The 114,341-nt window shown below is 36.8% G+C and overlaps 1 protein-coding gene across 7 annotated transcripts; it reads right to left on the bottom strand.

Annotated features, from left to right (window-relative positions):
• Positions 1-25,595: 25,595 nt before the first annotated feature.
• On the bottom strand, positions 25,596-113,734 carry GKAP1 (G kinase anchoring protein 1). Of its 7 annotated transcripts, none has more exons than XM_027616952.1 (13): positions 113,544-113,732; positions 112,963-113,096; positions 101,402-101,654; positions 99,995-100,138; positions 90,522-90,599; positions 86,633-86,756; positions 84,274-84,296; positions 52,900-53,049; positions 35,956-36,057; positions 32,336-32,399; positions 28,800-28,870; positions 28,199-28,276; positions 25,596-25,922 (listed from the first exon to the last, which is right to left on the bottom strand). In XM_027616952.1, exons 3-13 carry the CDS (start codon positions 101,609-101,611, stop codon positions 25,875-25,877), a joined length of 1,092 nt encoding a protein of 363 aa, XP_027472753.1. In that variant the 5' UTR covers positions 101,612-101,654; positions 112,963-113,096; positions 113,544-113,732; the 3' UTR covers positions 25,596-25,874. The 7 variants fall into 7 exon arrangements, with proteins under 7 accessions (XP_027472753.1, XP_027472754.1, XP_027472760.1 ...); XM_027616953.1 differs by lacking the exon at positions 113,544-113,732 and adding an exon at positions 113,203-113,379; XM_027616959.1 differs by lacking the exon at positions 52,900-53,049 and having other exon boundaries at positions 113,544-113,734.
• Between the last annotated feature and the right edge of the window lie 607 nt (positions 113,735-114,341).

Here is a 114,341-nt window from a genome sequence, read left to right as displayed (position 1 = left end):
GGCCAACTTGCAAGCTGACAAGTCAGTGTGCTGCCGTTTTGTGGGCACCTGTGCACAGAAGACACAAGGGTCCCAAGTCAGAGACAAAGGACTTCATTCCTTACAGCGGTAGCTGTAGACAGAGGATCAGCGCTGTCTGGTCCAGGATATAAGCCAAATCTGAGCCTGTGCTTCTAACCACTCTACTACACTACCTTGAATAAGCTGAGAAAGTCCAACCTGGACGAGAAGTCTCAGTGTGAACACGGAAGTTGTTTTCAAATAGGTGATGAGTAGTCTTGTGGTTCCTGAGCACAGAGTGAGGACCAATGAGTGGGAATGATAAGGAGGTAGACTGGGTACAACCTAAAGGAAGAGCCTTTAATAATTAGAGGTCCTTAACAATCAACCAAATTGACTTGTGATGTTCATGTAAAAGGAAATACCAACTGAAAGTATTACAGATGTTACAGAGGATTCATGCAGTGGCTGGGCCTGGTAACTAATCTCCAATACACAGCTCACTTTAAAATTCATTGGAGAGAGGCATCTGGGTGGCTCAGTCTTAAGGTGAAGCACCTGCCTTTGGCTCAGGTCATGGCCTGGGATGGAGCCTGCTCCCTGATCAGCGAGGAGTCTGCGTCTCCCTCTCTCTCTGCACCTCCCCACTGCTCATGCTCTTTCTGTCTCCCTCTCTCAAATAAATAAACACAATCTTTAAAAAGAACTCAGTGGAGAAAACACAGCTAAAAATTTTCAGCGCAAATACTGCTTTTCAACTTCCAAAGACGCTGATTTGTACCCTAGTACCTGTGTAATATCTATCCTGAATTTTTTTTTGAAGTATGAAGAATGCATCTTAAAGGGAGCTTAAGTGTAATTAGATCTTTATGTAAATACAGGCTGAATTTGATAATTAAATGAAAACTTACAGGATAGGTAGATTGGGTCTAGACCTATTTTTGTAGGACTTTAGACTCTAAAATAACTTACATAACAACTAGCTGTTGTTTTTAGAATGTAGTACCTTTAAATTCGCTGTTGTGAGAGCTAGTATAAGAGCAAGGGAGAGAAACAGAAAGAGAAGCAAGCAAGCAGGGAGGGCGAATGTGCTTTGGGAGCTGCTGGCCACTGGGGGAAAAACAAATATTTCAAAAGGGGTAGCTCCTCTTCAAAGTGGAAACTAGATCTATTAGTACTAAGCACACATGAGAAAAGAAAGAGATCGCAATCCAGTAAAAGGGAAGGAAACATAGGCATCACTGACATGTACAAGTGTTTTTGTCCTTTGGAGTTGGACTATTAAATCTATTTTATCACGTTATTCTTCAACACTGCGTTTATTCCAAAGGGCTCCAGAGGATAAATCCAAACCCTTCTGAATCATATCATCAGCATTTAAAACCTAAGACTTTGCAGAGACTAAGGCAATGCTCAGCTAAATGACTACCGTCAGGTACACCATCAACACAGCCAAGACACATCGTCTGAGTTTTCTGAATTCTTATTAGACAGACACTCACTTGCCCGCTGAAGGGTACCTCATCCCACAGTCATCTGCATCTCACTTCAGAAAAGTTAGAGAGTTTTCCATTTAGTCGAAAGACTGGATAAGTAATACTTCTGAGTCCCTGATTAATATAAGAGCAATAAAACTGTAGGAACCTTTATTAAATAGCTCGAGGGAGCCAGGACAAAGAGAAAAACTTTATATTAAATACTGAAGACATTAGCCCCAAATAGTCTGATATTCGAAATAGGGAAACTGCCTCCATGATTTCACATCCAAGGATCAGAGGATGGATTTATTCTCTCCTGGGTGAGCGGTTGGAGGTAGGAATCAACTGATGAGCAAACAAAACTGAAGAAGGGGGTGTTATTTCAATGATTTTTCTTTTTCCTATTAGCAACGCTATCAGAAAGTGGCAGGGGCTTGGTCCAATGCATGTCATGTTCTGTTTGTTCTATTTTATTTTCCACCCTTTGATTGCTTATTTTCTGAGTTTTAATTCAGTTAAGTTCTCTTGTTTGAGCTGCTTTCTTGTTTAAGGCTCAGGAGGCACTAGACTGTCTTGATAGAGTTGTTTTCCAAACATATTAGGGCTTCTCTAAAGAAAAGAAAGTTAATGAAGAAAGTTTATATTCAGAAAGCGTAGTCTTTAAGTAGAGGCCTGCTGCTAAAGTTCTGGGTGGAGGTGCAGGTGCTGATTTGTAGCATTTATCAGTTGCCAATATCCATGCTGTAAATATTCCCACCTTGGCCAATTTCAAACTATCAGTGTGATTGGAATATCACTGATTTCGGATTAGGAAGAGATTTGCACAATCAACTCTTAGGAGCCGGTGCAAGTCATGGCCAACACATGACTGTGATCTTAAGTCACAGATTACTCCTCAACATACAGTATTCCCATTTTAGTCATGTATGCTTTTTAAAGGGCACTTTTAAAACTTATGTGGTGTTCAAAAATTCCCTGGTAATATTTTTTTAAATCACAAAAATGAGCAATGGACATTTAGAATCTTCAAGAGCCCCAATCATATTTATAAATCAGAGAGAGAGAGAGAAGCCTAGTTTCTTCCTAGAAGGATTTAAATAGTTGTTTTTATTTAACGGGCTGGGATCTAGGATCCTTTTCATTTTCTAACATACCATGAACTGCCTTGTGGAGAGTATTAAAACGAGGTATTTGCAAACAGTGTCCCTTTTTTACTAATTAATTTTCTGATACATAATAGTACATATAGAAAGTGCATTATATATATACATATATACATTTTAAACATATTTATATAGAAATATAATTATATCCAAGATTAGTAAATAGAATATTCTCAGCACCCCAGAAGACCCCATTAACTATGTGGCTTCCTATCATAATCCTCTCCCATCAACTAGAGATAATAAAATGACTTTCAGGATAATCATTTATTTGATTTTGTGTTTTTATCACCTAAAATAATATGCAATGAAGTTAATTTTGCCTTTCAAATTTCCTTTGCACAAACTCGTACTATTTGTTTTTTTTTCTGTCTTCCTTCTTTCACTTAGTATTACATTTGTATGATCCACCCATCATATGGGGCTTGTTAACCTATCTGAGATGGACTTCCCCCCCATATTTTCCTATTACAAACAATGCTATTGTCAATATCCTTATACATATAAAACATCAGGTTCTCCAAGGTATATATCCTTATGGGTGGAACTGTTGGGTTATGGGGTCTGTGAGTCTTTAGCTTTGCCAAATAATGCCAAAACATTTTCCAAAGTGGTCACGACAATTTACATTCCTACCAGCTCTGTATGAGAACCTCAGTTGACCCCAAATTTCACCAACCATTGGTATTATCAGACCTTTACGCTTCTACCATTTTGGTAGTGGAATGAATGGTTTCTCTTTGTGGTTGGAATTTAAATTCAGTTGGACACATTTTCATATTTTTATTGGTCATTTGGATTTCTCTTTATGTAAAGAGCCTGATATTCTTTTGCCTATATTTTTCTTTGGTTTTAACAATCTGCTGGGTACATAATTGTCACTTCAATTTTTATTTCCCTTATTAATAAAGCTGATCACCTTTTTATATGTTTACTGGCCATTTGGATTTCCTCTTCTGCAAAGTGCCTATTCAAGCCTTTTGCCTATTTTGGAATTCTGGTCTTTTGTTGGATATATATATTGCAAATAGCTTTCCCCACTCTGTTGCTTGCTTTTTTAGTCTTCATAGTACCTGTTCATGAAAAGAGGTACTTTTAAGATAGTTAATCTTTTCCTTTATGACTAGCATTTTTATACTTTTTCAGACCCTGAGGTCATGAAAATATTCTCCTATGTTATTATATTAGTTCCTAGGGCTGCCATAACAAATTACCACAAGCTGGGAGGCTTTAAATAATAGAAATTCATTTTCCCACAGTTCCGGAGGCCAGAAGTCTGAAATTAACGTGGTGGTAGCGTTGGTTCCTTCTGGAGGCTCTGAAAAGAGAATCTGTTTCATGCTTCTATCCCAGCAGGTGCTCTGCTTGCTGTCAGCAACTCTTGGCATCTTTTGGCTTATAGTTGGAGAACTCCAGTCTCTGCCTCATGTCCACATGGCCTTCTCCCTTGTGCTTCTCCTGTGCGTCTTTTCTTTCTCATATACAGACACTCACGGTTGGATTTAGGGTCCACCTTAATTCGGGATAATCTCATCTCATGATCCTTATTTAATTACATCTGCAAAGACTCTTTATACCGAAGGGTCACATTCTGAAGTTCCAGATGAACATCTTATTCAAGCCACTACAGTTACATCCTAAAAGTTTAGGGTTTTGCCATTCACATATAGCTCTTCAATCTATCCATAATTAATGTATTCCTGTGTATGGTATGAGATAGAGGGTTTTTTTAAAGATTTATTTATTTATTATTTTAGAGGGCAGAGAGGGGCAGAGGGAGAGGAAGAGAATCTCAAGCAGACTCCCTGCTGAGCATGGAGCCTAACACAGGGCTCAATCGCACGACCCTGAGATTATGACCTGAGCTAACATCAAATCAGAAGCTTAAACGACTAAACCACCCGTGCACCCGTGAGGTAAAAGTTTTTTGTCCAATTGTTCCAGGACCATATATTGAAAAGACAGTCCTGTCCTGTAGGAAATGATCTGCAGGACCATTCTCAGAAACCAAGTACTGATACAGCTGTACTCTAAGCTCTTTATTCAATCTGTCTATTTCTGAGGCAATTTCACAGTCAGAGTTACTGTGATGTTATAAAAATTCTTGGTAGCTGGTAGAACAAATCCTCAAATAATGTTTTATCTTCAAGGATGTCTTGGTTTTCCTTGGCCCTTTCCTTCAGCCAGCCAAGTACCACAAAACAAAACAAATATTCTGTTGAGAATAACTGAGGTTATTTTAAGTCTATAAATCCATTTGGAGATAATTAAGATCTTTAAAATATAGAACTTCGACTCCAAGAACATAGATACATGTATTTATTCAGATCTTTATTGCCTTCCAATAAGCTTTTATACTTTTCTTTTTAGCAGTCTTGCACACCTTTTTTTGGATTAGTGTTATATATTTTTATGTTATCTTAAATGATATCTCTTAAATTTTTTATTTAAAATTATTTAATGAGATATATAGGAATAAAACACAATTTGTGTGTGTGTGTGTGTGTATGTTTGGCTAAAGATGAATTTTAGTTGTTCTCTTTGCCTGTCTAGATTTTTTTTTAAATGGAACATATACAGCAGGAATTTTTAAATCTACTTTTTTGAGATATCATTTACACACTATAAAACACACTCAATTTTAAGTGCATGGTTCTGTGAATCTCAATATGTGTACACCTGTGTAACCACTACCACAACCAAGATATAGAACATTACCATCACCCTGGAAAACTCCCTGAGCCCTTTCCCAATTAATCCTTACCCCCTGACCATGGCCCCAGGAAACTATTCATGTGTTGATTGTCATTATAGATAGTCTTTTTTAGAGTTTCATATAAATTAAATCAATATGTAATCTTTCATATTTGGCTTGCTTTATTCAGGAAAATTACTTTAGCAAATTACATACAACAATACATTAAAAAGATCATTCACCACAATCGGATGGGATTTATTCCTGGGATGCAAGGATGGTTCCATATACACAAATCAATCAATAAAATCATGATCATCTCAGTAGTTGCCACAAAAGCATTTGACAAGATTCAACATCCATTTATGATAAAAAAAAAACTCAACAAAATGGGACTATAGAGAATATACCTCAACATAATAAAGGCCATATATGAAAACTCACAGTTAATATCATCCTCAATGATGAAAAACTAAGAGCTTTCCTTCTAATGTCAGGAACAAAACAAGGATGTCCACTCTTACCACTTTTATTCGACATAGTACTAGAAGTTCTAGCCACAGCAAGCAAATAAGAAAAAGAAATAAAATACATCCATATTGGTAAGAAGTTAAACTGTCACTGTTCGCAGATGACATGATACTATACATAGAAAATCCTAAAGATTCCACCAAAAAAACTACTAGAAGTAATAAACCAGTTCAGTAAAGTGGCAAGATACAAAAAGAAATTAGTAGTTTCTATACACTAACAAGGAAGTTGCAGAAAGAGAAATTTTAAAAAATACCAAAACCATTTATAATTGCACCAAAAAGAATGAAATACCTAGGATTAAACTTAATCAAAAAGGTAAAAGACCTGTTCTCCGAAAATTATAAAACACTTATGAAATAAATTGAAGATGACACACAAAAAAATGGAAAGATAGTCCATGTTCATCGATTGGAAGAATTAATATTGTCAAAATGTCCATTACCCAAAGCAATCTACAGATTCAATGCAATTCCTATCAAAATACCAACAGCATTTTTTTGCAAAACTAGAACAAATAATACTAAAATTTGTGTGGAACCACAGAAGACTTTGAATAGCCAAAGCAATCCTGAGAAAGAAGAACAAAGCTGGGGGTATCACAATTCTAGATTTCAAGATATACTACAAAGCTGTGTGTAATCAAAACAGTATGGCACTGGCACAAAAATAGACATATAAATCAGTGGAACAGGATAGAGACCACAGAAATAAACTCACATTTATATGGCCAATTAATATATGACAAAGGAGGCAACAATATACAATGGGGAAAAGACAATTCTTTCAATAAATGGTGCTAGGAAAACTGGACAGCTATATGTGAAAGAATGAAACTGGACCCCTTTCTAACACCATACACAAAAATAAACTCAAAATGTATTAATGACCTAAATGTGAAACTTAAAACCATAAAAATCCTAGAAGTGAACATAGGCAGCAATTTCTCTGACACTAGCTATAGCAATATTTTTCTAGATATGTCTTCTAAGGCAAGGGAAACAAAAGCAAAAATTGTGACTACACCAAAATAAAAAGCTTCTGCACAGTGGAAGAAACCATCAACAAAACAAAAAGATAACCTACTGAGTGGGAGAAGATAACTGCAAATGATATATCCAATAAGGAGTTAACAGACAAAATATATACATAAAAAAACTCCTACAACCCAACACCAAAAAAAAAAAAAAAAAAAAAAACCAATCTGATTAAAAAACGGGCAGAGGACCTGAATAGACATTTTTCCAAAGACAACAGACAGATGGCCTGCAGATACATGAAAAGATGCTCAACATCACTCAGCATCAGGGAAATGCAAGTCAAAACTACAATGAGATATCACCACACATCTGTCAGAATAGCTCAAATTAACAACACAGGAAACAACAGATGTTGGCGAGGATGCGGAGAAAGGGGAACCCTCTTACACTGTCGATGGGAATGTAAGCTGGTGCAGCCACTCTGGAAAACAATATGGAGGTTCCTCAAAAAGTTAAAAATAGAGCTACCCTACAATCTAGCAATTGCACATTTACCTTTAGATCTTAAAAGGATTTCAGATATCACCTAAGAAAATTTTCATTTTACAGACAAAGAAATCAAAGTGAATTTTCAGGTGAAATTAAAGTTTTGTGAACTTAAAATACTTGGGAAGTATTTTGAAAGTTGTCAATAGAAATGACTACTCTAATATGTATATCAGAAAATGCAAAGGTAATGTGGTGGTTATCAAATTTTAACATGTGTAAGCTTTTCCTGGGGGAGTTTGTTAGAATTTTAGATACCCAGGCCTGCCTCCAGAAATATTGATTCCCCATAGCCGGAGTGAAGACCAAAATTACATGTTTTTAACAAATACCACCAGGTAAGTTTAATGCAGATGATTTGCAGACCAGTTTGAGAAATAGTTATAGTGGAATGCAACTGCATTCAGAATTCTAGTTCCTGGCCCCATGATTTGGTCACTGGGTGACTTTGTATAAATCACCCTTTAATTAAAAACAAATAATATCCTGCTTCCACCCATGAAAGCAGGTTCCCTTTTATTCTTCTAGTGATCCATTTCATAGAGAGTATAAATTATCCATAGGAAATAATGCTGCCTTCTGTCTTCTCAGAGGGGAGTCTAAATGAAGCTCTCTAGCCAAGGATAAAGAGAAGGGAAATTCTTGCCATTCCAGGCAGACACAGTACCCTGATGGTGGGAAGTGCTGAAAAAGAGTAATTGTTCCATCATCTTGGGGTGGGGGAGATGCCTCTGAGGAAGTCAGGGAGGAACAGTTTATCTACTGAGTTATAGCATATTTAACACATACTAAGGTATGTGGCCTTCTTAATTCAAGCTGCCCAGAAGAGGACTATAGGGCCCTCTATTTTAGGCTAACTGGATGCACTACTGGCTCTTAATGAGAGTTACTATATTTGTGGCTTGACTCTCCCTGTGCAGTTAAGCCACTCAACTTTCATATTTCTAAGATAGCATGTTTTTCTGAACTGCAATGTAACCAGTTTGTATCACTTTATTATTGAAGCATATAGCCTTCTCATGCATACAGGGTCTTGTATGCCACAGAGGTCGGTTTGAATTTTATTTTCTGTGCATTGCAAAGGCAATGAGGGGTTTTAGACAAAGGAATGACATAGTCTGATCTACAGTTTTGAAAAGTTGACCTGGTTGTATGTGAATGAATAGCGTGGGCATATGAATAGAAGCAGGAAGACCAATTAGGAGGCTTCTGCACTAGTCCAACAGAGATGATGATGACTGGAAACAGGGTGTGGGCAATGAGGCTGGAGAGATACGGGTACATTTGAGATAGATTTGGAAGAAAACTTGACAGCACTTGCTAAGAGATGGCATGATGAGAGGCAAAGATCAATGACAACATAAGCATGTGGATGGATATTCGTATTGTGGAGAGAGGATAAATTGGAGGGGTGATAAAATAATTTTGAGATGTCTCTTAAAATATCCAAGTAAGGATAAGTATAGTTGACCCTTAACACAGTTTGAAATGCATGGGTCCACATATATGTGGATTTTTTCAATATAGTACAGTTCTGTAAATGTATTTTTTCTTCATGATTTTAATAGCATTTTCTCTAGCTTATTGTAAGAATGTACTGTATTATACACATAACATACAAAATATGTGTTAATTGACTATGTTAACAGTAAGGTTTCCTGTCAACAGCAGGTTATCAGTAGTTAAGTTTCTGGGGAGTCAAAATCATATGCAAATTTTTGACTGTGCATGAGATCAATGCTCCTAACCCAGGAGTTGTGCAAGGGTCAACTGTAATTGAATGTGTTATCTGTAGCCAACCTATCTTTGAGAAGCCAGGTATGGAAAACAGGTTTGAGAGGCATGAACATATTGCTAGTATTTAAAGCACAGTAATGGATGAACTCACTAAGCAGCATGAGGAAGGTAGACAATGCAGAACGAAGTCATGGAGCACCACAGTATTAAGTCAGACAAGGAAGATCTGCAGAGGAGACCATAAGGTGTAGCAAGCAAGATAGGAAGAAAATGAGAATTTGATGATGTAGATGCTTTGCTGATGTATTCTTTCTAGGACTGCTGTAACAAATTACCACAAACTTGTTGGCTTAAAATAACAAATTTATTCTCTCATAGTTCTGGAGGTTAGAAGTCTGAAATCAAAGTGTTGGCAGGGTCATGCCTCCACTGAATGCTCTTGGGAAGAATCCTTCTAGGCCTCTTCCAGCTTCTGGTCACCCCTGGCAATCTTTGGCATTCCTTGGCTGATACCTGCATCACTCCAATATCTTCCTCTGTTGTAACATGGCCTTCTTCCCTATGTGTATGTGTCCAAACCCCCCTCTCTTTTCTCTTACAAAGAGAACGGTGACTGCATTAGGGCCCACTCTAATACAGTATGACCTCATCTTACCTTGATTTCATCTGCAAAGACCCTGAGTCCAAATAAGGTCAGGTTCACAGGTATCAGGGGTTAGGACTTGAACAGATCTTTTGAAGGGGAGGTGCGCAATTCAACCCATTATGGCTGGATACTGTCAATTTGTGATCAGTATATGTTCTCACTTTCTTCAAAAGGAAAAGGTAGAAACTGTCAGTCTCTTAAAGCCTGGGATCATTCTACCATATTCTGTTGATCAAAGAACACTCTTGAACTACCCAGATTCAAGGGACAGGGACACAAAACTCCTCACCTTTCTGTCATGTCATTGCAACCTCAGCTCCAAGTCCAGGATGTCAGCATCTAAATCAGGCCCAAGTGTAGTTCTTCTCAATTCCAATCTCCAGAGAACTGAGAGACAAGTTATCTACCCCTTGCCCACAAACAGGATAACCACAATAGACACTTCTACTCAGAGAGGAGGAAATTATGAGACACTCAACAGTTACTGGTCTACTTAGCAAATCTGAACTCTAGTGAGGCATATGTTGCCAATCCCTTGATTAGAGCCTAATTTGGCTCTGTTCGTGGCTCATCTCTGAGTCACCCTATTTTTTCTTAAAAAATAGCCCTTATTTACATCTGGGTAGCTTCCTCAGACTGCTTCCTGCCAGTAGAAGTTTTATGATCCAAAGGTGTCTCTTATTTTGTATTGTTCTTATCCCTTCCAGTTCAAGATGGTACAGTGCCTTTAAATTTTGTGTGTATTTCTTGTAATCAGCTTCATTAGACAAAAAACATATCCATACCTGTTTTGGAGACAAAAACCTCTGTACTCTGTGCTGTCCATCAGGCTGTAGCACACGCCCTTAGGATTCTTTGTAGCTCTGCCAGGCACTCCCTAAGTCTTTGAAGTCTTAACCAAGGGTCTTAAACAAGTACACCTTTGACATCTTTATCCTGAAATCTTTATTGTTATCCCTCTGATTTGATCTTTGCCTTAAAGCCATTTATTATTTTGAAAATCTTTGGCAGGGAAAGTCTGAGTTTAAGTTTCATTTTTGAACCCAACAATTCCTGGCTCCTTTATATTTTCTTTAAATTCTGCTCAAGAATTTGTTCCTTTAGTTCATCAATTTCTTCCTGTATTGTAGCACAGGCCATTACAAAACACCAATTGTAACTCTCTATATTGTCTGAAAAACCTTCCCAGCCAGACTTACCTTCATGAGATTTTTCTATTTTCTATGCTACTACAGGCAATAATGTTGCCAATCTCTTGTCATTTCAAAACAAGAAGCCCCTCTTTTCCCAGCTTTCAATAACATTTGTCTCCCTGTCTTTTAAGCTCTCACCAAAAGTCTCAAGTCCCTTCCACACTCATTAACAAGACCCTTAGGGTCTTTCCACCCTTTGCCAACACCAATATCATATGCACCAAGTTTTATTACATTACCATTCTTCCAAGTAACAAATTTTGCCTTGGTTATTTATCGGTGCATAACAAACTATTCTCAAACTTAGTACCTTAAGACAACAATTTGTTATCTTTCACTGTGCTACGGGCTGTCTGGGCAGTTCTCACTTGACATCTCTCATGCAGTTGCAGTCAGAACACAGCTCAGGCTGGGGTCATAATGAAGCCCTGACTGGGAGAAATGTCCCAAATGGCTAGCTCACATGGCCTACCATTGCTGCTGGCCATTGGCTAGGCTGTGGTCATCAACCAGAGTGCCTATAGGTTGTCTTCCATGTAACTTGAATTTTTTTATAGCATAGAGGTCTCAAAATAGTTACACATGGTATTTGGCTTTCCACAGAGGGAGCACTCCAAGAGGGTAGAAGTGGAAGTTGCCAGTGTCTTTTTTTTTTTTAAAGAGTTTTTATTTATTTATTTGAGAGAGAGAATGAGATAGAGAGAGAGAGCATGAGACAGGGGAGGGTCAGAAGGAGAAGCAGACTCCCTGCTGAGCAGGGAGCCCGATGCGGGACTCGATCCTGGGACTCCAGGATCATGACCTGAGCCGAAGGCAGTTGTTTAACCAACTGAGCCACCCAGGCGCCCAAGATGCCAGTGTCTTAAGGCCCAGGCTTAAAAACAGGTATAGTGTTATTTTTGCCATATTCTATTGGCTAAAACAGACATAAAATATACCCAGATGCAAGAGAAGGCATCATAAATGCCACTTCTTGGTAGAAGATAGGTCAAATAATTCCTGGCCAAATTAGAGGAAGGGGCAGTTCAGAATATTTGTGTGTGATTTTCACACACACACACACACACACACACAGACACACTTTCCCTGAATCTGTTTTTCTCTTTTGCCATTTAGCCCAGTGGTTTTCAACCTGCATAGCTGCCGTTTTTAAATCATCTGGAGAACTGATTTACTATAATATTCCATGATAACTTTGTTTGCTATCTTATAAGCATAAAAGGCTGATATTCAGAAATGAGAAAAAGAACCCGGTATTCTGGCCAAAAAATAATACTTTGCTAATAGTCTAGATGTTAATAGTATGACTAGCATTTTCCTTTATAAAACCCAAAAAAGGTATCTTAATGTATATATTATTTCTTAGTATATACAGTGTTACTGATTAGGTAACTAGACATAAATGTTGTGTCTGGTAAGATTAAAATCACTGGCTCAAAATGAACTACAGTGTTGAAAAAGAGTAACTAAAATTCTAATTCTCAGCTGTTTTCCTCCAGCAATAGCTGGCTTAATGATAGGGACTTGAAACAGTTATTTAAAAATGTCAACCCAGTCTCTGCAATAAAACTTTGTACAATAAAGTGGTGGGTATAGATCCATTAAAGAGAAAAATAGAACAAATAGAATTTTTAGTTTCTTCTTTTCCATATGATAGACCAGCTTGTTCAGACAAACTCTCCAGTTTATAAAAGCTAAAATGTGGAAGGACTTCTTAAAAGCACTGAAGGCCTGACAAAGGAGGAGGTCACCAAGTCAATCACTCAAAAAAAAGGAGGAAAAGAGGTAAGCAGAAATACAGGTTTGTCAGACTGGGATCTTTAAAAAGTGCAAAATGCTATTCAGAAGAGAGATATTTAAAATATAAGGAAAAAACAAACTAGTGATAGTCACTTTGTAAAAATAAAATCACCAGGAAGATAGGAAAAAACTCAAATTTGTATGTACCTCAAAAGAACTGACAAACATAAAGTAGACAAATCCATAATCACAGTCAGATTTAACATCTCTCAGTAACTGATAGGACAGAGGGTAGAATCATTGAGGATACATTAGATTTCAAGAAACTTGATCTAGGCGCGCAAGATGGCGGGGGAGTAGGAGACCTAGATTTCATCTGGTCTCAGGAATTCAGCTGAAGAGGGATCAAACCATTCTGAACACCTACGAACTCAACAGGAGAGCGAAGAGGAGAGTAGCAACAACTCTCTGAACAGAGAAGCGACCACTTACTGGAAGGTAGGACGTGCGGAGAAGTGAATCCGAGGCGACATTCGGGAGGATAGTTGGCGGGGGAGGGGGCCTCCCTCAGCCGCTTCTGGCAAGTGCTAGAGCCGCGGAGCACAAAATCGGACCTTTTAGAAGTCGGCTCCGCTGAGGGACGTCGCTGCAGTGGCTTAGCAGGGGGTGGAATCCTCCCGGGACAGTGTGGTCTCAGGACCCTTGGGGTCACAGAAAGACCGGGGGTGCCTGAGTGCAGCAGAGCTCCCAGGTATCGGAGCAGGGAAGCCGGCTGCAGAGACGGAGCCGAGGAGCGGGCTCTCAGCTCGGGGTTGCCATAAACTGTGATCCGCGGCCCAGTCGGGCCACTGCTCCTGCAGCAGGGACCCAACAAGCGGCAGAGCCGGGGAGACTCCCCTTCCTCCCCCGGGAGGAGCGGTGCGGGAACGCACCGCAGGGATCTGCTGGGTTTGGAGACTCCACACAGGGTCGGGTGCCAGAGATACAAATGCTCGGTCACAGGCCAGGTGAGCACGGAGTGCGGCCGGAGACCAGGGAGACGGGAGTGACTGCTTTTCTCTGGGGGCGCACTGAGGAGTGCGGCCCCGAGGTCTTGGCTCCTCCAGGTGGAGATTGGGAGGCCACCATTTTCGCCCTGGTCCTCCAAAGCTGTACCGAGAGCTTGCAGGGAACAAAAGCTCCTGAGAGCAAACCCGAGCAGCTTGCTTAGCCCAGACCGACAACGGCGGGGCAATTCAACCTCCGGCAAACACATTTGGAAACCACGGCAACATGCCCCTCCCCCAGAAGATCAGCATAAACAGCCAGCAAGCCAAGACCAAGTTTACTGATCAAGGAGAACGGGAGAACTCCAGCGCTAGGGGAATACTGCACATAGAATTCATGGCTTTTTTTTTTACCATGATTCATTAGTACATCAAACTTAATTTTTTTAACTGTTTTTTTTTTTAATTTTTCTTTTTCTTTTTTCAACCAACATCTTATCAATCCCTTTTTTAAAAAAACATTTTTTATTTTTCATTTTTAGAGTCATATTTTATCCCTTCATAGTAGTTACCCTTATTTTTGGCATATATATATAAGTTGTTCTCTCTTTAAAATTTTGAGATACAGTTTCTTCTAAAGATCAAAATATACCCTAAATCACTAGTGTACGGCTTTGTTCTAGTCTCCTGCCTGATCACATTTTCTCCCTTTTTTCTTTTTTATCTTTTCTTTTTTCAAACAACTTATCTTATCAATTCCTTTTATAAAATCTTTTATAATTTTCATCTTTACAGTCATCTTCCATCCCTTCATTGCATCAACCCTTATTTTGTACATATATGTCTTTCTTCCTTTAAAATTCTAGGAGGCACTTTTTTCTAACAGACTAAAATACGCCCAAAATCTAGTGTGTGGCACTGATCTATGCACTAGCCTGATCATATTTGATCATATTCTGCTTTTTTTGTATTATTCTGTTTTTGTTTTTATCTTTTTTTCTCTTTCTTTTTTCTTTCTTTCCCTTTCTTTTCCCCTGGTTTCAGGTCTTTTCTGATTTGTATACAGTATATTTGCTGAGGACGTTGTTAACCTGTTAGCATTTTGTTCTCTCATTCATCTATTCTCCTCTCGACAAAATGACAAGACGAAAAAAATCACCTCAGCAAAAAGAACAAGAGGTAGTACCGTCAACCAGGGACCAACTCAATACGGACATTAGTACGATGTCAGACCTAGAGTTCAGAATCATGACTTTAAAGATACTAGCTGGGCTTGAAAAAAGCGTGGAAGTTATTAGAGAAACCCTTTCTGGAGAAATAAAAGAACTAAAATCTAACCAGGTCGAAATCAAAAAGGCTATTGATGAGGTGCAATCAAAAATGGGGGCACTAACTGCGAGGATAAATGAGGCAGAAGAGAGAATCAGTGATATAGAAGACTAAATGATGGAAAATAAAGAGGCTGAGAAAAAGAGAGAGAAACAACTACAGGATCACGAGGGCAGAATTCGAGCAATAAGTGATACGATAAGATGAAACAACATTAAATAACTGGGATCCCAGAAGAAGAAGAAAGAGAGAGAGAGGCAGAAAGTATATTGGAGCAAATAATAACAGAGAACTTCCCTAATGTGAGGAAGGAAACAGGCATCAAATTCCAGGAGGCACAGAGAACCCCTCTCAAAATCAATAAAAACAAGTCAACACCCCGACATTTAATAGTAAAACGTACGAGTCTCAGAGACAAAGAGAAAATCCTGAAAGCAGCTCGGGAGAAGAGATATGTAACCTACAATGGTAGAAATATTAGATTGGCAACAGACCTATCCACAGAGACCTGGCAGGCCAGATAGGACAGGCAAGATATCTTCAGAGCACTAAACGAGAAAAATATGCAGCCAAGAATACTATATCCAGCTAGGCTGTCATTAAAAATAGAAGGAGAGATAAAAAGCTTCCAGGACAAACAAAAACTAAAGGAATTTGCAAACACGAAACCAGCCCTCCAAGAAATATTGAAAAGGGTCCTCTAAGCAAAGAGAGAGCCTAAAAGCAGCATAGATCAGAAAGGAACACAGACAATAGACAGTAACAGTCACCTTACAGGCAATACAATGGCACTAAATTCATACCTTTCAATAGTTACCCTGAATGTAAATGGGCTCAATGACCCAATCAAAAGACACAGGCTATCAGATTGGATTAAAAAACAAGACCCATCAATATGCTGTCTGCAAGAGACTCATTTTAGACCCAAAGACACCCCCAGATTGAAAGTGAGGGGGTGGAAAACCATTTACCATGGTAATGGACACCAAAAGAAAGCTGGGGTGGCAATCCTTATATCAGACAAACTAGATTTTAAAACAAAGACTGTAATAAGAGATGAAGAAGGACACTATATCCTACTTAAAGGTCTATCCAACAAGAAGATCTAACAATTGTAAATATCTATGCCCCGAACATGGGAGCAGCCAATTATATAAGGGAATTAAGAACAAAAGCAAAGAAACACATTGACAACAATACAATAATAGTGGGGGACTTTAACACCCCCCTGACTGAAATGGACAGATCCTCTAAGCAAAAGATCAACAAGGAAATAAAGACTTTAAATGACACACTGGACCAAATGGACTTCATAGACATATTCAGAACATTCCATCCCAAAGCAACGGAATACACATTCTTCTCGAGTGCCCATGGAACATTCTCCAGAAATGATCACATCCTAGGTCACAAATCAGGTCTCAACCGGTACCAAAAGATTGGGATCATTCCCTGCATATTTTCAGACCACAATGCTTTGAAACTAGAACTCAATCACAAGAGGAAAGTCGGAAAGAACTCAAATACATGGAGGCTAAAGAGCATCCTACTAAAGAATGAATGGGTCAACCAGGAAATTAAAGAAGAATTAAAAAAATTCATGAAAACCAATGAAAATGAAAACACAACTGTTCAAAATCTTTGGGATAGAGCAAAGACAGTCCTGAGAGGAAAGTATATACCAATACAAGCCTTTCTCAAGAAACAAGAAAGGTCTCAAATACACAACCTAACCCTACACCTAAAGGAGCTGGAGAAAGAATAGCAAATAAAGCCTAAACCCAGCAGGAGAAGAGAAATCATAAAGATCAGAGCAGAAATCAATGAACTAGAAACCAAAAGAACAGTAGAACAGATCAACGAAACTAGGAGCTGGTTCTTTGAAAGAATTAACAAGATTGATAAACCCCTGGCCAGACTGATCAAAAAGAAAAGAGAAATGACCCAAATCAACAAAATCATGAATGAAAGAGGAGAGATCACAACCAACACCAAAGAAATACAAACAATTCTAAGAACATATTATGAGCAACTCTATGCCAGCAAATTAGATAACCTGGAAGAAATGGATGCATTCCTAGAGATGTATCAACCACCAAAATTGAACCAGGAAGAAATAGAAAACCTGAACAGACCTATAACCACTAAGGAAATTGAAGCAGTCATCAAAAATCTCCCAAGAAACAAAAGCCCAGGGCCAGATGGCTTCCCAGGGGAATTCTATCAGACATTTAAAGAAGAATTAATACCTATTCTCCTGAAACTGTTCCAAAAAATAGAAATGGAAGGAAAACTTCCAAACTCATTTTATGAGGCCAGCATTACCTTGATCCCAAAACCAGACAAAGACCCCATCAAAAAGGAGAATTACAGACCAATATCCTTGATGAACATGGATGCAAAAATTCTCACCAAAATACTAGCCAATAGGATCCAACAGTACATTAAAAGGATTATTCACCACGACCAAGTGGGATTTATCCCTGGGCTGTAAGGATGGTTCAACATCCGCAAATCAATCAACGTGATACAATACATTAACAAAAGAAAGAACAAGAATCATATGATCCTCTCAATAGATGCAGAAAAAGCATTTGACAAAGTACAGCATCCTTTCTTGATCAAAACTCTTCAGAGTATAGGGATAGAGGGTACATAACTCAATATCATAAAAGCCATCTACGAAAAACCTACAGCGAATATCATTCTCAATGGGGAAAAGCTGAGAGCTTTTCCCCTAAGGTCAGGAACGCGGCAGGGATGTCCACTCTCACCACTGCTATTCAACATAGTATTAGAAGTCTTAGCCACAGCAACCAGACAACAAAAAGAAATCAAAGGCATCCAAATCGGCAAAGAGGAAGTCAAACTCTCACTCTTTGCAGATGATATGGTGCTGTATTTGGAAAACCCAAAAGACTCCACCCCAAAACTGCCAGAACTCATACAGAAATTCAGTCAAGTAGCAGGATATAAAATCAATGCACAGAAATCAGTGCCATTCCTATACACCAACAACAAGACAGAAGAGAGACAAATCAAGGAGTCGATCCCATTCACAATTGCACCCAAAACCATAAGATACCTAGCAATAAATTTAACCAAAGAGGCAAAGGATCTGTACTCAGAAAACTATAAAATACTCATGAAAGAAACTGAAGAAGACACAAAGAAATGGAAAAACGTTCCATGCTCATGGATTGGGAGAACCAACATTGTGAAGATGTCAATGCTACCTAGAGCAATCTACACATTCAATGCAATCCCCATCAAAATACCATCCACTTTTTTCAAAGAAATGGAACAAATCATCCTAAAATTTGTATGGAAACAGAAGAGACCCCGAATAGCCAGAGGAATATTGAAAAAGAAAAGCAAAGCTGGCGGCATCACAATTCCGGACTTCCAACTCTATTACAAAGCTGTCATCATCAACACAGTATGGTCCTGGCACGAAAATGGACACCTAGATCAATGGAACAGAATCGAGAGCCCAGAAATGGACCCTCAACTCTATGGTCAACTAATCTTTGACAAAGCAGGAAAGAATGTCCAGTGGAAAAAAGACAGTCTCTTCCACAAATGGTGTTGGGAAAATTGGACAGCCATATGCAGAAGAATGAAACTGGACCATTTCCTTACAGCACACAGAAAAATAGACTCCAAATGGTTTAAAGACCTAAATGTGAGACAGGAGTCCATCAAAATCCTAAAGGAGAACACAGGTAGCAACCTCTTCGACCTCAGCTGCAGCAACTTCTTCCTAAATACATTGCCAAAGGCAAGGGAAGCAAGGGCAAAAATGAACTATTGGGATTTCATCAAGATAAAAAGCTTTTGCACAGCAAAAGACACAGTCCACAAAACCAAAAGACAACCGACAGAATGGGAGAAAATATTTGCAAATGACATATCAGATAAAGGGCTAGTATCCAAAAATCTATAAAGAACTTATCAAACTCAACATCCAAAGAACAAATAATCCAATCAAGAAATGGGCAGAAGACATGAACAGACATTTGTCCAAAGAATACATCCAAATGGCCAACAGACACATGAAAAAGTGCTCAACATTGCTCGGCATCAGGGAAATCCAAATCAAAACCTCAATGAGATACCACCTCACACCAGTCAGAATGGCTAAAATTAACAAGTCAGGAAACGACAGATGTTGGCCGGGATGTGGAGAAAGGGGAACCCTCCTACACTGTTGGTGGAAATGCAAGCTGGTGCAACCCCTCTGGAAAACAGTATGGAGGTTCCTCAAACAGTTGAAAATAGAGCTACCATACGATCCAGCCATTGCACTAGTGGGTATTTACCACAAAGATACAAATGTAGGGATCCGAAGGGGTACGTGCACCCCAATATTTATAGCAGCAATGTCTACAATAGCCAAAGTGTGGAAAGAGCCAAGATGTCCATCGACAGATGAATGGATAAAAAAGAGGTGGTATATATATACAATGGAATATTATGCAGCCATCAAAAGGAATGAGATCTTGCCATTTGCAACGACATGGATGGAACTGGAGGGTGTTATGCTGAGTGAAATAAGTCAATCAGAGAAAGACATGTATCATATGACCTCACTGATATGAGGAATTCTTAATCTCAGGAAACAAACTGAGGGTTGCTGGAGTGGTGGGAGGTGGGAGGGATGGGGTGGCTGGGTGATAGACATTGGGTAGGGTATGTGCTATGGTGAGCGGTGTGAATTGTGCAAGACTGTTGAATCACAGATCTGTACTTCTGAAATAAATAATGCAACATATATTAAGAAAAAGGAAAAAGAAGAAGATAGCAGGAGGGGAAGAATGACGGGGAATAATTCGGAGGGGGAGACGAACCATGAGAGATAATGGACTCTGAAAAACAAACTGAGGGTTCTAGAGGGGAGGAGGGTAGAGGGATGGGTTAGCCTGGTGATGGGTATTAAAGAGGGCACATTCTGCATGGAGCACTGGGTGTTATGCACAAACAATGAATCATGGAACACTACATCAAAAACTAATGATGTAATATATGGTGATTAATGTAACAATAAAAAAAAGAAACTTGATCTAACTGGGCATATACAGAATAGTGCACACAACAACTATAGAATACACATTCTTTTTAAGCCCACACATAACACTTACTAGGTAGGTCACATATTGGTGCCTACAGCAAATCTTAAATATCAAAGCATGTTCACTCATCCCATCTATTATGTGCAGCTGTATGTCAATTATATCTCAACAGAGTTATGTTTTAAAAAACTAATTTTATACATGATGGTACAAATCAGTACTCACTATATATACTGAGGTATGGAGAAGAAAATTATCGCTTCCTTAACAAATTCACAATGAGGAGCATACTATATTTAATATTTATAAAATAATTCACATCTTAGTTTTTAATATGAATATCAAAAAAGTTAATATTGAAAATGTCACCAGAACAGTATGACATGGTTAATGGCAGTAAAATTTCCAAAATTTTTTAAATGGGAAGCAAAACAAGGGAAATATCAAGCTGGTTGGTTACATTTTACAAGTTTTCTTGAAGCCATACAGTCATATGATTCACAATGCTACCTTCTCTGCACCAGTTCTATTGGAATGAAGGGTTCTGGATTGAAAGACAAAACAAAACTTACACATCCAGGAGATGTCTCTTAAAAATCAACATAATTCAACTGAGCATGTCAATAAATTGGGTCAGTTAATACAACCTACTCCCATAACAGCAAATCACTTAACAAGTAGTGTTTTTCCTTTTTCTTAATTACAAAAAAAAAAAAAAAAAATACATTAGATAAGATCTGGAGGGAAAAACAACCCATAATTCCCCATAACTCCCCTATCCCAACACAAACAGTTTCATTTCAGAATTACTACTTTCCAGTTTGTCCATGAGCACATATATTTTCACATAGCTATAAGCAGTGTACAAGTTTTTATTTTGTTTTTGTATTTAAACGCTGGTCAACATAGTCCATGTTTTTAGTCATCCTAATTATACTTTTTTAAAGGCTGCATAATTATTCCCACTGATGTGTTATATTATTTAGTCATTAAAATTGGATCTTGGGTGAGACACTGAAGTTAGACATTTAGGTTACTCCATGGTTCCCTACTATACATACTGTTATACCGGGCTAGATCTTTTAAAACTTATTCTTCTCTCAACTTATTTTTGAAGGGTAAATTATCCAGTATCAGTAATTAGTGGGTTTAAATATTTTTCTGGCTCTTGAAACATTACCATAGTGCTTTTCCTAAAGGCAAAACCTAAAGTATAAGGCTGTTAACAGTATATATAATGGCATCCACTAATTAGCAACCCCACTAGCTGTGGGCACTCATGTTAGGTAACATTTTGAATTCAATTAAAAATTTACCCCAGGAAAACTCAATGACAGATTTTAGAGAATCTTAGACTATCTTTCACTTACCATCTTGCATGTTGCTTCAGTAATTTTTCATTCCCATGGTGTATAAAAGCTAAGTCATTGAAGTTTACTAATGTCTGTGTCATTAAATTGTTTCTTTTTTTTTTTTTAAGATTTTATTTATTTATTTGACAGAGAGAAAGAGAGATCACACGTAGGCAGACAGGCAGGCAGACGGAGAGGGAGAAGCAGAGTCCCTGCTGAGCACGGAGCCCCATGCGGGGCTGAATAGCAGGACACTGGGATCATGACCTGAGCTGAATACAGCCGCTTAACTGACTGAGGCACCCAGGCGCCCCAAATTGTGTTTCTTTTTTAAATCCTTCAATTCTGCTCAAACATTCTTAAATTGTTATATGGAAAAGGTTATATAATTCCACCAACAGAGAGCAGCTTAGCTTAGAATTAAACCAAAAATTACAGAGAGTTGATAAGGCAACCAAATTGTGTGATGGCAAGAAAATACCTAACTGGGGGACTCACAAGACCATTCCTCACCCTCACCCCCAATCTCTTTGTTATCTTGACTGGCTCCTTTGTGTTCATGAACACTACAAAAGTCTCCTCAGTCCCACATAAAAACAAACCAACCCTCATTCAATCCTGTGGCCTCTTCAAGGTACCTTGGGGCCCCTTTAATTGCTAAAAGTGTTAAAGAGTTTAACTTTTTCCCCAATGCCTTGCTCTGTGCCACTGAAGAACTATTTCGAAGGTCGTTAATGTGTCCTTTAGCTGTCCTCTAGTTTTTCCTTGGGCTTATAAACAGACCTTTCAACAACATTCATGACCATGCCACCCACCTTTCTGACCACTACCATTCCCAAAGTCTGTCCTCAGCAATACTTCTCTTCAAAAACTTTTGCCTTTGAGTGTGTCAACTATTCATACATTGTACACATTACAATTCATACTGTTAACACCAAAGGACCAGAACTGTATTCCTAACTTGATGGACTCTACTTTTAGAAGCTCTGTGGGTAAATCCAATTGAAGAAATCAAAGCCAATTAATTCTGTCCACCACGCTACATTCATTCCTCCATCAGTCCACCCTGCTAATGGCACTATCATTCTCTCATTTAGGTGTGAGATCTTGTTTTCATCTCTGACGCCCCTGTTCATTTTCTCACTCTACACAAGTTTGCTAGATTCCACTCTGGGAAGTTTTTTACTCCATTTTCTGAATCTTACTGCCACTTCTCTAGCTCAGATCCTCTTTATTCCCTATTTCTATTATTGGAGCTTCTTTGACACTCTCTTCCAAATTATTTCTTCTATAATTTGCTATTACATCACTGCCATTTCAATCTTCTTAAAGGGCAACCTGGATTACATCACTCCTTTGTCCATAAACTTTCCCATGCCTACCAGATTATGTAGAGACTTCTTAATCTGAAATTTAAGATGAATGATAGCTATCCCCAAACCACCTCTCTGGCTATCTCATTACTGTCCTATACTCCAAGCAAAATGAAGGCAATCTCTTTCCTCAACATATTCCTTATCTTTCTGTTCCTTGAACACTCCATTGTTTTTCCTTTTTCCATCTTTTTTATTTTCCTTTTTCGTTACATGACCTATACACTTAAAAGCTGCCTGTCCTTCAGGAAGCAGTTACAAAATATTATTTTTTCTATAAGTAACATTTGGCTTTCCTCCTTATGGAATCCACTGTATTCTATCTTGAATTTTAGTTATTATGTGCTATGTTTTTTTATTCCTATTAGACTGAAAATAATTTGAAGGAAGAGATTGCATCTTAGTTTTTTTAACCCAGTACTTTCATTAGCTGTTCTCGTTTGATACCCAATTTCACACTGTTCAATCATTTATTGAATATTCACTATGAGTCAAGGCCATACAACTAATAAGTAATAGAAGTGGGACTTCAACAGAGTTCTAGTTCCTCTGGCTTTACTAACACACAAATACAGAAAATGTAAAAAATCCCACAGATCTCAAAAATATTTGCTGAATTTAATTAACCAGCTATATTGTCATAATCATATTTTAAGTAAGATCTTATTAATGGAGTTTGAAATAATTAAAATAAATTGCCTAAGATACCCCTTTAAAATGGTAAGATGCATTTTCTTCTGTACTCCAATAGCAATTTGAATATAACAGTATTATTTATTAGAATATTTTATGAGTATTTCTTTACATTTCTGCTTTCTTCCAATTGACTGTGGATATATTTGCATCTCTAGTACTTAGCACATCTGGCACATGATAAGCTATCAATAATTTCAATGAACATTCAGGAAATGGAAAAGAATCTAAATAATAATACATATTGAAAGAGAATGTCCGAGAAATCAATTTAATAGAAAAGAAACTCCAGGGGCGCCTGGGTGGCTCAGTCGTTAAGCGTCTGCCTTCGGCTCAGGTCATGATCCTAGGGTCCTGGGACTGAGCCCCGCATCGGGTTCCCTGCTCCGCAGGAAGCCTGCCTCTCCCTCTCCCACTTGGCTGCTTGTGTCTCTCTCTCGCTGTCTCTGTCAAATAAATAAAATCTTAAAAAAAAAAAAAAAAAAAAAGAAACTCCAATTGATCACTGATTGTCTTTTTTCTTTCTTACTAGATAAAGTTTTCCCTGATGAAACTAAAGTATCAGCCTAGAAGTGATAGATTAAGCCATGGAAGTGGATATATCAGTCAAGGAAAAAGAATTCAGGGAGAAAAACAGAGCAATGCATACAGTACTCCAGAGAATACTCAACTCAAAAGAGGATGATCAATGAAGTTTTCTATGTGCCCAGGTGATTTTAAATCAATATACACCAGTAGAAAATGGCATTATCTGTTTAGCGTCTACTATGTGCCAGGCACTGTGCTAGATGTTAGATAATGCACTAAATGGATAATATGCAGGCATCCAAAGCAGATGATACAGTGTGCTTGGTAATTCAGTTCATAAACTACAGTTATAATTGAAATTATTCAAGTTCTGTCTAGCTTGTTCATATAGGACATTAGAAATTAGATTTTGTTCATCAGAGTTGAAAAATATGGCACCATGGAATATGACCATATAAATTTAATGATTTAGGTTCTAATGGCATCTATTCTTTTTTTTTTAAGATTTTATTTATTTGAGAGAGAGAGAGAATGAGAGATAGAGAGCACGAGAGGGAAGAGGGTCAGAGGGAGAAGCAGACTCCCTGCTGAGCAGGGAGCCCGATGCGGGACTCGATCCCGGGACTCCAGGATCATGACCTGAGCCGAAGGCAGTCGCTTAACGAACTGAGCCACCCAATAGATGCCCTAATGGCATCTATTCTTAATCAAAAGTAAAATTAGGAAAAAACTATCTACAAAAGCTTTACTACTTTATTAAATAATTATTCAGTATCCATTCTGTGCCACACAAAGGACTAAGTGCTAGGAATATAGGGAAAAATAAGAAGTCACAATTCTTTGCAAGGTTCATGTAACCTCATGGAAGAACCTACACATAAAAGCAATGATGACATTAAGTATTTTTTTCCTCAAACACTTACATGAAGTGGAAGTTTTCATTTAATACTGGTTTTGGAGGCCAAGGTCAGTATTTATGTATTCATTTTTGTTGTAGAACCAAAAAACCTTCTGTATTTTAATGAATCATATTTGTATTTCACTGACTACACTAAGAACAAAATCAATCCCATAAACTACTATTTATTTTAGCGACTGATGAAACCCATTAAATCTCTCATTCATTCCTCCCCCACTTCAACAATTTTTCTTTTCTCAGTGTGTCATGCTTCTGTCCACAAGACAGACTGTTCTTTAAACAAGTATTTCAGCACAGATTTTGCTCCTTCTGCCTGGACTGCCTCTCAACAAATTTACAGCAAAGGTATCTACCCTCTAAAAACTATCTCATACAAGTTTTCTCAATTTCCAAACAATATGCTATCACACTAATATGTATGGTAATTACTTTTGCTGTTGTCTTTACACCTCCCCCACTTCTATGTCCCCTAAGCATAAGCTACTTGAGGGTATCCACCTTTTTTCACTTATTTTGCAGATCCTGTAGGGTTTAGCATGCAGAAAGTGCTGAGTAAATATTCACTGAACTTAAACAATCCAATTTACTAATATTACTTTCACATTGTTTCTGAAAATTTAAAAAATCAAACATATTACTGGAAGAGTAAATTAATTTTATTGACTGATGAAAAACTAAAGTGATAAGAAGTATGGATAGTAAACAATAATCATTGAGTTCTGCTGGAATTCTATTTTTCTTCTTTTCACTTTAAGCCAAAAGGACATAAAATTATAGACTGTTAGTGAGCTAATCATTTTAAAGTTTCTTCAACAAAACTGCATAGTTTAGCAGTTGCACAGCATTAAATATATACATTTTTGCAAAACCCTGAAAGTTTTAATTTTTGTGTTGACCTCAAAGGCTAATGGAATCACCTACACTGGTCGGATTCAGAGTTTCTTTTCCCTTTTCTGCCACCCTGTAAAGAAAAATAGGGCAAATTATTTAGGAAGTATCATTTTGGGGGCAATTTCATTTTAAGAATAAACGAGACCAAAGGCATTTTGAATATGAGAAACAAGCAATTTTTTTGAGTTTGTTGTAAATTTGAATGTGCATACCACTAAATTATTTTTACAAGGTTATTTTTTTACAAATGGTTAAAGCAGGTTATATGAAGCAGTTACTTCTACTTGAATTAGTTTAGACTTAGTAAGATCACCAATATTTTATTTGTTAGAGCCTGGACTGTCCCAGGTTTTTAAAAATATGTAATTTTTGATCAATACTAAAATAAACAATTTGCTTCATATAATCAGCAAATTTGCTAATTCAGTTCATTACCTTTTAGGATAATTCAATTTCTAATCCAAGTTAGTCTTGTTCATATTAGACAGCATTAGAAATCTGATTTTGTTCATCAGTGGGTTGAAAAGCAGGTTATACTTTTCATATTGCTCAGTGACATATATGAATCTGTATTTAATTTGCTCCAAATAAAACTCAACCTATGGAATTTGATTTGAGCCAAGGAAAGAGGGAGGAGCTTAAAAGAAGTATTTTACATAACTTTTAATATAACATTTTCTTCCTGACTCTAATTTAAAAAGCAAATACTCATTGCAGAAATACAGAAAGTACCAAGGTACAAAAAAGAAAATTAAAATCATCCTTAACTATTCAATCCCCCATTTTAACCATAATTAATGGTTTGATGTATTTTCCTTACAATAATTTTATAGTTTTCTCCTCCATTTTTATAAATTATGGCAATGATACCCAAACTTAGTTGATCATAGAATCACCTAAAATGGTAATATTTTTCAAATTCTGATGTCTAGACTTTGTCCCGGATCTATTTATTTATAATTACCAGAAGTGGGCAGAAAAACCTGTAATTCATAAAGTTCCCAAGTGATTCTTGGTCACTTTCGTGGTCAGCCAAGTTTGGGAACTAGTACTTGTCTGTGGAAGTGCATTTCTTAAACTGGTGGTTCTATCCGGGGCACATGGAATCCAGACCCATTTACTAGTGTTGGCAGCTACTCTTTGTTGCTTTCATCCTTGTTCTGCTCATAACTTCCCTCTTGGTGGTCACAACCATTTCTACATCAAACTTTTTTATAAAAAAGAAAAATCAAGTATAAGAATGCCATTATTCATTCCTGACCAAATCAAAGTTTTGCACAGATTCATTCAGAGAAAAAAAAAGTAGAAGAGGGTATATGGGACCTGAGATGTGTAATACCATGTATTAAAAACAAAATTTATTTCCTGTAGCAGGAAAATACAAATACATTTACTAAAAACTTTCCTACAAAGTAGATACCCACTATGCGTAAGCACCAGTGTTACACAGCTTAAAACTCTTACCTTGTTTTTCAACAAGATTAAAAACAAAAACAAAACAAAACAAAAAACCCCACACAAAATTCAAGGATCCTTTTTGAAGTCTCCCAGGCAAAGGGAATTCTCCTTCCTAGACTGAAGCGAGGTCAAACCTGGGGCTGTTAAAATTTCTATGTTCTCCAGGCCAACAGTGGTGGCTTTCAAACCGTTTTGACTATGACCCCCCCCCACATTAACTAACACATTTTTATATCATGATTAGACACACATACATACATACAAATATATGTGTGTGTGTATACACATATATACATATACACATATACTGAAACAAAGAACTGATTTTTTTTTTTTACTGCTTCGTCCAGAAAAAAATGCTGAATGCCAGCTTGTAAATGCAGAAGAAATAATAGAATTAGAAAAAGTCACTATTTTTGCAACCACCAAAATAATAACTGATAAAAATATCACAATGGAAGCTAAAACCACTGGGTAAAAAGAAAAGGATATTCACACAATCTCAAAGTATCACTTCACATATTTATTAATTATAAAGGGTAAAAGATATCTTTACAATGGAGATATCTAGGAGAAACTGCTGTACCCAAGTGATCAAATTTATATAATAGGACAAATGTCATTATGTACTGTCCCTCAAAATGATTCACTGACACATATGCCACATCATGTACCAAGGATTTTACTTAGTTATTGCTGTATGTACCAATATTCAGGATAACCCTAACATTTTCTAAAGTGTAAATTATATGACCAATAACAACAAAATTATTAATATGTTTGGCAAACAGATTTTGGACTGAATAAAATAGTACTTTATTCTCACATAGTATCTATTCTAAATGTATTATTTGTGATGAGAACACTTTCAAAATTATAAAAGCATACCTGGTATTTGGCTAGTTCTGCTTGTAATACTTTCACTTTAGATCTTTCTTGTTCTAATGCGGCATGAAGTGAAGTCACCTAAAACCAAACATTCAATTTAAAAAAGACTGTCTCTTTAGGCAAATACTCTTAATTCGTAACACTTAGTCACAATGATGAATTTATTTCTAGATGAACAGACATCAGAGGAGAACCACCAAGCACACACACAATTTCAGTTAAGCATTTTACTCAGTTATATATTAAAGACGGAGAGGAGAAGCTCACTATTCTAAGAGAAAATGCACAGTAAGGATGGGAAGGGGAAAAAGTCAAATCCATGAATAGGATAAGTTCTATCTGCCCTTTTTATCTCTATATGAGTCTGCATCAAGTAAAATACAACCTTATCTTCCCTTAGTCTTCAGGACATAACTCCCTCCCCTCAGCACAGTAAACAGAATCTTCATTCATTTGCTATTACATGATAATAATGAAGTATAATTTGTTTCATTTTATCACAGTGTGATGGGATGTATTTTTGTTTAACCAAGTTTCATAATTTAGGACTAAAGAAAAATAGCTTAAGAAAATCAGTCCTGTATATTTCAGTTTTTCTTACCTGTATAGTTAGCTCATTCTTGATACTTTGTGATTCATCAACTTGCAGAAGTATTTCTGCTTTATCTTTCACTGACAAGAAAGGAAAAACAGCAGTATAATCTTTTTAATCACTCAAATACTTGAACAATACACTTTAGTGAACCAAGACAGCAGTGCAGTTGGGCAAAGATTAATTGTCCTTATACTGAATGAATGTATTTCTTAATTCTATATAGCTCTTATTTTTTCACTGGTAAATTCTGATCATTATTACTACAGCAGTTTTTCTTGGAAATTTTACATTTTCTGTGGTGTTAAAATATTAATTGTATAGATATCTTGAAAGATAAAATGTTTCCAGCTATTCTAAAGAGGACAAGGACAGAAACAATTTCTCATAGGGATAAAACATATCTTGACTAATCTTAAAGCAAGATTTTAAAAACAAGGTAGGGTGTTTTTGTTTTGTTTTGTTAAATTGTCAGGGTGAGCAGTACCGTAAGGCCCACAAAAATGATTTTTATCTGACTGTTCATACCAATAAAGCACTGTCAGGTAAATGTAGCTCATATGATCATAACTGATGACATACACCTGTGGTCTTTTAGAACTATTCCTTTGTCTGGAGGTTTTCCCTCTTTGGGGAAGCAAGAGATTTATCTACATTTTGGCCCCTAGGTTTCCTAAGCTTTAAAAATCTTCACATGGCTAACAACTTCTTTAACCCATGGTAATGGTTATGATGCATGAAAAACTAACTCCTCGACTTTGAAAACAAACTAGGAGAGGCTGAAGAGACAAAACTGTAATAAATTTAGTGAAGGAGGAAAAGATCAAATATATGACTACTGTTATCACCACAGCTCTACCAATATAACACTATAATTCAAATTTATCTATCATAGTTTAATGTAGTAAAGTGAGACACTGCATCAAGAATCAAATCACAGTCTCTCAAGATTCCACTTGGTAACTTTTACATTCCCACTCCCCAGAATTAGGCATACTCACTTAGAACTTGTGATTTTTAAGAATTATGTAACATTTCAATTATAGTCAGTTTTCCAATAACATGCTTGTTTTGAAAACACGAATTTGTTTCACTGAGATTGCTGTATTATGAAACAACCTGAACATAACATGAATTTTGCATTTGCTTGAGAATAATTTCACAAATACAGAAAACAGCACCCATGCACACACCTCAAATATCAACCAGCTATTTCTGTCCACTGTTAAGAACCACACCAACTTTCCATCCTTCCACTGCTTCATAGTAACACACAATCTGCAGACCCTCTGAGGCCTATTTCCTCAAGCAAACTTAAGGCAGTCTTTCAGGTAAAGTGCCATACTTATTACAGTATTTGTGCTTAACCACTTTAACATGTGTAAAACTGCGTTACTGTTTTTATTAGATGCCCAACTTTTTTTAAATGTGTCTCTGAAGAAGTTTTTTTTTTTGAGTGTTGCACCTTCCTAACCCCATTTCCCAATAAACCTTGTGGTTTTAATTGTGTGCTTTCACAGAGATTGGTAATTTTTAAGAATATGTGTTGCATTATATTGGAGATGACTGTATTCACACTCACATTATAAATGCTAGCATCTGTGTGCTCTAACGTACTGTATTTTTTATATAATGGTTCTATATAAAATTCTCCTACTTGGATTTTTTTTTTTAAACTTAAATTCAATTAGCCAACATGTAGTACATCACTAGTTTTTGATGTAGTGTTCAATGATTAATTTGTTGCATATAACCCCCAGTGCTCATCACATTACATGCCCTCCTTAATGCCCATCACCAAGCTACTTGTTATTTTTTTTTAAAGTAATCTCTACACCCAATATTGGGCTTGAACTCATCACCCTGAGATCAAGAGTCGCACGCTTTACCAACTGAGCCAGGTTGGCATCCCCACTTGGATTTTTTTTTATAGTATACAGTATGAACACTGATGTTATTTACTCGTAGCCATTTTAAATATATTTTTGAGAGAAAGCTTTTATCAGTTAACTTTCTCACTTTTCACAAATGTTTCCCTAAATAGGAATATTACTGTTTTTACATATTTAAAAATCATGCATCCAATGTCCAATGATATCCCTAATTTCTTCAATTAGAAATACAGCTTGTAAACAATTATTTTTTTTCATAATTTTGTTCATTAAATGATCCACATGGAACTCTGTAACAGCCACAGATCTATTAAATGATCCACATGATCCACATGGGACTCTATTACATGCACAGATCTAAATTAATCCCAGAATGTTCTTTCTCCATTATTCTTTAACTTCTTCAAATAATGCCTTTCCCCATTATTCTTTAACTTCTATTTCATCATTGTTAAGCTGTATAAATTAGATTATAAAAAATAGTAAAGTTATCAAACAATAAGTTTGAATTTATTTCAACAGCATATATTCTGTTCAACTGAACATGATTCCTGGTTTTTACTCATATGTTTTGATAACTGTTTTTTAATATAGTTTACAATTTTGATTGGACAATTCCACTCCCAGTATCTTCAATTTTTGGTATCTTGTTTATTCTGATTCAAGGTGAGTTTCACAATTTCTTGAACACTATACAGTACTCACAAGAGACTTGGGATATCACTGACACTTATTAACAGGGAAAACTATTTATTAAATTTAATTTTGTCTATTCAGAAGATTTTCTCTTATTCAGGTCTTTCTATGTGACTTTTATGATTTATAATTTCCTTTGCATGAGCTTCATATTAAAAAAATCAACACACTTCCATTTCTGTTATGAATGAAAAATTTTCATAGAACTTTCAAGGTAAGTATCACTAGGTATACATAATCAGGAATGCTACTGATGTTGTGGAGGGGCTTCATTTAACATCTACTTTACTAATGTGATTATCTCTAATCATTTTTGATTGATTTCCTTGGCTTCCTGCTGGTGAAATACTGCCAAAATTTAGAGGGGCCGCAAAAGTATAAAGAGTTGGGGAGGGGTACCTGGGTGGCTCAGTCAGTTAAGTGTCCAACTCTTGGTTTTGGCTCAGGTCATGATCTCAGGGTTGTGAGATCGAGCCCCATGTTGGGCTCTGTGCTCAGCATGGAATCTGCTTGTCCCTCTCCCTCTGCTCTTCCCCCTGCTCATGTGTGCACACACATTCTCTCTCTCTCATTCTCACTCTAAAATCAATAAATGGATTAAAAAAAAAAGACTAGGGGGAAAGGGAGAAGGAAAACCTAAAATGATGATAGGCATTCTCCTCTAATAATTAAAAAGAGAATCTTAAGCAAGATCTATTCTTGGTTTCCTGCCGAATGTAGTCCAATACTTTATAAGAATTGAAATTTCAAGCTTTCTCTTACCTGAATAGTTGGAAACTTGTGTTATACTAAGGTGCTGTAAGAGTGACTTGTAATAATAAAATTATCAGCAACAATTCAATCTGAATCACTCTGGGAAAATTTTTTATTTTATTGAGTTAATCATATATCTTGAAAAATTATCTTCAAATACTTTTAAAGGTTACTTTTAATTCTAAAAACACAGAAATCACTTACTTTCACCTTCCTGAAGCATTTTCAATAACTGTGCATTTCTGGCCTTTACTTCTTTATACTTTGCCTATAGTCAAAGAAAAAATATTTAATTTAAAGTAAATGGTGTAATTAATGATTTACTCTGAACTTATGGAGCTATGAATTCTAGGCTTGCTGAAAGACAGAAATTACTTTTGAAAGAAGTAGGATGGAGGAAAATGTATTCAGTACTATCTCCTCCTACATTAATTCCGTGGTACAATACTAGAAATTAATATTATAGGTGGTGGAAAATAAAGAAGAAAGAGATAAAACCAGAGAAAATTCAGGATAATACCAAATTTTCTTGAAGTTCTTTCTCTTTTTTTCCTTAAAACCCTATACAATTCAAAATAATTAGATGAAAACAGAGAAAGATGATTCACAGCTCTAGACCAAAACTGTCCAGAGTTCTATACCAAAACTTTCTGCATGTGTTCTACATCTGCCATGGTCCAATATGTGGCTACTAACTACTGAGAGTGCCTAGGTACATACACACAGTAGTTACAGGACTATACAGCACAGTACTATGTCTGCTCATTTAAGGCTTTATTAATCTCTCATTATTTCATTAACTATATGTTGTTAAAGTAACTTTTAGCCGATATGAATTAGTAATTCACTGGAGTATCTTTCAATTCTTTTTCAATTTCTTTTTCCAAATGATTTAGCTTCTCATAATACATAGATGACACAATTATACACTTATGAACAAGAGGAAATATGTTCCCACATTAACATCTTTATTCCAAGGAATTTTCTCCCTACAATACCTTATTTAACATATCTTAAGCAGACTTAATTATTTATAAATATTTAATATATTAATACATTGTAGAAAACAATAAATTTAATACATTGTGGAAAAACAAAAGATCAGAGAAAGAAAGCAGATCAGTATAAGAAACCTGTCATTTCTTCTCTTAACACGTAGGCACATAAGTACAGAAGCTACTGATTCAAAAATCTTTCTTGTAAAACATTTTTAATGTATTTTAAATCAAGGCAAATAGAGATGGCTTTTACTAAACACTCTATCCAGTAAATTGCTAATAAACCAGTAATGATATTCAGTGATATTGCAGACAATACACTGAAGAGAAGTAAACACCACAGTAAATATAAAGGAAGAACTTTTGAGAAGCTTAGGAATAAATGAGGGAGGTAAGTCAGATGGACACATAAAAATATGAAGGGGAAAAACATACATAGTTAACTACAAGTATATTCACTATGAATATATATCCACTATGAATATGAAACTGTATCTAAAAAATTCTCTCCCAGGGCCTCAATCAATGTTAATATCTTGCCAAACTCTATCTCCAGCTCAAGTCTTTTGTCCAAGGTACAGAGACACCTCTTGCAGCAGCCTTCGGGTCTAAAGTCAGCTCATAAAGCAAAAATCGCAAATGAGCAAAATTATCAATGAAAAATCTTTATGTTGCCCATAAAAATGGCATATATAGTTTTGTATATACAACCCTGAATAGCAAATTTATCTATAAAAACAAAATGTGTAACATACTAATGCCATGCAATTTATAAGAGCATAAATGAAATATACAGGACCCTTATTAGTATTTTTAATTTCATGAAAAAGAGAGAACTTAAGTTAACTAAGTTAAATGATACATATATTGTGAGTTCAGCTGCATCCTGAACATCTATGCCTACATCCATAGCCATTTCAAACTTAGCATATACAAAATGGACTATTAGTCCTCTCTGCCCAAACCTATTCAAAATGTGCTCTTCCTCTCACACTCCATACCTCTTCATTGTTTTACTACACTGTCTTCACTCCAGGCCTCATGCATGTGTGTGTGTGTGTGTGTGTATACACGTATACACACATACACACATACACACACACACACATATATATATTTTATATACATCTTATAAATATATTTATATACATCTTATAATATATTTAGGTCGAGTTTTTCAGTAAGAATTGAAGTATATATATACTTAGCACCAATCCAGTGGTTGTAATTGCAGTTCTTTTTTTCTGCACATAATTTATGAAGCTTTGGGTTTATTTATTTAATTCTATTTTTTTCATCACAAGTGTACTCTTTAATCCCCATCACCTATTTTCCCCATCCCTCCACCCACTTCCCCTCTGGTAACCACCAGTTTGTTCTCTATAGTTAAGAGTCTGTTTCTTGGTTTGTCTCTCTTTCTTCTCCCTTTTGTTTTGTTTCTTAAATTCCACATATGAGTGAGATCATATGGTGTTTGTCTTTCTCTAACTGGCTTATCTCACTTAGCATTATATTCTCTAGATCCATCCATGTTGTTGCAAATGGCAAGATTTCATTCTTTTTATAGCTGAATAATATTCCATCACACACACACGCCACAACTTCTTTATCTTTGCTGTGCTCAACAAAAGAAAAGGAAAATATAAATCACAAAGAAAAAGCTAAGGGAGATGGGTGGATGCAGTCCAAAAAAAAGTTTTAGCTGGGATGATTCCTAAAGGCATGTGTAAAGGAGAAAGGAAAATATAAGAACCATCAGGGCTGGAACTTGATTTATCATTTTTCTCACTATTACATTATGTAGGGCCCAGAAAAGTACCTGGCACATTATAGGCACTCAATAAATAACTGTTGAGTGAATAAATATTAGTCAAAAAAAGAATGACACTTGAGACGAATAAGAGATTTTCTGAAAAGCCTAAAGAAGCAAGTAAAAGGGTAACATGTAGCTCTTGGTTTAAAAAAAATTGTATAAATAACAAGTGTTGGCGAGGATGTGGAGAAACTGGATCCTTTGTACACAGATCATGGGAATGTAAAATGGTGCAGGTGCTATGGAAAACAATCTGGCAGTTTCTCCAGAAGTTAAATGATCCAGCAATTCCACTTTTAGGTATATACCCAAAAGAACTGAAAGCAGGGACTCAGATACTTGTACACTTATGTTCATGGCAGCACTGTTCACAACAGTGAAATGGTGGAAACAATGCAAGTATCCATAAATAGTATAAACAAAATGTAGTGTAAATATATGTGTATATATATATATATATATATATACATATATACACACATACATACACACACACACAATGGACTATTATTCAGCCATAAGAAGAATGAAATTCTGATACATGCAAAAATATGGATGAAACTTGAAAACATTACTCTAAGTGAATTAAGCTAGACACACAAAGACAAATATGATTCCACTTATATGAAGTATCTAGATTAAGCAAATTCATTGGGATTAGAGGTTACGGGGGCTGCAAAGAAAAGGGAAATGGGAAGTTATTTATGGGTACAGAATTTGGGATGATGAAAATGTTCTGGAAATAGATAGTGTTGATAACTACACAACACTGAAGATAATTAATGCCAATAAATTATATACTTAAAAATGGTTAAAATGGCAAATTTAATGTTACATATATTTTCACATGATTAAAAATCATATTGTCATTCAGATTTTATATCATTAAATGAGAGTTTAAAAACCTAAACAGCAGAAATATTATTTCTAATTAATCATATATATTAACATAAAAGAAAAACAGAAAAGTGCAATTTTATAGAATTAGTTTACAGCAGTAAATAATTACAAACCTCCCATTGAGTGATCACATTTTTCAGCTTCTGGATTTCAGCATCTTTCCTTTCAAGTTCCAACTTTAGTCTTTCAATTCTTCCATCTTTCAGAACTACTTCCTGTGGGAGAAAAACACTATTTTAGAACTAAGATAGTTCTGGGGTGCCTGACTCAGTAAGTAGAGCATGTGACTCTGGATCTCAGGGTTTTGAACTTGAGCCTCACTTCGATTGCTTAAAAATAAAATCTTAAAATAAAAAAAAAAAAGAAAAGAAGAAACTGAGATAGTCTTACCAATTCTGGTTTGCAATATTCCTTTGTGAAAAGTTTAACAGGAAAAAAAAAATCCCAATTTTCCTGATTTCAATTCATTTTCTAAAGCAACCTTAAACTGCTGACTACATTCCTACTTCTACTCAAATATATAATTGTAATTATTACAGTGAAAGCAAATAAGATATTTATGATTAATCTCAAGCTACAAACATAACAGAATAATATCAGAGCTTTGAAATATTTCTATACTGGAATAAACATATTAAAAGTGCTCTGTTACAAGTTGTTATTAGTCTATCTTTAAAACCCAAAAGAATTTAAAACTTATGAGAAATAATAAATAGTAATAAATTTTTATAATTATTTTATAATTTATAATTATTTTATAACTATACAAAATAAATAAATAAATAACAAAGAACAAAACCCCCAAATTAAGAACTTTTCTCTACATCAGCAATTAGCAGGTGGAAAATATAACTAGAGGGCGCCTGGGTGGCTCAGTTGGTTAAGCAACTGCCTTCGGCTCAGGTCATGATCCTGGAGTCCGGGGATCGAGTACCACATCAGGGCTCCCTGCTCAGCGGGGGGTCTGCTTCTCCCTCTGACCCTCTTCCCTCTTGTGCTCTCTCTCTCTCAAATAAATAAAATCTTTAAAAAAAAAAGAAAATATAACTAGAAAAACCATTTCCCCCAGTAGCTATAAAAAAATCCCTAAGACTAAAATTCAGAAATGTTTAGGATCTATAAAGAAAACTGTAAAATATTGAAAAGGACATGGAACAAAGTATGTTTGTAGATGGGAAAACTAAATATTACTTTGTAAATTCAATAAAATTTCAATTGAAGACGAACCATTAGAGACTGATGGACCCTGAAAAACAAACTGAGGGTTCTAGAGGGGAGGGGGGTGGGGGGATGGGTTAGCCTGGTGATGGGTATTAAGGAGGGCACATTCTGCGTGGAGCACTGGGTGTTATGCACAAACAATGAATCATGGAACACTACATCAAAAACTAATGATGTAATGTATGGTGATTAACATAACAATAAAAAATTATTTTAAAAAGCTATTTAATAAAAAAAATTTCAATTGAAATTCCAGTCAAAACTTCATCTGGGAGAACACAGGATAGAAATAAAAAGTTAACGCAATGAAGAAGAATTTGCCTACCAAATAACTACACCACACAGCAAAATAACTACAATAGTGTGGTCAGGGCACCTGGGTTGACAGAACAATGTACCAGAAAAGAAAGTCCAGAAAGATATTTAAGATATAAGAATTTACAGTAATATAATTATGGTATTTTAAAGAAGTGAGAAAAGGCTGAATTACAGAATAAATGTAGGTTACAGGATAAGTGGCTAACTGGGGAAAAAAATCAAGTTAAATAAATCCCTGCCATCTTGCACCACATACCCCGACAAATTTAAATGTAAAAAAATCATCCCAAAGTCAAATAAGAGTATAAATTGGTTCTATTTATCTAATGAGTGATGTGGCAACATGAACTTATTCTAAAGATTCTGAGCACCTAACTACTAGGTGCTGCATGGACTATGGTGAAGAGAGCTGAAACAACTCTTGCTCTCATGGGACTTGTCTGGGAGAGGAGGCAGATACAAACGTAAATGCTGCAATTAGAAAGCGAGGTTTAAGCTATGAAGAAAAGAAGCATAATGCTATGAAGGGAATAATGTGGATTATTCCCTTGTGGATCCGGGAAGCTCTCTCTGAGGTAGTGACACTTAAGATGAACTTTGAGTGATGGGAAGGAGCTGGCTAAGCAAAAAGAGGAGATAAGAGATTTCCAAGGAAAAAGGACAGTATGCTTAAAGGCCCCAAGGCAGGAAGGAGCGAGCCTAGAGAATTTGAAGGAAAAAGAGGCCAGTATGGTTGGAGTTTAGTGAGGGGGTAGATAGTACAAGACAAGAGGCCTGATCTTGGAGGGCCTTGGGAAGCAGTGAAGGAATTTGAGCAGGACTATCAGCTTTCTACTCATGTTACATTTATGTTTTTAAGGGATCATTTTGGCTGCTGTGGAAAATGCATTAGAGTTGATAAAAGAGGTGGAAAAATGCTTTAATTGCTACTGCAAGCCCACGTCAGTGAAGATCATGCCTGAGATTAGAAGCAGTTTAGATAGAGAGAAGTGTACCATATGAGAAATTATATTGGGAACAGAATCTATAGTATTTTATTAGCAGTTGAATGTGGCAGGTGAGGATGATGAGCACTTCAAGATTCTAGTTTAAGGAATAAGGGGGAGTAGACCCAGATTAGAAACAGATATAATATTAGGCCCAAGAATTTCACTTCTAGGAATTTACCTTAAATAGAGAAGTGAGGTGGGAGGATATCTATGAGTGTTCACTGCAGATCTATTACAAAAAACTAGATATCAATTTAAATGCCCAACAATAGGATATAGGCTAAATATATGGCAAATTTATAAAACTGAAAACTCTGAAATCACTAAAAATGATACAGAACCATAAAATATATTCACATGGTCTCAATCTCACTATACGCAAAGAAAAAATTCTGGAAGGACATACACTAAAAATTTACTCTTAGGAGATTTATTTTTGTGAGATTATGGAAATTTCACCTTATCGTTTAAAAATTTCCTTTTAACAAAATTGTTTTATACTGAGTATAGAATCATTGAATAAAATACTATTCTAATTTTGAAAAAATGGAAACACTTAAGTATTAAAATAAAATCTAGATGAATAAGGATATCTATCATCTTTGAGTAGGAAAGCCCTTCTGAACATAATATCAAACGGAGGAAACTAAAAGGAAAAGACTGATACATTTAACTTGATGAAAAAATCTCCAAAAATACTAAAATAAAATCAAAAGACAATGAGACCCTTATGGTCTTCCTCCCTCTCTGTTTTTATCTTATTTTAACTGGAAAAAATTGTCATAACCATATGACAGGCCTATAACCAATAAACATGAGAAAGTATACAATCTCAGTATTAAACAAGGAAATGTTATATCAAACTGGTACATTTAAAATATTTTTTTCTCAGTGTGGGGTAACTGAAAGCAATTTAATTATTAAAAAACTCAACTATTTAATGTATAAGAATTATTACTTAATAACCCAAAATGTTCTCACATCTTTAACTAAAAAGGGGTCCATTTAACAGTTTCTACATTATAAGAAGGGAAAAAAAAGTATATATCCAAAGAAAAGTAGGACCAAAACAAACTATCAATAGTTTTCTCCAGGTGAATAAAATTAAGGTCATTTTTTCCCACTACATCTACAAACTGGGGATAATATCTACCAACTTCATAATTAACTGTGCAAATTAAATGAAATAACCATTTTAAGTACTTAATATAGTATCTGGCAAATATATAGTAAAGCCCTCAAATATTAATTTTTGCCATTATCATTTCTCCAATTATCAGTAGTTTTCAAATTTCTTTAACAAAGATGACTTTTTGGGATGCCTGGGTGGCTCAGTAGGTTAAGTGTCTGCCTTCAGTTCAGGTCATGATCCCAGGGTCCTGGGATCAAGTCCCACATCGGGCTCCCTGCTCAGCGGGGAACCTGCTTCTCCCTGTGCCTGCCACTCCCCCTGCTTGTGCTCTAACAAATAAATAAAATCTTTAAAAAAAAAAAAAGAATGACTTTTTAGGGGCGCCTGGGTGGCTCAGTTGGTTAAGCATCCGACTTTTGGTTTCGGCTCAGGTCATGATCTCAGGGTCCTGGGATCGAGCCCCGGGACAGGCTCTGCACGCAGTGGGGAGTCTGCTGGAGATTTTCTCTTTCCCTCTCCCTCTGTCCCTCCCCACCACTCACATACTCCCTCTCTAAAATAAATAAATCTTTTAAAAAAGACAACAGGGACTGCTTCTTGGGGGGGCGGAGCAAGATGGCGGAGGAGTAGGAGACCTAGATTTCGTCTGGTCTCAGGAATTCAGCTGAATAGGGACCAAACCATTCTGAACACCTACGAACTCAACAGGAGATCGAAGAGGAGAGTAGCAACAACTCTCTGAACAGAGAAGCGACCACTTACTGGAAGGCAGGACGTGCGGAGAAGTGAATCCGAGGCGATATTCGGGAGGATAGTTGGCGGGGGAGGGGCCTCCGCCGGCCGCTTCTGGCAAGTGATAGAGCCCCAGAGCACAAAATCGGACCTTTTAGAAGTTGGCTCCGCTGAGGGACGTCGCTCCAGTGGCTAAGCTGGGGGTGGAACCTTCGCGGGACAGTGTGGTCTCAGGACCCTTGGGGTCACAGAAAGACCGGGGGAGCCTGAGTGCGCCAGAGCTCCCAGGTATCGGAGCGGGGAAGCCGGCTGCAGAGACGGAGCCAAGGCGTGGGCTCTCAGCTCGGGGTGGCCATAAACTGTGATCCGCGGCCCAGTCGGGCCACTGCTCCTGCAGCAGGGACCCAACAAGCGGCAGAGCCGGGGAGACTCCCCTTCCTTCCCGGGGAGGAGCGGCGCGGGAACGCACCGCAGGGATCTGCTGGGATTGGAGACTCCACACGGGGTCGGGTGCCAGAGATACAAACGCTCGGTCACAGGCCGGGTGAGCACGGAGTGCGGCCGGAGACCGGGGACAAGGGAGTGACTGCTTTTCTCTGGGGGCGCACTGAGGAGCGGGGCCCCGAGTTCTCAGCTCCTCCGGGTGGAGATTGGAAGGCCACCATTTTTGCCCTGCTCCTCCAAGGCTGTACGGAGAGCTTGCAGGGAACAAAACCTCCTGAGATCAAACCCGAGCAGCTTGCTTAGCCCGGACCGACAAGGGCGGGGCAATTCAGCCTCCGGCAAAGACATTTGGAAACCACAGCAACAGGCCCCTCCCCCAGAAGATCAGCACGAACAGCCAGCAAGCCAAGACCAAGTTTACCGATCAAGGAGAACGGGAGAACTCCAGCGCTAGGGGAATACTGCATATAGAATTCATGGCTTTTTTTTACCATGATTCATTAGTTCATCAAAGTTAATTTTTCTTAACTGTTTTTTTTTTCTTTTTCTTTTTCCCTTTTTCAACCAACATCTTATCAATCTCTTTTTAAAAAAAAACATTTTTTATTTTTCATTTTTAGAGTCATATTTTATCCCTTCATAGTAGTTACCCTTATTTTTGGCATATATATGTAAGTTGTTCTCTCTTTAAAATTTTGAGATACAATTTCTTCTAAAAGATAAAAATATACCCTAAATCACTAGTGTATGGCTCTGTTCTAGTCTCCTGCCTGATCACATTCTCTCCCTTTTTTTTTTTTTTTAAATCTTCTTTCTTTTTTCAAACAACTTCTTATCTTATCAAGTCCTTTTATAAAATCTTTTATAATTTTTATCTTTAGAGTCATCTTCTATCCCTTCATTGTATCAACCCTTATTTTGTACATATATGTCTTTCTTCCTTTAAAATTTTAGGAGGCACTTTTTTCTAACAGATCAAAATACGCCCAAAATCTAGTGTGTGCCACTGATCTATGCACTAGCCTGATCATATTTGATCACATTCTGCTTTTTTTTGTATTGTTCTGTTTTTGTTTTTATCTTTTTTTCTCTCTCTCTTTCTTTTTTCTTTCTTTCCCTTTCTTTTCCCCTGGTTTCAGGTCTTTTCTGATTTGTATACAGTATATTTGCTGGGGACGTTGTAAACCTGTTAGCATTTTATTCTCTCATTCATCTATTCTCCTCTGGACAAAATGACAAGATGAAAAAAATCACCTCAGCAAAAGAACAAGAGGTAGTACCATCGGCCAGGGACCTACTCAATACGGACATTAGTACGATGTCGGACCTAGAATTCAGAATCATGACTTTAAAGATACTAGCTGGGCTTGAAAAAAAGCGTGGAAGTTATTAGAGAAACCCTTTCTGGAGAAATAAAAGAACTAAAATCTAACCAAGTCGAAATCAAAAAGGCTATTGATGAGGTGCAATCAAAAATGGGGGCACTAACTGCTAGGATAAATGAGGCAGAAGAGAGAATCAGCGATATAGAAGACCAAATGATGGAAAGTAAAGAGGCTGAGAAAAAGAGGGAGAAACAACTACAGGATCACGAGGGCAGAATTCGAGAGATAAGTGATTCAATAAGACGAAACATTAGAATAATTGGGATCCCAGAAGAAGAAGAAAGAGAGAGAGGGGCAGAAGGTATATTGGAGCAAATAATAGCAGAGAACTTCCTTAATGTGAGGAAGGAAACAGGCATCAAAATCCAGGAGGCACAGAGAACCCCTCTCAAAATCAATAAAAATAGGTCAACACCCCGACATCTAATAGTAAAACTTACGAGTCTCACAGACAAAGAGAAAATCCTGAAAGCAGCTCGGGAGAAGAGATATGTAACCTACAAGGGTAAAAATATTAGATTGGCAACAGACCTATCCACAGAGACCTGGCAGGCAAGAAAGGACTGGCAAGATATCTTCAGAGCACTAAACGAGAAAAATATGCAGCCAAGAATACTATATCCAGCTAGGCTGTCATTGAAAATAGAAGGAGAGATAAAAAGCTTCTAGAACAAACAAAAACTAAAGGAATTTGCACACATGAAACCAGCCCTCCAAGAAATATTGAAAGGGGTCCTCTAAGCAAAGAGAGAGCCTAAAAGCAGCAAAGATCAGAAAGGAACACAGACAACATACAGTAACAGTCACCTTACAGGCAATACAATGGCACTAAATTCATACCTTTCAATAGTTACCCTGAATGTAAATGGGCTCAAAGCCCCAATCAAAAGACACAGGCTATCAGATTGGATTAAAAAACAAGACCCATCCATATGCTGTCTGCAAGAGACTCATTTTAGACCCAAAGACACCCCCAGATTGAAAGTGAGGGGGTGGAAAACCATTTACCATGCTAATGGACACCAAAAGAAAGCTGGGGTGGCAATTCTTATATCAGAAAAACTAGATTTTAAAACAAAGACTGTAATAAGAGATGAGGAAGGACACTATATCCTACTTAAAGGGTCTATCCAACAAGAAGATCTAACAATTGTAAGTATCTATGCCCCGAACATGGGAGCAGCCAATTATATAAGGGAATTAAGAACAAAAGCAAAGAAACACATTGACAACAATACAATAATAGTGGGGGACTTTAACACCCCCCTGACTGAAATGGACAGATCCTCTAAGCAAAAGATCAACAAGGAAATAAAGACTTTAAATGACACACTGGTCCAAATGGACTTCACAGACATATTCAGAACGTTCCATCCCAAAGCAACGAAATACACATTCTTCTCTAGTGCCCATGGAACATTCTCCAGAAATGATCACATCCTAGGTCACAAATCAGGTCTCAACCGGTACCAAAAGACTGGGATCATTCCCTGCATATTTTCAGACCACAATGCTTTGAAACTAGAACTCAATCACAAGAGGAAAGTCAGAAAGAACTCAAATACATGGAGGCTAAAGAGCATCCTACTAAAGAATGAATGGGTCAACCAGGAAATGAAAGAAGAATTAAAAAAATTCATGAAAACCAATGAAAATGAAAACACAACTGTTCAAAATCTTTGGGATACAGCAAAGGCAGTCCTGAGAGGAAAGTATATAGCAATACAAGCCTTTCTCAAGAAACAAGAAAGGTCTCAAATACACAATCTAACCCTACACCTAAAGGAGCTGGAGAAAGAACAGCAAATAAAGCCTAAACCCAGCAGGAGAAGAGAACTAATAAAGATCAGAGCAGAAATCAATGAACTAGAAACCAAAAGAACAGTAGAACAGATCAAGGAAACTGGGAGCTGGTTCTTTGAAAGAATTAACAAGATTGATAAACCCCTGGCCAGACTGATCAAAAAGAAAAGAGAAATGACCCAAATCCACAAAATCATGAATGAAAGAGGAGAGATCACAACCAACACCAAAGAAATACAAACAATTCTAAGAACATATTATGAGCAACTCTATGCCAGCAAATTAGATAACCTGGAAGAAATGGGTGCATTCCTAGAGAAGTATCAACTACCAAAACTGAACCAGGAAGAAATATAAAACCTGAACAGACCTATAACCACTAAGGAAATTGAAGCAGTCATCAAAAATCCCCCAAGAAACAAAAGCCCAGGGCCAGATGGCTTCCCAGGGGAATTCTATCAGACATTTAAAGAAGAATTAATACCTATTCTCCTGAAACTGTTCCAAAAAATAGAAATGGAAGGAAAACTTCCAAATTCATTTTATGAGGCCACCATTACCTTGATCCCAAAACCAGACAAAGATCCCATCAAAAAGCAGAATTACAGACCAATATTCTTGATGAACATGGATGCAAAAATTCTCACCAAAATACTAGCCAATAGGATCCAACAGTACATTAAAAGGATTATTCACCACGACCAAGTGGGATTTATCCCTGGGCTGCAAGGCTGGTTCAACATCCGCAAATCAATCAATGTGATACAATACATTAACGAAAGAAAGAACAAGAATCATATGATCCTCTCAATAGATGCAGAAAAAGCATTTGACAAAGTACAGCATCCTTTCTTGATCAAAACTCTTCAGAGTATAGGGATAGAGGGTACATACCTCAATATCATAAAAGCCATCTACGAAAAACCTACAGCGAATATCATTCTCAATGGGGAAAAGCTGAGAGCTTTTCCCCTAAGGTCAGGAACGCGGCAGGGATGTCCACTCTCACCACTGCTATTCAACATAGTATTAGAAGTCCTAGCCACAGCAATCAGACAACAAAAAGAAATCAAAGGCATCCAAATCGGCAAAGAGGAAGTCAAACTCTCACTCTTTGCAGATGATATAATACTGTAGGTGGAAAACCCAAAGGACTCCACCCCAAAACTCCTAGAACTCATATAGGAATTCAGTCAAGTAGCAGGCTATAAAATCAATGCACAGAAATCAGTGGCATTCCTATACACCAACAACAAGACAGAAGAGAGACAAATCAAGGAGTCGATCCCATTCACAATTGTACCCAAAACCATAAGATACCTAGGAATAAATTTAACCAAAGAGGCAAAGGATCTGTACTCAGAAAACTATAAAATACTCATGAAAGAAATTGAAGAAGACACAAAGAAATGGAAAAACATTCCATGCTCATGGATTGGAAGAACCAACATTGTGAAGATGTCAATGCTACGTAGAGCAATCTACACATTCAATGCAATCCCCATCAAAATACCATCCACTTTTTTCAAAGAAATGGAACAAATAATCTTAAAATTTGTATGGAACCAGAAGAGACCCCGAATAGCCAGAGGAATATTGAAAAAGAAAAGCAAAGCTGGCGGCATCACAATTCCGGACTTCCAGCTCTATTACAAAGCTGTCATCATCAAGACAGTATGGTACTGGCACAAAAACAGACACATAGATCAATGGAACAGAATCGAGAGCCCAGAAATGGACCCTCAACTCTATGGTCAACTTATCTTTGACAAAGCAGGAAAGAATGTCCAGTGGAAAAAAGACAGTCTCTTCAACAAATGGTGTTGGGAAAATTGGACAGCCACATGCAGAAGAATGAAACTGGACCATTTCCTTACACCACAGACAAAAATAGACTCCAAATGGTTGAAAGACCTAAACGTGAGACAGGAGTCCATCCAAATCCTAAAGGAGGACACAGGTAGCAACCTCTTCGACCTCAGCCGCAGCAACTTCTTCCTAGAAACATCACCAAAGGCAGAGGAAGCCAGGGCAAAAATGAACTATTGGGATTTCATCAAGATAAAAAGCTTTTGCACACAAAAGAAACAGTCCACAAAACCAAAAGACAACCGACAGAATGGGAGAAAATAGTTGCAAATGACATATCAGATAAAGGGCTAGTATCCAAAATCTATAAAGAACTTATCAAACTCAACACGCAAAGAACAAATAATCCAATCAAGAAATGGGCAGAAGACATGAACAGACATTTGTCCAAAGAAGACATCCAAATGGCCAACAGGCACATGAAAAAGTGCTCAACATCGCTCGGCATCAGGGAAATCCAAATCAAAACCTCAATGAGATACCACCTCACACCAGTCGGAATGGCTAAAATTAACAAGTCAGGGAATGACAGATGTTGGCGGGGATGTGGAGAAAGGGGAACCCTCCTACACTGTTGGTGGGAATGCAAGCTGGTGCAACCCCTCTGGAAAACAGTATGGAGGTTCCTCAAACAGTTGAAATTAGAGCTACCATTCGATCCAGCAATTGCACTACTGGGTATTTACCCCAAAGATACAAATGTAGGGACCCGAAGGGGTACGTGCACCCCGATGTTTATAGCAGCAATGTCCACAATAGCCAAACTGTGGAAAGAGCCAAGATGTCCATCGACAGATGAATGGATAAAGAAGAAGTGGTATATATACACAATGGAATATTATGCAGCCATCAAAAGGAATGAGATCTTGCCATTTGCAACGACGTGGATGGAACTGGAGGGTGTTATGCTGAGTGAAATAAGTCAATCAGAGAAAGACATGTATCATATGACCTCACTGATATGAGGAATTCTTAATCTCAGGAACAAACTGAGGGTTGCTGGAGTGGTGGGGGGTGGGAGGGATGGGGTGGCTGGGTGATGGACATTGGGGAAGATATGTGCTACGGTGAGCGCTGTGAATTGTGTAAGACTGTTGAATCACAGATCTGTACTTCTGAAACAAATAACGCAACATATGTTAAGAAAAAAGAAAAAGAAGAAGATAGCAGGAGAGGAAGAATGAAGGGGAGTAAGTCAGAGGGGGAGACGAACCAGGAGAGATGATGGACTCTGAAAAACAAACTGAGGTTTCTGGAGGGGAGGATGGTGGGGGGATGGGTTAGCCTGGTGATGGGTATTGAGGAGGGCACATTCTGCATGGAGCACTGGGTGTTATGAACAAACAATGAATCATGGAACAGTACACCAAAACAAATTATGTAATATATGGTGATTAACATAACAATAAAAAAATTAAAAAAAATAAAAAAGACAACAAAGATCACTTTTTAAAAACAGAAAACCATAGTTTTAATGTGCATTCATTTTTATAAAGCCCTATATTTCAATTAATAAAATGAAAACATATCCTCTAAGTAGAAATTATTATACACTAAAATGAGGATACAAGGATGTACAAGATAAAGTCCATGACCACAAAGGATTTGTAATCTGTTAAGAATGATAATAAAAACGTGCATGAAATGTGCCATGAGAAAAACAAAATGCTGTGGAGTTAAGAAAGAAGGAAAGATCACATCCAGATCTTCTGTGTTTGGTGTTTCAGCTGGGGCAGTGAGAGAAAGCTTCAGGGAGAAGATGACAAGTGACATGAACCTTGAGCAAAGCCAGGGAAGATCAAGCATTCTGTGATAGGTGTGCTTTACTCTAGCCAGGAGAAAATCTGGGAAAGAATATGGCTGAAGTTAATTAGGTTGAAACTACACAAAAGAGCAACGCTTTTATACTTATTTGACAGTGATCCACATTAAGGAATGTTTTAGATCATGACCCAGAATACACACATGTCAGTGTATGTATATGTACTTATGTGTGTATGTTGTGTATATGTACATATACACATAGAAACAAATTTTATAAAATATGAATAGATGTCATATACTGGGCATTTTTCTTTTTTTTTTCTATTATCTACTGTATTTTTCTACTGCCTATCCATAAACCTACTAAATTGATTTCTGGACTGGTTAAATGAGGTAGAACTCTCAGTTTGAAAAGCAGAGCCTGAGGACCTTATGTATCAGGTCAAGGATATTGTACTTGATTCAATGGACATTGAGGTTTAAGGACTTGGTGTGGCATGACTGAAGTCATGCTTTTTAAAAGTCATTTGGTAGCAGTGTATAAGGGAAATTACTCCTAGCATTAGAAGGCAGGAGGCAAAAAGAGTTGTTAAAAATTACTGAAATAATACCAGTAAGAAATAATGAGGACCTAAATTAGAAAAGTGCTCATGAAAATGGAAGAGAAGATAGATTTGAAAAATACTTCAAGAATGAAAAACTCCCAGACCTTGAAAAACAGAAAAGTGAAAAAAGAAGTTTGGAGTCTGGATATCTGGATAAAATGACAGAACCAAAAACAGGAATGATGTACAAGCCCAATGCTTGCTTTGAACTATGCCCATGAGTTTGGGCATAGTTAGAATAGGTATCAACAGAGCAAAAGAGCAAGATATACAAAGGCAATTAATAAAACAGAGCTCTGAAGTCCATAAGATCAGCAGTGGATGATCTACCCAATGCTGGTGAAGTTGTGGACAATTTAGTAAGCTCATATCCTGCTTCTAGAAGACAATGTTGACACTAAGATGTTTACATCCGTTGATTCAATTACTATCTTTTAAGAATTTTTTCAAGGAGCACCTGGGTGGCTCAGTCAGTTAAGTGTCCGACACTTGATTCTGGCTCAGGTCATGATCTTGGGTCATGGGACTGAGCCCCATGTCAGGCTTTGCACTCAGCGAGGAATTTGCTTGACATTCTCTCTCCCTTCTTTCTCTGTCCCTCCCCCCCACTTGTGTGTACTCTCTCTCTCCCCCCCTTCTCAAATAAATAAACAAATCTTTAAAAATATTTTATTTCAAGAAGGGGTGCCTGGCTGGCTCAGTCGGTGGAGCATGTAACTCCTGATCTCAGGGCTATGGGTTCAAGCCCTATGCTGGGTAGAGATCACTTAAAAAAATAAAATCTTAAAAAAAAAAAAGAATTTGTTTCAAGAACATATTTCATAAAAAAATTAAACATAGGAAGATGTTCAATGAATATCAAGTGACCAATTCCAAACAACCTAAATATTCAACAATAGGGCAATGAATGACCAAGTGAATTACACGTACTGATTTGACAATAAAATGCATGGTTTACAAAAGGCGCTACAAAACTATTTAACATTGTTACAATTATTTTTAAAATACTTATGCATGTGGCATCTTCCTAGAAAAGTGGTATTCAAAAATGAAACCACATGTAAAGAATGGGTTAATTAGGGTTGATTTATTTTTCACCTTTAAAAATTCCTGAGTATATTAATGTACAGTAAAAGAGGATTTAACCATGGCAAAAAGAAGAGCTTTCTTTGTTTGAGAAAGGAACACAATGGAGAGAGGAAGGAGATAAAGAGAGAGAGAAGTATTTATCTATATGGTCTCGATCTTTTTCTTTTCCCCATTACACTCTACACTATGAGAAAATCCTAATTTTTTAATTATGAAAAATTTTGCATATGCAACAGAAATATATAATGACACACATAAGGTAAAAATAACCCAATAGGTAGATTAAGAATTTGAACATTACCAAAATTTTGGCATTTCCCCATGTGCCCCTTCCCAATCATATCTATTTCCCTTCCCACCTGAGGATATCCCCTTTTATGAATTTTGTATTGTCATTCTCTTCCTTTGTTAGTCTTTTACTGCATATATATGTATCACTAAACAATACATTAAATTTATTTTTTTGAAATATATATAAATGGCATCAAACTATTATTTGGTGACTTGCTTTTTTCATCAAAATTATGTTTTTGATATTCATTCATGTTGCTATGTATAACTGTAGCTCATTTGTTTCTCCTATAAATTTTGTTATTATGAACAACTGAGTTTTGAACATTCTTCTTGAACATGTGTCCAGGGTTTAATCTAGGGTACAATTATAGAACATGTGGTCTGCCTATCATCTCCAACTTGAAAAGTTAATACTGGTTGCTAGGGTCCGGGGGAAAGGGGAACAAGGGAGAGGCTGGTAAAATGGTCCACACTTTCAGCTATAAGATGAATAAGGTCGGAGAATCTAATGTATACCATGGTGACTACAGTTGATAATACTGCATTGCATAATTGATGTTTTAAGAGGCTAGAACTTAAATGTTCTAAAAAAAAAAAAAAAGATAAATATGTGAGATGGTAAATGTGTTAATTAACTAGATGGGAGGAAACATTTCACAACGATTATGTATATCAAATCATCATGACATGCATTTTATTTCTTTTTTATAATGTGCATTTTAAAGCTGAAAAAAATACTCTTGCATCTTTACCACAAAAATAAATAAAAAGTTAATACCAAACAGTTTTCCAAAATGGTTATATCGATTTACACTATACCACTAGCAGTATGCTACTGTTGTTCTATACCCTTAATAATACTGAGCATTGTCTAATTCCTAACACTAGTCTTCAACTTCATTCAGTTTTTCCTAGGCACTCCAGTGAAATTATCATCACATAAAACTTGGTCCTCTGCTCAAAAACCTTCAAAAATTCTTTACTGTCTACTGACTAAAGCATAAACCAGGCCTTTAAATCCTCCACAGTCTTTTCCAACCTAACTTACCAAACTTAAACTATACTCCTCAAAGGTCCTTCTGTTTTAATTAGGCTTGTTTATACTTCCTGCCTCCATACTTATGGCATTCTAGTTTCTTCTCCCTCCCCTGTGCATATTCAAATTCTACTGTTCTTTATATTCCAATTCAAAAGCCATTTTTTCCTTAGAAAGCCATCTCTGATCTCCATTCCTGTGAATTACCATGGCACTTTACCAATATATCCTTTTTGGGACACACCATTTTCTACCTTATACAAAAATAATTATATATTGAGTACTATGTACAACATACTCTGATAAAAATTTTAAATCTTAACTGCTAATTAATTGCAACTCCTAAAAACAGTACATGAGAGGCAGGTAATTTCATCCCAATGTAGCAGAGTTGATAAGCTACATAAGCTCTATTTTGTATTATTAGGTTTGGCTGATTTCAAAGACACTTGTTCTATACTGCACTATTGCTTTGGTCTTACTAGATTAACATTACTTAATCATTTAACTGAACTTTTATATGCAAAAATTTGTTCTACATAGGGTTTAAGACACCTACTTACTGAAATACACGAATATAATTCTTTCTATCCAAAAATCATCTGAGATGGCTTAAAAAAAAGAAGATACGGACCACAAAGGGTGAATCATAGTCAATGAAAAAAGAGGAAGCACATATATTAACCATAAATGTTAACATGGTTGCACGGACTATACATAAAATTTGACAGTTAAGGCAAGACTTGAAAACATTAAATTTAATTCAATGTTAGAAAGGAAGAAGCTCACAAGTACTTCTTGTACAGGCAAGGATTTCCTGCCACTAAGTTGAAAATAGATTTCCATGTGGAATTATGTTAGTGTTATTTATAAACACATCATACATCTGCATTAGAATAAAAATGGTCTGACTTCTTTGGTGTCCTATAACACAACATAGTAGGTGTTTAATTTGTTGAGTGACTGAATTTATCAATCTTAATGAAACAAAGAGGTAATATCCACAGAAGAATAAAAGGATGGGAAACGGGCTTTTAGATTTTGGAACAGCCACTATAGGAATCTGTCAAAGTCAAACTGTACTGAATTGCTGAATCGTTATATTGTACACCTGAAACTAATGTAACACTGTATGTTTATTATAGTTTAATTAAAAAAAAAAAAAGGAGAGAGAGAGATGAACCAAAGGACTGTTATGTAGAAATGAAGATCTGGCAAAAGTTACATTGCACTGATTTTCAGAACAGAACATTAGCATTGTCTTAAAATACGTATATATTTTCCAGCAACACCTGGCAGCCAGGAATTAAATCAGAATAGAGAAAGTAGGCAATACTGTGAAAGCCAGTGCTGTGCACCTACAAGGGAAGAAGAGAAAATCAAGGAGGTAAAGGGAAAGCATTTGTGGGAACACTACTGAAATCACTTACTACAAGTTTCAGGCTGAGAACAATTATTGATGGGTTAGAGGTCAATATAAGGTAAAGAATGGGTGAAAATTTAAGAGTAAGTTAGACCAAAAAAAAAAAAAAAAAAGAAAGGAGTAAATAAAACAAGACTAGCAGTTGTGGTGAGAAAAATAAATGCAGACTTACAGGTCTCTATATGATGAGATCTTTTCTTTCTTTTTTATTTTTTGAGTAATATATTTAAAATGTGAATACCATTCTTAGCTTGTGGGCAATAGTTTGCAACCCCTGGTCTACAGGTTAAAATTCCAACTTCTTAGTTCCTCTTAAAAAGACCTTCATATTCTAAACCCAAACTATTTCCCTAGCCCTGTTACCTCAGCCTCACACACTCTGTGCATCTCAATGCAAAACCTATTTCCTGAATATTCAGTCTAAGACTTGTGCAGCTCTGGGCCTCTGCTCTTCCACTTCCCATAGGGCCCCTCCATTTCTCTGCTTACGGTTTATTCATCATTCAACATCCATCCCAAATGTCAATTCTTCAGACACCTTTCACAATTCACCCAAGGAGGGAGCTAGCACCTTCTCTATTCAAAACCTCATTTGTATTGTCCATCTCTCTCAAGCCTTTGTCATGCTGAATGATACTCGATAGGTCTGCCTCCTCTTATCCCCACTGTTCTGAGTACCAAAGTGAAGGACAGTCTCACCCATCTCGGTATTCCCACTCCCCTATACTGGTGACTAACAGTACCTAGCACACAGCACACACTCAATAAATATTCAATGAATGGAGTACCTCATACTTGTTAATATAAGTATCTATGTGTGATAATGACTAAGATATCCTAAAACTGTAGTGTCATATCATCATAATTGGATTCCACTGTTTAAGTTTTTTTTAAAAAGGAAAATTGCATTTTAATTTCACTGTGATTTTAAGAGAATTTTCTATTTTACATGCCTGGTTGTGTTCATGAGCTGCGCAATTATCTGTTCCATTATATTCTGTAAGCTGTTCTCTTCTTTTTTCTCTAATAAGAATTTTATGAACATCATCTTCCAGTCTATTGAAGAATCCTCCATCATGTGATAAAGTCTGAGAACTCAATTCCTGTCAAAAATGAATTACGATTTACTATCATTCAACACAAAAGTGTATGCATTTAATAAACCTAGTCAGCCACCAGAAGGCTGGAGAATGAAAGAAAAATGGTAACTAAGAGACAATCAACCATGTGATTCTTCTGTATCTCCAGAAGATAAACAGAGACACATTCTTAGAAGTCCTTTTCTTCATTTTTTTTGAGTTGGATACTGCTTGATTTAAAAAAAAAATTATCCATATACCATATAAATCACCCATTTAATATGCACATTTCCATGGTTTTTAATATATCCAGAGTTGTGCAACCATACTACAATCAATTTAATAAGTTTCATCACCCCCAAAACAAACCCTGCATTTTTACCATTCTCCATTTCTTCCTAATACCTCCCCTCTCAGTTTCCCCTGCACAACACTAATCTACATTCTGTCTGTATAGATCTGCCTTTTCTGGATATCTGATATAAATGAAGTCATATAATATGTGGTCTTTTGTGACTGGCTTCTTTCACTTAGCACAATGCTTTCAAAGTTCACCTATATTATAGCATGTATCAGTTCATTTCCGATTACCAAATAATATCTCACTGATGGATACATGATATTTTATTTCTCAGTTCATTGGTTGATGGACATTTGGGTGGTTTCTACTTTTGTGCTATTATGAATAATGCTACTATAAACATTCAAGAACAAGTTTTTGTGTGGCTATGTTTTCAATTATCTTGGGTATATATCTATAAGTAGAACTGCTGGAACATATGTTAACTCTATGTTTAATTTTTTGAGGAATTGCAAGATAGTTTTCCAAAGTGGCTGCACCATTTTACAATCCCATCAGTAGCATATGAGGGTTCTAATTTCTTTACATTCTCACCAACACTTGCCATTATCTGTCTTTATTCATCATAGCCACCTAAATGAGTGTGAAGTGGTATCTCACTATGGCTTTCAGCTGCATTTCCCTGATGGTTAATGGTGCTAAGCATCTTTTCATGTGCTTATTGGATATTTTTTTATCTTTTTGGACAAATGTCTGCTGAGATCCTTGGCCCACTTTTTAACTGGATTGTTTTTTACTTTCGAGTTGTAAGAGTTTTTTTTTTTTCTAAAGATTTTATTTATTTATTTGAGAGAGAGAGGGAGAATGAAAGAGAGAGAGCACAAGAGGGAAGAGGGTCAGAGGGAGTAGCAGACTCCTTGCTGAGCAGGGAGCCTGATGCGGGACTCGATCCCAGGACTCCAGGATCATGACCTGAGCCGAAGGCAGTCGCTTAACCAACTGAGCCACCCAGGTGCCCGAGTTGTAAGAGTTCTTTATATATTCTAGATATAAGTCTCTTATCAAATATATGATTTAGAAACATTTTCTCCCATTCTGTGGGTTGTCCTTTCATTTTTTTTTTAAAGATTTTATCTATTTATTTGAGAGAGAAAGCACGTGTGAGCATGAGTGGGGGAGGGACAGGGGAAGGGACAAACAGACTCCCTGTTGAGCAGGAAGCCTGATGTGGGGCTTGATCCCAGGACTCTGGGATCACGACCTGAGCCAAAGGCAGATGCTTAACCAACTGAGTCACCCAGGCACTCTGTCGTTTCACATTCTTGATAGTGTCCTTTGTATTACAAAATTTCTGAATTTTGACAATGTCCAATTTATGCAAGAAACCGCTACCTAACTCAAAGTTGTGATTTCTCCTATAATTTCTTCTAAGAGCTTTACCATTTTAGCTCCTAGATTTAGGTCTATAATCCATTTTGAGTAATTTTTTTGTGTATGGGGTGAACCATGGGTCCAAACTCATTCTTCTGCATGTGGATATCCAGCATTATTTGCTGAGAATTATTCCTTCCCCACCAAATTGTCTTGGCATTCTTTTACAAAAATCAATTGACCATAAATTTAAGAGTTTCTTTCTGGATTCAATTCTGTTCTGTCAACCTATATGCCTACCCTTATGCCATAACACACTTCCTTGATTATTGTAGCTCTGTATTACTCCATCTTGTACATTACATTGAAAAAATATATATATATTTTAAAGATTTTATTTATTTGACAGAGAGAGAGAGAGCGACAGCAGGAACACAAGCGGGGGGTGGGGGAGGGAGAAGCAGGCTTCCCGCTGAGCAGGGAGCCCGATGCGGGGCTCGATCCCAGGACTCTGGGACCATGACCTGGGCTGAAAGCAGACAGACGCTTAACGACTGAGCCACCCAGGCGCCCTTGAAAAAATATTTTTTACATAAATTCTACATATCCATGATAAAGAGACAAGATTTTATCACAATCTATTCAATTACATTAAATTAGAAATTTTACATGTTCTCCAATTAAAGCAGCATTTCTTCTCCAACTTCTTGTAATAAAGACAGAGACTGAAAGGGCGCCTGGGTGGTGCAGTCAGTTAAGTGTCTGAGTCTTGGTGTCAGCTCAGGTCATGATCTCAGGGTTGTGAGACTGAACCCTGTGTCGGGCTCTGTGCTCAGTACAGAGTCTGCTTGAGATTCTCTTTCTCTCCCTCTCCCACTCCTCCCATTCTCTCTCTCAAATAAATTTTTTTTAAAAAAAAGAGAGAGACTGAAGAAAATATTCCTCTCACTCTCATTAGTTTCATATATGTCCAACATTCTTGAGCTATAACGCTCAAACTTCATCCATTTTAATTGTATTTGTAAGCAAATGACCCAAAAGTTCAAATTCCTTTCCCTATATATTATCTTAGCGTTTGAAAGAAACAAAAATGTGTATCACTGCTTAATAAACAAACGACACTATAAATATTTGTGCAGCACATTGTATTTTGCAAAGCACTCACGTAAAGCATCACTTTGACTCTCAACATCATAAGAGGCTGATAGAGCAAGAATTATTTTGCCACAAAGTAATCAAGGCCTCACTAAAGTAACTTGCCCATGAGTTATTCTATTGCTAAGGGCTACACATATAACTCTAAGTCTACTGCTTCAAAAAATATGTCCAATATATTCTGGTAAGATTTCACTTTAAATAATAAATACAACAATGCATAAAACAGTGCTAAGATTCTATGGAAGGAGTAACATGATGGCAACTAACTGGCCTCTAGATTTCACTTCTCTAAAGAGTGCAGTTCCAGCCAGTGTCCTCTGTTTTTCTATGGCTACTACCATTACCATCATGCCTATCCCAAAAGTACTCTGCCCTTGAGTATTTTTCAGTGAGGCAGAAAATTTCTTTATAGAGTAAGAACTGAATTTTTCAAAAGACAGTTTGATAAGAAACTAGGAAGAAAAGAAGCAAAAATAAATCACCCACAACTCCCCCTACCAACCCCCCCCAAAAAAGACAAAAAAGGGGCACATGTAAGAACACATATTCTTTAAAAAGTTGAGCCAATTCAATTTCGATACAACTCAAATACTGAACACCTATTATGTGCCAAGCATATAATGAGAGAGACAGTATGGTGTTTGTATAAGTATAGCCTTAGAGATCACTGGGACATAATTGAGAGTTTAGACATAAGCCTTCACATTTATGGTCAGTTTTTTTTTTCAAAGATTGTATTTATTTATTTGAGAAAGAGAGAGCATGGGTGGGGAGGAGGGGCAGAGGGAGAGGGAGAAACAGGCTCCCCACTGAGTGGGGAACCCAACATGGGGTTTGATCCCAGGACCCTGGGACCTGACCTGAGCCAAAGGCAGACGCTTAACCAACTGAGCCACCCAGGCTCCCCTGGTCAGTTTACGTTTTACAAAGGAATAAGGTACTTCATTAAGGAAATAAGAGTGCTTTAAACAAGTGGTGCTGGGACAATTGGATACATACATTCCAAAAAGTGAATTTGGCCCCTTTTTTCACACCATACACAAAAATTAACTCAAAAATGAATCAAACAGAGGATCCTGAGAAGATAGAGAAAGAAGCACCAGGAATCTGTCTCCTCCTCTAGACAACTGCACTGGCAAAATCTATCTGATGTAACTGTTTTATAACTCTGGACTCTGCTGAAGAAGGCTTGCAACTTTCAGGGCAAGATGTGGATGGTAAACTGAGGTTAATTTCGGTTAATTTTAGCTTTTAGCACAGTAGCAACTACTCATCCCCCAACCTCAGCCACGTGGCAGGCAGCTATGTGAATGTCTGTGGAGCAGCTTGCACAGTTTATGGGAATTAGGGTGGGCAAAAAGGACCCTGTCCTCCAAATAATGGGAATCTGCTCTGGTTACTGATTGCCCTCTGGTCACAGAAGTGCAAACAAAGAGACAAAGAGGCAGGCAACCATTGTAGTTGTACTCCTCAAATTGTTGTAAGCCCCTCTCCCTCCAGCTGAAGTGACTTCCACTGGATTTAAAGGGCTAGCACCTTCATTTTTTACTTTTTTTTTTTACTCCCTTCATTTTTTACTTTTTCACTTTCAGGAGCCAGACATTAAAAACCGGACATTCAAAAACAAATGCCTATAAGGGGAAAATCAGACAGTGACTGTGCATGCCCAAGGAAAAAGGCTCAGAAAAGACCTAAGAAATTAAGTTTACACCTCATGTTCATACTTGGAACAGAGACAGCCAACAACAATAAAAAAAAACAAAAATAATAAAAGATACCATTCCCCAAGGAAGGAGAAGACTTTGATCCCCAGAGTTACATTATTAGATTCAAATATCTAGCATTTGACAAAAAATCACAATGTATTCAAAGAAACAGGAAGTATGGGCCATTGAGAGGCAAAAAATAAATCAATATAAACTGTCCCTGAAAAAGACTTACAGCAGTTATGTGAGACAAAGACTTTAAAACAACTGTCATAAAGATGCTCAAAGAACTAAAGGAAGTTGTGGAGAAAATCAAGAAAACAATGTGTGAACAAAATGGAAATATCAAGAGACAGAAAACCTAAAAAGATAACAACAACAAAAAATCCTGGAGCTGAAAAGTACAACAGCTAAAATGACAGATTAGAGACAGAGTTGAACAAGCAGGAGAAAGAATCAGAGAACTTAAAGACAAGACAATGGAATTATGTGGGCAGAAAATAGAAAAATAAATGAAGAAAAGCAAACAGAGCCTAAAGGATCTGTAGGATACCCTCAAGCAGACCAATATGCATAGTCTGTGGGTCTCAGAAGGAGACAAGAGAAAAGAACATAGAGAATATTTTAAGAAATAGTGGCTGAAAAGATACAAATGTAGGGATCCGAAGGGGTACGTGCACCCCAATGTTTATAGCAGCAATGTCCACAATAGCCAAAGTGTGGAAAGAGCCAAGATGTCCATCGACAGATGAATGGATAAAGAAGATGTGGTATATATACACAATGGAATATTATGCAGCCATCAAAAGGAATGAGATCTTGCCATTTGCAATGACGTGGATGGAACTGGAGGGTGTTATGCTGAGTGACCTCACTGATATGAGGAATTCTTAATCTCAGGAAACAAACTGAGGGTTGCTGGAGTGGTGGGAATTGGGAGGGATGGGGTGGCGGGGTGATAGACATTGGGGAGCGTATGTGCTATGGTGAGCGCTGTGAATTGTGCAAGACTGTTGGATCACAGATCTGTACTTTTGAAACAAATAATGCAACATATGTTAAGAAAAAAGAAAAAGAAAAAGATTGCTATCTTTTTATAGCAGGAGGGGAAGAATGAAGGGGAGTAAGTCGGAGGGGGAGATGAACCATGAGAAACGATGGACTCTGAAAAACAAACTGAGGGTTCTAGAGGGGAGGGGGGTGGGAGGATGGGTTAGCCTGGTGATGGGTATTAAAGAGGGCACATTCTGCGTGGAGCACTGGGTGTTATGCACAAACAATGAATCATGGAACACTACATCAAAAACTAATGATGTAATGTATGGTGATTAACATAACAATAAAAAATTAAAAAACAAAACAAAAAAAGAAATAGTGGCTGAACTTTCTTACACCATACACAAAAATAAATTCAAAATGGATGAAAGACCTAAATATACAGGAAACAGTCATAGAGGAGAACACAGGCAGCAACCTCTTTGACCTCGGCCACAGTAGTTTCTTATTAGACACATATTCAGTGGCAAGGGAAACAAAAGCAAAAGTGAAATATTGGGACTTCATTAAGATAGAAAGCTTCCATACAATGAAGGAAACAATCAACAAAACTAAAAGGCAACCGAAAGAATGGGAGAAGCTATTTGCGATTGACATATCATATAAAGGGCTGGTACCTAGAATCCATAAAGAACTCATCAAACTCAACACTCAGAAAATAAATAATCCAGTTAAAAAAAGGGGCAGAAAGCATGAACAGACATTTTGCCAAAGAAGACATACAAGTGGCTAACAGACACATGCAAAAATGCTCAGCATCACTCAACATCAGGGAAATATAAATCAAAACCATGTGAGATACCACCTCACACCTGTTAGAATAGCTAAAATTAACAACTCAGGAAACAACAGATGTTGATGAGGATATGGAGAAAGAGGAACAGTCTTAGACTATTGGTGGGAATGCAAACTGGTACAGCCACTGTGGAAAACAGTATGGAGGTTCCTCAAAAAGTTAAAAATAGAACTACCCTGCAACCCAGCAATTGCACTACAAGGTATTTATCTAAAGAATACAAAAATGCTGATTCAAAGGGGCACATGCACCCCAATATTAATAGCAGCACTATAAACAACAGCCAAATTATGGAAAGACCCCAATTGTCCATCAACTGATAAATCAATACAGAAGATGTGGTATATATATAATGGGATATTACTGAGCCATCAAAAAGAATGAAATCTTGCCATTTGCAAAAACATGGATAGAACCAGAGTATATTATGCTAAGCAAAATCAGTCAGAGAAAGACAAGCACCATATGATTTCACTCATATATGGAATTTAAGAAACAAAACAGATGAAAACAGAAGGGAAAGAAAATAAAATAAGATAACAACAGAGTGGCACCTGGGTGGCTCAGGTGGGTAAGCATCCAACTTTTGGTTTTGGCTCAGGTCATAATCTCAGAATCATGGGATTGAGCCCCACCCCACATCAAGCTCTACACTCAGTGTGGAGTCTGCTTGAGGTTTTCTCTCTCCCTCTCCCTTGCCCCTCCCCCTGCTCACACTCTGTCAATAAACAAATAAAATCTTTTTTTAAAAAAAAAGATAAAAACAGAGAGGGAGGCAAATCATAAAAGACTCAACTGGGGCGCCTGGGTGGCTCAGTTGGGTTAAGTGTCTGCCTTTGGCTCAAGTCATGATCTCAGGGTCCAGGGATTAAGACCCACATCGGGCTCCCTGCTCAGTGGGGAGCCTGCTTCTCCTTCTGCCCCTCCCCCTGCTCATGTTCTCTCTCTCAAATACATAAATAAAATCTTAGGAAAAAGAAGACTTTTAACTATAGAGAACAAACTGAGGGTTGCTGGAGGTGAGGTGGGTGGAGGGATGGGCTAAATGGGCAATGGGCATTAAGGAGGGCACTTGTGATGAGCACCGGGTGTTATATGTAAGTGATGAATAATTAAATATTGCTCCTGAAGCCAATACTACATTATATGTTAACTAACTTGAATTTAAATAAAAATAATAAAATGAAATAGAAAAAAATTAAAAAATAGTAGCTGCAAACTTCCCAAATTTGATGAAACACGAATATAAACATCTAAGAAGCTCAAAGAAGCTTCAACATTAAGATGAACTCAGAGAGGGGCGCCTGGGTGGCTCAGTCGTTAAGTGTCTGCCTTCGGCTCGGGTCATGACCCCAGGACCCACATGGGGCACCCTGCTCAGCAGGAAGCCTGCTTCTCCCTCTCCCCACTCCCCCGCTTGTGTTCCCTCTCTTGCGGTCTCTCTCTCTGTCAAATTAAAAAAAAAAAATCTTTAAAGAGGAACTCCAAGAAAACCACACAAAGACCCATTATAAACAAACCTTCAAGGGGCGCCTGGGTGGCTCAGTCATTTGAGTGTCAGATTTTTGGTTTCGGCTCAGGTCATGATCTCATGGGCTGTGGGATTTAGCCCGGCATTGGGCTCTGTGCTCAGCAGGGAATCTGTTTGAGATTCTCTCCCTCTGCCCCTTCCCAGCTCTCTCTCTCTCTAATAAATAACTCTTAAAAAAAAAAAAAAAAACTTTCAAAAGACAAAGAAAATCCTAAAAGCAGTGAGAAGAAGCGAATTACCACATATAAGAGATATTTACTAAGACCATTAGCATATTTCTCTTCAGCAACTTTGGAGCCCAGAAGACATGGGCCAGTATATTCAAATGCTAAAAGAAAAAAATTTTCAACCAATTATCTTATATGTGGCAAAACTGTCCTTCAAAAATGAAGGAGGGGCACCTTGGTGGCTTGGTCAGTTAAGCGTCTGACTTCAGCTCAGGTCATGATCTCGGGACCCTGGGATCAAGCCCCGCATCAGGCTCCACAGTCAGTGGGGAGTCTGCTTGAAATTCTCTCCTCTCCCTCTGCCCCTCCCCCTGTTTGTGCACTCTCTCTCTCAAATAAACATAATCTTTAGAAATAATGAAGGAGAAATTGAGACATTCCCAGATAAACAAAAACTGAGATTGTTTGTAAACACTAGACCTGCTCTGCAGGAAATGCCCAAGGGAGTCCTGGCAAGGTGAAAAAGAAGGACATTAGACAGAAACTCAAAGCCATATAGAGAAATATACATCTACATAAAGGTAAATATATGAGCAATTATAAAAGCTGGTATTACTGTAACAATGACATTTAATATTTTTTGTTTTTGACATGATTTAAAAGATTAATACACTTAAAGAAAAAAAAATTAGTGTTAAAAGGTAGCATTAATATAACTTTTGGCTTGTAACTCCAAATCTTGTTTTCTACATAATTTAGGAGACTAATGCACTTAAAATAATCCTTAGTTTATGTTTTGGGGCACACAATGTATAAAGATGTAATTTGTAACATCCACAACTGAAAGGGCTAGGGATGGCAGTGTAAAGGAGCAGAGTTTTTATACATTAACGAAGTTATGCTGCTATAAATTCAAATCAGAGTGTTATAACTTCAGGATATTAAATGTAATCCCCATGGTAATCACAAAGAAAATAGCCAAAGAATATACACAAAAGGAAACAAGAAAGGAATTTAAACATTTCACTACAAAAATCAACTACACCCAAAAGAAGACAGTAATGCAGGAAATGAGGGATAACAAAGCTATAGGGCATATAAAAAACAAATGGCACACTGATAGAAGTCCCTCATTATCCATAATTACTTTAAATGTAAATATGATTAAACTCCCTAATCAAAAGACAGATATTGTCAGAATGAATAAAAACATACATCCAACTATACGGTTTCTACAAGAGACTCTCTTGGGATCCAAAAACACAAACAGGTTGAAAGTGAGGAGACGGAAAAAGATATTCTGTGCAAATATTAATCAAAAGAGAGCAGGAGTGACTATACTATTAGAACAGACTTTAAAATAAAAAAAGGTTACCAAAGACAAAGGCAGACATTATATATTATAAAGGGTTTAATACAGCAAGAAAATGTAACAATTATACACATTTACATATGGAATGACAGGCCATAAAGTTATATTAAGAAAAACTGACAGAATTGGAGAAATAGGCACTATAGTAATAATTGAGACTTCAATACCCCACTCACAATAATGATGAGAATAACCAGACAGAAGATAAGTAAGGAAATAAACAACTTAATACAAAAAAACACTAGATCTATCAAATATACACAGAACACTCTTCTCAAAAACAACAATATACACATTTTTTTCAAGGGCACATGGGATATTTTCCAGGACAGCCCACATACAGGGCCACAAATGAAGTTTCAATAGATTTTAAAAGATATTATATAAAGTATCTTCTCTGACCACAGTGGGATAGAGTTAGAAATCAATAACATAAAGTGGAAAATTTACAAAATTGCAGAAATTAAACAACACAGTTTTAAGCAATGAATGGATCAAGAAAGAAATCACAAGGGAAATTAGAAAAATACTTAAGGATAAATGAAAACCCACACACACCATACCAAAACTTACAGAATGCAGCAAAAGCAGTGCTAAGGAGAAATTAATAGCTATAAAGGCTTACCTTAAAAAACAAGATCTCAAATCAACAACTCAACTCTACAACTTAAGAACTAGAAAAAATAACAAAAAACTAAACCCAAAGGTAGCAGAAGGAAATGATAAAGATTAGAACAGGTACACAAAACAGAGAACAGAAAAATAATAGAGAAAATCAATGAAACCAAAAGTTGGTTCTTCAAAAAGATCAACAAAATTGACAAATCTTTAGCTAGATGGATGAAGAAAACACTCAAATTACTAAAATCACGAATGAAAATGGGGACATTACTACTGGTTCTACAGAAATAGGATTATATATGAACAACTACATGCCAAATAAATTGGATAACCTCGATGAAACGGACAAATACCTAGAAACAAAAACTTCCCAAGACTAAATCACGAAAATAGAAAATCTGAATAGACCTATAACTACTAAAGAGATTTAATCAGTAATCAAAACTCTCCCAATGAAGAAAAGCCCTGGACCTGATGGTTTCACTGGTGAATTCTACAAAACATTTAAAGAAGAGCTAGTATCAATGTAGACGCTTAACTGACTGAGCCACCCAGGTGCCCCTTTGTTGTTATTGTTATTGAGTTTTAGGTGTTCTCTATATATTAATATTCTCTGAATATTAATCCCTTATCAGATGTATGATTGCAAATTTTTTTTTCTTTCTGTGGGTTGATTTGGTCATGGTGTGTAATTTTTTCAATTAGCTGTTGAATTGTGTTTGCTAGTATTTTGTTGAGGATTTTTGCATTGATATTCATAAGCGCCACTGGTCTATAGTTTTCATGTAGTGTCATTGTCTAGCTTGGGTATCAGGGTTATGCTGCCTTAAAAAATGAGTTAGGAAATGTTTTCTCCTCTTCAATTTTTGGGAAGAGTTTGAGAAGCATTGATACTAGCTCTTCTTTAAAGTATGCAGAGCCCACTTAAGATTCTCTCTCTCCCTCCCTCTGCCCTACCCCTGGCCTGCATGTGCATGCTCTCTCTCTCTCAAAAACAAAAAACAACAACAAAAAACCACTACAATGAGTTACCACCTCATATCCATTAGAATGGTACTGTCCAGAAAACAAGTGCTGGCAAGGATGTGAAATCAGAACCTTTGCACGCTGTTGGCAGGAATGTAAAATGGTACACCACTGTGTAAAACAGTATGACTGTTCCTCAAAAAATTAAAAGTAGAATTACCACATGATCCACAACTCCACTTCTGGGTGTATTCCCAAAAGAATGCAGGGTGTCAGATATTTGTACAGCCATGTTCACAGCAGCATCATTCACATGAGCTAAAACATGGAAGTAACCCATGTGACCACTAACAGATGAATAGATAAGCAAAAGTAACACTGGAATATTATTCAGCCCTAAAAAGGAAATTCTGCAATAATGTATAACATGGGTGAAACTGGAAGACGTTATGCTAAGTGAAATAAGTCAGTCACAAAAAGACAAATACTGTATATGATTCTACTTTATGAGGTACTTAGAGTAGTCAGTCATAGAGACAGAGTAGAATGGTGGTTGCCATGGGCTATGGGGACAGAAGAATGGGGAGTTATTATTTAGTAAGTATAGATTTTCATATTTATAAGATACAAAGACTTACGGGGATGGATGGTGATGATGTCTGTACAACAATACGGATGTAGTTAATACCACTGAACTCTACACTTATAAAGGTCAAGAATGCAAGTTTTATGTTATAGGTATTTTGCCACAATATAAAAATGGATCATAGACTTTAAAGGAATAACTAAAACTAAAAACTTCTAGGATAAATCATTGTGGACCTGGGTTAGGCAAGAGCTATTAAATGAATACCAAATACACAATCCATAAAAGAAAAAAATGGTAAACTAGACTTCATCAAAATTAGAAACTTTTGTGTTTCAAACGACAACATTAAGAAAATAAAAAGTCAGGGCATCGGGTAGCTCAGTGGGTTAAGCATCTGCCTTAGGCTCAGGTCATGATCTCAGGGTCCTAGGATTGAGCCCCACATCGGGCTCCCTGCTCAGTGGTGATTCTGCTTCTCCCTCTCCCTTTGCCCCTCACCCCCCACTTGTGTGAGTAAACACTCTCTCTCTAATAAATAAACTGTTAAAAAGAAAAAGGCAAATCACATCCTGTGAAAGAATATTTACAAATAATATATTTGATAAAGAACTTGTATCCAGAATGTGTAAAGGAATCTCACAAAAATAAGATGACATACTTCAAAAATGGGCAAAATATGTGAATAGACATTTCACCAAAGAAGACGTTAAGACTGGCTGATGAGTGCATGAAAAGATGTTCAAAATCACTAGTCACTAGGGAAATGCAAATTAAAACAATGAGATACACTACATACCCATTAGTATGGCTACAATCAAAACAAGAGACAATATCAAGTGTTGGCAGGGATGTGGAGAAACTGGAACCCTCATACATCATTTGTGGGAATGAAAAATGATACACTCTGGAAAACAGCTTGACCATACAACCCAGCAATTTCACTCTTAAGTATCCACCTAAGAGAAATGAAAACAAGTATCTATACAAAGATATGTATGAAATATTCACAGCAAATTCCATCAACTGTTGAATAAACAACATTTACACAATGAAATGCTATTCAGCAATGAAGTAAGATGAACTATTGACACACACTATAATGTAACATGGATAAATCTCAAAAAAGGACTATGGTTATGGTTGCATAGTTCTTTAAATTCATTCTAAGTTACTGTATTGAATTATACACTTAACAAAGGGTGAATTTTATGGTATGTAAACTATAACTCATTAAGACTTTCTTTTTTAAAGAACACCCATGATAGCATCATTTTACTTAAAAAACTAGAACATTACCAGTGCCTTGCCCCCTATTGTATAACTGTTAACATGAATTTAGTGTTTATTATTTCCATATTTTATTGGTTTTATTAGATGTCACTAAACAATATTCATTTTGCATGATGAGTTTTGGGGGTTTTTTAATTTAAAAAAATTTTATTTACAAAGTTGGACATTTTTTATGGTTTTTGTAAAATGCTTGATTTTGTAAAACACTTGATGTCTCTTAACTACATTTAAAATTTCTATCCTTTGAGATAGCAAGAAAACAAAACAGCCATCTCTTTTTTAACCATATGATAGGACGTCTTTCTGTGTCTGGATAATGAGTTGTGTTTTGAAAATATGTTCTCTCAACTGTGCCCTTTTTTACATTTTTTGATATTTTTGTGAAAAATAAGTTATTGATTTTGAATAACAATTTACCAACCATCCATTTTATGTTTTTAAGATTTTCCCTACCTAGAGCATCAAAAATATATTCTATATTTTCTAGTTCTATGGGTTGTACAATTGCCTTTCACATAGAAGTATTTAATCTATGTGAAATAGATCTGAATGTGCGATGAAAGATCGAGATCCAATTTGACTTTTTCCCAATATGACTAACAACCGTCCCTTGCTTTTCCACATATAAGATATGATGTTAAGTAATGAGCACACTGTGGAATTAGCACAGGAACAAATCAACCACTGGAACAGAATAGAGAGCTCAAAAAATAGACCACTGCATATATGGAATCTTGATGAATGACAGGTAATACATTAAATATTGGTTCTTCTTTAGGAGCTCTTTGCTATTTTTTAGCCTTTGTTCTTCCATATTAGTAATTTGTTGAGTTCTTAGGGGTAAAAAAGCTTTTAGGATTTTCATTGGAAATGCAAAAACAATTTGGGAAAAAGTGTTACTTCCATTATAATAAAGCTTCTTATCCACTCAAACAACATGTCTATGTAGGTCATCTTTGTCTTTCAATAAAATTTTATAATTTGCTCCATTAAGTTTCTGTATAACTTTTGTTAGATCTTTAGGTACCTTATAATTTTTTGTTGCTACTATAAATAGTATCCTTTTAAGAAATAACTTCTCTTTTGCACTTGCATAAAAAAAAATCCAATTTTAAGCTTTTATTTTTCTTCGAATCTTTTTGCTACTATAAATAGTATCCTTTTAAGAAATAACTTCTCTTTTGTACTTGCATAAAAAAAATCCAATTTTAAGCTTTTATTTTATTTTATTTTTTTGAATCTTTAAGTTAGTATAGTTGACACACAACTATAGAGTCAGGTATACAATACAGCGATTCAACTTCTCTATATGTTACGCTGTGCTCACAAGTGTAGCTACAATGTGTCACCATACATCACTATTACAGTATCACTGACTATATTCCCTATGCTGTGCCTTTTATTCCTGTGACTTATTCATTCCATACTAGAAGCCTATATCTCCCACTGCCCTTCACCCATTTTGCCCATTCCTCCACCCCACTTTCCTCTGGCAACCATCAGTTTGTTCTCTGTATTTGCAGGTCTGATTTTGCTTTTTGTTTGTTTCTTTATTCATTTGTTTTATTAAGTTGCACTTATGAGTGAAATCATATGGTATCTTTCTCAGTCTGACTTATTTCACTTAACATAATACCCTTAGATCCATCCATGTTAAGAACGTATGAAGCATATATACAGTTTGGAGAATAAAGTGACATGCTTATAAGTTACTATCAAGGTAATAAAACTCTGCTAGCACCCCCAAAAGATTCCATGCTTCTCTTTTCTTCATTAGAGGTGTGACTATTTGAACTTTCTGTGATAATCTCTTTGATTTTATTGTCTGTCAACCTATGCATGCATCCCTAAATGAGTTTAATTTTGCTTGTTTTTGAACTTTATATGGAATCATGTTGTTCCTGATAACAGTAATTCATTCACTTTCAATGCTAATGAGTATTCCATTGACGAGATTTGCCATAGTTTGTTATTCATTTCATGGTTGATGGGCATTTAGATTCTTTACACGTTTTGATCTTAATGAACAATGATGCTTTTAAGTCTCATATATGTATAGTGGTCCACATAAGCACATATTACTACAGAGCATGTATTCAGGAGTAAAAATAATGGGTTATGGGTTATGGCATCTTCAACTTTACATGGTTTGGAAAACTAATATTTAAATTTTTTTTTATTTTTTATTATTTTTTATTGCAGCGTAATTGACAGAGCATTATATTAGTTTCAGGTGTACAACATAACAATTCATCATATATACTGTAAAATAATCACCACAGTTAGTCTAATTAACATCCATCACCATACACAGTTATAGAATTTTTTTTCAGTGATGTGAACATTTAACATTTCAAATATGCAATACAGTATTAACTGTAGTAAACATGCTGTATTACATCCCCATGACTTATTCTGCAACTGGAACTTTATACCTTTTGATTCCCTCCATCCATTTTGCCCACTCCCTCAACTGCAATCTGTTCTCTGTAACTATGAGCTTGGTTTTAGGCTTTTTTTTTTTTTTTTTTTTTTAAGATTCCACATATATGTGAGATCATACATTTTGTCTTTGACTTATCTCACTTAGCGTAATGCCAAAGTCCATTCATGTTCTCATAAATGGTAAGATTTCATTCTTTTTTATGGCTGACTATTCCATTGTATATACATATACCACAACTTCTCTAACCATTTTATCCATTCATCCATTGGTAGAACTTAGTTTGCTTCTATATCTTGGCTCTTATAAATAATGCTCGACTGAACATGTGGGTGCATATATCTTCTCAAATTAGTGTTTTGTCTTCTTCAGATAAATAACCAGAAGTGGAATTGCTGGATCAGATGGTAGTTCTATTTTTAATTTTTTGAGGAACCTCCATACTGTTTTCCATAGTGGCTGCACCAATCGACATTCCTACCAATGACGCATGAGGGTTCCCTTTTCTCCACACCCTCACCAACATTTGTTATCTCTTGTCCTTTTGATAATAGCTCTTCTAACAGGTGTGAGGTGATGTCTCATTGTGGTTTTGATTTGCATTTTCCTGGTGATTAGTCATGTTGAACATCTTTTCATGTACCCGCTGGCCATCTGTATGTCTCCTTTGGAAAAATGTCTACCCATATCCTCTGCCCATTTTTTAGTGAATTGTTTTTTTGCTATTGAGTTGTACAACTTCTTTATAATTTTTGAACATTATCTCCTTATTAGGTATACGATTTGCAAATATTTTTTTTCCATTCAATAGGTTTTACCTTTTCATTTTGATGATGGTTTCCTTTGGAGGGCAGAAGCTTTTTAGTTTGATGGAGTCCCACTTGTTTATTTTGGCTTTTTTTGCCTCTGCTTTTGGGGTCAAATCCAAAAAAATCATTGCCAATGGCAATGTAAAGCTTACCACTTATGTTTTCTTATAGGAGCTTTCTTTTTTAATTGTAGCTGACATACAATGCTACATTCAAGTGTACAACACAGTGATTCAACAATTCTATACATTTTGCAATGCTCACCACAATTTCAATGTTATATTATTGACTATATCCCCTATGCTGTACTTTTCATCTCTATAACTTATTTGTAACTTAAAGTTTGTACTTCTTAATCCCCTTCAATTTTGTTCATTCCTCTACCACCCTCCCCTCTGGCAACCACTAGTTTGTTCTCTGTTTATGAATCTATGAGTTTTGTTTGCTCATATTTTTAGGTTCCACATAGAAGTTAAATCTTATGGTATTTGTCTTTCTCTGCCTGACTTATTTTACTTAGCATAACATCCACTATGTTCATCATGTTATCACACATGGCAAGGTTTCTTTTTTTTTTTTTTTTTTGCTAACTTTTCTAGGAGTTTTAGGTCTTATATTCAAGTCTTTAATCAATTTTAATTTTTGTGTATTGTATAAGATAGTGGTCCAGTTTTCCCAATACCATTTATTGAAGAGACCGTCCATTCCCAATTGTATATTCTTGCTTCCTTTGTCATAAATTCATTGACCACATATGTGTGGATTTATTTGAGCTTCTCTATTTTGTTCCATTGGACTGTCTGTTTTTACACCAATACCATACTGTTTTGATTACTACAGCTTTGTAGTACAGCTTGAAATCAGGGAGCAGGGTATCTCCAGTTTTGTTCTTCTTTCTCTACATTGCTTCGGTTATTCAGGGTCTTTTGTGGTTCCATACAAATTTTAGGATTTTCTGTTCTATTTCTGTGAAAAATCCCACTGGAATCTTGATAGGGATTGAGTTGAATCTGTAGATTGCTTTGGGTAACATGGACATTTTAACAATATTAATTCTTCCAATCCATGAGCATGGGGTATCTTTCCATTTATTTGTGTCTTCCTCAATTTCTTTCATCAATGTCTTATAGCTTTTAGTCTACAAGTCTTTCAACTCCTTGGTTAAATTTATTCCTAGGTATTTTATTCTTTTTGATGCAACTGTAAATGGGATTGTTCCCTTAATTTCTCTGATAGGTTGTTATTATTATTGTATAGAAATGCAACAGATTTTTGTATATTCATTTCATATTCTGCAACTTTAACGAATTAATTTATTACTTCTAATAGTTTCTTGGTGGAGTCTTTATTGGACCTTTTCTATACACAATATCATGTCATCTACAAACAGTGACAGTTTTACTACTTCCTTTCCGATTTGGATGCCTTTTATTTCTTTTTCTTGCCTAACTGCCCTGGCTAGGACTTCCAGTACTATGTTGAACAAAACTGTAACAAGTTACCTCTTCATAAGCAGTATACCATTATTCCATATTCTCACCAACAATTCAGATCATCAGATGCTTTGGGGGCACCTGGCTGGCTCAGTGGTAGAGCATGTAACTCTTGATCTCGGGGTTGTAAATTCAAGCTCCAATTGGGTGTAGAGATTACTTAAAAATAAAATCCTTAATTACACACACACACACACACAAATCATCAGATGCTTGGATTTTTGCTAAACTGGAAGTTAAGTAATATTCTCTTTGTGGTTTTAATTTGCATTTCGATGATTACTAATGAGGTTGAACATCTTTTTATATGTTTTTAAGCCATATAAATATCCTCTTTTGTGAGTACTTGCTTTTTCGATTCTTCAATGAGTACTATTTTAGAAAAAAATCTTTTCCTACTCTGAAGATAATCCTTTCACTTTTCTAATATATATTGATGGAAAGAAGTCCTTAATGTATAAATTTAAAGCTAGTGGGTTTTGTCTTTCCTACCCTGAAGTTATAAAAAAATATTCCCGTATTAGCACCTACAAGTTTTGTAACATAGCCTTTGACTTTTAGGTCTTTGATCCACTGTGAGCGAATTTTTATGTATGACATGAAGTAATAATCTAATCTTTTTTCCATAAAATACTCAATTGCCCAAAACCATGTATTTAAAAAAAGTCCATCCTTTACCCAGTAGTATTCCATATCACTCTGTTACAGATCAAGGTTACACTCATGGTTGGGTGGTTGGCCTATTTCTGTGCTATTCTGTTCTAATAGTCTATTTATCTATCATTATGCCTATACCTTACTGTATTATTAATTTTATAAAAAATCTTGATATTTGATTGGGCAAATTCTCCTATCCTTTCTTCAAGAATGTTTTGGTTATTTTTGGTCCTTTGCACTTCCGTATTAATATTTTAGAAGTGCTTTAGTTTTTAGCTTAAAAACTAAATTGTCAAAATGAAACAAACAGACTCAAATACAGAGAACAAATTGGTGGTTGTAAGGGGCGGGTGAGTAAAACATTAAGGAGATTAAGATGTACAAGCTTCCAGTTATAAAATAAATAAGTCATGGGGATTTAAAGTACAGTTTAGGGAACATTCTCAATAATATTTGTAATAACTCTGTATGGTGACAGATGGTAACTATACTTACTGTAGTATTTTGTAATGTATATAAATGTTGAATCGTTATGCTATACACCTGAAACTAATACAATCTTGCAGGTCAACTTTACTTCAATTAAGAAAAAACTAAATTGTGGTTTTGGTTGGGATTGCACTGATTTTACAGATTAATTTGAGAAAAAGTGATTATCTTTATGATTATAAGTTAAGGTATGTTCCTCCACTTAAGTCTACTTGCTTGCAATAAAGTTTTGTAATTTTCCCAATATAGGCTTTACACATTTTTATTAAATTTATTCCTAGGTATTATTATATTACTGTAAAAAGCATTTTGATTTTAATTACAGTGTTAGTGGCATACAGAAATACAAATAATTATTGAAACTGTTTCTTCACTATAGTGAAAGGAACTAAAGCTAGCATCATAAAAAACCTTTTGTCAGCCTTCCTACCAGAAATGCAAAAATAACTTTATTTCACAAACCCCTATACCTCTAACAAGTCTAAAATAGTATATCCACTTTGGAAAACAGTAGTGTCTTACAGTTAAACACAGAGCATAAGGTACATAGCCAATGATACTCTAAGAGCATTGTATGATGACAGATAGTAGCTACACCTGTGGTGAACGTCTAACATATAACTTGTCAAATCACTGTGTTATGTACCTGAAACTAATGTAATATTGTGTGTCAACTATACTCAAATTTTTAAAAATGAAAAAAAAATTAGCAAACATACATCTACCCCATGACATAGCAATTTCATTCTTAGGTTTTTACCTAAATTAAACATGTAAGGACTTGTACAGGAATTTGTATAGCAGCATTATTCATAATTTAAAAAGTGGAAACAACCAGGGCACCTGAGTGGCTCAGTTGGTTAAGCTTTTTTTTTTTTAAAGATTGTATTTATTTGTTTGAGAGAGAGAGACACGCAAGAGAGGGAACAAAGCGGAAGACAGAGGGAGAGGGAGAAGCAGAATACCCGCTGAGCAGGGAGCCCGATGTGGGGCTTGATCCCAGGACCCCAGGATCATGACCTGAGCCGAAGGCAGACACTTAATGACTTAGCCACCCAGGCACCCCTAAGCTTCTGACTCTTAGCTCAGGTCTTGATCTCAGGGTTGTGAGTTCAAGCCCTGCACTGGGCTCCACGATGGGCATGGAGCCTACTTAAAAAAAAAAAAAAGGTGGAAACACCCCAAATGTCCAAGTAATTAATGTGTAAATAAAATCAAATACAATGGAATACTATTAGTGATAAAAAGGAATGAAGTACTGACAGATGTTACAACATGAAAAACATCCTTCTAAGTGTAAGAAATCGCAAAAACCACACTTTGTTAAGATTCCATTTATAGTAAATGTCCAGAATAGGCAAATCTAAACAAATGATATAGTGGTTACCTAAGTTGGGGGAGTGGGATTAGGACCGAAGGGGTACAGGGAATAACTGGTAATAAGCATGAGGTTTCTTATGGGGATCACAAAAATATTATAAAATTAGATTATGGTAATGGCTGCACAACTCTGTGAATATACTAAAATCAGCTGAATTATACACTTTAATGGATAACTTTATAGTATGTAAACTATACCTAAACAAACCTGGGTTTTTAAAATATTTTATTTTATTTGTTTAAGTAATCTTTACCCCAACATGGGGCTCAAACTCATGACCCCAAGTTCAAGAGTCACATGCTCTATCAACTGAGCCAGCCAGGTGCCCCTAAATAAAGCTGTTTTTAAAAAATGTTTTTTAATTTTATTATGTTATGTTAATCACCATACATTACATCATTAGTTTTTGATGTAGTGTTCCATGATTCATTGTTTGTGCATAACACCCAGTGCTCCATGCAGAACGTGCCCTCTTTAATACCCATCACCAGGCTAACCCATCCCCCCACCCCCTCCCCTCTGGAACCCTCAGTTTGTTTCTCAGAGTCCATCATCTCTCATGGTTCGTCTCCCCCTTTGATTTCCTCCCCTTCATTTCTCTCTTCCTACTATTTTTTTTTAACATATAATGTATTATTTGTTTCAGAAGTACAGGTCTGTGATTCAACAGTCTTGCACAATTCACAGTGCTCACCATAGCACATACCCTCCCCAATGTCCATCACCCAGCCACCCCATCCCTCCCACCCCCCACCACTCCAGCAACCCTCAGTTTGTTTCCTGAGATTAAGAATTCCTCATATCAGTGAGATCATAAAAAATGTTCTAATAGCCTTATTCCTAATGGTCCAAAAAATGGAAACAAACTAAATGTCCATCAACAGGAGAATAAATAAACACATTACGATATATTCATACCATGGAATACAATTTAACAATGAAAAGGAAGAAACTACTGGTACACGCAACATCAATGAACCTGCAACATTCTGGGAGGGAAAGAGCCAGACCAGAGAATAACATACTGTATGCTTTACTTCAAATAAAGAGGCAGAATTAATCTATGATGATAGAAATCACAACAGTGGTTGCCTGTGGGGGGCAGGGGATGACATGAGAAAAGGACTGGCATGGGGTAGAAGGGAACTTTCTGGTGTGATGAAAATGTTCTTTACCTTGTTAGGGATGTGGGTCATATATTTATGTGTCAAACCTCATCAAATTTTACACTTAAGATGTTTGTATTCTATTGTGTGTAAATTATACTTCTTAATAAAAAACAAAAAACCTAGCTTCCCACTGAGTCCCTATTTCCTAAGTGACTTATAGAGTAAAGTGACAAATATTAATGCTTGATCAACAATTCCTTTCATACTTCCAGGGACTGTAAGACACTTTTAGAGGAACAGCCTCCCAGCTTTATAGTTTTAAGATACATTAATACATGGTAATGTGCAAACCTCAAATGCTCTATCTATATGTGTGATTTCTCTTTTGCTACACTTGAATGCTCTGAACTTATTTCAAGGGAAAATCTAAATAATGGCATTCTTAAATGAGCTCTTATATTAAAGATGACATTATATATGGGATAAGTCTACTTTCTTCTCCCCACTACGACAGACTCTGGTGGATTCAAGTCTTGAACTTGAGATGTTTATTTTTTTTAAGATTTTTTATTTATTTATTTGAGAGAGAGAATGAGAGAGATAGCACGAGAGGGAAGAGGGTCAGAGGGAGAAGCAGACTCCCTGCTGAGCCGGGAGCCCGATGTGGGACTTGATCCCGGGACTCCAGGATCATGACCTGAGCCGAAGGCAGTCGCTTAACCAACTGAGCCACCCAGGCGCCCGAGATGTTTATTTACTAAGCCCTTATCATGCAACACATAGGCTACTCTCACGGAACTCACAATCTACTGAAAAAGACCAAAACTAACACATAGTAACAAATACAGTAATTAATCACTCTTCCATATACCTCAGAAATGGCAAGTACCTGTAAGACACGCAGACACTTCGTCCTCTTTTATAAATGGCAAATGTAATTAATCGATAGTGAAATTTTTTCCTGCTGAATAAGGATGCAGTCTCACAATTCTACTTCATGCAGTACTCCACTAAGCAGAAGACCCTAACAATGTGCTTGAACAGAAGAAATAAAATCTATGTGCCTCTGTTATGTTGTAAACATATATGGGAGAAAGAGACCCAGAAAGGCTAGAGAAGGTTTCAGTGAGAAGAGAGAACATTCATTCATTCATCAACCAACTTCCCCATTTACATCACCTACTATGTGACAGGAATTAGGAAAACTAAATCAAGGAGATACGGTCCCAGACCTCCAGAAACTCAAATTCTTTTTTTTTTTTAATTAAAGATCTTATTTATTCATTTGAGACACAGAGATACAGAGAGAGAGAGAGAGAGAGCATGAGCAGGGAGAGAGGCAGAGGGAGAGGGAGAAGCAGGCTCCCCACCGAGCCAGGAGTCCGATGCAGGGCTCGATCCCAGGACCCTGGGATTATGACCTGAGCCGAAGGCAGACGCTTAACTGACTAAGCCACCCAGGCGCCCCGGAACTCAAATTCTAGAGAAGCAAAACAATGATAACAGTGTTGAGTGTTATGAAGTATATACAGAATATTCTGGGCATCTGAGACCAGAAAAAAATGACTCTTTAGCCAAGTTCTGAAGCATTAATTCAGGCAAATAAAGATGGCAGAAGAGTGATATCACCTAGATGGTGACTTAGATTGTTCCTGACTTTGCTCCCTCTCCCAGAAGAACTAACAACTATTCATTCACAAGACACCACTGAAAAAGATGGAAGACAAGAATACATAGGTAGACGAGGTAGCATGAAAAAACCCAGTGTGTTCCGAAAAACTCTAAACACTTTTCCGTGGCTTGATGCAGGTCAATCATGAAATATGAGAAAGATTTTTTCAAAAGTAGTATGGGAAGGAAAATAGCTGGGAGACTATTGGTTTCATAAACTCTCCTCTACCATTCAATTACTATTATATGCATGTATTCTTGAAGTAAAAATTTAAGTTTAATGAAGAATACACTCTAAAAACATAATGGATAAAGAAAATAATCATTAATAGCTACAAAAGGCACTGAGGGCAACTCTGAGGGGAAACTTTATAATGGTTGACAACATCTGAACCCACTGATCATATTTTTAAATAAACTTTTAACTTTAGAATACTCTTAGATTTACAGAAAAGTTTTGGATGACAGTTTCCACATATCGCTCATCCCATTTTTCCTGTTGATAACATCTTACGTTATTATAGTATGTTTTACCACTAAAGGACCAACACTGGTACAATACTATAACTAGATTCCACATTTCATTCACATTACACAAGTTTTCCCCTAATGTTCTTTTCCTGTTCCAAGATTCCATCCAGGATATATATTACATTTATCATTTCTCCTTAGCCTTCTCTGTCCATGACAAATTCTGAGACTTAGTTTTTTTTTCTTTAAATTTTTTATGGTTATGTTAATCACCATACATCATTAGTTTGTGATATAGTATTCCAGGATTCATTATTTGCATATAACACCCAGTGCTCCACACAGAATGTGCCCTCTTTAATACCCATCACCAGACTAACCCATCCTCCCACCCCCCTCCCCTCTAGAACCCCCAATTTCTTTTCCAGAGTCCACTGTCTCTCATGGTTCGTCTCCCCCTCCGATTTCCCCCCTTCATTCTTTCCCTCCTGCTATCCCCCCTTTTTTTTTCTTAACATATATTGCATTATTTGTATCAGAGGTACAGATCGGTGATTCGTCTTGCACAGGTCACAGTGCTCACCATAGCACATAACCTCCCCTATGTCTATCACCCAGCCACCCCATCCCTCCCACCCCACCCCCACTCCAGCAACCCTCAGTTTGTTTCCTGAAATTAAGAATTCCTCATATCAGTGAGGTCATGATACATGTCTTTTCTGATTGACTTATTTCACTCAGCATAACACCCTCCAGTTCCATCCACGTCATTGCAAATGGCAAGATCTCATTCCTTTTGATGGCTGCATAATATTCCATTGTATATATATACCACATCTTTATCCATTCATCTGTCGATGGACATCTTGGCTCTTTCCACAGTTTGGCTATTGTGGACATTGCTCCTATAAATACTGGGGTGCACGTACCCCTTCGGATCCCTACATTTGTATCTTTGTGGTAAATACCCACTAGTGCAATGGCTGGATCATATGGTAGCTCTATTTTCAACTGTTTGAGGAACATCCATACTGTTTTCCAGAGGGGCTGCACCAGCTTGCATTCCCACCAACAGTGTAGGAGGGTTCCCCTTTCTCTGCCTCCTCACCAACATCGCTCGTTTCCTGACGTGTTAATTTTAGCCATTCTGACTGGTGTGAGGTGGTACCTCATTGAGATTTTGATTTGGATTTCCATGATGCCGAGCGATGTTGAGCACTTTTTCATGTGTCTGTTGGCCATTTGGTAGTCTTCTTTGGAAAAATGTCTGTTCATGTCTTCTGCCCATTTCTTGATTGGATTATTTGTTCTTTGGGTGTTGAGTTTGGTAAGTTCTTTATAGATTTTGGATACTGGCCCTTTATCTGATATGTCATTGCAAATATCTTCTCCCATTCTGTCGGTTGTCTTTTGGTTTTGTGGACTGTGTCTTTTGCTGTGCAAAAGCTTTTTATCTTGATGAAGTCCCAAGAGTTCATTTTGCCCTTGCTTCCCTTGCCTTTGGCGATGTTTCTAAAAGGTGCTGCAGCTGAGGTCGAAGAGGTTGCTGCCTGTGTTCTCCTTTAGGATTTGGATGGACTCCTGTCTCACGTTTAGGTCTTTCAACCATCTGGAGTCTATTTTTGTGTGTGGTGTAAGGAAATGGTGCAGTTTCATTCTTTTGCATGTGGCTGTCCAATTTTCCCAACACCATTTGTGGAAGAGACTGTCTTTTTTCCACTGGACATTCTTTCCTGCTTTGTCAAAGATGAGTTGACCATAGAGTTGAGGGTCCATTTCTGGGCTCTCTATTCTGTTCCATTGATCTAGGTGTCTGTTTTTGTGCCAGTACCATACTGTCTTGATGATGACAGCTTTGTAACGGAGCTGGAAGTCCGGAATTGTGATGCCACCAGCTTTGCTTTTCTTTTTCAACATTCTTCTGGCTATTCGGGGTCTTTTCTGGTTCCATACAAATATTAGGATGATTTGTTCCATTTCTTTGAAAAAAGTGGATGGTATTTTGATAGAGATTGCTTTGAATGTGTAGATTGCTCTAGGCAGCATTGACATCTTCACAATATTTGTTCTTCCAATCCATGAGCATGGAATGTTTTTCCATTTCTTTGAGTCTTCCCCCATTTCTTTCATGAGTATTTTATAGTTTTCTGAGTAGAGATCCTTTGCCTCTTTGGTTAGATTTATTCCTAGGTATCTTATGGTTTTGGGTGTAATTGTAAATGGGATTGACTCCTTAATTTCTCTCTCTTCTGTCTTGTTGTTGGTGTATAGGAATGCCACTGATTTCTGTGCATTGATTTTATATCCTGCCACTTTACTGAATTCCTGTATGAGTTCTAGCAGTTTTGGGGTGGAGTCTTTTGGGTTTTCCACATAAAGTATCATATCATCTGCAAAGAGTGAGAGTTTGACTTCTTCTTTGCCGATTTGGATGCCTTTGATTTCTTTTTGTTGTCTGGTTGCTGTGGCTAGGACTTAATATCATGTTGAATAGCAGTGGTGATAGTGGACATCGCTGCCGTGTTCCTGACCTCAGGGGGAAAGCTCTCAGTTTTTCCCCATTGAGAATGATATGCGCTGTGAGTTTTTCATAGATGGCTTTTATGATATTGATGTATGTACCCTATATCCCTATACTCTTAAGAGTTTTAATCAAGAAAGGATGCTGTACTTTGTCAAATGCTTTTTCTCCATCTATTGAGAGGATCATATGGTTCTTGTTCTTTTGTTAATGTATTGTATCACGTTGATTGATTTGTTGATGTTGAACCAACCTTGAAGCCCAGAGATAAATCCCACTTGGTCCTGGTGAATAATCCTTTTAATGGACTGTTGGATCCTATTGGCTAGTACTTTGGTGAGAATTTTTGCATCCATGTTCATCAAGGATATTGGTCTGTAATTCTCCTTTTTGATGGGGTCTTTGTCTGGTTTGGGGATCAAGGTAATGGTGGCCTCATAAAACGAGTTTGGAAGTTTTCCTTCCATTTCTATTTTTTGGAACAGTTTCAGGAGAATAGGTATTAATTCTTGAAATGTTTGGTAGAATTCCCCTGGGAAGCCATCTGGCCCTGGGCTTTTGTTTCTTGGGAGATTTTTGATGACTGCTTCAACTTCCTTAGTGGTTATAGGTCTGTTCAGGTTTTCTATTTCTTCCTGGTTCAGTTTTAGTAGTTGATATGTCTCTAGGAATGCATCCATGTCTTCCAGGTTATCTAATTTGCTGGCATAGAGTTGCTCATAATATGTTCTTAGAATTGTTTGTATTTCTTTGGTGTTGGTTGTGATCTCTCCTCTTTCATTCATGATTTTGTTGATTTGGGTCATTTCTCTTTTCTTTTTGATCAGTCTGGCCAGGGGTTTATCAATCTTGTTAATTCTTTCAAAGAACCAGCTCCTAGTTTCGTTGATTTGTTCTTTTGGTTTCTAGTTCATTGATTTCTGCTCTGATCTTTATTAGTTCTCTTCTCCTGCTGGGTTTAGGCTTTATTTGCTGTTTTTTTCTATAGCTCCTTTAGGTGTAGGGTTAGGTTGTGTATTTGAGACCTTTCTTGTTTCTTGAGAAAGGCTTGTATTGCTATATACTTTCCTCTTAGGACTGCCTTTGCTGTATCCCAAAGATTTTGAACAGTTGTGTTTTCATTTTCATTTGTTTCCATGAATTTTTAAAATTCTTTAATTTCCTGGTTGACCCATTCATTCTTTAGTAGGATGCTCTTTAGCCTCCATGTATTTGAGTTCTTTCCGCCTTTCCTATTGTGATTTGAGTTCTAGTTTCAAAGCATTGTGGTCAGACTTAGTTTTTGATGACCTTGAAAGTTTTGAGTTATTCAGTCAGGTATTTTGTAGAATGGACCTTAATTTGGATTTGTCTGATGTTTTTATCATAGTTTGACTGGGTTTATGTAATTTGGGGGGGGGGTTGGGAACCACAGAAGTATAGGCTATTATTATCACATCATATCAAGGTTATGTGCTAGCAACATGATATATCACTAATAATATTAATACTGAATACCTGGTCAAGGTTGTGTTTGCCAGATTTCTACGGTGTAAAACTAATTTCCCTCCCTCTTTCTGTACTCTACTCTTTGGAAGCAAGTTACTAAGCACAACCCATACTCAAGAAGAGTGGAAGGAGTTAAGCTCCCTCTCCTGGAAGGGGAATATCTACATAAATTATTTGGAATTTTCTGTTATGGAGATCTGTCTCGTCTTTTATGCATTTATGTGATCACTTATGTTAGTAATAGCCATTTCTTTAAGGAGATCAATTTTATCACAAAAATAACCATTCTATGTCCCTAAGATGATATGATAGAAAGCATATCACACCATGTAGGGAATATTCTTGCTTCCCTCATCTCCTCAAAGAAAAACTGAACTTTAACCTATCGAGGCTCAAAAGCTAATTAACAATTTATAGGAAATCCTATAAGGATGTAACCTCAAGATCCCCTAGTAACCATTCGATCTCTCAGGAGGTGAAGTCTTAGATAGCAACTGAGACTTGTGAGAGAAATGAAGAATCCTAAACCTATATAAATCCCTGGATCCAGTCAACTATAAGGCCAGCTCTTTCCCTATCCTTCCTGGTTTGTTATACCACCCAAACAAGCATCTCTTTCTTGCTTATGTTGGATTGAGTTGGGCTTCTCTTACTTACAACATAAGAGGGTTAACAAATATAATAAACACAAATAAGGAAAGGCATGGGAACAAAAATGAGTTCAGGACGTTGAGGGGTAGGAAACAGGTTGAGTTGCTTAGAAAAGCCAGATTTTAGGTGAGATTTTTAAAAAGTAGGTAGAATTTATTTGCTTTTAAAATTTAATGGACTATTATTGCTGTTCTCTGTGTCTTGGTAGTGTTAACTATAGGGTTCAATTTTTAGCATATAATATTTAATTGCACACTGACCATTTATCATAATTTTAGAAATCAACAGAGTCAATCTTACTTTTCAGCTAATATAATGAGGACCTAAATGAATAAGTTATTCATCCAAGCTCATATATCTAAGGTAGACATGCAGGAAGCATTGTGCAAAAAAAGGAAATAGGGTATGGAGCCAGATAAGACTAGGTTTGTTCCCCCGTTCCCTCTCTCACCCAGTGCTTTTTATTTTTGATGTAATTTTTAAAAACAGAGTACACAGACATAATAGAAAACTTCAAAAATTTACATTGTGAAAAGCAGCCTCTCTCCTATCCCAATAAGCCCTCCCCCCCCCTTTGACAACCACTGTTACAACTTCTTGGGTACTCTTCTAGAGATAGTCTATTCAAGCATATTGAAGACTTGACCTTTTAGACTTTAAGACATATGATGATCACTAAAAATTTTAAAGCTATTGAATGGTACTAGAAGGACTGGGGCTGGGAAGGCAAGATAAAAGTGGAGCTAAAGAGGAAGCAGTACCTTTGAGATACTCCACCCTGCAGCACCAGTGTTTAAAAAGGCAACACGTGAAAATTAAAAACACCTTTAAGGATCAAATAATGCTCCTTAAAAGCCATGATCAGTTAAGGTTTCTAAGAGGAATATACAAGCACCTATTCTTTATTCATTCTGCTTATCTAGAATTCTTATGGGATGTTCTTGACTATACTGAAGAATGGATAGGGGACTGGTGTAGCAGTGGCAATGAACATTTCCTGGTCATTTAAAGAAGAAAAATTTAAAAAAAAATTAAAAAAATAAAGAAGAAAAATTAATTGTTCCCATCCTCTACTCCTGCAAATGTCAATTTTATTCTAATCATTTCAAGGTGAGAGAGATTACAAAGAAAGCACGGAGATTAATAACATAATCAAGATGGATGGAGAAAGAAAAAGTGGAATGATGAAATCAACCTGAGAACAAGTTTAGTTGGCAGTTAGAGGAATATACAGGAAGCTCAAGTACTTCTTATCACCTAGCAATAAAGTAAAAAAAAAAAAAAAATCTTTTCTCTTTTGAATTTTATCCAGTAAATACCTGATTTAAGAAGGAATGGATGAGATGCATACTGTTCTCAACAGAGGTTAGGAATTTTAAAGTTCCCATGGGGGAAAAACATCTCTTGGCTTAAGTAACAAATTAGAGATGGAAAAATAAGTCAATTACTGAGCATACGTATGTAACAAAGACTTGTATACTTTTAGGAGTAGAAAGCATATCTCATTTTAGACTTGAAATCAGACATTTTTTTCAGATTTATTTCTGAACTCTCTGAAAAAGTTCTTCTAGATTCCTAGAGTAATAGCATAAATGCTACAACACTTAAATATTCAAGTCCCAACAAAGTAATACCTCTAATGAAATGGAACATAACTTTGGTATATTTTTAACAAGTATCAGGGATAATGTGAATTACATGTTCTTTTGACCAATTTCTTAAAGTAGTTATGTAGGATATAAATTATAATTAGACTGCATTTACGAAAGTAGAAAATGTCTTAATAATTAGGATCATTCAAAGTGAATTTTATTACATATCAAATTATTAACAGAAGACAATCAGAACACAGCTCTAGAACTATAATAAAAGACAAAATATATGCTGTGTTACCTACCTGTGCTTGTTTAAATACAACTTGGATTGAATATATTAAATACATGAGATCCTGTCAGTCTGAATTTTTTTTCCTCTTTCAAATCAGGAAAGAAGGAAAAGCATGAAACAGTTTATAAAAATTATTTTTCCCTCCACTAACAGTTGCTGGTAGTCTCTTAGGAATAGGGTGTACCATTTGTATCTGCTTTCTTATTTGCATAAACCTATCCTCCAAGTAAGTCAATGGATTAAAAAAATGGAATCAGTCCAAAAGTACATGTTTTCAGCTTCAAACATATAATGAATACTCAGACTATAGTTGTGGTCATTTAAATTTTAATCTAAAAAATGGTGACAGTGGTTTTTAAATAAAAAGAATTTCCACCATCCATTTTAACAAATCAATTTTGTGCTTGTGTGCATAGTTAAGGACTATAGTCACAGAGTTATTTAGATGTGGTTTCCTAGAGATGATTTCATTTTCCTGACATGTCAAGCAAATACTTGAAACAACATCAAAACTGGTAAAAAACCATATAGGTATTACAAAGTGAAAACAAGGAACATCTCTGACCATTCAAAAAATCAACTGATGGAATTACTAACAAGAATATATACATAATAGTGAAACTTTCAAATTAGTAGTCAAAATAACTCCTAACATTTTATTAGTACCTTCTTCAATACTAGAAGATATTTTATAGTAGTACCTCCCAATTCTAAAAGATTTGTAGAATCTGGTACTGGAGTCTTAAAAAAACAAAGTTATCAATAGCCCTAGGAAGTTATGTGTAGGGAGCACTACCCTCTAATGGTGAATGTTAAGAGTAGTATATGATCGATAGCTATAAACTATAGAATCACATCTTATCTCAAAACTTCCATAATTCCAAAATATCTTGAGACTTTGTTTCAGGATATCAGGATATTTTTAGTAAAGACTGGAGTGTTACACCACTTTTCCCTAAAATTTTAAGCTTACATGTGGTAAATCTTTGGTGTGGGTTAGGATACTAAATGAGGATACTAAAGCCAAATAATATACTTCCTTCATATTTCCTTCATGCAAATGGTATTTTTATTCCTCTGCAATATATTTTATATCCTTATAATAGCCAGATCGACAGGACTAAATTCATTCACAACAAATCTATGTGTTGTCCTTTAAATGGCTAGGTCTCAAAAAAGACTTACTGCCAAACAGTGAAGTATTATTTAAGAATAAGTGTTTTCTAGAATAAAGATGGTTACAATAACACTTACCTCAGTCTTTTTACTAATGTGATCTGTAAATGAAAAAAATGATGAAAATTCATTGAAAAAATTAACAATATTAATATTTTATTAGTATTAATAATTATTATACCCAATATGTAAAAATATTTAAAGTAATTGAGGAGAATTTTGAAATTATAATAAGAGTTACAGAAGTCATTTGGGGGTTATCTAAGATATCAGACTTCCCTCTCTAGGTATAAGATGTTAAATTTCAACATATAATTACTAATTTGCTCTGCTTAGGGGCTATATCTTATATCCCAGTAAATGCCACCCATACCACAGGGTATTATTAAATTTTAAACATTTGAACTAGGTCTTTGGTTTCACACAATTTGGGGGGGACAAAAAAGGGAGCAAGAATGTCTAAAATCAAATCACAGGGTACTATAACTGCAAAATTGTACAGAACACTGCCTTTGTGGAAAAAAATAAAAAGCAGAATAGTAATTTGTGTCCTTTAAACCCCTTAGTTTCTTTATTTTAAAAATATACATCATAGTGATTTGATAATACTATGAGAAATCTTAAAAATTGATGTATATTTATAAAATGAATAAAAGAAAGAAGGCAATAAGAAATATATCCAGATTAAACAAATCATTGACTTAGTAACAACACAGCATTTCTGGAAAGTGATTACAGAATGAGGAAAAGGAAGACATAAGGAAATTCATACAGATACAAGGTTGAAACTAAAGTACATAGAGGCAGTGAGTGTTCTTATTTAAATTAGAGATGACTGGGATATCTAATATTTAACATTGCTTCTTGTGCATAGAAGAAAATTTCTATTCTCAAAGACTAACAATAATTTAATAGAATAGCAATCATATGACTGAGAATTTAAAAGCTGGTCCAGCTCTCTAAAGCATCTGTTGATCAGAATAGGGTCTGTAAGTATAATAAATGTCAAAATCACAAGTTTCAGCTCAAGCTACAAAATCTTAATTATTCCTAATTTCCTATTTATTTCTAACATCACAGCCATTCTTCTAGTGTCTAGCATACAATGTGATGCCAGAACCTGAGAAAGAATCATGACTGCTTTAATCATATCTTGAAATAGTCATCTACCTTCCCTTTAACAGTACCATATTGATGTCTTTCTTAATCCGTCTAATAAATTTACATAGTACTTATAATCAAACATATGAAAAATAAAGAAGTTTTAAAAAGCATTCTTTTCATGTTTCTGCCTAGTTTTTAATGAAATATATTTTATATAAAATCTTTCTTGCCAAAATTGAAAACACTAACATACATCTGTTCTTTTAACCTCAAATTAGAAACTTAGTAAGAGAGGAAGACTATAGGAAAAACCATCCTGATCCTTAAACCAAAGCAATATAATGCTCTAAATTTATTCCTGATTTCACAAATAGTCTTGCTTCTGAAAACAGTAAAGTATTTCATTGTGGTTTTTTTTAGATTATTGCTGTAGTATTAATCCTCACAGAACAAATGCCCAATATATTAATTCATATGAATCAAACAGATCACTCTCAATGAACAAACAACTGTTCATTTGTCAGCAACTATTCTGACTGGCATAAGCACAATGCTGTCCAAAAAAATTTTCTGTAATGATAGTCATGTTCCATACCTGTGGTATCTAATGTGGAAGCTACTAGTCACATGTAGTTACTGAGCATTTGAAATGTGGCTAATGCAACTAACGAATTTTTTTATTTTAGTTCATTTTAATCAGTTTATATTTAAATTGCCACACATGAATAGTGGCTACCATATTTTACAGTATAGACTTAGGGTTTTCATGATTCCCCACATCAAAAACAATGTGCTTTATAGTCTTCAAAAGTTTGGTGAATGGTGTAGTTTCCTTCTCTGTTCAATAAAAAAATACAAATGATATTATACAGTTTTCTGGTAGTAAGTCTCACTCTAAAAATTTGTATTTTAATTTTCTAAGGTGTAGTTCCAGATAATTTGAAGAGGTTGACCAATAATGGGTGAAATCTGAAAATACATTATTCCTGGTCTAGTGCAAATCCATTCACTTTATGTATAAGGACAATAATCATGTTTTAAGATGACTCAAAAACTACAAATACAATTTTTATTTTCAGTGAGTTTTAGAAAATGGACAGATTCAGATACAAAAAGATGTATTTGTACTGAACTTTTATGGGGATTTAATGACTACTTTTAAACTACCCTCCAAATTGTTTCTTTCCAAACAGGTCTACATTTTTCACAATCTCAGTAACACATTAACAAAACAATTTTTACTTATTTTAAAAATTAGCAAGGAACTTAAAACTTAAGTATATAAAGACTTAAAATAGTCTCTCTAGCATAATAGATTTCGTACATACATTACCTTCAGATTGAAAATCTTTTAGTGATACTGTGAGAGGTTTGTCTTTTCCCTGATGATTCTTTCTTTTATCTTTTTTATTCATAACCTTTGACTGAGTTAAAGCATTTTCAGCATTTTCATACTCCTAAAAAGAATTACCACAAAAATTAAGCTTGATTTACACTGGTAAAAAATCAACATACTGTTATAGATAATATATTAGAATTTTATTTTTTGAAGGTAAACTGCAAACAAAAAGAAATCAATACTTGAAGCTAGCCAAATTGTATAAAAGGATAGCTCTTTTTTTTTTAAGAGAGAAAGCACACACACAGGTGGGGAGGGGCAAAAGGAAAGGGAGAGAGGGGATCTTAAGCAGGCTCCACTCTCAACAAGAGCCCAACACAGGGCTGGATCTCATGACCCTGAGACCATGACCTGAGCTGAAATCAAGAGTTGGACACTTAACTGACAGAGCCACCTAGGCACCCCAGGATAGCTGTTTTTTATTTATATACTCAATCTCTTGCCTCTTAAACATTGTGGTTTATAACCTCTCCTAGTTGCCACCTCTTCTTTATTTCGGGATCAAACTTAAGACAATCATCTATAATCAATTTCCTTTCTCACCACCTCTGCCAAATCTGGCTTCTCCTGTTCTCTGCCACTATAATTAAGGTCAACCATCCCCACAATGCCATATCCAAAGACACTATTTTTTCAAACACCTCTTGGTTTTCTCAATACTCTGACTACTCTTTAGTCTCCTTCACTGGCTTCTCATTTCCAAACTCTTCTCACCATTATTCCATTCTTTAGCTATTCTTTTGCTTTATACCCATTGTTCCTCAAAGTTTAAAGTTCTACCTATACACTGATGATTTTTGTATGTACAAACAACTCACTGGACTGTTCAGTAAGCATCGCCAAACTAAATATGTTCACCCTGCCTTCCCTACTGGATCCTCCAGTGAGGACCTTGTTTAATGCCACCATCACCCACACAACTATGCAGACTAGAAACCTGCCTCACCTCTGTCTGCTCTTCCTACAGACTTTATATACAAATTAGTCACAAGGTCTTGTTGAGTTTATCTCCTTATATCTGTTCTCTTCAGACCTTCTGTCATTTCCTTATCTTCTTTGGCTGGACACTGCAACACCCTCTAATTTTAGCCCCTCAATCCATCTTCTACACGGCTATAGCCTGAGTTTCTAAAATGAAAACGTGAAATCAATCTAAAAGTTAAAAATATTCAATAGTTCTCTGCCAAGAGATTTATAAAGCCCAATCTCCTTAGCCTGGGGCATGAGATTCTTTATATCCTGTCCTTCAGAAAGTATCTTTAGCAACTCCAAATCAAAGACACTATACCCTTTCACATGCACATATCCTGTACATTTGCCACTCCTTCCCTGACAATCCCTACTTTCTCTGGCCTACACTGTGACCTTTTAATACACCTAGTAAGACTCCTCTTTAAGAATCCTTTCCTAAAATCCATCCCCATCAAAGGCAAAAAAATTCTTCCATATTTCTGAATTCCCATTGCACTGAGAACATTCATCTCTCAATGCTATACACAGTAATTATATGTATGTCTCCCTCCACTACACTCAAGGACTGGGACCATATCTTTATCTTTCTATTATGTGACTTGCATATTTTGGCTATTCAAAAAAATATTTGGCAAATAAGTAATAGAACAGAATAGAAAATGCCACCCCAAGGGCGCCTGGGTGGCTCAGTCAGTTAAGAATCCAGCTCTTGATTTTGACTCAGGTCATGATTTCAGGGTTGTGAGATCGAGCCCCACATTGGGCTGTACACTCAGTGGAGAGTGTGCTTGAGATACTTTCCCTCTGCCCCTCCCCTCCATGCACACATTCTCTCTCTAAAATAAATAAATCTTAAAAAAAAAAAAGAAAAAATGCCATCCCAAACTTTAGTTCCTAAAAAAACTCTTACAAAATAATTAGTTATTTTATTAGAATATTGACTTAAAACTCAATGACATTAATGCAATCACATCAAACCAACCATTGCATAAAACAGGAGTTCCTCCCTTCTCTGAAAGTCTTTATTGTCTGACAGAACCAATGCTTTTGGGTAGCAGGCCTACAGCCGTGCCAAGAAAACTGGCTGGGAGCATGATATTTTATCAGCACTATCTACTCTACTCCTCCTCTAAATATATAGCTAGTTCTTTTAGCTTTAGAATCTAGACATATATCTCACAATAAATTATTATTATATGATAATATTCTATTTGATAAATTTTATCTCTGAAGTAAGCAAGTCAGGAGAACTTTTTTTTACACTTTTCCAGTGTAACTTGAAAGTCCATTTAAATAATTAAATAATAGGAAAGCTAGCTGTGTTCATTTTTCTAATTGTCAGCTTTGTATTTAAATGGGCAACTAACAATAAGGATCATAGTTATTCTTGATTATTCAGGATAATCAGACTAGGGACATGGAAAATGAAACTAACATATAATGTACGAAGTCTTTCTTCCTTTTCCCTTGAACTACAAGTAAAAAGCAAAATCATCTGCTCTAGATTTTAATTCCTCTCTTCCCTTCATCTTTAGTGAAGGAGCTAGGGTACAATGACATAGTCTAAAAGCCCTTAAGCATGACCAGAGTCATTTATGATCAAATACAATCACAAACTGAATACATTTTACAGACCAAAAAAATTTCCAATGCATGTAAAGGATTAAAATATCAAATCATATAAAAATAATAAATGCTCAATTTAAATATAGAAACTAGAAGCCAACACTACCTTTTACCTAAGTGTTCCTATAGTTTCAAGCTGTACAATGCACTTCAGCACAAAACCCAATATCACAGTTCAGATAAAATTCAGAGTTCACAAGGCCAAAACATCAGAAATTGCCTCACATTTAATTGTTATATATCTCCAACAGAGAGTCCCTGTACTCATACTTATTTAAATTTTTAAATCTACTTATTTCCTGTGTTTATTTAAAATAAGTTAAAAATAGGGCACCTGGGTGGCTCAATTGGTTGAGTGATTGCCTTCGGCTCAGGTCATGATCCTGGAGTCCAGGGATCGAGTCCCACATCGGGCTCCCTGCTCGGCGGGGAGTCTGCTTCTCCCTCTGACCCTCCCCCCTCTCATGCTCTCTCTCTCATTCTCTCTCTTTCTCAAATAAATAAAATCTTAAAAAAATAAAACAAAATGAGTTAAAATAAATCATCTGCTATTAATTTCATTTCCTCTCCTCCCTTCATCTTGGGTAGACCAATTTCTTAAGGAAACATTCCAAATCACCAAAGTTCAGTCTGTTGCCTCTCAAAACCTAGGGAGTAATCTTATTATAAAAACTTTGTAACCTGGGTGGCACAGTCAGTTGAGCATCTAACTCTTGGTTTCCACACGGGTCATGGTCTTGGGGTCATGGGATCGAGCCCCAATTTGGGCTCTGTGCTCAGCACAGAGTTTGCTTGGGACTCTCTCTCCCTTGCTCCTCCTCCCCACCCCTGCTCTTTCTCAAATAAATAAATCTTTTAAAAAATTATTTTTAAAAAAACCTCATAATAGGGGCGCCTGGGTGGCTCAGTCATTAAGCGTCTGCCTTTGGCTCAGGTCATGATCCCAGGGTCCTGGGATTGAGACCCGCATCGGGCTCCCTGCTCTGCGGGAAGTCTGCTTCTCCCTCCCCACTCCCCCTGCTTGTGTTCCCTCTCCCGCTGTCTCTGTCAAATAAATAAATAAAATCTTTAAAAAAAAAAACCAAACCTCATAATATTTTGTTACAATGGTGAATTTTTAGGACAAGCTTTAATGGAGAACTTTTATACAAACTTCAGGAAGGTTGGTCCTAACCTCTGACCACTTAAACTTCTAAAATATCTAAATCAATAAATGTGTAAATACCTTTTTGTGTTCTTCATATTCTAATTTACTTAGCAACAATGCCTTCTCAAGATCTGCTTCAAACATTTCAGATGTCAGCTAAAACAAAAAGAAAGTTTCATAATTATGCCACACTAACTAAACAATCATGACAATATATACAGGAAAGGAAAACAAATACATTAAAAAACAATCTGAGTTCTCCAAATATATCTACCCATGCCGAAGTAGAGAACCCTGTATTTTACAGAAGATACCAAAGCAAACTCCCAATTTTGAGGTTTATATTTCCCTATTCACTGTCAATTATATATTGTACATCACATAATTTTTCTTTAGTAAGAGAAATTTTACAAAGAAATTGACACTGTATTAGAGGTCAATGACGGTATCCAGTTTAAGACACAGAAAATTGTAATAGTGATTACTACTCAAAAATGTAAGACTGAAAAATAACTCAATAAACATTATAAAACATACCATTCCCTAATATAAAGTAATCCACAGGTACAGAAACGTTAAATAAGGTGACCAAATGTTCTGGTATATCTCTGATGTTCAGAGTAATTATTTATAGAGCACCTTTTTACCTCCATCCTTTTATTTGGTTGTCTTACCTTTAAGGTCATCTAATACTATAAAAAAGTAATTCTTTAATTTGTGATCTATATCTTTTGGTTCCTCTTTCCCACCACTCAATATCATCTTAACTTCTTCTTACCTACAATCTAGCTCCTACTACCCTCTAATCAAATTATTCTCCAAAATTAGCAGAGAGAATTGCTATGGTAGGTGAATGAGACTTTGGTTTCCACCCCTGGAGATAAGGTTATGTCTGCAGCTGAATACAGGAGAATTGCAACATGACAGGAGTAAACTTCCTGGATTTGTGTACATGGATGTGTCAACTTATGTGGACTAGATAATAAAGGCACAAATTTAGTGGACATCTCTAGTGTTTGTCCAGAATCCCTTCCTTTATTCCTGTGAATAGCTATACTTCACTCCAATGTCCTGTGATTCTAGTAGGACAGTCAATCACATAACCCTATATACCACCCATCACCAAACCCACACAAACATCCAAGCTACCATCATCGACGACAGGGTGGTGGCAAGGGATTCAACTCTTTTTTGACGTCCTAGGAATTAAACTTTGAGAACCAACACAAATCAAGTGGGGTTTGATCATCTGACACAACAGCCTCTATAAGTGAGCATACCAGTTATACCGATTCACGTCTCTAAGCACTCCAGAATTCTTAGTTTCCATCTCCCCCAAGGCACACTTGTTTAGTTCTTAATTCAAATCTGTGAATCCTTTCAACAAATGACTTTTGCCAATGGTAATTAGAATTATTTCTATTGCTTAATGACAAAATATCTAAATTAAAACAGAAACCGACTCCAAAAAGGACTTATATCCAAGGGATAACTTAAAAATTAGAAAAATGTTAACACTGGACACCATGAACTAAAGCTTTTATTCCTAACCAAGTTATCCCTTTGAAAGCACCTCATCTAAACCTACACTAAGACAACAAAAAGAAGGGGGAAAAGATTAGGTTTATCACAGAAGAAAAATTAATCTAACTCAGAGAAAAATGCTATTAGAATTAAAATGGTAAGTAAAGGTATATACACTAGAAAATATGGTTAAACCCAGAGTAAATTCTACATATTTCTATAAAACTAAAACAAACTGAAGAATTAATCCAAATTAGTAATAATCAGGAAAAAGTAATAACCTTTCAAATATTTATAATACAAAGGGATAGTCAAAAACAATTACACAAAAAGTTTACATCGGGCGCATGGGTGGTGCAGTCAGTTGAGCGTCAGACTCTTCGTTTCAGCTCAGGCTGTGATCTCAGTCAGGGTCATGGCATTGGGTCCCGTGTCAGACTCCACATTCAATGCAGAGTCTGCTTGGGACTCCCCCTCCCTCTGCTCCTTCCCCCACCCCTGCACACACTCTCTCTCTAAAATAAATAAATAAATAAATCTTAAAAAGAATAAAGTTTACGTTAATTTCTTCACCGAAACTCAAACTGAGTATTAAATATTTCTTTATAAGTAAAGTCAAGAAGTCATCTCAACACAGAAAAAGTAACAAAAGTACTTAAGTTTATTCTGATCAAAGCTGGTTCAATTTACCACTAAATTTTTAATCCATATTAATGACATATATTTATAGAAATGGCATTTAATATTATTTCCAATATGTTATATATTCTGACCGATATTCCAAAAATAAGTTAGTAGGAGAACAGGTTAGAGAATTGGGAGTCTTGGAAGATATCATTATTCTTTTTCTTACTAACTCAAGAACTTAAATATTAAAGTAGCTGATTCTACTAGCATGATAAAAACTGAATGAAATGGAACTTTTAAAGTGAAAAACATGGGTCACCTTAGCATTTGATTCTAAATGCAGCAGCTCAGAGCTTTTAATTTTTAACACAAACTGGTATACAAGGAAATACAAGTAGGCAAAAATGATCTGTTTCAATTTAAAACTTTAAAAAATAGAACAAATTTTCCCAAAACGTCCATATGATCAATCAGCCAATAAGATAATAGACAACCTTCTATGTGCTTTGCCTGTAGGGCTTTAAAGCAGCAGCATATATTTGGCTTTTGCCCTCAAAGAATTTCCCTTAGGTCCCCAACAGAACACTAACACATATGAAGTACAATAAATATAATAAGACATTGAAAGTGCTACAAAAGTGGAGGAAAAAAACATACATAACAAATAAAATTCAGAGAAACATACAGAAAAGACATTAATTTAAGTTTGTCTTTAAATGGTAGATATAATTTGGAGAGAAAAAGGAATAGAAGAATTTCAGGAGGAAAGAGCCAAGTGAACAAAGATATGATATTAAAAATAGATGTATTATGGGATACATCAAAGAAAGGGGATACTTGATAAAGTGTGAATTCAATACAAGAGAGATGTAGACAAAACCCAGGCTTTGGGAGATCACATTGGTGGATAATTTAAATTCCGATCCCATGTATGCTAACTGACCTTGGGCAAATTACATGACTTCTATAAATTTGAGTTTCTTCATATATAAAAAGGAAATAGAAACACCTACCTTACAGGGTAGTTTTAAAGATTTAAAGCTACTAATACTTGTAAAGTCCCTAACCCAGTGCCTACCTGGCACAAGACTCACACACAGTAAATAGGAATTCCCCCCTCCTCTACGTTGGAGAATAGTGGAAAATGAGGTTGCTTAGGTAGGGAAGAATTAGATTCCCGGCACTCCCTAAAAATTAGGGACTCAGGACAGATGAAAGAGAATTGACGATGAAGGTAATTTTAAAGAAATAAACTGGAACATCAGAAAAATGAAGGCTTAGAATCAATGTGTTTGGCTAAACATCTGTAATCTCAGCATATAGAAACCTGAACCAGAACATAAAAGTGCAGAAAATAAAGAAGGCTGTATCTTGGAAAAGAATGACCAAGTTTTGGAACACTGACTGAATATGAAATATGAAAGAAGAATGAATCAAAGATAAGATTTTTCATCCTAGATAACAGGGAGAAAGGTAGCACAAGACTAAAACAATAAGAAACAGAAAAAAAACATGATTCTAAATTATCTAAACATATCTTACAGCATTAATCATAAGACTACTATAAGTATAGTTGTCAACCTAATTCATCAGTACATGTACAGGCAGAACTGGGGGGCAGTCTGAGCTTAAAAGACAGGTACCAGGCAAGAAAATGCAAAACCACCATGATTTTTAAAAGTATCTTCTATTAAGTCTGCAAATTGAGAATTCCTCATCATTTATGGGAGGAGGAGAAAAGGAAGACAAAGAGGAAACAGTAAGCACTACAATGCCTACAGGACTGAAGAAGATACTTACATGTGCTCAAGATGGGGTACTTCAGATCCCCTTCCTTCCTTCATTGCCTCCTACTCCCCATCTAGTAGTAAAACATTATTTTTTTCCTAAACAAACCTATAGCTCAAGGGCTTATGATCAGGTTAAAGAATATGAAGAACCAATGAAAAACGGGAAGGCCAGCAAATCTTTTGGAACTAGACCTTAAAAAATTAATTTTAAGTCTAAGTACCATAACAATTTTATCCATTTTACATCCAAGCAAAACAAATTCCAAATAAAGAGTTACTCCTCATTTCCCACAGGCATCATGGGAACAGGATTTTGTAACACAATAGAGAACATCATTCTGAAGACTTCTAACGCTTGCAGCCAACTGTTTCTTTAGCCACAAACTGCAGGAGTGCCCTGTGGTCCTCTAACTCCACGAACGTCAGAGTGTGGACCACTTATCTTTCATTAATCTGGAAAGCAAAATTATTTTTCCAAAAATCTTCTAATAGTCTTATTGAACATTACAATTTACAATTTTAAAGGCTGTCAATGTTCTACAAAATTGGATCTATGTATACACACTAATTATCACATTCAGCTTATTTCAGTTAATGTATCTTCACGTCCTGAGTGTTGTTTACATTTTTTAAATCTGCATTTTTGTTGTATGTTTTATTATGTCTCCCAAGTAACAAAAATGGTTCAATGATTTACTGAAGGATTAAAAGTAGGAATGAAAACAGAACTGTAAATACTACTACTTATAAAAACAGCATGAATTTTTAAATGAACAGAACTCTAATACAGTGACTATAGAACATAAATCTGTATGTGTCAGGATAAGTATGATATCACATAAGCAGCTGAAAAGGAAAATTTTAAGCAGAAAATTAAGATAGTGAGCATTTAAAATTTTGATTTATTGAGTCAATCTATTTGTTCCTAGCTGCCTGCTATGAAACATGGTCAGACCAATGGCCTGAAGACACCATAGTTTTTGTTTCACTTTCAAAGCACAATGACTTGTATGAGTCTTTCCAGAACAAGCACCACATAATGCTTTTTCCAGAACAAAAGTGATGAATTTTGTTGCTAAAGAAAGAGCCAAAAAATACAGAGGACTTAGGAATTTGCACTCCTTATGGGGAAACAGGCACAAGTCAAACAACTGCCAAGTGACTTATTATACCAGCCATGAGGTTAAATACAAATATCACAATCACAAACAAAAACAGAACAAGCTATTGGCAAAACACCTTTATCAGATGCACTGGGGGATTCAATGTAAAAGAATAATTACCACTGTGCACATGCTAGCCAATATTTCACTTCAGGGCTGGGCAAAACCAGTGATGTGTGGAGTTTGAATCAATAAGAGGAAGAAATACACAATAAAATTTTACTGGTTTATCACTAAAAATGAATGAGAAGAAATTTTTCTATTCAGTTAATTTTTTTTGAGCCATGATGTAGACTTACAGAAAGGTACACTGGAATCAGCAACATCAATGTATCATGAATAAAGGAGAACAACATCTACACAGGGGTTTATTCCCAGGCAACAGATATTGGTGAACAGTATGTCTCTTGATCTTAATTCAGTATTAAAAGTAGTAAAAATTATAAATATGATTAAATCAAAGCCATGGCCTATTCATCCTTCTTTAAAAACAGCTTTACTGAGATATAATTCACATATTTCATATATCACATAAAATTCACCCATTTCAAATGAGAAGCAAATACCTCCTTTTGATGCATACAACTCTGCAAAGAAATACGAAATATAAGACTATCTTTCCACTCTGAAGCATGTTGGGACAGATGCAAGTCTATGAAATGGAAAATGACTTCTTAAAACATTTCTTAAAACACTAATAGTGCATTAAAGATTATCTATACAATTTCTAGCAGCTTTCATAGCATACCTCAGCAAAACACACAGTATCTTGAATAGCCTGAACCTACCCTTTCAGGGCCAATATGTCACAGTTTTTAATATTAAGGAAAAGATAAGAATTAAGATCAAAATGTGGTCCAGGAAGTTTGTCCCTATTGGGTCTTTTAATGAGTAAATTCAACTATTTATATTTATTTATTAAGTGAAATGTCTATTTTTTTTTTTTTACCTTATTTCAAAGGCTTCCTTGCATCTTCCTTGACTTTGTAACTTTTGCTTATATGGACCAGGTTTAATTTTTTTTCTTCAACTGATTTAAAATTCATAGAATGAAAAGTCTTGTATATAAATTGTTCTCTTTAAATTAAAAAAAAATCACACTTGGAACTATATATCTTGTTATCAATATGAACCAACCTATTTCCTTCCTAATTTTTGTATTCAAAAACAGGAATTTCACTTTAGACAAATTCTTCATGTGAGTCAGTTTCTCTTTAATAAGCATTTACAATCACTGTTTAGAGTTAATTCTGCACTGAACTAGCTTCAATGCTTGCCACTGGTGCTTTCCAATTGTTGTGCTCTTTATTTAGATTTGCCTTTTAACTGGCAGGAGCATATCTCAGAAAAGTTTGCAGAAAGGATAATGGCAGTATGCCTCCTTAGCCCTTGCATGTCTGGAAATGTGTTTCTTTAGCCTTCACAAAAATGACACCTTGGCTACATATGGAACTCTTGGTCGTAGCATTTCAATTCTGGCATTTAAAGTAGCCTGTTTTCCCGTGTGTGTGTGTGTGTGTGTGTGTGTTCAATTCTGGCATTTAAAGTAGACTGTTTTCCCGTGTGTGTGTGTGGTGTGTGTTCAATTCTGGCATTTAAAGTAGACTGTTTTCCCGTGTGTGTGTGTGGTGTGTGTTCAATTCTGGCATTTAAAGTAGACTGTTTTCCCGTGTGTGTGTGTCTGTGTTGTGTGTACAGTATTATTTTCTTGTCTCTCATTCTTAAAATTAAAAACTTTTTAAAAAGTTTTCCCAAAAAAAGTCTTTAAAAAAGGCTTAAGTTCTAAAATTTAAAACTTTTTAAAAGTTTTCCCAAAAAAGTCTTTAAAAAAGGCTTAAGTTCTTTCAAGTTCAGATTTGAGTACTTTACTTAGCTTAGGAAAATTTCTATCAATATTATCTTTAATGACTGCCTCAATTCTGCTTGTTGTAGGGACACTAATTATGCCTCTGTTGGATTTCAGTTCTGTGTTCCAATCTGTATCATGTTGATTTTGTTGGCCAAATATATCTCAAATTTTCCTTCGTACAACTGACTCAATTTTCTTCAGTGTATAGTCTATTCTTTAGCCTAATGAAATTTTTAATTCTGCTATGATTTTATTTCCCCAATTTTTTTATTTCACCCATTTCCCTCCCTTTCAATTTCTCTTGGCCACTTTTTCATCTCAGTCTACCACCTCACCTTATTATATAACATTATTAATCTCCTTGACTTTTTCACTATGTTCTAGCCCCTGGTTCTCATTAAGGCAAAAAAACAGGTGATGTCTACAATCAACTTCTTTTTCCTGTAATAAATCTTTTAAAAGTATGCTTTCACTTTGAACACTAAGTACAATGTTCTTTTCCTTTCGTTGTACACAAACTGCTTCAGTTGACATGAGATCAACTAAAATCCAGTGTTTGCTCACACAGAGATGGACTGGATGCTTCTTTACTGTCCACCAAGTTGCTGTGTAATACTAGCTCCCAGATTTTATGCTAAGGCTTAGCTGATGTAAACTTACATTATCACCTTGGTGATTTAGGAGTAGGAAAGTTTGTCTTAGCAAAATTTCTCTTTTGTGTTTGAAAAAAGTAGCCACATAACAGAAAAGCTTTCTATAGCCATCTTTTTGTCTCGTCTCCCTCAATACTGGAATTTCTCATCATGTTGTTCCTTTACTGTGTCAGGGAGAACACCCACCATACCATGTGCTTTCTGCCTAGTTTAGTCACTGCCTGGTTCCTACTTTTAAAATCTGTTATACCATACAGTAAAATAGATTCCAAATGGTTTACTGCCCATCTGTTCCAAGTCCTGCCCTTATCTATTCTTCACTTATCAATGTAATTATCCGAGGATCTACTCTATTTCCCATGACGTTGATTATTTTTCTGCAAGTGGGAATTCCAAATACCGTACCAGGTTTTCTGAGTGACCCATCAATAGTATATCCAGCAGAAGTTCTTCGAAGTTCCTGGGTCTGGGATAACATTCTTGTACAGGGTCAGGGCCAAGTCAACTATTTCCTTTCATAATTACCTGGTCATTTTGGCAGCATTCAGTGGGGGCAGTAAGAAGGGCAATCAAGTATCTGTGCTCAAGTTCCCACATTACATGAAATTTATTTTGGTGCAAATTTGAGTAGTTTTCCTTTATTAATTTTCCAGTACCCTTTGGGTCATTGGGAGAAATTCTCTCTGGTGAAGATAGTGGTCAATTCTATTACTGTCTAAACAAGTAGATCATTACATTTATACTTGTAAACCAGAAGAATCTGTGATAATGAATGCTGCAGAAGGAAAAAGGAAATAAATTAAAAACTAGAGGGTTTAACACAAGATGATTTAACCAGTATACCACTGCCTGGAAATATCTTTTAAGCAGTATTTGTGCACAGCTCTCGTGTAATAATTGACATTTGTGATGATGGGCCTAAGGCATTACAAAATCCTAACAAAAATGTTATAACTAATATAGTTTATGTGTTAAGAGTGCAATTTAGTATACTCTAATTCTTTCAAAACTGGTAACCGAAGCATGACAGGTATAGCACTCTACTAGGCCAAACATCTGCTAGAACAATATCTCTTCCCAACACATCAACTGCCAGCTTAACAGGTAAGCAAATAAATTACTATTCATTTCCCATACATACAGCATCTCCTAGAGTACATTCCAGGCTTAGTATGTAATTTTCCTGAACAGCACACACACCAAAAGAAACTGATTGGTCTTAAAAATTATCTATTTGATTTCATTATTAATGACACTCATTTAAAAGAGGCACAAGGTATCATGTAAATAAGTTAAAGAAACTAACAAATGCCATAAACTATTTTACATCAAAGCTGAAAAGGAGGAGCGCCTGGGTAGCTCACTAGCTTAAGCATCTGCCTTCGGCTCAGGTCATGATCCCAAGGTCCTGGGATCAAGCCCTGCATCAGGCTCCCTGCTCAGCAATGAGTCTGCTTCTCCCTCTCCCTCTGCCCCTCTCCCCTGCTCATGCTCTCCCTCTCAAATACATACATAAAATCTTTAAAAAAAAAAAAAGTTGAAAAGGAAACGTTTCCCTCCAAAGTCTTTCTTTTTGAAGCAAAACTGTGAGTATTTTTAACAGGAGACCTCGGACCGTACAAATACTGATTTTTTTACTTGAAATAATTTAATCCTGTTGTTCTACTTTCCTGATCTCTCCCTCATTTGTAAAAAGGCAGGTGAATTGAAACCTCACAAAATAACTGCTTTGAATGGCCAAAGCTAACAAAATAATAAATATATCAATCTTTTCCTAGTGGATGAAAAACAGAACCTCTTATTAAAAGCACAAAGATGTATGAATTAATCCAAGACAAAATGCTCCTAAGAATAGTGGTGTCATGGACTCAGATGCACTGTCATTTTAAAAATGCATAAATTCACTGAAATACAAAGCAAAATAATTTGATTTACTTAACTGTACCTGCTCATCTCTTTGCCTCCACTCTTGCCAATTTTCTTCTCGTGAATCCTTCTGCACTGGGTTTGGTAATGAAAGCTCATGTTGAGCATTACAAATGGCATGGGAGGATTTCTGGGGAATTTTCTTAAAAGCAAGATTCCTGAGCTATGAAACAAACAAAAAGCATATTAAATTCAGTCTACCAATCCTGGAATACTAATGATTTTTTAAAAAATGAGTAATATTTTTATACTTCTAAATACTATTCCATTCATTATGCTCTCAGAATCACTGTGTTTTTCTTAATCTTTGTAAAATATTAATTTCATCAGTATTTAGATAATGTTGGTGGGTCTTTAACAATTTAGTAAGTGAAAATGGATTGTATTCTATTATACCATCATTTTAATGATTCCAGTTACTTAAGTGATGAAGTTTATAGGAGTAGAAAATAGGATAACAAGTGTGCTTTTGACTATGTTGTACACCCGAAATTAATATGACACTGTATGGTGAGCATAGCATAATGGATAAACTTGTCGAATCACTATAGTGTACACCTGAAATTAACATAACATTGTGTGTCAATCACCCTCAAATAAAAGAAAAAAATTTTTAATGGGGATAATACAATTTACCTTACCAATAACCTTTACAGGATTGTTGTGAGGAATGAATCAATAGAGGCAGAGTACTTAAAAAGTGCTCTTCTTATAATTAACATTATAAATTTAAGATAAATATATATATGATGTTTGTCAACTATACTTAATTTTTTAAAAAAGCAAAATGATGGGATTCAAAGATTAAAGTTTAATGGCTTATAAATTTAAAAGTTTAAATATAAGTGAGAGAAAGTAGCTTAAACAACTCTAGCAACTACTTCGCTAGTCCTTAAAAATACAGGACCTAGTCCACAAAGTAACATGATGAGCTAAAACTGGACTGGCCAAACCACTCCCAACATCATCATTATCTGAGATGCAGTAGCTGAAACAAGAGAGAAAAAGAGTGAGAGGTTATTATGGATTGAATTGTAATCCCCCAAAAGATATGTCGTAGGCCTGAAACCCTCGGGTGTCTGTGAATGTGACCTTATTTGGAAAATAAGATCTCAAAGATGTAATCAAGATACCTTGTGACACGGTTACACTGAATGAGAGTGGGCCCTAATCCAATACAACTGTTGTCCCTGTAAGAAGAGGTGAAGACAGAGATACACAAAGAACAACCAAGTAACAGCAGAGGCGAAGACTGAAGTGACACAGCCACGGGCCAAGGAATGCCAAGGACTGACATCCACGAGGAGCTAGGAAGAGGCTAGGAAGGGTTCCACACAGTCTCACAGAGAGCCTGGCCCTTGCACACTCCTTGGTTTGGACTTCTGCTTATAGCGGGACAGCAGACACAAATGGTTATAATTGTTACCTCGTTTGCTTCACTCTGTTGCTGTTCCTTCTTTTTTCTTCTTTTTTCTCTCTTTTTCTCATTCGTAGTTGATTTGCTTGCTTGAGACTTTCCAGTATTCCGACCTTTGCCTTTTCCAGGCTCAGAATCAGATCCACTGCCACTATCTACTTGCAATAGGGCAAAACGAGAAGCAGTAGTGGGAACAGAACTAAGTACTGCTGAGGCCATTGTAAAGATTTCTATTTTAAAATACTTCTATCAAGAATAATTCCTGTGGGGAGGGAGAAGAGGGGGCAGATGAGTAAACATAAACAGTAAAATCTGTTCTAGATTCTAGAACAATCTTTCACACACACACACACGCACACACACACATCCTCCTGATATTGAATTTAGTCATATTTGGACTCATACCCACAGTCCTACTAGCAATAACATTCTTTTTTAACTTGAATAAACAATATAAAATTGTATAATATAAAATAGAAAAAAGTAGATTGAGATTTCACAAAGACTACCACCAATAAAATGTATTCACTTTTCCATATACGGTTTTCAAAAATTCACAATTTTCTTCTTCTAAATATACTGCTATAATATATACATATTTACAGAGAACACCCTAAATCAATATGCAGTGGTAGGAGTATTTTTCACTGCATACAGAGACCCTTAGTCCAACTCCATGTTAGCCTCCAACTTTCAAGATGGGGAAAAAAGGAGTAGAAAAGGAAGAACACTGTTATCACATATAAAATACTGCCTTAAGTTTGATTCTGGGGACTGCTACTCAGTCACAGAACTGACAGAATAGAGAACTTAAATTTCCTCAACCAAAGGAAACTTATCAAAATCACCTTCCACATTATCTTCCGCTTCACTAGTTTCAGTGTACCCTGAGAGAACTTTCAGACTTAGGGTATGAAAGGTCCTATAGTAATATCTAACCCAATTCATTAATCATTTAGTTTTACAGAGGAGGCAACTGGGGCTTGGACTGGGTAAGTGACTTGCCTAAGGTCATTCTGCAAGTTAGTGGCAGAGTCACGATCTGAACCTAGGTTTGCTGAACCCTGCTCTCCAAATTCAAAGTAAAAAGAAGCCCTGTAACTACTAGAAGACTTGGTACTCTTTCCATTCAAAAAGAAACAGATTGTGAAACTCAGAAATTTGTTCATTTTTATTTTGAAATGTATCAAGTACACAACTGAATAAAAAATGTTTGTAAATAAATGAACACTCCAAGTAACGAGCACTAAGATTAAGAGAATTTTAACCCACCCTGTGCCTCTCCTCAACAGCATCCCAACTCCCCCTGGGCAGAGATAACTATTATCCTGATTTTTGTGTTAATCATCTGCTTTTCTTTATAGTCTTAACATATCTATCTCAAGCCACAGTACCCCATCTGAAATAGCTACTGTCACTTCCAAAATATCCTCTTGTTTATACAGATTCCCCCCCATCAATGTGATATGGGACTATGCAAAAGTACAAATACTAGAAGTGAGAATCAGTGAGGTCCATTTTGAAAGCTAATCACACACTACAGTTTGTATGTTTTTAGGAGCAAATAAAAATGAAAAGCAATCTTCCATTTTAACCTAAAAATCCAGAAAATTATTTGGAAATCTTTGAATTTTCTGTTAAAAATAAAGAAAAATCAAAGCAAGAGCAGCTGATATTTGAAGATAGCACCTAGTAGTTATTAAATAAAAGTATTTTATTGTAAATACCACATTAAGACCTATTGCTCCTATGCTCAAAAATATGTAAATCAAGATAAAATACCATGACATATAGAAATGACATCATACTGCTAAATTATGACATATTTTTAGGCTTAAATCTTTGCTGCAAGCGTAAGTTACTACAAGGGAGAAGAAATTACAAAATGAAAAAAAGTTCAAGACTCAAAAACAGGGGCACCTGGGTGGCTCAGTCGTTAAGCATCTGCCTTCAGCTCAGGTCCTGATCCAGGAGTCCTGGGATCGAGCCCCGCATCAGGCTCCCTGTTTGGCGGGAAGCCTGCTTCTCCCTCTCCCACTCCCCCTGCTTGTGTTCCCTCTCTCGCTCTTGCTGTCTCTCTTTCAAATAAATAGACAAAATATTACTTAAAAAAAAAAGACTCAAAAACAGTATGGAAAGCATTAATTCTACTTCAACTTCAACATGCCATGTTAAAAATCCTTTAAGTTTTAGTTGCTTTGAGTACTTTAGGTACAATGATCCTACACAGTTGTTCAACAACTATTATTACATTTCATTTTAACTGTTGGGACTATAAATTGCATGGGTTAGCCATTGACAAATATTCACTGACCCTCCCTGAAGGGGAGTTATGCACCACTCTCCTACTGAATGGAGGCATGACCATGTGAGTTATTTTGGCCAGTGAAATATAAGCTTCACAAAGCTTTAAAAGCCAGAACGTGGTTCCTGCTTCTGTGATTGAGGTGTATGTTGAGATGAAGTCTCCATCGGTCAGGTCTGATGGGTCTGAAACTACATTGAATAAAGTCTCTTACTAAACTGTAATGGATACGTAGCTTGAGCAAGAAAGCAACTTTGCTGCTTTAAGCTGCAGAGATTTTCAGGTTGTTGTTACAGTATAACCTAGCCTTATCATGACTGATACCTTACACAAATAAATTTCTTTTCCATTCTAGGACTGATAGCAAAACCATGAATGTCACATTCAGACTGTTCTGCTTGAGTTAAATGTTCACAAAAGTCCCAACACATCTCCACAAAGCTCATAGAAAATTTTCTTTCTGTGGCACAGGGCAGAGCTTCCTTACCAACGTATCCTCAAATACAGTTTCCCTGAATCCTTAGGGCACCTAAGAAAACTCTGGAGAATTCAGAGATGCTGGGCAGGCCACCACCAGATGCAAGCAGTCTCATCGGGTACTCCGCAAAGGGCAGTGCCTGCACATGCTGTTCTGCGGCTACCTGTCAACCGTGAAGAGGGAAGTACATAAGCCCCTGGAAATCTACTTCATCAAACCAGTGTAGAACACACTACTGCCCATCAGGGGATGCAGGCCCAGGGAACTGCTGGGACAGTTGATGCTCTAGGTACCCCAAATGCAGCACATGCAGTAAGGGAGCGGCAGCTGCTGTCCAGAGTGGGAATGCACGAAGTCTCCTAGTGACTGAGCTTCCAAGTAATGACCTGGAAGCTCTCCATTCACAGGTAGCAGATACTTCCTCCCACTTGCCAGTGCTATGCCTTTTTAACTGCATAAAGTTCAGCTGCAAGGTGACTGCTCAAACAATGCATATGCTTTCTGAAAGTAAGAGCTTTGTCATTTTAAACACTAGAAGTTAGAAAGTCCAATCGACTCTGAACTCCTTTCATCACAACAAACTCTTTACTACAAAAAAATAAGAAATTCTTTACTACATTTTCTATGAGAAAAGCTTTGAGATTCTTTAAAAATAATTTCAACTTATAAATTACTGAATAGTTATTAAAAATGGTTTTTTCATTTTCATTCAAACAAAATTTCAATGGGAACTCAATTTGAAGAAAGCCTCATCTAAAAGTCTGGAATCAGGAACTGTATATTCTTATGTTCATGGAAGCAAGCACAATTTTCTCATGAGAAACGCTGAAAAGATTTTGAAGTTTTATACAAATTCAGCATTTAATATCTTTCCTAATACTTTATATTTTGTTTTACTTATCCTAATCATATAAAGAAAATGTAACACATTTTTCCAACCCGCTCTATACAGATGCTGAGGATCCCTTCCCAGTTTGGGGGCAATGAGATGCTCTGGTCTTTTATGTTTGTAATGCAGAAATCAAATGGCAGAAAGGCACTGGCCTACCATGCCAACCTGGAACAAGAATGCCTAGTCAAACCTGGTCAACCTGCTGCTTGCTGACAGCCCCCGAGCAATCCACCTGATCTCTGTTTCTTCACCTTTGAAATAGGGACAAGAGTGCATAGTTCACTGGGTTGTTGTAAAGATGAAATAATATATGTGATGTCTTAGAACAGTTGTCAGTACAGCAGAAGCACTCAAATACACACATCTGCTGCTGTTCTTACTATGATTACTAACTGAAGTATGTCTTGAGGTCCTGTGAGGCACAGGAGAACTGGCATAAGCTATTTAAAAATTTGGCTAAGCACGTCTGACTCCACTGCAAAAGTGGTTTGAGGCTTAAATCAACATCTAGCCCTTCTCAAAGTTAAAACTTCAATCTATGAAACAAGAGGAAAAAGTTTTTAGGCCCTGAGAGGTAGTGGTCGAGGAGTCAGCCACTGAAGAGAGTCAAACACCTGAAGATTATACCTAACAAACTGCAGAGGCAAACTCCAATCTCCCTGAAACCCAAGAATCACAGAAGGGACTATGTTTTAAACAGTGGGCACAGCAGACAGACAATAAACAATTCCTGAATGAATGAAAAGAAATAATAAAAGACAGAATGATAAAGTGAAAAGAAAGCATTAGAACAAATAGTGTTAACTGAGAAACCGTGAAAAACAAAAACCATTTTTCTGAGGAGGCAGCTATCTATAAAACACCTCAGCAACCCGTGTGTTAAAATACTTTAACTCAAGAAAGGGCAGAGAGAAATGCTCACCTATAATGATCCCTTATTTGGTCTGGGGCAGGAGTATAACATAGAACAGAATAGTGGCCGCCCCTTCACTATACATAGCAGCTGAGGGGGTAACGAAATGGGACAACTGGAAGGGCTTCATCATCTGTGCTATATGCTGTACTTTAAAAGAGGGGGCGAATGCCTGGGTGACTCAGTAGGTTAAGTGTCCAACTTGGTTTTGGCTCAGGTCATGATCTCATGGGTCCTGGGATGGCTCCATGCTCAGCATGGAGTATTTTCAAAAGATTCATTCCTTCTGCCCCCCCCACACACACACTTGCATGCATGTACACGCTCACGTGCCCTCTCTAAAATAAATAAAAATCTTTTTTAAAAAATGTATTAGCTAACACATCATCTACCTTAACAGCCAAGAGAGAAATCTATGCAGCATGTCAAAAGGTACACTAACCAGTACTTCAGAAGTGGAGGGGTGCGGGAAATGTAAATTTTAACTGAAAGAAGGAAATAAAAATATAAAAATAATACCAAACTTGTAAATATATGTATTGCTTCCATACATACCAAAAAGAAGGAAATGCACAGGACTACATATTATGCTTATTTCCTTTTCTATAGTTTTAACTCTTTCCCCCAATATTCTATAATGACCATATTTCTTCTATAAGAAAAAAAATCATTTTGGGAAGGGAAAATGGCTATCTATACCTAAATTCACAAAGGTAAACATAATGTACTCAATGCAATATTGATTTTTCTGCCCTATGCCGAAACTTAGAAGGGCAGCTACAGATCAAATTGACATAGAGATGCTCTGGTCCTTCCTGTTAGTGATGCAGAAGACAAAGGACAAAGAACAAGTGTCAAAGACGGCTTCGTGCATGCTTTTAAGAGAACATTACCTTCATTAACAAATTTTTCAGAATTTGCAAAAAGATAATTATGTTATAGCATCCAGGGATTTATTGGAAACTTTTTTTTTTGGTAAGCCTTGAAGAGAAAAGGGGATAAATAGGCAGACCATGAAAATATCAGGCTTTTTTATTTTTAAAGACACCATTTCAGGGAATGGCTAGGGTTAATATTCCTTCAGAATACTATTCCTTTGGTCTTGTGTCCTAAACTTCTGCATCTCCACCTATAGTCATAGCTAAGAGATATTAGGATGAGTAGTTTCAAATAGAGCTCTTCTTCTCCCTACTATTTTCTTTTTCTTTCTGTCTCACATGGTCTTTAAAATACAAATACTCAAATGCTCAGGTGTTTACATACCCTTAAGTGATATAGACATAATTAAGATACACAATGCAAAAACTACATAGTAGCCATCTTGAAAGCTACCAACATTGGTCAGTCTATGAATGTGGTGGCTAGTATTATAAATTAAACAGGCATTTACATATTACTAAGATACTATACAAGTCAGGTTTTTAGTCCAGAAATATAATGATTACTTTGTATGTTTCCCCCCTTCCCTTTGAGTCTCCTTTTAAAAATAAGTTAAAGGCAAGGTGCCTGGCTGGCTTAGTTGGTGAAGCATGTGACTTTTGATCTCAGGGTTGTAGTTTTAAGCCCCATGTTGGGCGTAGAGATTACTTAAAAATAAAATCTTTAAAAAAACAAACTTAAAAAAGGCTAAAAGAGAAAGAAATTAAGAAAACAATTCCATTTACAAGTGCATCAAAAAGAATACCTAGGGACAAATTCAACCAAGCAGCTGAAAAACCGGTACACTGAAAACTATTAACACACTGATAAAAGAAATTGAGGAAGACACAAATAAATGGAGAGATATTTTGCACTCATGGACTGGAAAAATTAATATTGTTAAAATATCCATACTACCCAAAGCAATCTATAGATTTAATGCAATCCCTCTATAAAATTACAATGACAATTTTCGCAGAACTAGAACAAAAACTCTAAATTTTGTACAGAACCACAAAAATAGCCAAAGCATCTTGAGAAAGAACAAAGCTGGAGATATCATGCTTCTAATTTCAAACTATATTATAAAGCCATAATAATCAAAACAGTATGGTACTGGGGCGCCTGAGTGGCTTAGTCATTAAGCGTCTGCCTTTGGCTTGGGTTATGATCCCAGGGTCCTGGGATCAAGCCCCGCACCGGGCTCCCTGCTCGGTGGGAAGCCTGCTTCTTCTCCCTCTCCCAATCCCCCTGCTTGTGTTCCCTCTCTCGCTGTGTCTCTCTCTGTCAAATAAATAAATAAATAAATAAATAAATAAATAAATAAATAACAGTATGGTACTGGCATAAAAACAGACACATAAACCAATAGAATAGAATAGAGCCCAGAAAACCCACCCAAACATGGTTAATTAATTTACAACAAAGGAGGAAAAAATATACAATGGGAAAAGGACATTCTCTTCAATAAATGGTGCTGGAAAAACTGGACAGCTGTATGCAAAATGAAACTGAACCTCCATATTATATCATACACAAAAATTAACTCAAAATGGATTCAACACCTAAATGTGAGACCTGAAACCATAAAACTCCTATAGGAAAACCTAAGCTGGGATGCCTGGGTAGCTCAGTTAAGCCTCTGCCCTCGGCTCAGGTCATGATCCCAGGGTGCTGGGATCGAGTCCCACATTGGGCTCCTTGCTCAGCAGGGAGTCTGCTTCTCCCTCTGCCTGCCGCTTCCCCCCTGCTTATGTGCTCTCTCGCTCTCTCTGGCAAATAAATAAATAAAATCTTAAAGGAAATAAAAAGAAAACATTGGCAGTAAGCTACTTGACATCACTCTTGGTGATATTTTTAGATCTGACTCCAAAGGCAATGGTAATAAAAGCAAAAATAAACAATGGGGGGAGCCTCCTTCTCCCTCTCTCACTCCCCCTGCTTGTGTTCCCTCTCTAGCTGTGTGTGTGTGTGTCTCTGTCAGATAAATAATCTTTAAAAAATTAAATAAATGGCACTACACCAAATTAAAAAGCTTTTGCACGGCAAAGAAAACCATCATCAAACAGAAAGACAGCCTACTGAATGGAAGAAGATATTTGCAAATCACATATCTGATAAGGAGCTACTATCCAAAATATATAAAGAACTCATACAACTCAGTGACAAAAAAAATCCAATTAAGAAACAGGCACAGGATCTGAATGACACTTTTCCAAAGAAGACATACAGATGGCCAACAGGCATATGAAAAAATGCTCAACATCACTAATCATCAGGGAAATGAAAATCAAAACCATAAGATGTCATCTCACACCTGTAAGAATGCCCATTATCAAAAAAGACAAGAAATAACGTGTTGGAGAAGTTGTAGAGAAAAGGGAACCCTTTCGTACTGTTGGTGGGCCGCTAGGAAAAAACAGTATGGAGGTCCTCAAAAAATTAGAACTACTATATGATCCAGCAATTCCACTAATAGGTATTTACCCAAACAAAAACACTAATTTGAAAAGATATAAGCACCCCTATGTTCACTGCAGCATTGTTTATAAATAGCCAAGATAAGGAAACAATCTAAGTGTCCACTGATGTTTGAATGGATAAAGAAAATGTGGTGTGTGTGTGTGTATATATACACATACACATACACACATACAATGGAATACGACTCAGCCACATAAAAGGAAATCTTGCCATTTCTGACAACATGGATGGACCTTGAGGGCATTATGCTAAATGAAATAATTCACAAAGAGAAAATCTAAAAAGCAAAACAAAAGAACAAATAAAACTCACAGATACAGAGAACAGACTGGTGGTTACCAGAAGGGAAGGGGGTTGGGAGATAGGTGAAAAGAGTAAAAGGGGTTAATTGTATGGTGACAGTAGATAACTAGACTTACTATGATGACAATCACTTTGTAGTATATGCAAATATAAAATTATGCTGTCTACCTGAAACTAATGTGTTATATACCAATTTCACTTCAATAACAAAATAAAAATAACTTAGAAGTTAATTTAAGTAGTCGAAGACAAAAGAAAATACCCAAGATAATTTTAAAACAACTGTTTTAGGGCACCTGGGTGGCTCAGTTGGTTGGGCGACTGCCTTCAGCTCGGGTCATAGTCCTGGAGTCCCGGGATCGAGTCCCACATTGGGCTCCCTGCTCGGCAGGAAGCCTGCTTCTCCCTCTGACCCTCTTCCCTCTCGTGCTCTCTATCTCTCATTCTCTCTCTCCCAAATAAATAAATAAAATCTTTAAAAAATAAATAAATAAATAAATAAAACAACTGTTTTAGGGGCACCTGGGTGGCTCAGTTGGTTAAACGTCCAACTCTTGATTTCAGCTAAGGTCATGATCTCAGGGTCATGGGATCGAGCCCCACATCAGGCTCCAAATTCAGTGCAGAGTCTCCTGGAGATTCTCTCTCCCCCATTCCTTCCCCCCCCACACACACACACATTTGTGTATTCTCTCTCTAAAAAACATTTTAAAAATGTAAAAAAAAACTGTTTCAGGTCAAAATGCACAAGAAACACAAAGAAGTTCACAAATATAAATATGCAGACAGCTCATAACAAGTACAGTATTCTATAATTTCTTAATAACTACCATTAGTAAAAACTATTAATTCCTCTATACTTGAAATCACAGCAATATCAAATTAGAGTGAAGTCTCCATTTTAGTATATACTCAATACTCAAAAAATCCAATTATTTGACTTATCAAATATTATAGCATATGTTAGGCTTCCTATAGTAACTGTCCTTCCTTAGATATTGTACTATAGCAAAATAAACTACTTAAAATTTCCTGAACACAGATTTAGTTTTACCTGTTCATATCTTTTTTCTGTTGCCTTTGCCTAAAATGCCCTCCCTTTCCACATAAAACTTCTATTCACTCTTCAAAATCCTGCTCAGGGGCTAGCAGCTCTATGAAGCTTTCTCTGAGCTGCCCCTCAACTTAATCATTCCCTTCTCTGTTATATGCCTGTACTTTTATATTTATTATTAAATGGATTCCATAAAATCATGTTTACTCTTGTGCCTAGCCACCTACAATCATGATTTCAACATTCTGAAAGTCAATCCCTAACAAAACCACAGGACCAAGTACACAAAAGATAAATTTATTGAATCTTTAAAAATATATTTATATTCCCCAAGTACACAGCTATTTATGCATTGAAATATGTGCTTTAAAGTAGAATGCACAGCAAAAGAAAAAGCAAAGTGCACTATAGATAATCCTCAATTCTCATAATTCCAATGTGAATTAACAATGATTATTAGCAGTTCAAATTTGTTTCATTAGAAGTGCCATTCTACTAAGTGATCAACACAACTAATGTTGTTTAGGAAACATATTTGCTTAAGAAACATAACTGGTTTTAAAGTGTTGATTAAAAAAATTAGGATACATCAGGTACTTAGTAAACTCTAAAAATGAATGGCCTAAACTATAAACAGCAGGATTTCTAAATGGCTGGTACTCTTGGACCCTTCCACCAAGGTTCTGAGGACCACTGCCACTATGACCTCATCCTGCCAGACTATGACCTCTCTAGGGTCAAGAAATGGTAGCAGTAGCCATACCTCAGTCAAGAACAACCAGATATATTCCTTTAATAAAATGATAGTCATCTTCCATTAACACGAGCAACCAGTTTAGCCTAATCAAACAAGAAATTAATATGATGTAGATATAATTAGTGTGGCCTCCTTGAAATGTAACTTAGATTTAAAAAGTCAGATTGGGCATAAAATGAAATGGCACTGAGTATCAGTTGTTTAGTTCCTGGTGAAATTTTAGCAAATATATTATTTCACGTTCCGTGTTCCTCAAGTAACACAACTAAACAGTATCTTTCACTTTGGCTTCCAATAAAGTTCACAACCAACACTTGCCAAGTGCATACCAAAAGCATGCTCCCAACACACTTCCTGCAAACAAACCACATAAATTTAATGGGTATGTCCTAAATTCCATTTTTTCTTCATAGTTAAGTACCGCTTCCCTAATCAAATCTGCACCTAATTTCTGGGGGCTGAAAAATCTAAGCAAAAAGTACAAGCAGGTACTGAGTGAGGACCTAAAGGATTCTCCTACGGATAAAACACGTGTATTTTTTGAAGGGGGGGAAATCGGAGGGGGAGACGAACCATGAGAGACGATGGACTCCGAGAAACAAACTGAGGGTTCTAGAGGGGAGGGCGGCGGGGGGATGGGGTAGCCTGGTGATGGGTATTAAAGAGGGCACGTTCTGCGTGGAGCACTGGGTGTTATATGCAACCAATGAATCACAGAAGACTACATCACAAACTAATGATGTGATGTATGGTGATTAACATAACATTTAAAAAAAAAAAAACACGTGTATTTTCATTTGCCCCAGTGCTCTTTTGGTCAACTTCCAGGTTCTTGCTCAGTCTACAGAGTGAAGCCACTAGATTGGTATCTTACAGATAAGTCTGTTGTAACCACTTACGACAATTAAGAATATCCCCCGTTAATGAGGATTTGACTAATACCAAGTAGAGTATACCTGTTGAGAAACAAAATCTAAATTCCCATAGATTAAGTATTTTTAATTTTTTCAATTTCAATTTCCCATGAAGTTTCTCTTATACTCTCATAGCTGCAAGTCAAATTTATTAAGCTGATGATTCAGGTTACAATCACAAGCAGTTACTACATAAAGAAATAGATAATGCTGAACGACGTAAAAAAAATTTCACTGGCTTTTCAGTAAAAGAAAGGTGAGCTTTCATTAGTGCCTCCCTTGAAAGCCGTAGCACCCACTCCACCGTAAAATCTAAGGTAAGAATGAAAAATCTAAAAGAAGCTGGAGAGAAAAGACAATTTAATAAGCCATTTTCGTCGTGACTGTTCCGTATCTACTAAGCCCCCTAAATGCTAGAGATCTGACAAAAATTCTGCAAGACTGCTGCTCCAAAGAATAACGGCAAGAAACAAAATTCAAAACCCTTCTCATTTACTTTTCAACAGCTAGCGGGGAGGAGGAGCACTTTCTTCAAAAAGTAATCCACGATACCTCATTCATGAATGAAAGCCAAATTTCACCCATAGGCTGTCAACCAATGCTCCAAAACTTATTCGCACAAAGTATACTGAGAAAGAAATAGGACTGGGCGAGACCTAACTCGGGCAGAGAAGCGGCTTCCAAACCTGAAAGGGAGAAAACAGCGAGTCAGGTCGTGGCTCCAGAAATTTCCGAGCGCCCGGCTCCCGGCGAGGGAGCGCGATACCCGCGGCGGGGAGGGGGCGGCGGCACCTGTCACTCGGCGGCCCCGCCACCACCGTAGCCCCCGGGCCCGGGCCCCGCGGAGTCTCGGGAGGCTCAGCCACGGCCCGGGCGCCGGGGCCTGGGGGAGGCGCGGGTCCCCCTCGTCCGCCCCGATCCCTGCGCCGAGCGGCGGGGCCGCGGCCCTTCCCATGGAGCGGCCCTCCCGCTCCCTCTGCCCAGAGGCTCCGACCAGCGAGGCCAGTCGCCTCAGGCCGAGTCCCCAACCGCCGAGCCTGAGGCGCACCGAGCGGCGCGGCCGACGCGCCACCCCCGCCTCAGGGGCGCCGGAGCGGCCCCCCGCGAGGCGGGCCCGCCCTCCGTGTACTCACCGGGCCTCCCCGGCCGCCGGCTCGGCCCTCCTCTCCCTCCTCCCCCCGCCGCCGCCGCTCCCGCGGCTCCCGGGGCGGCCGCACTGGGCGTTGGGACTAGGCTGGGTCAAGGGGCGGGGGCGGGCTCGCGCCGGGCAGGGGTCGCGCGGGGTGCCGGGCACTAACGGGCCCCGCGAACGGGCGCCGGGCTGGGCGGGCTGGGCAGGCTGGGCGGCCCGCGGCGGGGAGCGCGGCTGCAGGCTGCGGTGAGGGGCGGGGAGAGCGCGGCTGCGAGCCGAGGGCGGGAGGGAAGTCCCGGCGGAGGGGGCGGTGTGAGAGCCGCGGAGCGGGGCGGGGCGGGGCGGGGGCGGGGGCGGGGCCAGGCGCGCCCGCCGCCGCGCGCGGGGGTTTGTTTATTTTCTCGGTTGGTTGCGGCGCTGGCGCGTGGGTAGAGGTTCGCCGGTGACGTGCGCGCCCCGAGTTGGGGGAGAGGACCAGAACCACCTGCTGGAGAAGGGGAGCTACGGGGGCCGGGCAGGGTCCAAACGGCTCGCGTAGGCGGCGGCGCCGCGGTCCTCGGGGTTACCGGGAAAAGAAGGGCTTTCCCTGGGCGTGTGGAAGGAGGGGAGCCTCCCGAGAGGATAGGGCTCCGGGCCATTCCCCCCGCAGTTCGGCGGCCTCACTTGCGTCACCGAGAGCAGTCTGGGGGCCGTGGAGTGGAAGAGGGCCGTGGGACCTGGTGGCCCGGGTTCGACCTCCAATTAGTGAAGTAGGGATAGTCCTGCAAATCAAGATTTCGATAGCAAGACTGCATCAGCT

The sequence above is a fragment of the Zalophus californianus genome, chromosome 13 (genome assembly GCF_009762305.2).
Source record: "Zalophus californianus isolate mZalCal1 chromosome 13, mZalCal1.pri.v2, whole genome shotgun sequence".
NCBI classification, from domain to species: domain Eukaryota; kingdom Metazoa; phylum Chordata; class Mammalia; order Carnivora; family Otariidae; genus Zalophus; species Zalophus californianus.
Note: the sequence above shows the minus strand (reverse complement) of the source record. Positions and strands in the feature narration are given on the sequence as shown.

Coding starts and splice junctions, on each gene's coding strand:
- GKAP1 (XM_027616955.1), bottom strand. CDS start 101,611: ATGGCCTCAGCAGTACTTAGTTCTGTTCCCACTACTGCTTCTCGTTTT. Junction 36,058..52,899: donor CAGCTCATGAACACAACCAG/GCATGTAAAATA, acceptor TTTCTCCCACAG/GAAGTAGTTCTGAAAGATGG. Junction 25,923..28,198: donor CAGAACTAGCCAAATACCAG/GTATGCTTTTAT, acceptor TTTTCTTTACAG/GGTGGCAGAAAAGGGAAAAG.